The sequence below is a fragment of the Nuphar pumila genome, chromosome 1, assembly GCF_984573655.1.
Source record: "Nuphar pumila chromosome 1, dmNupPumi1.hap1.1, whole genome shotgun sequence".
In the NCBI taxonomy this organism is placed as follows: Eukaryota; Viridiplantae; Streptophyta; class Magnoliopsida; order Nymphaeales; family Nymphaeaceae; genus Nuphar; species Nuphar pumila.
Genome location: NC_143249.1, coordinates 76,143,678 through 76,287,856, shown reverse-complemented (window position 1 = coordinate 76,287,856; position 144,179 = coordinate 76,143,678). Strand labels below are relative to the sequence as shown.

The 144,179-nt window shown below is 35.9% G+C and overlaps 2 protein-coding genes across 6 annotated transcripts; one reads left to right on the top strand and one right to left on the bottom strand.

Moving 5' to 3' along the window:
- The first annotated feature begins 24,659 nt into the window (after positions 1-24,659).
- LOC149849037 (DNA N(6)-methyladenine demethylase ALKBH1C-like) lies at positions 24,660-60,469 on the top strand. 3 transcript variants are annotated; one of them, XM_089998472.1, is made up of 5 exons: positions 24,671-24,782; positions 24,922-24,984; positions 25,706-25,979; positions 59,190-59,534; positions 59,854-60,469. In XM_089998472.1, the coding sequence occupies exons 3-5, from the start codon at positions 25,740-25,742 to the stop codon at positions 60,133-60,135; spliced, it is 867 nt and encodes a 288-aa protein (XP_089854598.1). In that variant the 5' UTR covers positions 24,671-24,782; positions 24,922-24,984; positions 25,706-25,739; the 3' UTR covers positions 60,136-60,469. The 3 variants fall into 3 exon arrangements, with proteins under 3 accessions (XP_089854584.1, XP_089854598.1, XP_089854590.1); XM_089998464.1 differs by having other exon boundaries at positions 24,922-25,030; XM_089998458.1 differs by having other exon boundaries at positions 24,660-24,782; positions 24,922-25,979.
- Positions 60,470-64,852: 4,383 nt separating this feature from the next.
- On the bottom strand, positions 64,853-86,547 carry LOC149849036 (uncharacterized). 3 transcript variants are annotated; one of them, XM_089998448.1, is made up of 4 exons: positions 86,129-86,547; positions 80,286-80,405; positions 80,172-80,196; positions 64,853-65,378 (listed from the first exon to the last, which is right to left on the bottom strand). In XM_089998448.1, the coding sequence occupies exons 1-4, from the start codon at positions 86,433-86,435 to the stop codon at positions 65,339-65,341; spliced, it is 492 nt and encodes a 163-aa protein (XP_089854574.1). In that variant the 5' UTR covers positions 86,436-86,547; the 3' UTR covers positions 64,853-65,338. The 3 variants fall into 3 exon arrangements, with proteins under 3 accessions (XP_089854574.1, XP_089854563.1, XP_089854568.1); XM_089998442.1 differs by lacking the exon at positions 80,172-80,196 and adding an exon at positions 65,512-65,593 and having other exon boundaries at positions 65,241-65,378; XM_089998437.1 differs by lacking the exon at positions 80,172-80,196.
- Between the last annotated feature and the right edge of the window lie 57,632 nt (positions 86,548-144,179).

The following is a 144,179-nucleotide window of genomic DNA, read 5'->3' as shown; positions in this document are numbered from 1 at the left end:
ATGTAATATATGAGGTACAATAAATGGTTTTTGGTAGTTTGTTTCTTGCTTGCATTGCTCCATATGGTACTTTTGGAGTCTCTCTATGAATATTTTTAGGTGTTGCACTATCAAAATAAATGATATATTCATGTTAAATTTAAATAAGTTCATATAAAAACATAACAACCAAACAACATGTGATATATTCAACATACATAAGACATTAGCACTACAAGAAAAATGCTAATTAGCGACAAAAATTTGCGACGGGTTTTTCCATCGCAAATTTATGACGGATTAGCGAGAGAAAACTATTTATCGCTAACATTCGAAATATTTACAAAATTAGTGACGGAAAAATTCTCTCACTAAATCCGTCGCTAATTAGCGACGGATTAGTGACAACATTTTTTCGTCGCCAAAAACACTACGAAAAATGCTAATTAGCGAGGGAATTTTTCTGTCGCTAATTAGCGACGGAAAAAATCCCTCGCTAATTCCATCGCTAATTTTTGATTTAAACCATCCCACCTGAGGCACGAAATTTTCCCTCCCTCGTTCGAAATTTTCCCTCCCCCCATTTTTCCCTCCCCCCATTCGATTTAAACCATCCCCACCTGAGGCACTTCTTAGGACGCCAAAAGCCCCACCCTTCCTCTGACGACGCGCAGCAGCCTCTCGCACCACGGAGGGCGTTGAGTCGGCTGAACCACGGCGTGGGCAGGAGCAGGGTGGGTCGCTACTTCAAGCTCAAAGAGCACAGGTCCAGCTTCACCACCGAGATCAGGGCGGGGACGGCCACGTTCCTCACCATGGCCAGCATCCTTACTGATTCTGATGGGCCCTGCTCTGTCTCGAATTGTGTGCTGCTCTGCAGCGATCCCTCCATCCATGTCTCCTCCTGCTTGAGCACCAACAACACCTCCATCCTCTGCATCATCGTCCAGCCCGACGCCTCCTGCAAGTTCTCCTGCGTCAACCCTGGCTACGCCGCCTGCCTTGACCGCATAAGGAAGGACCTCATCGTCGCTTCGTCGCTCGTCGGTTGCCTCATCATGGGGACTCTCGCCAACCTCCCCCTGGCCCTCGCACTCGGCATGGGCACCAATGCCGACTTCGCCTACACTGTTGTCGGGTTCCACGGCTCCGGTAACATCCCCTACAAGAGCGCCCTAGCCGCCATCTTCGTTGAGGGCCTGCTCTTCCTCCTCATCTCCATTGTGGGCCTCCGTGTGAGGCTCGCCAAGCTCGTGCCCAGGCCCGTCCACGTCTCCTCCTCTGCGGAGATCGGCCTCTTCTGGCGTGACAATGGCGTCGACCCCGGAGATCAACTCCCGTCCGCGTCCGTCGTGACTGGCTCACTGCGAAAGAGTGTCCCAATGCCGGAACGTACCGATTCTGTGCAAAAAAAAATGCTCCCTGCCGGAGAACGTGCTAGCAGAGAGCAATTTTTTTAAAAAATTTAACGACGGATATTATCCATCGCTAATTTAAAATAGTGAAGGACTCGCGATGGATCATGTCCATCGCTAATCCGTCGCAAATTAGCGACGAAAGTAGCGACGAATAAGTTCTGGCATTACTTATCGTCAAAAAATTCGCGATGAAAGTTATTTGTCGCTAATCCGACGCTAATCCATCGCTAAACTGTTTAGCGACGGATTAACGATGAATTTAGGTCATCGCTAATCCACAAGTTTCTTGTAGTGTAGAACACTTCATTGAAAAACACCATATAAATTATAAAGAAGTAATTCATTAAAAACCACTAGCTAAATACTTTATCAAAACATAGAATATTCATCTATACTTTTATGAGTGTTTTCGCCTGTTTTTGCCAACCTCACCATATAAACTGCACTTGTATGGAAGCACATCATTGTGTCATGTTTTTGGATTCTTAACCTTAGGTTGCCCTAGTTTACGTCCCACTTTTGATGAATACTCATGAATAAGGGTTAGCGGAGTGATAGGTGTGATGTTATCTGTCATAAAAAATAATGAATATGTATTGTATGCAGTTCTATATGATTTAACTATGAAGAACTTGTCGTAGTAATCTTCTGGTAGCTTGCCCTCCTACAAAATGTATAAGATCACATGTAAATATAGAATCCTGCTAACCTGTCACTCTTAATAACAACATATTTGTTTCTCAGTATCAACACTATAGCCGTGAGATCGGTCGTGGGCTTTGTACCGATGACAGAGACAATGCACTACTTGCACACGTAGTAGTTGTGACTTTCTCTTAAGTTCATTTGACTTCTTCAATGCTGGTCATTTTCTACCTACTAATCTTTCTTTTCTTATAAAGTTTCATCAGTATGTTATGTATGAGAAGAATCTACAAATTAAAGCTCTCTGTTATATTAGAGGTTAAGCACCCATACCTTCTTGTTGGAAAGTGACTGTTAACCCAATATTTCAGTGTCACTTCCTTAGTCACATACATGTATGCAACTTCATCTTGCTCTTGGATCATTTCTATAAAATAATTGCATTGTTGCCTTATCGCTGCTTAGGTTGTGCTCTACTAAAGTACACTGAGTGGTGAATTTTAAAAAAGTTTTTTATCTAGTGCTTCATGCAAAAGTCAACACGACATCTAAGCCATGTGTGGGGGACAACATACAGAAGCCCCTTGTGTGTACCTGAGAAAACTATCAACTCTACTTTATCTTTTTATTTATCATCATCAAAACCTAAAAATTCTATTTTTGATGACTCCTGTAAATGTTACATGAAACATCTCACCTCTAGGATCAATACCATGAGTTGATAATAATATACTCATGTATTTTTCTTTTAAGAATGTGTCATGAGTTGACAATCCACCATTCTCAAAGATTTCAACCTCAAAGTTCCTATAGGAAAAACAGTGTTCCTTGTTGGCACGAGTAGATGCAACAAGTTCATTCTGATGCAAGCAAAAGATTGTCAATTAAACAATTTTTTATACAAAAATATAACAATAACAAACAAAAATTTGAAACAAGAAAAGACAAGGGAGGGCATCGCATTGGCTTTCAAAGGCATTTAGAAGAGTTGACATTTTGAGGCAAGTAACATAGTATAAACATCACGGTGACTCAAAAGATAAGTGTCAAAATCATTTTTACACAAATATATAACAAATAAAATTACAAATGCGAGAAGATGAAAATTTAGTAAGAACATAAAAGTATATGACAATTGCGTTATTGCTAACCTGTATAAGTTTATAAGCTAAGTAAGAAGCATTCATATCAGCAACCGCTAATATCAAAATTAAGCCTAAAGGTAACACTGAATAGCCATGCACATTAAATAAAAGTGAATCAGTTGCAATTCACAAACACACCAAAGTGAATCGGTTGCAATTCACAAACACACGATATTTTATGTACATACTACAACTTGAAAAGTTACTATTAATTTCTTTGAAAAAAAGTCACTTTAACCTAATATTTTTCTTGAATTAAATAAAATTAAAATAAGAAATATGATTTTTTGTTTCAAGGGATACAACTTTCCCCTTCCTAGGGAAAACCTGTAAATCATAGGGCAAACCTCCAGGCTCTCATGAACTCTCGTAGTCAAGGCCATGTCTGTGCGACACCTATTGCAGCATTAATCAAGAGCTTGAGAGGCGTATGCCTTGAGGCAAGTCTCACACTTTATGTATAATGTAGCACATGCACCTCACCCTTTAATTTTTATGATGACTTGGGGGTGTTTTCTACACATTTAAAATCAATGTGAGCGGGGATGACGCCAATGGCCAGGCGATGGGGGTTGTGCTTGGCGTTGGTGGCTGAGATGCTGCCGAGGGCCAGAAAGATGGAATCAACAATGGTGATGGAGGCTTGCAGAGAGAGAGAGACCTCTGAAGCTTCTGAAGGTGGGTAGGAGACCACCAGCGAGACTTCCGTCGACCAGGCAGTGCAGCTGAACCCTGGAACCCTCATGAACAAGTCTGTGAAGCAATTAGGTCGGAGGGCGAGCAGAGATGGCAAACACCGAAGGATCCAAAGGCAAGGAGATTCACAGAAAGAGAGATGGTTGGTTATGAGAGGAAAGAATGTGCGGAGCGAAAGAGAGTGGTTGGCTTTCGAGCTTTTTTGGTCTCAAAGATCATGGTGGAAGCCGGTGTAACTGGAACACGTAAAACAATTCTACCAAAAGTGTGTGTAAGCTACAAAACAAACTGGATATATTCCCATGGCAACCAACAAACTTTCCACATAAACCCATACACATACACAAGAAACAAAATGAGAGAAATGGGGTTGTGAGAGGGTAACTCATACAAGAAAGGTGGGAACTATACCATGTAGATCAAGTTGGGCATGTAGCATATAATAAAACTCTCTCCTAAGGGCCAAGGCATAAGGGCCACTTCAAAAGCATAAAAAAAATCACATGAAAATATGGAAGGCTGGCTTAAGCCTACTCCTTGCAAAATCATCATCACATCCAACCAACGTAAAGTTTCCCATCATAAGATTCCTTGAGCAGTAATATGCGGGGGACGTGTTGGACCTTGGAGCGATCTTCACCTCCCTCCTTATGCTTTTTATCAGCTTCCTTGACACTCCTTTTAACCCCAATTCTTGGAGGGTGGTGAGATGTTGAATCCCATGTGGCACCCTTTCCAACTTTTTAGTCCTTAATCCATAGTTTTTAAAGAAATGGTAATGCAGTCTCCTCCACCGAAACACTTTGTAATCGCATAAGTCTCTCAAGAAGTACTTCTCAATCGGTAAGACAAATTAGTTTTGAAATGCTATCATCAGTTTCTTTCAGATTGAGGGAGAACAATTTCATGAAACCTAGGACAGGATGAAAGATCTTCTCCAAAAGTGTCCTTATCACCAGGTGTCCCGTTGGCAATTAGTGCAGTATTTTTACGACGACGGGTTAACCGAAAAGAATCATTAGATGGTTGATGCAGCCTGTGGGAGCACTTTCATACTAAAAAGTGAGGATGAAGCGTGGACTCTATTTGAGATCGTGAATGAAAATTTCATGCACCACGCTTTGACCTTCGGATATGAAAGGGCAACACTTGCCCATGTTAGAGCCAAGAAGGCTGGTATGTTTGAGATATTGATGAACCTTGAGTTGCAAAACAAGGTCAACCTGTTGAACCAAAAATTGGATCAGCTGTTATTGAGTCCTTTACTAGCTATGCAGGTGTGCGTGTTGTGTGCTAGCCTAGCATATTATGTAAAACCCAAGATTTTTTTTTATAATTAAATTGAATAAATGATGAATTATGTAAATTCTTGATTTTCTTGATTTTTTTTATTTTCTTGATATTCTTGATTTCGATTAATTATGAACATTTGTCTTAAGTTATGAAGATTATTTCAAGAATAATTGGAAAAGCTAAAATATATACACTAAACAAGAAAGTAAATGATTTTAGATTATGGATTTTTGGATTTAGATCCAATCTTACTGGATTGGACTCACAACGTCAAACGCTTCGAACAACATCATTATTGTTTCTGCTAAAATTTTGGCCAATTAGTGTCTCACCTATTAAATTGGATTCAACCTTGACGTTTCTAATTTTGAAGGCATCAAAATCGACTATCTACATGCCCAAATTGGTATTTTTTTAGCATTTTATCATCGACCGAAGTTCATACCTAATTATAGATAGCAAATTAACCTTTTTCAACATCGACTAAATTTTTTTGCCAATCCGTGTGTGTACGATTAAATCTAACACCACCAAGATGATCTACGTTTCGAGGGCTATCAAATAAATTACTGAAATGTTAAATTCTGATGAGTTGTTAGGTCTTTATGCCTCACAAAAGGTTATCATATCACTAGAGTCCAAGCCAGAATAATAAATTCTTACTTTTCTCTTATAGCTTAAGTAATTTCAAAATTTAATAAATTAAGTCTCATAATTTATTTTTTTATTTTATTAATAAAAGAAAATAATAAATATTATCTTCTTATATTACAGATAGGACTCTTGTCTAAGCCTATCTATAAATAGAGGCCCTCATAAGAAGGATTAACAAGGTTAGTTCTCTCTCTCTCTTTCTTTCTCTATTCTTTTTTCCCTTTTGTTTTTTGTTTCTTCTCTTCTCCAAAACATCTAAAAGGTCTGGAGAACTCTTATGCAGCCATTAGGCTTGTACTTAGTCATTGAGTGGTGTTGGAATAGGAGTTAGATCATCCATTTTCTTCATTCTAACCATGAAAATCGAATGTAGACAGATAAGATTTACATAGGTGATGTTTTTACACACTTGGAGCATGTATGATTTGATTATTTTGATTTTCAGAAACTTTAAATATATTCTTGATCTATTCATTATGTTTTCATGGTTAAAGAAGTTGTTTCTTGGATCAAAAAACCCAAATAATGACCTTTTCCAAAAAATGATTTTAAGAAACATGCAAAATTAGGGCTTTATTATTATTTCATATTAGATCTAATCATAATATGATTTTTTATGGTATTATTCATGTACTAACCTGTATTAAGTTAGATCAAACAAAAAAAATCAGATTCTAAAGGTTTTATAATCTTAAAAAGGGTTTTTACAAAATCATTTTTTAAGAAACATAAAGCTATGATGTCTAATAAATTTTTCCCAATCAGTTTTGAAAACAAATTGATATGCTATGAATACCAATCCAAAAAATCTAAATAAAATTATTACGATTATCTACACATCTTGATCTTGAATGTAGAATCTTGTTTTGCTCATTTTGGATCTGTATTGATGTGGATATGCCTGTTTTAATAGAGCCCCAATTTTTTGCTCTATTTACAAGATGATTTTGACCAATCTTTGATAAACATTATAAACGCCTATGAAAAATGACTCCAAATAATTTATAAAAATTTTGGGTGAATCTTAATACCTAATATCAGATTGTGTGAAAAGGGTTTCGTTAGAAATGTTCTAAATTTTTTTTAAGAAATACCTTAATCTGATTAAAATCCTACAAATTATAAATTTTGGACCGAAACTCTATCAGAACATGGTTTCGTAAAAGTTTTTTAATTATTTGTGTATTTATTTATTTTTGACAGGTACAAGTAACCACGATAAAAATACTGAGTTTATTAGTACTCTGCTATTCTCAACAAATTTTATAAAATCGAGTTACCAGAGATCCGAATTTGTTTTAACAACTTATACTTGTTTTTAATTAGCAACGTGTTAGAAACTTATGATTTTAATATATTTTTGACATGTATTGTATATTATTAGTAATTTTATGTCATAATGCATCAAAACAAATGAGCTAGCCAAGTGAGAAGATCTGATTGGGAAGTTTCTATGAATCGTATGTGCAATACAAGACTCCTTTCATATTGTTTTGCAAATATATTATTATGATCGATTTTAAAAGGCATATTTCATTGAGATATGAATTGTTGGTAGTTTGTACGGCATAAATTGAGTTTAAGTAATGTGCATTCATCTTGTTTAAGCATTATTATAATTATACATAATTAAAAATATATAAGTATTTCTAGTTTGGGATTATGGAAGCTTAGATCGGGAAAAAAGACGTGTTTTTAGTTACAAGCCAGTTGTAATGAGTTCCTTAATGTGTATGCTACCATAGATATTGTAATTAGGTTTGATATGATTTGAGGACTGAAATGTCATAATATTAATTAGAGTCATATTGATTTGATTGGAAAGGGTTTATGGGAGCTTTTATCGAGAAAGTCAGGTTTTTGACTTCGATTCTGTTTTGATGTTTTCTTTAAATTTTTTTCATAACTTAAGTACTTGAATCATACTTGATCTAAGATAAATACTTGTGATAGAAAAAATAATAAGATTGATTGTTCCTACACGTGTTGCAAATGAGATTTTGACCAACCTTTTTTACGCAATTATATCTAAGGTGATATATCAATTCATGTGGTGAAAAATGTATATATGACTTGAATCCTGTATGCATAACTTGAACTACGTAGGAGTTAGGTATGTTAAGGTTTAGTTACTTTGTATTATGAAATGTGCATATTCACGTATGCATGCATAAAACTCATGCTTTGAGGTTCAATTTACAAAAAAACAATATTTCGTGTAGCGATGATAAGATGCGTAGGATAATATGTTTCTGCATGATATGATTTAAATGCCATATGATGTGAAATTATGAATGCATGCGATAAATGTTTAAGTTCAATAGTGAACTATGGTTTATGGAACCTTATTTGGTTAAATGTGTGATTTTATAATTTTAATACCTTATGAAGTGATGTATGATATGATGTTTATTGATTGTATACATGTTTGTACCCATGTTGATGGCTATAGACCCTAAGAGTGGTTAATTGTATTGATGATTGTATGACAATAATTTTCACTAGATATCGTACCTATTGTGGAATTGTTTCCAAAAGATTCTCTATGAGGGTGTGTGTGACCAGATCAGGTAATCCGGCTAGACCGATAAGTCTTTATGAGAAAGTGCATTGTCCAAGAGCAGGTAGCCTACTAAGACGGTATATTCATGTGAGAAAGTGCATTATCCAAGACCAGGCAGACTATCCGTCTAAGGCGGTAACTTCTTGTGAGGTTGTACATTTCTCAGACCAGGCGATCCGGCGTGGATCTTGTTAATAATTATATGATTAAATGGAATGTTATGATAAATTATGATGGTCTTCTGAGTTGGTGAAGATTGCCAATTATGAATCTATAGATTTGACTTTTCTATCGTAACATGATTGTATGCTAAACTCAGATATGATAATCATATCCCTATTGATTTCAGATCTTGATATGAAGTTATGATTGTGATGTTTATGTTAGCGTATAAGTGATTGACACATCATGCCTACAAATGACTAGGTCGACTTATTAGGTGAATGACGCATCATGCCTACGTAGTTTTGTTGCAAATGATTGCATTATGATTGTCTGATTCGAATATATCATACATGTGTATCATGATTAATGTGTATTATGAATATCTAACTGATTTACTTTAAATGTATGTGCATGTGTTTCACGCTTAAATGACCAAATATGATTTGACCTATCGTTCATAAGAATTATGAATGCATATAAAAATAATGCAATGATTTGAATGTATGAGAGAAGAAGTGAGTGATCATGACCATCATTGTAATGAAGGTGTCACGCCCCCGAGTAGAGTTCTCTCAGAGCAGTCATTTTCTCTCACAGTTTTGGGCTCTGTCCTTGAGGGATACAACTCAGGGAGCTACTTGGGCATAATAAAATACATAACATAATAAACTCCTGAGCTAGTCAGCCTATTTTGGGTTAGTCTATGTCATACCCAGGTAGACCAAAAATTCAAGATGAAACATAAATTATTTGTTTACTTTACTTTATTGTACTTTGCTTTACTTTACTTCATATTACTATAAATTATTCTTGTTCATTAAAGTTGGTGAATTCATGCTTATTGCTATATGTTTTGTTCTCATCTGGAGTTTGATGTTAGCATATTTAAGATTGTTATTTCATACTTGCTTATAAATTTTGAATTTATGAATAGCATGTAAAAATTTTATATTTGTCTTGTTGTTAGTTGTTGCAAATTCTGAGATACTTATATCATGCAAGGTTTATGTGTTGTACATTGCATTAGCTATGTGAGTTTTACTAAGACTTTTCAAAGTCTCATTCTTTCAAAATAAAATATTTTTCAAAAGACATGTGATGGCCACAACGAGTGCAGGAAGCTAGAGGGGGTTATGCACACTAATGTTTTTTATGATCCCAAGGGCTTCTTGTTTCATTTAAATTTTAATATTTTTTGAATTGCTAAAGGACTATTTAATTGAATATTTGATTATTAGTTTAATTCTAAATTTTAATTACTTTGTGCATAGTCAATGTCTATTCGGGTATATGATGGTAGTAGTTCTCATAATGTAATATATCGAGAGATTTAACCAAGAAACTAGGGATGACAGTGGACTAAGGCAGAGGACAAGGTCTCCACCCCGCCCTGTTTCAAAATCTAAACCTTCATCCCCGCCTCCATCCCCGCACGAGGATGGATTTCAACATCCACCCCCGCCTCCATCTCTGTTTCATGTCCTCCATGCCTGGTCCAAACGGGGGTGGGGCCCCATTTCCCCTTAGTCTATAGTCATCCCTTAAAGGATTGGGGATGGGGCGGGGCTAGGTGGGGATTGGGATGGGGACGGGGCAGGGAAAAGCTTAAGTCCATCCCTGCCTCCATCCCCATATGGGGATAGATTTTAACCTTCATCCCCGCCTCCATCCCCGTTTCATGCCCATCATCCCCGGTCCAAACGGGGCGAGGCAGGGTGGAGCCCCGTTGTCCCCCGATCCACTACCATCCCTACAAGAAACCAATTTATAAAATTGATTTAAAAAATCAATACTTTTCTTCTGTGTTTACTCACCTGATAATAACATAAGGATTTTATCAGATGAATGTTTTAACTTTGAGCCTTATTTTACAAAGTTATTAAATGTCGATGTATGCACAGGCTGACTCCCTATAGCTTGATTAGATTAAGGCGAGGTCAATGATGAAAAACTTGGTCTAATGAATTTTGTTATGTAATGGTTCAATCAGATTTATTTATGGTGGTTACATACTCGATCTGGTACTAAGAGGCTAAGACATGCTCGTGCTTGTTTATTGATGGTGGTTACATACTTGATCTGGTACTAAGAGGCTAAGACATGCTCGCACTTCTACTCAGGCGGGCCGTCTAGTACTTGGTATGATTGAAACGAGTTTGTTGATGAGACTGTTGCATTATTATATTTTAGAAAAAAAATAAACAAAAGAAAAGAATCGATTCAACCTTATAAAAAAAATGGTATTTTTGGTTTGAAATCGTTCAGGCTGTTATGATTGGTATCAGAGCCTGAGATCAAAAAATCATTAGTTCATAACCACTCAGCAATCTGGCATATCGTTGTAAGTATTTTTCATTTAAATTATTCGCTTTAGATTGTTGCATTAAAAAAAAGTAATTGAATTATATTGTGAGAATTAAGAATCTAAAAATAAAGAGTTAGGTATATCACACAACAGTCTTGACTGTAGGGCCTAAAAACTCATACAAATTTTATTTTTGAAGTTAAATTATTTAATCAGAGTGCGCAATGGAAGCATGATGAATAATATTTAGGTAATTCTTTTGTTTTATGCTTATATCGAATTTCGAGGATGGTTTTTGTAAAAGGGGTAGCATGTAAAATCGAAGAATTTTTTTTTTATAATTAAAGTGAATAAATGATGAATTATGGGTGTATTTATTACTATAATTGTGAATTCTTGATATTCTTGACATTCTTGATTTTTTTTTATTTTCTTGATATTCTAGATTTTCTTGATATTATTGATTTTTTTTATTTTCTTGATTTCAATTAATTATGCTCTTTTGTTTCAAGTTATGAAGATTATTTCAAGAATAATTGAAAAATCTAAAATATTTGGACCAAACAAGAAAGTAAATGATTTTAGATTATGGATTTTTGGACTTGGATCGAATCTTATTAGATTGGACTCACAACGTCGAACGCTCTGAACAACATCATTATTATTTTTATAAATATTAAGGCCAATTAGTGACTCACCTATTAAATCAGATTCAACTTTTATGTTCCTCATTTCGAGGGTATCAAAATCGACTATCTATATGCCCAAATTGGTGTTGATTTAAGCGTTTTATCATCGACCGAAGTTCATGCTTAATTATAAGTCAAAAATTAATGTTTTTCGACATAAACTAAATTTTCTTGCCAATTTTTGTGTGCACGATTAAATCTAAGACCACCATAATGATCTATATTTCGAGAACTATCAAATCAACTATTTAAACATCAAATTTGGATAAGTCTTTGGGTTTGTATGCATCTCGAAAGGTTACCATATCACTAGAGCCCAAGCTAGGGTAAGAAGTACCTACTTTTCTTTTATAGCTTAAGTAATTTTGAAAATTAATGAATTAGGTCTTATAATTTATTTTTTTATTTTATTAATAAAAGAAATTGATAAATATTAACTTCTTATAATAGAGATAAGACTATTATCTAAGCTTATCTATAAATAGAGGCCCTCATGAGAATGATTAATAAGGTTAGTTTTCTCTTTCTCTTTCTCTTTCTCTCTTCTTTTTTCCTTTTTATTTTTGATTTCTTCTCTCCTCCAAAATGTCTTAAAGGCCTACACTTAGTCATTAGGTAGTGTTGGAATAGGAGACAAATCATCCATTTTCTTCGTTCTAACCGTGAAAATTGATCGTAGACAAGTAAGATTTACATAGCCGATGTTTTTAAACACTTTGAGCATATATGATTTGATTATTTTGATTTTCAGCAAATTTGAATATATTTTTAATTTGTTATTTATGTTTTTATGGTTGAAGAAGCCGTTTCTTGGATAAAAAAACTCAAATAATGAGTTTTTTCTAAAAATGATTTTGAGAAACATGCAAAATTAGGGCTTTGTTATTATTTTGTATTAGGTCTAATCATAATATGATTTTTTATGGTGTTATTCATGTATTAACCTGTATTAAGTTAGATCAAATAAAAAATAATAAGATTCTAAAGGTTTTATAATCTTAAAAAGGGTTTTTACAAAATTATTTTCTGAAAAACCTAAAGCTATGATGTCTGATAAATTTTTCCTGACCAGTTTTGGAAAAAAAATGATACGCTATGAATACCAGTCCAAAAAATCTAAATAAAATTACTACTATTATTTACACATCTTTATCTTGAATATAGAATCTTGTTTTGCTCGTTTTGGATCTGTATTGATGTGGATACGCCTATTTTAATAAAGCCCTAATTTATGACTCTATTTACAAGATGATTTTGACTCATCTTTGATAAACATTGTAACGCCTATGAAAAATGATTCCAAATATTTTATAAAAATTTTGGGTGAATCTTAATACCTAATATTAGACTGTGAAAAAAGGGTTTTGTCAAAAACATTTTGAAAAAAAATTCAAGAAATACCTTAATCTTATTAAAATATTATAGATTACAAATTTTGGACTGAAACTCTATGAAAACAGGGCTTCGTAAAAGATTTTTAATTATTTATGTATTTATTTGTTTTACTAACAATTTATTGGGTTATATTTTTAACAGGTATAGATAACCACTATAAAAATACCATAATTTTACCAGTGTTTTGCTATTCTTGACAGATTTTATAAAATCAGGTTGCCAGAGATCCGAATTTGTTTCAACAACTTATACTTGTTTTAAATTAATAACGTGTTAGAAACTTATGATTTTAATATATTTTTGACATGTATTGCATATTATTAGTGATTTTATATCATAATGCATCAAGACTAATAAGCTAGCCATGTGAAAAGATTTGATTGGGATGTTTATGTGAATCGTACATGCAATACACGACTCCTTTCATATTGTTTTCCAAACATATTATTCTGATCAATTCTAAAAGGCATATTCCATTGAGATATGAATTGCTAATAGTTTGTATGGCATGAACTGAGTTTAAGTAATATGTATTCATCTTGTTTAAGCATTATTACAATTGAGCGTATTTAGAAATATGTTAGTCTTTATAGTTCGGGCTTACGGGGGCTTGGATCGGAAAAAAAGACTTATGTGTTTTTAGTTACGAGCCAATTGTAATGAGTTCCTTAATGTGTATGCTACCATAGATATTGTAATTAGGTCTGATATGATTTGAGGACTGAAAAGACATAATATTAATTGAAGTTCTATCAATTTGATTGGTAAGAGTTTATGGGAGCTCTTATCGGAAAGGTCAGGTTTATGACTTTAATTATTTTTTGATATTTTCTTTAAATTTTTCATAAATTCAGTGCTTGAATCATATTTAATCTGAGATAAATACTTGTGATAGAGATAATAGTAAGATTGATTGTTCCTACAAGTGTTGCAAATGAGATTTTGACCTACCTTTCTTACGCAATTAAATGTAAGGTGATATATCAATTCATGTGATAAAAAATGTATATATGAATTGAATCCTGTGTGCATAACTCGAACTACATAGGAATTACGTACGTTGAGGTTTAGTTGCTTTATATTATGAAATGTGCATATTCACATATGCATGCATAGAACTCATGTTTTGTTTACGCATGCTTCGAGGTTCAATTTATGAAAATGCAATATTCCTATCAGGGATTGGGTCATCGCTGAAATTGCGACAATTGTGTTGTTACTCCGACAAAAGAAGTACACAACTAAGGTAAACCTAAAAGAGAAGGTGGGCGGATAATTTTCTACTGCCATGATCAGTGAATTCACTGAAAAATAAGATGAAGAGATTTTGAAAATGAATAACAGAATTGAAATCCATGAGAAAAATACATGATTTTTCTTGAGGAAAATAGCAGGCAGAATAAAAATAAAGCTGAAAATTTGAGACCCAGAAGAAAGGAAGGATGGAAATCGCCTGAAGTTTTAAAGAAAACAGAGGATTTGAAAAAATCATCTAGGGTTTTGTGAAATTCTTGTAAAGATAATGTAAGAAAATACATGGGAAATAAGGGTTTCTGAAAATCGTTTAGGATTTTTAGGGAAATTATTGAAAAATATAAGAAAATAAAGAAAAATAAAGGGAAATGCATTCAATCACATCCTGCACAAACAAGTATGCACATACAACATTACCTAAAAGGCTAACTCTAAATACACAAGTTTAAAATAGTTGTAAGACCCTAACCCTAACTTTAAGGCTCAAATCATCTGTGTCCAATCATGCTATGTCGATATACTTGAGCCGAGGCTCAATGTACGTAGCATAAAAATCAATTTTCTCCAGTTCTAGGCTTGTGTTTTTCAACATCCTTGAGCACCTGCCGATATACTTTGGACTATGACCTGCGGTACGTGGCAAGGGGGATCAACCCAAATAGGTGGCTTAGTTGTGAGGCTTTGTCCCGAACTATGGTTCTGGAAGGAAGCCCAACAACGTGGTGGCTAGGTAAAAATAGGTGGAGTTGTTTTTTAAATATGATCATCATGCAAGAAAACAGAAGGCTCTAATGACCTAAAAAAGTAGAATTTTGAAAAATTTATGAGAAGCAAATATTGTTTTTAATCAAATCCTAGATTGAGAAGGATTGTATTTGACCTAGGTCTAAGTGAGCATGAATAATGCCTCCTCAAACGGTCCTACCAAACTATGCCTAAGTCTACATGCAATCCATGTCAGTTGGGTTTGATTATAGGCCCCTAGGTTCATATGAAATAGAGCTAACATTATAGAATACGATTTTGACAAGTTGAATTGAACAAAATACAAGATTGATCAGGCGAAGACAGGTCCCATCACGGTCGCCAAACCTATCATCATCGCAAAACTTTACTTTTGCAAGTCAAACTGACCTTTGAAAAAAAATTTGAAAATAACTCGTCTCTGTTTTAAAATGCGGGAAAATTCTAAGGAATGAGACTCATCTGTCAGTACGAGGTTCAACGTTCCTGACACCATAATCAGGGGTAATCGAACCAATGATCAATCATGTGCTTTGCTTTATTCAATTGTATAAATCAATGTTCTATTTCCTAAATGCACAAGGAATCAGACATGTGCTATGAACTTTTGAAAATGTAGATTGAAAACATGATATATGCTTCAAATATTGGAAAATACTTGGAGAAAGGACACCTTGAAAATTATGAATTACATTTAGAAAACATTTTTGAAGAAAAGGAAAATCGATTTCTGAGAAATTTTGATGTTTTGAGAAAATCGATTTCTGAGAAAATTCAAATAACTTTGATAAAATTGATTTCTCTGAATTTTAACTCTGAAATTGAGAAGTATTGAAGCTTGGAAAATTGTGGATCTAAACTTAGAAAAATATTTGAAAATTTCCTGAAAAACAAAGGGATTTTTTAGAAAATCGACTTTGAGGAAGAAGCTCTTGAGAGGCTTTGAGAAAATTGATTTTTCTGAAATGGAATTCGAAAAAGGGAAGGGCGTGTGGCCCTGTGAAAACTATTCATGATGCAATATAAACCTAAATGATGTATGGATACAACTTGTGAAAAGTATTTTCTGAAGAATTTTTGAGAAAAATCATTTGTAAAAGATTTTTGTGCCTTATAGAATTTAGATGAAATAGATTCACCACATATCCCTGACTATGGCCACGAATATATATTGAATATAGTTTATTTGATTCTAAAAGGGAAAATACTTTGAAAAGTTTTAAAAAATGCATTGATTTGTGAAAATAGCCTAAGAGTATAGGTTGTTTGTGGCTTAAAAGAAGATGATAAATGTAGATATTGTTCTTATTCTGACTATGGCCACAAATACGAACTCAATCGAGTTTATTAACTTCTTAGATACGAGTGCACATGCCATTCATATAGACCATTGTGAGTTTAAATATGCATGAATCATCATTTATCACAAAATTAACATTATTGAAAAATAAACTATATGCAATACAACCCTAATCTAAGCAAAAAAGTAAATTCTTATTTCAAATTTTATAATTTACATTAATAATAAATTGAAATAAAGAAAAGAAAAATAAAGAACAATACAATCTTGAGTGTCCCTACAAAATTAACAAACTTGTTATGTTGATGATATGATGCGTAGGATAATATGTTTCTATATGATATGATTTAAATACCAGGTAATGTAAAATTATGGATGCATGAGATAAATATTTAAGTTCAATAGTGAACTATACTTTATAGAACCTTATTTGGTTAAATATGTGATTTTATGATTTTAATATCATATGAATTGATGTATGATATAATGCTTATTGATTGTATACATGCTTGTGCCCGTGTTGGTGGCTATAGACCCTGAGAGTGGTCAATTGTATTGATGCTTGTATGACAATAATTTTCACTGGATATGGTACCCATTAAGAAACTATTCCCAAAGGATTCTCTGTGAGGGTGTGCATAACCCAATCAGGTAATTTAGCTAGAGCGGTAAGTCTTTGTGAGGAAGTGCATTGTCCAAGAGCAGGTAGTCTGCGAAGACGGTATATTCTTGTGAGGAAGTGCATTGTCTAAGACCAGGCAGACCATCCATTTAGGGCGGTAACTCCGTGTGAGGTTGTACATTTCTTAGGCTAGGCGATCCAACATGGATCTTGTGAATATTTCTATGATTAAATGGAATGTTATGATAAATTATGATGATCTTCTGAGTTGGTGAAGATCATCAATTATGAATCTATAGATTTGGCTTTTCTATTATAACATGATTTTATGCTGAACTCAAATGTGATAATCATATCCTTATTAATTTTTTATCTTGATATGAGGTTATGATTGTGATGCTTATGTTAGCATATAGGTGATTGACACATCATGCCTACAAATGACTAGGTCAACTTATTAGGTGAATTACGCATTACGCCTACATAGTTTTATTGCAAATGATTACATTATGATTGTCTGATTCAAATATATCACATCTATGTATTATGATTAATGTGTATCATGAATATCTAACCAATTTACTTAGAATATATGTGCATGTGTTTCACGCTTGAATAACCAAATATGATTTGACCTATTGTTTATAAGAATTATGAATTCATATAAAAATGATGCAATGATTTGAATGTATGAGAGTAAAAGTGAGTGATCATGATCATCGTTGTGACACAGGTGTCACGCTCCCGAGTAGAGTTTTTTCGGAGCGATTGTTTCCTCTTGGAGTTTTGGGCTCAGTCCTTTGGAGATACGAGTCAGGAGGCTACTCGGGCATAATAAAATACATAACATAATAAACACTCAAGCTAATTAATTTGTTTCGGGTTTGTCTACATTATACTCTGGTAGACCAAAAAATCAAGATGAAACACAAATTACTTGCTCACGTTACTTTATTGCACTTTGTTTTACTTTACCATTTATTGCTACAAATTATTTTGTTTATAAAAGTTTGTGAATTCATGCTCATTGATATATGTCTTGTTGCCATCTAGAGTTTGATGTTAGCATATTTAAGATTGTTATTTCTTACTTGGTTATGAATTTTGAATTTATGAATAGCTTGTAAAAATTTTATATCTGCCTTGTTGTTAGTTGTTGCAAATTCTGAGAAACTTATATCATGCAAGCTTTATTTGTTGTACATTGCATTAATTGTGTGAGTTTTATTATGACTTTTCAAAGTCTTATTCTTTCAAAATAAAATATTTTTCAGGAGACATGTGATGGCCAGAGTGAGTGTAGGAAGCTGGAGAGGGTTGCTCACTCTAATGTTTTTTATGATCCTAAGGGCTTCTTGTTTCATTTAAATTTTAATATTTTTTGAATTGCTAAAGGACTATTTAATTGGATATTTGATTATTAGTTTAATTTTGAATTTTAATTACTTTGTGCATAGTCAATGTCTATTCGGGTATGTGATGGTAGTAGTTCTCATAATGTAATGTGTCCAGAGATTTAACCAAGAAACCAATTTGTAAAATTGATTTCAAAAATCAATACTTTTCCTTTGTGTTTACTGGCCTGATAATAACATAAGGATTTTATCACTTGGATGTTTTAACTTTAAGCCTTATTCTACAAAGCTATTAAATGCCGACGTATACACAGGCTGACTCTCTATAACTTGATTCAATTAAGGCAAGGCCAATGATGAAAAACTTGGTTTAATGAATTCTGTTATGTAATGGTTCAATCGGATTTGTTGATGGTGGTTACGTACTCAATCTGGTACTAAGAGGCTAAGACATGCTTACACTTGTGCTCAGGCAGGCCACCGTCTAGTACTTGGTACGGTTGGAACGAGTCCATTGATGAGACCGTTGCATTATTATATTTTAGAAAAAAAAACAAAGAAAAGAAAAGAATAGATTCAACCTTATAAAAAATATTTTTTAGTATTTTTGGTTTGAAATTGTTCAGGCAGTTACACATCATGTTTTTGACTGCCCTGCAGGGCCGCAGTACCCTGAGTTTATTTAGAAATAAGCTCAGGTGGTGCAAGGTTTCTCCAAGCCCACACCCAACCCATTCTCGAACACCTACAATCTGGGTTGGCGAAACCACCCTAATTTCTTATGGAGAAATCTATAACAACCCCCCATCCCTTCCCAGAACCAACCCAGGTAAAGCAGTTATCTGTCAAATTTTCAGAGACCCAGTTATCCTCCAACACAACCCCCTTTAGTCAGCTTCCATCCCAGGAGCTTACTTCCAGCTAGTCTTTCGAGGATAAGATGCTTCAAGCCTTCTCGGATATTAAGACAAACATGAGCTTCCATAAACAATCCATTGCTAAATTGGAGACACAGATGGGACAACTCGTTGAGGCGCTAAGCAGGTGAAGTGAGGGGACACTACCTTGTCAGTCGATGGTTAACCCTAGGAGAAAAGACTCGATGCATGGCCTGCATATGACAGAGACACATCAAGAGCAGGCTCAAGTTGTTATCACCCTTAGGAGCGAGAAGGAATATAGAGTGAGGGAGGCTATAGAAGAAAGCGACAGACCACGCAATTAGCAGTCGGTCCCTACTGAGACACCCCAAGAAAGCGGGAGAGCTCCCCCACCTAAGCCTCCCAGATCCTATATACCCAAAGCCCCCTTTCCTGAGGCACTTGAAAGATCGAAGTCGTTCGACAAGCAAGGGGTGAAGATGCAAGAGATGCTTGAGATTTTCAAGCATGTTTAGATAAACCTCTCATTGCTTGATGCCATCCAGCAAGTCTCTGCATACACAAAGTTTCTGAAGGAGCTTTGTACACAGAAGAGGAAGTTGTAGTCCAACATACCTAAGAAGATCTATCTTACTGAGCAGGTGAGTGCGATGTTACAGCATCAAACTCCGCCTAAGCTCAAAGACCCAAGGGCTCCGATTATCTCATGTGTCATAGGAGACATCACTGTTGAGCATGCTTTGCTCGACCTCAGGGCAAGTGTGAACATCTTGCCGAGTTTCTTTTATGACACGTTCGAATTGCTAGCCAGATCGATCAAGGTTCTGCGAGGGATTCTTGAGGATGTTTTGATGAAGGTGAAAGACTTTTATTTTCCGGTTGACTTCATCATATTGGATATGGAGGGAGCAGATGATGTGAGGTAGACACCCATCATATTAGGTCAACCCTTCTTGGCTATTGCCAATGTATGCATCAATTGTTGCCGAGTATGCATTGATTATCGAAAGCTGAATAATACAATGCGGAAGGACCACTTCCCATTGTCGTTCATTGATAAGATTTTAGAGAGACTCACAAGCCAGCATTATTTCTATTTCCTAGATGGTTATTCAGGATATAATCAGGTGACCGTTTACCCCGAGGACCAGGAGAAGACTGTATTCACCTATCCTTATGGCACATTTGCATTTAGGAGAATATCGTTTGGGCTCTGCAATGCCCCAACAACATTTCAGAGGTGCATGATGGTGATTTTCTCCCACATGGTGGATGATGGATGTCCTTGAGATCTTTATGAACGATTTTTCGGTTTATGGCAATTCATTTGATGATTGTCTCTAGAAGTTAGTGAGCTGAAATGATGTATGGAGACAAATCTTGTGCTTAGCTGAAAAAATAGTCATTTCATGGTTCAATAGGGGATTGTTCTTGGACACATTGTGTCTGAGAAAAGGATCAAGGTCGATAAGGCCAAACTGGAGTCCATAGCTAAACTTTCTTTACTGACCTCAGTATGGTAGGTGCGTTCATTCTTAGGGTACGTAAGTTTCTATTGACAATTCATCAAAGATTTCAACAAAATCTCTAGACTATTATATAACCTGCCCTCTAAAGAGCAGCCATTTTGTTTTGATGATTCTTGTTTGAAGGCATTCTTATCTCTAAAGGAGGCCCTAACCACAACCCCTAAAAGTAAATGTAGTTTTTAGAAATTTTTGTTTGGTCTAGAATCACACTATAAAATATTATTTTTCAAAAGAGAGAGGCATCCTCCCTTAGAAAAAATGCAGGCCCCTTTCTCTCCCTCTCATCTTTGTTCTTCCCTCATGAATTTTGTTCGATCACCGATTCTCCCTCACTCCTTCCCTTCTTTAATATTGATTTCGCCGTTCTTCTGATCTATGCTATCGTCGGTGCCTCTTGCCTCATCATCGGAGTACATGTTTAATCACGGGAGTGACCAATTCTTTTTCTCAACCCCTCTGTCGAAAGCGAACCGCGAGGTTCGTTTCTTCTCTCTTGTCTCTCTATAGTTGCACATTTAGATTTGTTTTTGTTTATTTCTTAGAATACAGAAAATACTGTTTCATAATTGCATATAGGATAATATATGATTTTCTGTAAGTTAGATTTATTTCTCTTCAACATAGCATACTACATAGCATGTTAATAGGGTGCATATAGTTTAGAAGAAAACTTAATTTTAGGCAACATATAGTTAGTTGTTTTTATTTCTTTTTTCATTTCAGTTATTTTTTTTAGAAAGCACGCAGGTTCAACAAGTCTGAATTAAACCTGCACCAGATCTGCCATTGTTGATAGATTTGATCGGGTTTCACTCAGGCCAGACCAGACCGAACTATGATCTGTTTAGATATTTTATTTACCATCTGGTCGATCGCATATCTATAAGAGACGACTCTCGTTGCTGGACCTGCTCACACTGGTCGTGTGATTTTCAGCAACCCACACTCATTTGGCAACCGTGTTTCATGTTTGATCATGCAACACCTTACTGCATCACGTTAATTTACGTAGATCATATTGTTAGCATGAGTCATGTATCCCAGTGTGATTAATGTTGGCTATTCACAGCTTGCATGATTAACCTTATTGTTGCGTCGTTTAGTTAACATAAATTTCTGAATTGTATTAGATTAAGTCATTTGATATCTTTTTGTTGCTTTAGTTTAATTAGTTCATTTTAGAGTTTAACAATAGGATTAACTAGTTTGTAACTTTGTACGGTTTCTTTTGTTTTAGTCACTATGAATTGCTTTTAGTTTGTTTTGAAAGTAGTTAGAACTAATTAGTTTGTTAGTTATGATTCAACATTTTTTATAAAGTCAAGTAGTCAGTTTGTTACAAATTTGTTTTATAGTTTACTATATTAGTTAGAAGATTAGTTTGTTAATTAGTTTGTTACATTAATTTGTTACAAGTTAGTTAGTAGTTAGAATTGGTTAGTTTTAATTCTTGTTCTAACTAACATTAGTTTTAAGAATAGTTCTTGTTTGTTTCGTGTTTTGTCTTTTTGTGTTTTGCAAGGAAGCATTTGCAGGTGAAAAGAGCCCTAAAAAAGGCCCTGCGAGACCCTAAAAAAGAGCTCTCAGAAACGTAAAGCAATGAATGCAAGACATTTAAACATTAAATACAAATAGCTCATGGACTTAGCTGAAGCAATGCATATCAAGGGACTAGACCACAAGCAACATATGACCTTTTGTTTATTCTTTTTCTTTTATTTAAGTTTTAGGGCCATTTACTTTTAAGTGGATTTGTAATAAGGCCAGTTTATTATTTTTGAGCCCTTTGCAGAGGGTAACTCATTTTAATTAGTTAGCTATTTTTATTTTAAATCAATAAAGACTGTATTTTTGTGGATTACAAAGTTGTTCATTCTGTTCTCTGAGTTCAACCTGAATCTCACCACAGTGTGAGCTGGTTTTTATAATTTGATTCATGGTTTACACGAATGATTTTATTAAAAAATATCTTTTAAAAATACTTTATAAAAAATTTGTATCAGTCCTCATTATAGACATCTTAGGCTCATCCACAAAATATCCCTTTCAAACAACCATATGTATCATCAATATATAAAAGATGCATATATTAAGGATCTTACACAGTATCCCCTTTCATTAGTATTCTAGAGACAACCTAAATCTCTTAGAAGGTAACCTACACTTTTACACTTATATAGGTGATTCCATTAAAAGTGTAGATATATTTGAACTACTTTAGCTAAATTGGCCTCCGAATCTCATTAAGAGTTTGGAACTCATCTTTATTTCACAAGTTTTCGAGCACTTACATTAGACTGAGCTATGAAGATACTCTCTATTTTCATATGAATTATGCTCATCCAGTTGCTCAATTGACCTGTTTTCCTATTGATCCAAAAATTAAGGCGACATCAGTCACATGTAATTTCTTTGATAGGTTTTAATTTCATTCCCTTAGATGTGCTTTGGATACATTTTTTTGTGAAAGACCTTTGGTACATTAATCTACCCAATTTTAGTATGATCTCTCATAAACAACAAAAAATTACTCTTTACTTGAGTAATAATTCACATAATTGTGTTTATGCTTCAGAGGTTTAGATTTTCACAAAATAATATTCATTGCTTTTATATATTTTCTTGATTTGTCACAAGCTTATGTATAATAAGTGGTTTTCATACTGGCCAAGCCTAGTGACATCAATTGTATTTGTAGGGTTGAGTGGGTTTAGATGTCAAAGAAACTTGAACATCTAGGTGTACTAGAGTAAAATTCATCTGCACGTCTATGTAACATTATTGATTTGTAATTTTCATCATTGTACTTTTAAGTACATCATTTCTCAGAATTTTAAGTTCTCAAGATTTTTGAGGGTATAATGCTCATTTCCTTGAATTACCGATTCATTGACTTATCTCATTTAGGATATGATTGATCTTGCTTCAACTCATATACTTTATTTGAAACCAACTTTTCTAATGTATAACACTAGGATGATGTCGTATAATAAAGATTATATTTTCTCTAAAGCTTTTCATTATGAATGCATTGTGATTCACTTACGTGTTAAAACATTTATATATTACTCACTACTAATATAGCATTTGGATGTATACAAATAATGATATTACTATCAACCAACATCCGATTAGTCGATGCTCCACGTGCCATGTGCTCTTGGTTGAATAACGTACAAAACTATGTTTTGTTAAGACATGCTCCCATGGCCGAACTTGCTTCCATGACTGGATTCAGATACAAACAAACGTGGTTTGTCTTCCTCATAGGCCACATCCAGCTGGTTCTAAGAACCTTTACGTCAAAAGAGTCATCCAAGAACAATTAAATCTCTTGGTTGCTTTTGCAAAATTTTCGGAGTCATAGACGTGACAAAGAGGAGAGCTCCACCCATTTTGGGGGAAGCAGATCAGGTCATGCTGAACATGAGCTTTTTTGCTCATGCCGACATCATGGCCATCCGATTTGCATTTTAAAAAGCTCAAAAGTCAACAAAACCACGTGGCATTCATCCAAAATGCAATCAGACGGCCACGATGTTGGCATGGGCAAAACCGCTCATGTTCAGCATGACCTGATCTGCTTCCCATTTTAGGAGTCATAGGCTTGGGTTCCATTTGATCTCCACCCATTTTCCTCTCTTCCTGGACCCATCAATCATTTGAACAATAGAGGTGCTACTGTGCTTGAAATATGAATATGAATTTCTCTCTGATTCAGAACCTGATCCTTCCCATACTATCAGTCAGATCTGTGTAATTTATAATAAAATTTGTTCATATTTAGAAAAAAATTCAGTCAGGTCCAGTTGGATCCTGGTTGAAATTAGGCAGACAGATATGGACCGGACTGGATGACAACCGATAGATTTTACTCTTTTCCGGCGGCCCCTCTGGCCCAGCATGACAGGGCCTCAGATGAAAGTCGGATCCAGGATTCAACCGAAATATCCGATCTCAATTTGGATCCGAACGTGACCCACTATTAAAAAACCAAATAAAGTATCTGGTCGAGCATGAACCTCCTATTTCAGTCCTTACATAAACCCGCTGCATTTTGAGAGAGAGAGAGAGAGAGAGAGAGAGAGAGAGAGACGATGCACTCCACAATTGCAACCCTTCTTGCCAAGATGGTTCCTCTTTGGAGAAGGTACTCTGTTTAGTTTTCAACCATTTCCTTTGTTTCACATATCTTGATTCACGTTTTATCACTTGCTCGTTGTCTCTATTGATTTGGGGTAGTTTGAAGCTTGTGGGGGTTCTGCTTCTGATTATTTATTCGTTGCCAGTTGCCACACTCCATGAATTGATATACCATGATGCCAAGTTCTTCAATCAATCATTATTTTCAGGTTGGTACTAAACCCTGTTGCGAATGGGATTCCACAACTTGTGAAGGTAGGTGAAACAATTCGTGAACTTTCTTCATGGTCATACATTTTTTGTGCTTTTAATTTTTAACTTACTATGGCTTGGAACTTTTGCTATTAGGATTCGTTGAACCTTCATTAGGCTGCAAACTCACTCCGCCTTTCAGTAGAGTTTCTTTGAGTTGCCAAGTACTTTCATTTTCAAATTAAAGAGTTTGGGAAAATCTACAAGTTGGGACTATGGACCCGAGTTTACTAGTCTTGGATGATTCTCTGAAACTATGTTTTAATGACGTGGGCCTGAAGGGGAAATGGTAACAAGTTAGCTGAAATGGCTGAAGATAATCAAAATCTATGATATATATTTTTTTTGGTTGCTTCCAATGAAGGATTTGAGTTTAAAGGAAGGAGAAAACTTTCAATTAAGTAGCTAAAGAAAATGTCTTCAACCAAAATTTACCTGCATTGTCTATATACTCTTGTCTCCATTTGAAAGAGACTCCCACCTTGTATTTGGACGCTTGAAAAGGGTGAAGGTACATACCAACTGGTAGCAGATAATATGGTTTGATAGTCACTATCTACTTCTTCCTTTCTGTTTGTTGCTAAATGATTTATTTTATAACTTAAAACTTCAAGTTTTTCATATACAGGCATCCCCTGATTTTAAATCTTTCAGATGTCTAAAAGAATTGTCTTCTAGCCGCTTGGGCTTTAACAGAAATTTCTGCAAGAACATGGTGGACTTTAGATTGGAAGATCTTGAGAATGACCATGGAGATGCCTCCCCAGTTGTTTGTAGCATTGACAATGGACCATCTGGAAGGGTCCACACCATCCTTCAAAAGTCAAGTCCTCATCTGATCGAGGATAAAGGATGTAAAGATGAAGCTGATCAGAGGAAAAGTGGTCTTAGATGGCAAGTATTGAGGCCTGGGATGATCCTGTTAAAGAAGTATCTTAGTCTCACTGAACAGGTTCGCTCCTTTCCACCTTTTCCATTTTTTCGTTTTTCTTGTTGCAAACATTCTTCCATGGGCCATCTCTATGGTTTTTCATCCTCTCTTATTCATTCACATATTTTTACTTTGATTTTGCATTGCTGTTTCATGTGTTAGACATTTATTGGGTTTATCATTTTGGTGCATGCACATGCACATAAACCCAGAGTATCCTTGTTGGTAGCTCTATTGAACAAAAAATTATGGTTCTTTGTTTCTTTTATCATTTTTGGTGGGGCTTAGACTTATGCTAGTGTAGTATAAGCTCCATCTACTATGCCTCTAAAAAGATTCTTTTTTCATGCCTCTCAAGAAAATAAAAAAGAAGCTTCTCTTAATATGACATAGGTGCGTTATTACCTGATTTCATGTTTTACCATGAATTTGTTAAAAATAAAATTGTATTCAAATACCCGATAAGGGTATTTTTGTCTTTTATCATATAGTACAATCCACTAGGGACTGAAATGTAATTTAGCATTGTAATAAATAAACTGCCCAACAGCCATATTATGACTGTTAGGCACAACCATCATATTTATGTCTGTTGGGCACAACAGTCAAAATGATCAATGATTGAAGAACACTTCCTTCACGAGATTCTCTTTCTTTCAAGAGCCTAGCTTTGATACCATGTAATGAAACAAGGTACAATGAAACAATAGTGAAACAAACACAATGCCAATAAAGGGCTTTAATAAACTCACTTAGGTTGGTCACTAATGGACCAAATACAATCTCAAAAGAAAAAAATATCAAAGCACATGGGAGGCAGTCCAGCTCTTTGGAATGGCAGTCCAACGTCTAGTTGGACTGTTGTGCCCAATAGTTATAATATGGCTGTTGAGCAGTTTATTTATTACAATGCTAAATTACATTTCAGTCCCTAGTGGACTGTACTATATGATAAAAGACAAAAATACCCTTATCGGGTATTTGAATACAATTTTATTTTTAACAGAATTGTGTTGAATTTTTTTGTTTTAATGATAATGCTTTTGTCTCATTACAACCTTATTACTTTCTGTTTACTGGTTGATTGTCATTTATAACTATTTTGAATCTTTGATACTAAAGGAACCAAATTGTTAAAATATAGTTTACTTGTTATTATATATATACTGTTAAAATGTATTCTAAATATATATATATATATATATATACATATATTATAATTTTTGTAATACCCTTTAAGGGTAAAACTGTTATTTCTACATTTTATGCATATTCTCCTTGGATTATGTTTGTACTTTTTCTTCTTTCTTTTTTTTTTTCCTTCTTTCTAGCCTTGGGGGCCCCACATATAGACATTGGGCCCCTCCAACGGTCACAATTGTGACTGTTGGAGGGGCTCCAACGTCTATATGGAGCCCCTCCAAGGTCTCAATTTGGGCATTATAAATAGGGGTCTTCCCCCTTTGTAATATTAAAGCTTTTTAGCAAAAGCTCTCTCATTTCTTCAATAAAGATTCATATTTTTTATGCCTTTGTGCATTTGTGCTCTCTTAAATGTATTATGCCTTTGTGCACATTTGTTCGAGTGTTCTTATTTGTGCACATTTGTTCAAGTGTTTTTCATTAAGAACTTAGTGTTCGTATGTATGTTGTCTCTTTGAAGACATTTTTACGTGGTATCAGAGCTTGGTCTCTAAGAAGAATAGCTTGTGTATCGTATCATCACGGTGGTCGCCTCAAAAGTTGTGCCTACACTCTTTTCTTGTGTTTTGGCGTGAAGAGCTTTTGCAATCCTCCTCTAGTGAAGACACGCTACAACAAGTAAGCATAAAGAAGACCCGTTGTAGTAAGTGCTCTATTTATTAAAGGCTTCTCTTGTCTCTCATAAAAAGCTTCTCAAATGGCTGAAAAAGACTCCCATTTTTCTCTTGGTTTCAAGCTTATTGGGTCAAACTATCATGTTTGGGCCAGTAATATTGGAGCTTACATCAAGGGTAAGAGACTTTCAGGTTACATCCAAGGTACAATTTCAGAACCCGAGCAAAAAATTACTATAGTTGAAAAAGGGAGAGATAAATGTTCTTGATGGAGAGGAGAGAGCAAAAACATTTAAAGAGTACAACAAAAAGCATGAAGAATGGGAGATGAAAAACTACAAGATTCTCTCATGGATTTTTTCTTCGGTTGAGACTAGAATTAATGCAAATATCTTGAAATTTAAGAAGGCGTCTCAAGTATGGGAATATCTTGAGAGGATGTATACCTCAAGGGATTTGTCCCACAAATATTATCTTTAAAAATGGGCTTTGACCCTTCAACAAGGAGAATTGACTATTAGAGAGTATTTCGTCGAACTATCTTCTATTTGGGATGAGCTTGCTATGTTTGAACCAAAATGGACTGGAGAAGCTATTGAGCTTTGACACAAGCAATTGAAAGATCAATTTTTTAATTTTTTGAACGGGCTTAGACACGAATTCGAACAAATATGATCTTCCCTTCTATCTTCTTTCACTTCTCCACCACTTGAAGATGTTCTTACCAAGCCAAGTGGAGAAGAAACTCATATGAGATTGAGCAAGATCAATCTAAGTGTTCTTGTGATGCTCTCAAACAAAGAAGAAAATGAAGGTACATATGCCATTTCTAGACTAGGGAATAACTTGAAAACATATAAACCCCCTCATTTTAAAAATAAAAATCAAGGAGAGACAGAAAATGGTGGCCAAAATGGAAGAAGAGATCATAGCAAAATTATATATCATTTTTGCAAAGAACGGGGACACATTAAACCGGTGTGTCCAAAATGGAAGAAGATGGTGGCTATGTCTACTACATTTCAACCACATATGAAAGAAGGTCCATCTACTTCTACTAATGAAGCTCTATCTTTAAGTCAAATCGTGGAAGCGCTTCAACCTCTTCTCAAATGAGCAATTTTCGGGGTCGCCATATCAACCTTCTCTCCTCCCGGTAAGACTTGTTGGCTTTTAGATTCGGGTGCCTCCCTTCATATGACTCCAAATATTTTTCTCTCTTTTCGAATATTCAAAAAATGTATCTCTATCTTTTGTTTCAACCGCGAATGAGACTTCTCTTGAAATCAAAGGAATTGAAAATTTTGAAAATCTTGAAAAACAAGGAGTTTTTATTCCTAAAATTAGATTTATACCAAAACTAAATTTAAATTTACTTTCGGTCTCTCAACTCTCGGACCATGGGTGTGATATAAAGTTTTCATCTAACAAATGTTGGATACAGGATCGCCGGTCCAGGGAGTTGATTGGGGAAGGCTCTAGGAAGGGAGATCTATACTACGTGGATTTTCTTCAAATACCAAAGAACTCTTTTTGTAATATTGCCCAACATAAAGATATAAATGTTTGGCACAAAAGACTTGGGCATCCCAATGTCATCAAGCTTTCTTATTTACATTTTGTTAAAGATCTTTGTAAAAATGATTTCACTTATAATGATTGTATTCTTGAAAAAATGAGAAGTTTGCCTTTTAAACAAAGATCTCTGTTTACAACCAAACCATTTGAACTTTTTCATTTGGATGTATAGGGACCGACACCCGTTATATCAAAAGGAGGGTTTGCATATGTTATTTTTGTTGATGATTACTCTAGATATTGTTGGATATACTTTCTTAAACATAAACATGAGGTTTTTACATCATTAAAAAATATCACATGATGATTAAAAATCAATTTAATGAAAACTTAAAGATTCTTAGAACCGACTCCGGAGTTGAATATCTCTCAAATGAGTTAAAAAATTATCTTGAAAATTACAAAATTGTTCATCAAAAGTCTTGTCCTAAAATACCTCAATAAAATGGTTTAGCCAAAAGAAAACATAGACATATTATTGAAACCACTAGAACCTTATTTCTCAAAACATTCCAAAAAGATTTTGGGCTGAGGCGGCCCTTGCATCCGTTTATCTTATAAATCGTTTTTTATCCAAAAATTTAAATAAATTTTTATCTTTTAAAATATTATATAAAAAAGAACCCGACTATAATAGATTGAGAATTTTTGGATGCAAATGTTTTGTTCTTACGGATAAAAATGACAAACTCTCACCAAAAGCCATTCTTTGTGCATTTCTTGGATATTCCGAAACTCAAAAAGGGTTTCGATGTTATGATATTAAGAATGACAAATTATATATGTCTAGAAATGTAACCTTCTTGGAAGACGTTAGTGGTTTTGAAAAATGTGAACCTTATGAAGAGAATGTAGAGTATTCCTTCTTGTTTGAATTATTGTCTAGAGATGATGATGTTTCTAGTGATGATGAATTCACATGTAATGATCTTAGTGATAATAATGTAGAAGAAAATAACAATTCTTCTCATCAATCTACCGATCATCATAATGAAGAAAGAGCTTCTAGTGATCCTATCACTTATACCCATAGAAATAAAAGCATTTTTAGAAGTGCAATTGAAAAATATAGTGAGCCTAGTGAATCTACTTCTTCACAGGAAATAAATCCTCGAAGAACTGAAAGGACTAGAAAAGTTTCTTCTAGGTTTATATCCTATGATTCATTTCCACCAAGATATAGAGCTTGTCTTAGCGCCATTCACTCGTACGTGAAACCTAAAATTTTTGAAGAAGCCAAGAAGAGTGTTGAATTGAGAGAAGCTATGAATAGTAAACTTAGAACTCTTAGGAAAGCTAAGACCTATGTCACATGGGTGCGGGTGCGGGTGCGGGGATTCAGCACTTCCAAAAAACCCGGGTGCGGGGGTGCGGCAGGGGCAAAAATGTAAAATATATATATATATATATATATATATATATATATATATATATATATATATATATATAAAGGGGGTTGGGGGTTCCCCGAGCCGGGTTTTTCTGCTGACAGACAGCTGCTGTCAACAGAATTTTTTTTTAAAAAAAATTCGCAGCCCTGACAGACAACTGCTGTCAGCAGAATTTTTTAAAAAAAAATTTCGCAGCCCTGACAGAGAGCTGCTGTCAGCAGAATTTTTTTTTAAAAAAATTTCGCAGCCCTGACAGACAGCTGCTGTCAGCAGCTGACAGACAACTGCTGTCAGTAGAAATTTTAAAAAAAAAAATTTCGCAGCCCATTTCATAGGGCAATTTTTTTTAAAAAAAAAAAATCCAAAAAAATGGACCTAAATGATCCTGGGTGCGGTCAACGCACCCAGGATCGGGTTGACCGCACCCGGTGCCGCAACACCCTGCTAGCCGAATCCCTGTGACATAGGCTAAGACATAGAAATTTCAAAATCTTCCTAGTGATAAGAAAACTATAGGGTGTAGATGAGTTTTTAAAGTCAAGATCAAGAGTGATGGATCTCTTGAAAGATACAAAGCACACATAGTTGCCAAAGGGTATAGTAAAAAACATGGAATAGACTATGATGAGACATTTGCCCCCATTGCGCGTATGGTTACAGTTAGATGTCTCATTACTATTGCTTTAATTAAAAAATGGAACATTTATCAAATGGATGTCAAAAATGCTTTTTTGAATGGTGATCTTAACGAAAAAGTGTATATAGATGCTCCTCCAAGTATGGAGATTCCTAAAGACAAAGTGGTTCGCCTACGAAAAACTCTTTATGGTTTGAAACAAGCTCCCAAGGCTTGGTATGATCAATTTACCAGCATAATGATAGAAAATGGTTTTGTCTCATGCTACTCTGACACTACTTTATTTGTCAAGAAATCTAAATTAGGTATTGTAATTTTGTTATTATATGTTGATGATATATTGATCACAAGTGATGATGCAGTAGGAATGAAGAACATCAAGTCTACTCTAACGAAAAAATTTGAAATGTCAGATTTAAGTTTTTTGACATATTTTCTGGGCATTGAAGTCGCCTATTATCATAGGGGTTATTTTTTGTCCCAAAGCTTGTGAGGTCATTGACAAGTTAGGTATCTCAGATGACAAAACTTGTGAAACTCTTGAAGTAGTAGGGACAAAGATGAAAATTGATGATGGGATTCCTTTAGAAATCCTACTCCTTACAAGCAACTGGTTGGTTCATTGATGTATCTTAGCATCACCAAACCTGATATCTCTCATGCAGTGCATGTTGTAAGCCAATTTCAACGTGCACCTAAATCAGTTCATATGAGTGCTGTTCTTCGGATTATCAGATATGTGAAAGAGTATATAAATAAGGAAGTATTTCTATCTTCATCTTCTGAGTTAAATTTAATTGCCGATACTGACTTTGATTGGGGAGGTGACCCAAATAACTATCACTCCATTACTGGTTTTTGTATTTTTTTAGGTAAATCTTTGGTTTCACGGAGATGTAAGAAACAACAGGTGTCCCTATCTTCTACGGAGGCTGAGTATCGAGCCATGACAACTACAACCATGAAAATTGTTTGGATTCGGCAGTTATTGGAAGATATGGGAGTTTGTGTTCAAGAGCCTACCAAGCTATGCTGTGACAACAAAAGTATAATATATATTGCAAAGAATCACATCTTTCATGAGCGCACGAAGCATATTGAGATAGACTGCCACTATGTTAGAGAAAAATATCTAAAGAATGTCATTGATCTACCTTATATGACATCGGAATACCAACTGGCGGACTTTTTCACTAAGGCGATCTGTTTCCTTAGATTCAATTTTTTTTAGCAAACTTTCGGTCATCATACAGTAAGTTTGAGGGAGGATGTTAAAATGTATTCTAAATATATATATATATATATATATATATATATATATTATAATTTTTGTAATACCCTTTAAGGGTAAAACTGTTATTTCTATATTTTATGCATATTCTCCTTGGAATATGTTTGTAATTTTTCTTCTTTTATTTTTTCTTCTTTCTTTTCTTTCTTTTTTCTTTTTTCTTTTTTTCCCTTCTTTCTAGCTTTGGGGGGCCCACATATACACGTTGGGCTCCAACGTCTATATGGAGCCCCTCCAAGGTCTCCATTTGGGCATTATAAATAGGGGTCTTCCTCCTTTGTAATATTAAAGCTTTTTAGCAAAAGCTCTCTCATTTCTTCAATAAAGAATCATATTTTTTATGCCTTTGTGCATTTGTGCTCTCTTGAATGTATTGTGCCTTCGTGCACATTTGTTCAAAGTGTTCTTATTGTGCCTTTGTGCATGTGTTTCTCATTAAGAACTTAGTGTTCTTATGTATGTTGTCTTTTTGAAGACATTTTTACGTGTGTATATATATATATATATAACTATATATATAGTTATATATATATTATATTATATAGAGAGGTGTTTTAGTCTTTCCATTCTTGTAATAGGGTCAATCTATTAGGGGTTGTTATGTAAATGTCCATTTTTGTTTTTCTTGTTTTTATGTTTTTCCTTTTTATCAAAAGTAACTGTTGGGCTTGGACCAGCCCATGTTTGTGCCTATTTAAAGGCACCTTCTCTCCTTGTAAAGTTAATGTTTGTCTAGGCATTTTGTGAATTAATACATTCATATTTTTTACCTTTGGCTCTTTTGTGAAGTGTTATTGTGTATCTCCTTTGTGAGATTGTACTTGGTTCATTAGCGATCACTTTGTGTTTGTGATTTCTTGTAGCCCTTAGCGGCCATGCATTGTAGTTTTGCTTATTTCATCTTAGGCTCTTGTAATTTGAATTTTTTTTTCTATTAAGCTTCTTTCTTGGTAGTAATCATCATCAAGTTCCTACAAGACTTATCTCCTTGATCGTGAACATGGGTGAAAGAGAGTTTTTCGTAATCTCCTTCAAGCTTAATGAAAATAACTATTTATTATGGTCAACCGCCATGAAAAACCACATCAAAGAGAAGAAGTTATGGGGTTTTGTTAGTGAGTCCATTTCCGAACCTCAATTGAAGCTCACAAGGAAAGGAGATCAAGTGAAAGCACTCTCCGGTGAAGAAAAGGAGCAAGCTTTGAAAGATTATCAAGATAAGTTAGAGGATTGGGAAGCAACAAATGCTCAAATCCTTTCATGGTTTATGAATACTATGAAACTCAAAATTGCGACCAATATTATCTAATTCAAGAAAGCATGTGACACATGGGTCTTCTTCAAGAATACATTCATTCAAAAACATATGACCTGCCAATATTTTCTCCAAGAAAAGGTATGTACTACCGAACAAGGAGATAAAAGTGTTAGAGACTACTATGATCTCTTATCTCTTATATGGAATGAACTAGCCATGATTGAACCCAAATGATAAGTATCGATAATAGACATGAGACAAAGACAACTTGAAAGAGAATCTTTTCTCTTTCTTATATGGCCTTAGACCAGAATTTGAACAAGTACGACTATCTCTTCTTCATAAAACTGCACCTCCTCCCATAAGTGAAGCTCTTGTCGAAGCGTGTCAAGCAGAGATAAGACTTGGCATGCATAAGTCAAACGAAGAGGTTCTTGCCGTTTCAAGGCTTGAGAACCATGTGAGGATATATAAACCTCCTCATTTTGAGAAAAGGAGATTTTGAGAAAAATATAATGGAGAGGAAGGAGAATTGTTTGTCATTTTGTAATGAATCAAGGCACATAAGACCGGAATGCCCTAAACTAAAAAAGAAGGTAGCCGCAATAAGTAAATAAGCTCCCAAACGAGAAGAGACATGCTTAACTTGCGGAGGCTATTCAACAATATCTAAAAGCTACCCCATCAACGTTCGGTGTTGCCTTGTCTACATCTTCTCCTCCAGGTAAGACTTCTTGGATTTGAATTTGGGAGCTTCATTTCTTACGACACCTAGTGAATCTCTACTTTTTGATTGCACTAATTCTTATTTTTCATGTGTATCCACTGCCGATGGTGCCTCTCTTAATGTTAGAAGTATAAAAAATATGAAAACCATTTCAAAAGATTCCAAAGAATTTTTTGTCCAAAAGTTAGTCATTCCAAAACTTAACCTTTTATCGGTTTCTTAAAATTTTGATTATGGGTGTAAGGTCTATAATGAAATACCAACCTTCAATAAGAACACAAATGTTGACAAGTGTCTATAAAAGACACATTAACCAAAACCCACAAAAGGGCACAAATAAGAAGGCACAAAGATAAAATGAATAATCTTTAATTAACTTCACATAAAATGCTTAAAAAACATTTATACAATTAGAGGGGGATGACCCCTATTTATACACATAGATGAGCTCTTGGAATAGAGCTAAGAGAAGCACAATAGAGTCATTGGAGCTAGTCCAACGACTCAGATGACTAGTTTAAGTCTAGTTCGAATGAAACTAGATACTAAAAAGAAAAATAAATAAAGAAAAAATATTATATATATATATAATATACATATATATTATGTGTATATACATTGGTATGTACTATTAATATATATATATATATACACTTTTTAACACTCTCCCTCAAACTTATGGTACAATGACATGTAAGAGGAAATAAAATTTAAGAGTGGCGAGAGGTTTGGTGAAGAAATCTGCTAATTGATATTCTGAGGTAACATAAAGTAGATAAATAGTCCCATGTAGATACTCCTCTCTGACGCAATGACAATCCATTTCAATATGTTTGGTGCGTTTATGAAATATCCGATTGCTGGCTATGTATATCACATTCTTGTTGTCACAGTACATGCGTGATACTTTTGTCACTTCAACTTCCATATCAACCATCAGTCTTCTCAGCCAGACTACCTCTATAGTTGTGGTTGCCATAGCTCAATATTCAGCTTCTATTAACGAAAGAGAGACCTTCTGCTGCTTCTTGCACTGCTTCAAAATTAAGGATTTTCCTAAGAAAACACAAAAATCAGTGGTTGACTGTTTGTTATTGGGATCACCTCTCCAATCAACATCAGTATAATCAATTAAATCTAATGAAGATAAAGCAAACAAGAAAAGGCCTCAAGAAAGAGAAGATTTAATGTATCTAATAATACACAAAACTGTTTTCAAGTGAATAGAAGTGGAAGCATGCTAAAATTGACTAGTTGTGCATACAACGTGTGCTATATCAGGTCAAGTGATTGAGATGTAGGAAAGTGCTCAAATCTGTAAGGAGCAAGATCTTCAAGAGGTTCTCTATCATCAATTCACATTTTGGTGTTATAACCTCAAGAATATCAACTCTCTTATCATCTGTGGTTCCAAACTTGAAAATAATATCAAAAGCAAATTTAGATTAAGATAATAGATACCTTCTAGGAGAATAAGCAACTTCAATTCCTAAAAAATATCCCAATGAATCCAGATCAGTCATTTCAAAATGATTTTTAAGAAGCTTTTTAATATTTTCAATTCCCTGTTTGTCTTCTCCGATAATGATCATGTCATCTATATAAAGAAGGAGAATAATAATACCTGTATTAGAAATCTTAACAAACAAAATAGTGTCAGTCAAACAAGATCTGAATCCAATATCGATCATAACATGACTAAATCTTTCATACCAAGCTTTTGGTGTCTGTTTAAGACCATAAAGAGCTTTATTTAAACGATGAACTTTACCCTTAGGAATACTTATACCAGGTGGTGCTTCCATATAGACTTTTTCAACTAAGTTTTCATTAAGAAAGACATTTTTGACATCCATTTGAAGTATAAGTTATTTTCTAATAGAAGCTAAGGCTACTACTAAAGTCCTAACTGTTGTCATCTTAGCAACTGGAGCAAAAGTTTCTTTCTAATCTTTGCCATACTCTTGAGAGTATCCAATGACAACTAATCTGGCTTTATATCTTTCAAGAGTTCCATCACTCTTGGTTTTAACCTTGTATACCCACCTGTATCCTATGTGTTTCTTTCCTTGTATAATGTTTTGAATAGTCCAAGTGTTAACTTTTTCTAAGGCTTCTAATTCTACTGTCATGGCTTCTACCCATTCAGAATATTCTTTGGTTTGAGCATAGGTTGAAGGTTCTATGTATGAGTGTATTAATGCAATGAATGCCCTATAGTTTTGGAAAAAAGATTCGTATGATACAAATTTAGCAGGAGGTTTAGAAATTCTAGATCACCTTCTGATTTGCGCTTCAGAATATTTTTCTAGGGCACATGGAAGATTGAGATCCTTATGCCTGGAGTATTATTGTAAATAATCGGTGTCTTTTTGGGTTTGCTCTTCATTAAATACATTCTCAAGGTTTTATTCTGAATCTAGCATATCTTGATCATCATTTGGGTTATATTCATAATCACAACTATCATACTTCGAAGTTAAATCTAATAGAAAGGAATACTCAGTTACTTCCTTAGCATTTTCAAAATAATTTTTTTTTCTAAAAAAGACATTTCTTGAAATATATAATTTTTTATTGAGGGTCAAAACATCTATTACCGTTTTTTATTATCTGTATAACCTAAAAAATCACAAGAGATAGCATGGGGAGTAAGTTTATCATTTCTGTTAGTGAAAACAAAATATTTGCATCCAAAAACTCTTAATCTGGAGTAATCAGGAGATAATTTAACAAGTTTTTCAATTGGAGTTATGTTTTTTAATGAGAAAGATGACATTCTGTTAATAAGATAGGTGGCAGTTAGGGCTGCTTCAGCCCAAAATTCTTTTGGAACTTGCTTTGCTATTAATAAGGTCCTCGCAGTTTCTATAATGTGTCTGTGTTTTCGTTCGACCAAACCATTTTTTTGTGGTGTGTAAGGACAAGATCTTTGGTGTGTGATGCCATGTAAATTGAGATAATCCTTAAATTATTTTGATAAAAATTCTCCCCCTAATCGGTACTTAAAATGAAAATATCATTTTGAAATTTGTTTTTGACTATTTTGTAAAATGTTTGAAAGTGTAAGAAAACTTTAGATTTATGTTTAAGAAAGTAAATCCAAGTATGCCTAGAAAAATCACATAATATGTATATTTATCTTTTGATATGACCAGTGCAGGACCCTAAACATCTCAATGTGTCAACTCAAGTGGCCTAGAGGAAACAAAAGGCATGTCATGAAATGGTAATCTCTTTATTTTACCAAGAATATAATCTTTACAAGTAAAATTTTTAGAACTACAAATTTTTTCTAATCTTGAAAAATATTGGATTTTGGATATACGAGGATAACCAAGTCTTTTGTGCCACAAATTTAAATCCAATTTTTGAACATTATAACAAAAAGTATCCTTGGGTAATTACAAAAAAATCATATAGTAGAGACCTCCTTTTCTATGGCCTTCCTCAATCAACTTCCCTGATTGGCGATCCTGTACCCAACAACCATCAGAAGAGGAGATATTACATTCATGATTTGATATTTGAGAAACAGATAAAAGATTTAAATTTAACTTGGGAATATGTCTAACTTTTGGAATAAAAAAGCTTTTGAAGTTTTGAAATTTTTTGAAATTACCTATTCCTTTTATTTCAAGAGATATACCATCGCCCGTGAAAACATTTGGTACACTTGAGTTATTATGACATTCAGTCAAAATATCACTATTTTGGGTCATATGAAAAGAAGCACCAAAGTCAAGAAGCCAAGGAGATTTACCGAGATTAGAGAAGGATGAAACTGCGGCTCCAGTTGAGGCTATAGTTGATGAAGATGAAGATGCTCCTTTGAGAAGAGGTTGAAGTATTTCTATTAGTTGTACCATAAATACATTGCTTTGATCTTTTGACTCTTGTAATGAGCCAACCGAAGCTACTTTCTTTTCATCTCTTCTTAATTTAGGGCATTGAGGCCTATAATGTCCCGTTCATGACAATGGTGGCAAATCACTTTCTTTTTGTCATAATCATTGATTTGTCTTCCAAAATGAGGTGGTCTATAGGTACGCATATAAGTCTTAGTCTAGATACTGCTAGAACAAAATCATCTTCATTTTTTGAAGTATGTTTCTTTAGCCGATTCTCCTCCATAGTTAATTTTTTAATAGTATCAACAATAGAGAGAACTTTTCCTCTATGTAGAAGAGTTGATTTGGTGATTTCGAATTTCGGCCTCAAACCATTCACAAATTGTTAAAAGTGCTCCATATCAAGTTGCTTTTGGCAAAGCTCGATATCTTCGAGGCAATGCCATTTTGGATCAAGAAGAGCCAATTCTTCCCAAAGTTCAGACAACTCGTTATAATATTCTCTAATACTTTTGTCGCCTTTGGTCATAGTTTGTACCTTGTATTGTAAATTGCACACATATGCAATATCTTTAAGAGAATATATATTTTTAAGGTATTCCCAAGCTTTATCGGCATGCTCAAATTTTTCAAAACTTTGAGCATTTTTTTGATATCTACATTATTAATTAGCCAATACATGATCTTGCCATACTCCATTCTTTCCATTTTTTCTTCTATGTGGCTAAGGCCTTAGTCTTTTCTTCTTTTGTGGGAGGTACTTCTTTCCCATTTTCTATTTTGGTGATAATTAGTTTTGGTTTCGGATCAGAATCTACTAACCCCCACAACTCCTTTCCCCAAATGTAGTGCTTTATAATTGAAGCCCACATTACATAATTGATATCATTTAATTTTATGGGGCATGATAGTGACTATCATTTTCATTCATTCTTACAAGGGTGAAAAAGAGAGGAAAAAGAAGATGAGAGACAAAGAAAGAAAAAAAATGAGAGAAAGAACAATAACATAATCACGGTTCTACGATCTTTGAGAGAAGTCAATGATCACATGAACTAACAAACCACTCTTTTCTCCAACTATGCAAGCATAAGAACACTTGATTCATGAACGGAGGAAGAGTTTTCTTCTTGCTTCAAAGGCATGGAAAACGAGGCAACAACGTAAAAAAAAAAACTCCAAGAGCTTCCAAGCTCTGATACCATGTAATGAAATACCAGCCTTCAACAAGAACACATGTTGACAACAAGTGTCTATAAAAAAAACATTATCTAAAACCCACAAAAGGGCACAAATAAAAAGGCACAAGAATAAAATGAATAATCTTTATTTAACTTCACATAAAATGCTTAAAAACATTTATACAATTTGAGGGGGATGACCTCTATTTATACACATGAATGAGCTCTTGAAATAGAGTTAAGAGAAGCACAAGAGAGTCGTTGAAGCTAGTCCAATGGCTCTATTTATAGTCGTTGGACTAGCTCCAACCGCTCTCAAACTAGTCAACAATATGTTGACTAGTTTAAGTCTAGCTCAAATAGAACTAGATATTAAAAAGAAAAAGAAAAAAAGGAAAAAAATATTATATAAATATATATATATATATCATATATATAAAAGAATATATATATATATATATATATACACTTTTTAACAAGGTCTTCTTCTCATGTAAGGATTGAAAGCTGATTGGGCAAGGCCATAGAGATCTTTATTATATAGATTCTTTATATCTTTCTAAAGACACTTTTTGTAAGTATGCCAAAGAAAATGATTTAGACCTTTGGCATAAAAGATTAGGACACCCAAGTATATCAAAATGATCTCTTTTTCTGTTTTTGGAAAGATATATGAGAAAAAGATTTCATTTGTAATGATAGTATACCTGGTAAAATGAAAATGCTCCATTTTGGATCTATAAAGTCTTTGACTAATGAGTCATTTGATTTGGTGATTGAATGCGTGTTTCTTGGATATGCCGATAATAAAAATGGCTATCGGTGTTATGACTTAAAGAATGATGAGCTTTATTTTACTAGAAATGTCACCTTTCTTGAAAACGAAAAAGGATTTGATCTTCAAGAATCTAAAGGTGAATCCAAGTATGCTTTCTTGTTTGATTTATTGCCTAATCAAAATAATAATGTTGAAATTGCTGCTTCTAATGAGCATATTGATGATGTTTATGATAATGTGGAGTTGAACAATAATCAAAGTGTTGATAGGGATCCTACTCATGAAATTTTACATTATGGGGAGCATTCATGTGCACTTAATAGATATAGTGAAACACTGGAAGTAGAGGAACCTAGTCTTAGGAGAACTCAATGTCTTTTTAGACCCCCAAATAGATTTGTGTCCTATGAATCTTTCTCTCCTAATTACAGATCTTGCCTTCTGGCTATACATTCATGTCATGAATCTTCAAATTATAGGGAAGCCAAACACATTCAAGAATGGGTTGATGCTATGAATTTAGAACTAGAAACTTTACATAAGGCTAATACTTGGGAGGTAAAATTTCTTCTTACGATAGAAAATGATTGGATATAGGTGGGTTTTTAAAATTAAAATAAAAAGTGATGGGTCATTGGAAAGGTACAAGGCTAGGTTATTTACAAAAAGGTACTCTCAGGCAGTGTTTTAAAACTCGCCGAGTCAACTCGGTGACTCGGCTCGGCTCGGCCCTCCAGCGAGTCAACCCGGCAAGCTTAACTCAGGCTACGAAAACTCGGCTGCTGACTCGTCCAGACTCGGCTTGACTCGGCCTGACTCGGGCGAGTTCTGAGATGTTTGAAATTTGATTTTTTGGGTATTTCACACACACATATTCACTTTTGTACTGAATAATACATCTTTCCCATGGATTGTCAGGAAAGATCTTTTGAACAAATAACTGTTATAGTATATAAATCAAACAACAAAGCATTCTAGTCTATAAACCCAATTAACAAAGAATTCTATGCATCTAAAAGCAGGGATTTCTTTCAAGACAGATGGAGATTGGAGAGTTAGGACCTAAGGATTCCTTATCTGAATATCACATATTACTTTACATACATGATGATACAACTTCATAAAAAAACTCTGCCTCTATAACTAACATTGCCCCGTCACCACCCTTTCGTGGACCACTAGAGGTCCAAGGCAACTTGTAGTTTTCCACTTTATGTTCTTGTAAATGATAGTTTATCTTATACAATGATACTTTTCCCCAGTCTGTAGCATTTGGTGCAGCTTCTGGGCCATTTTACCAACATCATCTGTCTCTGTTTCTGCCCTTTGTCTAATTGGAATCTTTTTTATTTAAGAGCTGGGCATCATGAATCTAAGGCCTGCAACAATTTCACTTTTCCTAACCTCTAATCTTAGGCATTGAAAATTTTATTCTATCTTCTTTCGAGCTGCTAATAGCTGTTTGAATTCTTTCAAGGTGATGCATGGTGCAAAAAATCTGTCCAACTCCATTATATGTTCTTTGTTTGTCCAAAATAATGAATCTCTTAACTCGACCTGCCATTCTCTGTATATTGCATGATCCAAGTGACTGCAATCCATAATCACACAGGATACCAGTGCCATTGGGATCATGTAGTTCCCAAGGGCTTTGAAGGTGTTGGCGTGATGAATCACTCTTGTACTGAATAATACATCTTTCCCATGGACTGACAATTTATATATTGTTTTTCTTTTAAAATCAAAAGTTAACAAAACCCGGTCCGAGTCACCGAGTTGACCCGCCGAGTCACGAGTCAATAAAGAACGAGTCGAGTTTCGAGTCACGGGTTTTAAAACCTTGCTCTCAGGTATGATACAGATTACAAAGAAACCTTTTCTCCAGTAGCTCGAATGACCACTGTTAAGATTTTTATTGTCATAGCATCCATTAGAAATTAGCCTATATGCTAGTTAGATGTTAGAAATACTTTTTTAAATGGTAATTTAAATGAAGAAGTCTACATGGATCCTCCCCCTAGTTTAAGTATTGAAAAAACTATGGTTCTCCACCTTCACAAAGCTCTATATGAGTTCAAACAAGCTCTTAAAGCATGTTATGATCGGTTTAGTAGAACTATGTTTAATCTAGATTTTAAATCATTATATACTGATAGTGCTCTTTTTATAAGATCTACAGGTTCCACGCTTGTTATTTTACTCCTATATATTGATGATATGATCATCACTAGAGTGATAAGAAAGAAGTTGAAGAAATTAAATTTATGCTTAAAAAGTTTTTTATATGACTAATCTCGGTGTTCTGAAATATTTCTTAGGTATTGAAGTTGCCTATTTGCCAAAATGATATATCTTGCCACAGATGGAGTTTGTGTAATGAAACGATAGTCTTCCATAAATGCGCAAACAACTCACAAATATGTGTCTATTGGAGACACTACAAGCATGACCCTTGAAAGGGTATAAATGAAAGAACACTTGAAATAAATAATAATTTATTTATAACAAAAATGCTTAAGAAGCATTGAGTACATATGTTGAAGGGGATCACCCCTATTTATAAAGAATGAAAGAGAGGAGGGAGAGCTCATTTTGAGCTCTCCCATAGAGCCGTTGGACCCTAGTCCAACGACTCTAATTATAGCCGTTGGACTAGGGTCCAACGACTATAACTATGTCAAGTTCCAACTAGGAACTTGACTAGTTTATTAATTAGTTCAATAAGAATTAGATACAAAAAACAAAGAAATAAAAAAAAGAAAATATTATATATTATTATTATTATATATATATGTTACGTACATATGTTACATTTTAACACTCCCCCTCAAACTCACGGTACAATGAGTGAAAGTTTGTCTAAGAGAAAGTGAAATCTGGGAGCAACGAAAGGCTTGGTGAAGAAGTCTGCTAATTGATTTTCAGATGTAACATAGGGCAGATCAATGATTCCATGTAAGTATTCCTCTCTGACATAGTGACAGTCCATCTCAATGTGTTTGATGCGCTCATAGAATGTCCGGTTGCTTGCAATGTAGATGACACTTTTGTTGTCACAACACATTTTTGAAGCTTGCGTCGCTTTAGCTCTCATATCGGCTAGCAATCGTCTGAGCCAAACAACTTCCATAGTGGTAGTTGCCATGACTCTGTATTCAACTTCGGTGAAAGAAAAAAAGACCTTCCGTTGCTTCTTGCATCTTCACGAAATCAAGGATTCACCTAAACACACACAAAAACTAGTGGTTGAGTGCCTATTATTAGGATCACCTCCTCAGTCAGCATCAATATATGTAATTAAATTTAAAGACGATGAAGCAGACAGGAAGATTCCTCGTGAAAGAGAAGACTTTAAATATCTAATAATTCGCAATACTGCTCTCACATGCACAGAGGTGGGATCATGCTGAAGTTGGCTCGCAGTATGAATAGCATGAGTTAATACCTGGTCTAGTAATGGAAAGATAAGAAAGAGCTTCAATAAGCTGTCGGTAAGGAATAGGGTCATCAAGAAGTTCTCCATCATCAATCTTCATCTTAGCATTAACAACTTCTGGAGTATCCACTTTCTTATCATCTGTAATTCCAGACCTGAAAACAATATCAAAAGCAAATTTAGATTGAGATATCAAGTACCCACGAGGGAAATAAGTAACTTTAATGCCTAAAAAATATCTTAATAAACCTAAGTCAATCATTTCAAAGTGAGTTTTAAGAAGAGTTTTACTATTTGCAACTCCTTGTTTGTCACTGCCGGTGATGATTATATCATCTACATAGAGAAGAAGAATAATGATGCCTGCATCAGATTTCTTAATAAACAAAACAGTGTCAGTTAAACAAGGTTGAAATCCAATATCAATCATAACATGACTAAACCTGTCATTTCAGGCTTTTGGAGCCTATTTAAGACCATAGAGAGTTTTTTCTAGACGAAGAGCTTTACCCTTAGGAATACTAACACCAGGTGGGGCTTCCATGTATACTTCTTCGATGAGATTCCCATTTAAGAAAACATTTTTAACATCTAATTGAAAGATATGTCATTTTCTAATTGAGGCCAAGGCTATGAAAGTTCTGACAGTGGTCATACAGGCAACAAGAGCGAATGTTTCTTCATAATCGATACCATACTCTCGAGCATATCCTTTCGCCACTAGTCGGGCCTTATATCTTTTCAAGGTTCCATCACTTTTAGTTTTGACCTTGTATACCCATCTATATCCTATAGGTTTCTTACCCGAAAGAATATCTTGAATAGTCCAGGTATTGGCCTTTTCTAATGCATCTAATTTAGTTTTCATGGTTTCTGTCCATTCTATATGATTTTTGGCTTGCGAATAGGAAGATGGTTCAACATATGATTGTATTAATGCAATGACTGCCCTATAAGTGGGTGAAAAAGATTCTTAAGACACAAATTTTTCAAGAGGTCTAGAAATTCTAGATGTCCTTCTAGGTGGAACTTTGGAGTATTTTTCTAAAGCACATGAAAGATTTTGCTCTCTACGTCTTGAATATTATAGGCTAACATCCCTATGAATTTGCTTTCTATCATCATCATTTTCAATAGCAATATGACTTTGATCATTGTCATGGTTACATTCAAAATCACATTCATTGGATTTTGAAGATCAATTAAAAAAGAATATTCAATGACATCCTTGGATTTTTCGAATTCAAAGAAGTTTTCTTTTTCTAAAAAAGATACATTTCTTGACATATACAATTTTTTATTTTGAAAGTCAAAACACCTATAGCCTTTTTTATTATCAGCATATCCTAACAAGCACATGGGATTGCACGAGGGGAAAGTTTGTCATTTTTGTTGGTAAAAACAAAACACTTGCATCCAAAGACTCTTAATCTAGAATAATCAGGAGCTAACTTAACAAGTTTTTCTATTAGAGTTATATTCTTTAACGAGGAAGATGGCATCCTATTGATGAGGTAGGTGGCATTTAGGACCGCTTCAGCCCAAAAACTTTTTGGAACCTAATTTGCAATTAGCAAGGTCCTAGTAGTTTTCATAATGTGTCGATGTTTACGTTCGGCTAAGCCATTCTATCGTGGAGTGTGTGGACATGATCTTTGATGTATAATGCCATGTAGATTGAGGTAGTCTTTGAATTCTTTGGATATAAACTCTCTTCCTGAATCAGTGCGAAAGATGAAAATATCATTTTAAAACTTATTTTTAACCATTTTATGAAATATTTGAAAGTTGGCAAAAACTTCAGATTTATGTTTAAGAAAATAAATCTATGTCTAGAAAAATCATCAATAAAGATGACATAATATGCAAAACCACCTTTTGAGATAACTGGTGCCGGGCCCCAAACATCCGAATGAATTAACTCAAGTGATCTTGAAGAAACAAAAGTTCTACTAAGAAAAGATAATCTTTTCATTTTGCCTAGAATGCAATCTTTACAAGAAAAACTTTCAGAATTACAAAATTTTTCTAAACTTGGAAAATATTGAATTTTAGACATATGAGGATGGCCGAGTCTTTTGTACCATAAATCCAATTCTAATTTCTGAACATTATAACAAAATACATTCTTGGGCAATTTCAAAAAGTCCATGTAATAGAGTCCTCCTTCTCTATGGCCTTCCCCAATCAACTTTCCTGATTGGCGATCCTACACCCAACAACCATGAGAAGAGAATGAGATATTTCATTCATAGTCAGATATTTGCGAAACAGATAAGAGATTCAAATTTAGTTTAGGAATATATCTAACTTCTAGAATAACATTTTTTTTTGGAATTTTGAAATTTTTTAAAACATCCTGCTCCTTTTATTTCAAGAAATGTACCATTGGTTGTAAAAACTTTTGACACACTTGAGTTATTTGTAAGGCATTCGGATAGACAATTGACATTCAGGATCATGTGAAAAGAAGCACCAGAATCTAAAAGTCAAGGAAAGTTACCTAGACCGGAGAACGATGCAACAACCGCTCCAGTTGAGGCTTCAGTTGAGGAGGATACCCCTTTGAGAAGAGGTTGAAGAATTTCCATCAATTGAGCCATTGATACAGGTGCCTCTTGATCTTTTGACTCAGATTCAATAGATACAACTCTTTTTTCTTCTCTTCTTTTTAACTTTGGATATTGAGGCCTATAGTGCCCTGGTCCATGACAATGATGACAAATCACTTTTCGTTTGTCGAAGTCACCATTTTGCCTTGCAAAATGAGGCAGCTTGTAAGTGCGAGTATGATTTCCCAGTCTAGACACAGCTAGAACTGAGTCATCATCAACTTTTGAAGTACTTTTTTTAAGTCTATTTTCCTCCATAGTGAGCTCTTATATAGTATCAACAATAGAAAGAATTTTTCCACAATGTAAAAGAGCCGATTTAGTGGATTCAAACTCCGGCCTTAGACCATTCACAAATTGATAGAAATGTTCCATATCGAGTTGCTTTTGGCGAAACTCGATATCTTAGACACAATGCCATTTGGGCTCAAGAAAAGCCAACTCTTCTCAAAGTTCGGACAACTCATTGTAATATTCTTGAATAGATTTATCTTTTTGAGTCATTGTCTGAACTTTGTCTTGTAAATTGCACACATGTGCAATATCTTGAAGGGAATACATATTTTTAAGGTTTTCCCAAGCCTTATTGGCATGCTCAAACTTAGCAAGACTAGAGCATTTTTTAATGTCTACGCTATTAATTAGTCATGACATAATTTTTGCATGCCCTATCCTCCACTCTTTTTATTTTTTCTCATAAGTGGTTAATGCCTTGCTCTTCTCCTCTTCCGTTAGAGGAACCTTTTTATCACCCTCTTTCTTGGTAATAAATAGTTTAGGTTTAGAATCAGAACCATCCAGTATACCTCATAAACTTTTCCCCAAATGTGGTGCTTCATAATCGAAGCCCACATTACATAGTTAGTATCATTTAGTTTCATGGGTATCATGGTGATTTTATCATTGTCATCCATCTTTTACAAGGGTAAGAGAAAAGTAGATAAGAGGAGACGGAAAAAACAAGAGGATAAGAGAGAGAATACAAAACCAATTTTTGTAGCACAAGTCTTCCTTTATTCAAACAAATCTTCTTGAACCAAGAACAAGGTGATGAAATATCCTTTGCAAATGAGGCACGAAAATCGAGGAGGAAGCACTTCAAGATCTAAGGTCTTCGCGACTCTGATACCATATAATGAAATGGTGGTCTTCCACAAATGCGCAAACAACTCACAAATATGTCTATTGGAGACACTGCAAGCATGACCCTTAAAGGGTATAAACAGAAGAACACTTGAAATAAATAATAATTTATTCATAACAAAAATGCTTAATAAGCATTGAGTACATATGTTGGGGATCACCCCTATTTAATAAGAATGAAAGAGAGGAGGGAGAGCTCATTTTGAGCTCTCCCATAGAGTCGTAACGACTCTAATTATAGCTAGGAACTTGACTAGTTTATTAATCTAGTTCAATAAGAACTAGATACGAAAAACAAAGAAATATAAAAAAGAAAAATAAGGAAATATTATATATAATAATATATATAATATATATTTATATATATATATATTACATACATATATTACATACATATATTACATTTTAACAGTTCTCAGCTAATATTGTTGCACGTTCAAGAATCACAGATGAAAAGCACGCTGATACTCCAAAAGTGATTAATGCCAAAATGAGAGTTGAAGATGCAGTTTTATTGGATGATCCAACAACTTATAGACAACTTATTGGTTCTTTAGCCTATTTGTCTATTACTAGACCCGATATTTCGATGCAGTTCATATTGCAAGTCAATTTTAGCATGTGCTTGTAATGAAATACGCGGAAACAAAAACAATGTCTTATAATTGACATTCACACATAGAATGCAAAGATCAAGTCCACAATGGACATACACAAAAAGCAACAATAGCTTGCAAACATAAAAATATTATAAAAGCAAGAAATGGGCTTCAAGAAGCCTTACAATGCAAAGGGGTCTACCCCTTTATTTATAGGCAAAAGAGAGAGAGAGAGAGAGAGAGAGAGAGAGAGAGAGAGAGAGAGAGAGAGAGAGAAAGGGAGAAGGAGTGGGCATTGGGGGGCCCAACAAGGAGTCGTTGGCCCCCCAACGACACATTTGTGACCGTTGGGGGTCCAACGACTCTTGGTTGGGACCCCTAATGCAACATGCATTTAATGCATGTTCAATAAAAAAATAAATAAAAATAAAAATTATAAAGGGAAAAGAAAAAGAAAAACAATGAAAATACTAAAATGCCCCTATTGGACAGAATTACAGAAATACCCTTGGTCGGGTATGATGGGATATTATATATATATATATATATATTTTAACACCCTCCTTTAAGCTTTATGAGGACATGACCGAAAGCTTGTTGAGAAGGAACATAAAACGAGGAGCAACAAGCACCTTGGTGAAGAAGTCCGCCAACTGGTACTCAGATGTAACATACGGCAAAGCTATAGTCCCTCTTAGATTTTCATCACGAACATAGTGGCAGTCCATCTCAATATGTTTAGTACGCTCATGGAAGGTGTGGTCACAACACATCTTTGAAGGTGTAGAGATGATTATGCCCATATCACTGAGGAGACTTCTAAGCCACACAAGCTTCATGATTATAGTGGCCATTGCACGATATTCTGCTTCCATTGAGGACAATGGTACTTTGTGCTGCTTCTTGCATCTCCAGGAAATCATAGTCACCTAAGAATACACAGAAACCAGTAGTTGAGACTCTATCATTGGGATTTCCTTCTCAATCAACATCAGTATAAGCAATTAAATCAAGTAACGAAGAAGAGGAAAGAAAAACTCTCTTAGTTATAGTATTTTTAATGTATCTGATGATTCTTAAGACTGCACTCATGTGTACGATTGTAGGTGCATGTTGAAACTGACTGACTGAGTGAACTTCATGAGCTATGTCTGGCCGAGTGATGGATAAGTATGTCAGCGACCCAACGAGTTGGCTGTAGGGAGTGGGATTTTTGAGAAGAGTTCCATCTTCCAACCTCAACTTTGTATTGATAACTTCAGGGGTTTCTATTTTCTTGTCATCTGAAATGCCAGACTTTGAACAAATGTCAGCAACAAGTTTCATCTGAGAGAGAATGTACCCTCGTAGAGATTATGCTATTTCAATACCTAAAAAATATCTTAAGAAGCCAAGATCAGACATGTCAAAATTTTCTTTTAAAACTTTCTTAATATTATTAATTCCTTGCTCATCACTTCCAGTGATGATCATATCATCAATATAAAGCAGTAGAATAACTACTGAGGACCCTGCACTTTTCACAAACAAAGCAGTGTCAGTATAACATGAACGAAAGTTTAAACTTGTGATTACATTGCTAAATCTATCATGCCAAGCCTTTGGAGCTTGTTTCAATCCATATAATGCCTTGTTAAGTTTGAGAATTTTATGTTTACCAATACATACTCCTGATTGAGGATCCATATAGACCTCTTCATGTAATTCACCATTTAGGAATGCATTCTTAACATCTAATTGATAAATAGGTCATTTTTTAACTGAAGCAACCGCAATAAAAGTCCTAATACTAGTCATTCTAGCTACGGGAGCAAAAGTTTCTTCATAGTCAATACCGTATTCTTAGGCGTATCCTTTGGCTACCAATCGGGCTTTATAGTGTTCTAATGACCCATTACTTTTAGTTTTGATTTTGAAGACCCATCTGCATCCAATAGATTTCTTTCCAGTAGGTAATGAGGTTATTTCTCAAGTTTTTGTCTTTTCAAGGGCACTAAGTTCTAAGTTCATGGCTTCAACCCACTGGAGAATATTTTTGGCTTCATTATAATGAGATGGTTCATGAAAAGAGTGTAACGCAATTGGACACACCCTATATTTTGGTGTTAGAGACTCATAGGAAACAAACCTATTAAGAGGATTAGAGATTCAGCCGGATCTTCTTAAAGATGTTTCTTCTATGTTGGAACCTTGAGAGTATTTTTCTAAGGCACTTATGGGAGCTTGTTGACCACGCCTAACATAAGTTTGAATTGGTCTACTTTCAATGACATCACTTTCATTTTCAACATTGTTAAGAGGAGTATCCTCTTGGTACATTCAACGAATCACTAGAAATTACCTCTTGAGGAGTCACATCTTCTTGAGGAAGAAGATCAAACAAGAAAGCATATTCGCTTTCATCAATATCTTTTGTTTTCTCAAAACCATTTTCATTTTCTAGGAAGGTTACATCTTTAGAAACATATAGTTTATTGCTTTTGAGGTCAAAGCATCTAAAACCTTTTTGATTTTCTCCATATCCTAAGAAAACACATTCAATAGCTTTATGAGATAATTTATCTCTTTTATGTGAAAGAACAATGCATTTACACCAAAAAATTCTTAATCTATTAAAATCGGGTGTTCTTTCAAATAGTTTTTCATATGGAGATGTATTTTGTAAGGATGAAGATATGATTCTATTTATCAAGTAAGTTGATATTAAAGCGACTTCAGCTAAATATCTTTTTGGAATTTCTTTGGAAATAAGAAGTGTCCTAGTGGTTTCCAAAATGTGTTTATGCTTTCTTTCGGCTAGACCATTTTGTTGAGGAGTTCTAGGACAAGATTTTTGATGACAAAATTTCATTTACAACAACAACAACTACGCCTTCATCCCAAAACAATTGGGGTCGGCGATATGAACCAAAAAAGAAAATCATTCTGGGTCTTCCACATGAATCCTTCTCCTCCAATAATTTCTATCCAATGCCATGTCCTTGGTGAGGTTCAAAGCATTCATATCCTTTCCTATCATCTCTATCCAAGTCTTCTTAGGCCTACTCCGACCTCTTTTAACTAATATATTTTCTCATTTCTCCATCCTTCTAACTGGAGCATCATTAGGCCTTCGCCGAATATTTCCAAACCACCGTAAACGATTCTCTCTCATCTTATTTTCAATGGATGCAACGCCTATCTTCTTACGTATCTCCTCGTTTCAAATCTTATCTTTTATTGTATTTCCACACATCCATCTAAGCATACACATCTCAGCTACACTCATTTTTTGAATATGAAGTCTCTTGGCAGCCCAACATTCCGTACCATATAGTAAAGCAGGCCTAATTGTCGTCCTATAAAACTTTTCCTTCAACCGCAATGACATTCTACGATCGCACAACACTCCAGTTACACTTTTCCATTTCATCCACCCAACCTTTATCCTATGATTTACATCTCCATCAATTTCTCTGGACTTTTGAATGATAGATCCCAAATATTTGAAACAGACAAATTCCATTTAATTCTAAATAATTTTGAAATTCATTTGATAGGTACTCTCCACTCGAATCGGATCTAAGAGTAGAGATATTACTTAAAAATTGATTTTTGACTATCATATGAAATTTCTTAAAAAAGTCCAAGACATCGGATTTTAGGTTAAGAAAATAAATCCACACATATCTAAGTGTAGTCATCAATGAATGTAACATAGTAGGAGTATCCGCCTTTCGATATGACCGGACAAGGGCCTCATATGTCCGAATGAACTAACTCAAATGGCCTCTTGGACACAAAGGTTCTATTTGGAAAATGAGTAGATTTCATTTTCCCAAAAATGCAACTCTTGCAAACAAACTGTTTTTCGTTACAAAATTTCTTTCCAAAGGGAAAGGAGTACATTTTTGAGAAACTTGGATGTCCAAGTCTTTGGTGCCAAGTTTCAATATTTTTATCTTGGACATGATTATAAAAAGAGTTGGGTGAAATTTTCAAGTTGCTTATGTAATAGAGATTTTTCCTCCTATGGCCTGCCCAATCTGCTTTCCGGACCGGAGATCCTGTTTAGAGCAACCCTTAGTTGAGAAAGAAATTTCACATCCATGATCACATAATTGAGAAACAGAGAGAAGGTTTAAATTAAGTTGAGGTACTACCCTCACATTTGGCACAAAGAAATCTTTAAAAAAACTTAACGTTCCAAAACTTTTGACTTGTAAAGATGTACCATCAACAGTTGAAACGTAAGAGGTTTTTGAGTTATTACATAAGTCGGATAGCCCATTCTCAAGAGGTGTCATATGAAAAGATGCTCCGGAGTCAAGGATCCAAGAGGACATACCTGGAGGAGAAGAGGAAGTGATAACGACACCCGAAGTTGATGGTGATTTGAGTAGAATTTGAAGTGCCTCCGATAGTTAGAGCAAGAGAGAAGGAATTCTTCCCTTTGATGGGCTCCTCCTTTTGAGTAGTTTCTTCAACGGAAGTAACCTTACTTTTGGGAGCTTCATCTAACTTAGGGCAATTAGGTCTTATGTGACCCGGTTCTTGGCAATGATGGCAAATAACTTTTCTATAGTTGCCATTATAGTTATTTTGCCTTCTAAAGTGTGGAGACTTGTAAGCTTTCACATGATTGCCGGGTTTAGACACGGCTAAAACTTCATCTCCTCCTTTAATCATGCCAAGATGAGTTTCTTCTTGGTATATCTCGGCAATGGCCTCTTCTAACGGAAGAGGCTTAGATCTATGAAGTAGGGAAGATCTAACTTGTTCATATTCAGGCCTAAGCCCATGTAAAAATTGGAAAAAGTGTTATTTTTTCATTTGTTCTCTTCGTAGTTCAACATCTTCACTAGAAACCCATTTTGGTTCTAGTAGAGATAGCTCATCCTATAAGGGTCCAAGGGTGCTAAAGTAATCTCTTACACCTATTTTCCCTTGCTTAATGGTACAAATTTTCTCTTGGAAGAAGAATTGTCTAGTAAGGTCCTTTTGAGTATACATACATTTCATAAAGAACCATGCTTCGTTTGCCATTCGAAATTTTGCAATGTTGGCGCAAATTTTGAGCTCCACATTGTTTATGAACCATGCAAGAATCTTTGCATGTTTGCTTTCTCAATCTTCCACTTTATATTGGTGATCTTCAATGGCCTTCATGCGAGCATTTCCTTCAAGTGCTTTTTTTTTTATCACCGTCCATCTTTGTGAGTTGGAGTTGTGGTTCCAGAATAGTGCCCATAACATATCCTCAAAGTTTTTTACCCTTGAGGTTGTTCTCCATGGCGGCGGCCCACATCAAGTAGTTGGTACCATTAAGTTTGAAGGAGAGATCAATCTTTTGTTCTCCTTCCATTATGACTCAAGAAAGGATGACAAACCAAAAAAGAGAAATACAATATGCAAACTATAACTAATCAACTAGCCATAGCAAGAATCAAGAGCATAAACCTTGCTCTGATACTATGTAATGAAATACACGGAAACAAACACAATGTCCTATAATGGACATTCACACAGAATGCAAAGATCAAGTCCAATGACTCTTGGTTGGGACCCCCAATGCAACATGCATTTAATGCATGTTCAATAAAAATAAAAAAATAAAAAAAAATAAAGAAAAAGAAAAATAGTGAAAAGACTAAAATGCCCGTATTGGGCAGAATTACAGAAATACCCTTGGTCGGGTATGATGAGATATTATATATATATCTATATATATATATATATATATGAGTACATATATTTTAACAGTGCTAACCTCGGTTCACATGAGTGATGTGTTAGAAATAGTCTAATATATCAAAAACACTATATTTAAAGGCCTTTTCCTATTATCTTCTTTAGTATTAAATCTTATTGCATATATTGATTCTCATTGGGGAGGAGATCCTAACAACCGTCACTCAACTGCGGGTTTTTGTGTGTTTTTAGGTGATTCCCTCATATCTTGGTTGTGTAAAAATTAACAAAAAGTTTCGTTGTATTCTACGGAAGCCGAATATCGAGCGATGACTATAACAACAACTGAGGTCGTGTGGTTGCAGTCCGTGGTCGAAGATATGGGAGTTGATGTCTCAGAATCATCAAGGTTCTGTTGTGATAACAAGAGTGCTATATACATTGCCAACAATCATACTTTTTACGAACGAACAAAGCATATTGAGATGGTCTGTCATTACGTTCGAGAAGAATACTTGAAAGAGACTATTACTCTGCCATATGTACCGTCTGAATATCAAATCACGGATTTTTTCACTAAAGCTCTTTCACTGCAGTGATTCCTTTTTCTCTTGGGCAAACTTTAAGTAATCTCACTGTAAGTTTGAGGGAGAGTGTTAAGATATAGTTTACTTCTTATTATATATATATATTATTTAGAGAGGTATTTTAGTCTTTTCATTCTTTTAATAAGGTCAGTCTATTAGGGGATGTTATTTAAATATCTATCTTTGTTTTTCTTATTTTTATGTTTTCCTTTTTATCAAAAGTAGTTGTTGGGCTAGTCCCAACAACTATAAATATAGCTGTTGGCAACAACTATATTTAGCTGTTGGGAACAAGGTTTTAAAACCCGTGACTCGGAACTCGACTCGTTCTTTATTGACTCGTGACTCGGCGGGTCAACTCGGTGACTCGGACCGGGTTTTGTTAAGTTTTGATTTTAAAAGAAAAACAATATATAATTTGTATCAAACCATGTTTTTCAGTAAACATATAGTCTAAAGAGTTGACAATAAAAAATTGCAAGTTCAGAGTAGAAAAAGTACAAACTTCTTCGTAACAAGGTCACATGGAAAGATCAAGTTACATGAAGAAACTTCTTCATAACAAGCATGTCTTTGGTATTCAATGAAGGCCCCATGTAACTGAGTCTAGAAGCATTACTTAAACTCAAATTTCTAAATAGAATGGTTTAGGAATTTCAGCTAAACTTCTCCAGAAGACACCCTAGCTTTTGTTAGCTTTCCTTTGATCCTTTCTAGTGATCTCACCTCATTGAGAACAACAACACATCATCTTGCATAAAAAGCCAGATTGAATTAGTTGCAGCAAGGTAAAACAACAATAAGAGAATGAATCACCAGAAGAAATTCCAATTATGACCAAGGGAAATGCTGTCACATGGATACATGTACAAGCATACTGTACAAGATCAGCACAACTGGTATGATATGGGTGTTTCTGTCAAAAAATAAGGATGACAGGGTACAAATTGTTATGCACAGGTGTGATACAGACTTTGTACAAAAATGTATTTTTATATACAATGAAGGATATGGTATGTGTTCATAAAACAACACTCAAAGGCACCCAACACCAGAACATGAAGTACAAGCACCGATACGTGTATGCTTCACTTTTTTGTTAGATCTTTGAATCATTTTTTTTGCCAATATGTTTAATCAACACATAAAGATTGATAGATTATTGTATCTTTGAACTGATTTGTCTTGTAATTTATTATTTATTATTAAACTGTTATTTTGAAATACCCAAAAAATCAAATTTCAAATATCCCAGAACTCGGCCGAGTCAGACCGAGTCAGGCCGAGTCAAGGCAAGCCGAGTTTACCCTGCTGGGTTGACTCGCTGGAGGGCCGAGCCGAGCCGAGTCAACCGAGTCACCGAGTTGACTCGGCGAGTTTTAAAACCATGGTTGGGAAATATAGCTCTTGGGGCTGGTCCAACAGCTAGTTGGACCAAGTTGGACCAGCCCATGTGCATTGTATTGTGCCTATTTAAAGGCACCTTCTCTCCTTGTAAAGTTAATGTTTGTCTAGGCATTTTGTGAATTAATACATTCATATTTTTTACCTTTGGCTCTTTTGTGAAGTGTTATTGTGTATCTCCTTTGTGAGATTGTACTTGGTCCATTAGTGACCACTTTTTGTTTGTGATTTCTTGTAGCCCTTAGTGACCATGCATTGTAGTTTTGCTTATTTCATTTCACAAATAAGATAACTGGATAATAAGGTTTCACTATGATAACCAAGGGGCCTTAGGTTCGAATGCATGGTTACTTTCCTAACTTGCCTATGAAAAAAGAGAAAAAAAAAGAAAGGCTGCTTTGATACTAATAGGTTCAGCTTGCTAAGAGTCTTTGTTTCTTATTGCTATTGTTAGTTTCTACTTGAATGACATCAATTGTGGTAAGATAAATAAAAAGGGTTGTCTGTTATATGTTTTTTTTTTGCTACAAATTGGAATCTCCTCGGATCAATTATTTCTCACATTCAAATGCATTTAATTTCATGTTTGGGTCGTAGATTGTGAGACAAACAAATTGCCATAGGAATGGCATTTATCATCAACACATTAGTTGTGTCTTGTCCAATCATGCATACTATTAGTTGATGATGACCCTTCACATCTCTCACGAATGGGCTATTTTTAGTTTTATGTTGCCTTTTACGTTGATAGGTTTATGCTGTTTTAGTGAGAAGGGCTAGCTTATAGTTTCTCCTTGTCATTTTAAGTGCAAATATGGCTATTCAACATTTTCTGGAGGTCAATTTCCCATCTCATTAGCTGTAAAATTATGCTGTCTAAAGCAAAGGGAGAATTAGGCATGAGGTTTGATCATATATAAGATAAAAGATTGTTTGGTGAATTTGGTTGTCAACTTTCATAGGATAAGTAGATTTGTATATTGTTCATTTGGTTGCTAATGCATCTTACAGTATGCTTCTATATTGCACGAGGGGATTATTTTTTCAATTTTTGTGCATCACCAACAAAGGCAATTCATAGGCTTTATTTACTCTGGAAAACCAACAGTTTTGTCCTCATCTTGCTTGCTCACTTAAAGGAATGGTGCTACTGCAACAGGATTAAAGATCAAATATGCTTAGGGATTAGAGGCCAGCAACCATTACAACAACAACAACAACTACGCCTTCTTCCCAAAACAATTAGGATCGGCGATATGAACCAAAAAAGAAAATCATTTTGGGTCTTCCACATGAATCCTTCTCCTCCAATCATTTCTATCCAATGCCATGTCCTCGGTGAGGTTCAAAGCATTCATATCCTTTCCTATCACCTCCATCCATGTCTTCCTAGGCCTACCCCGACCTCTTTTAACTAATATATTTTCCCATTTCTCCATCCTTCTAACTGGAGCATCATTAGGCCTTCGCCGAATATGTCCAAACCACCGTAAACGATTCTCTCTCATCTTATTTTCAATGGGTGCAACGCCTACCTTCTTACGTATCTCCTCGTTCTGAATCTTATCTTTTATTGTATTTCCACACATCCATCTCAGCATACGCATCTCAGCTACACTCATTTTTTGAATATGATGTCTCTTGGCAGCCCAACATTCCGTACCATATAGTAAAGCGGGCCTAATAGTCGTCCTATAAAACTTTCCCTTCAACCGCAATGGCATTCTACTATCGCACAACACTCCAGTTGCACTTTTCCATTTCATCCACCCAACCTTTATCCTATGATTTACATCTTCATCAATTTCTCCATACTTTTGAATGATAGATCCCAAATATTTGAAACAATCATCCACCGGTATTTTTTGCTCACCAAGCTTCACTACACTCCCATCACTACTTCGTTGCTTACTAAACCGACATTCCATGTATTCTGTCTTAATCTTACTCAACTTAAAACCTCTTGCTTCCAATGTCTGTCTCCATAATTCTAACTTAGCATTAACCCCAGCTCTAGACTCATCAATCAAAACAATATCATCAGCAAACAACATACACCACGGCACATTTTCTTGAATTGATCTCGTAAGCTCATCCATCACTATAGCAAATAGGAAAGGGCTTAAAGCAGATCCTTGATGTAACCCAACCGTTATAGGAAAATTGGTTGTTACCCCTTCACAAGTGCGGACATTGGTTACTACTCCTTCATACATATCTTTAATTATACTAATGTACTTAAGAGAAACACCTTTCTTCATCATTGTCCACCAGAGAACGTCCCTAGGTACTCTATCGTATGCCTTCTCCAAATCAATAAAAACCATATGCAAATCTTTGTTCCTCTCTCTATTTCTCTCAATAAGTTGTCTAAGAAGATGTATTTCTCTCAATAAGTTGTCTAAGAGGCCAGCAACCATTGATAAAGTAAAATGTTCCAATGAAGCTTGTTGAAGTGGAGTAACTTTTGTTATGCCTCTAATAAGTGGGAAAACAGATTTAATAGACAATCAAGAACTATGTCACATGGACTTGCCCAAATGGACACAGGACACACTACTATTTTGTAGTTTCCATTAACTGTAGTGTATACAAGAGACATGATACGGGAATAAATCAGTGTATCCCTCTGACATAGATCAGGAATGGCTGCACTGAGAATCATACCATTGGGGGTATAAATTTGATTTCCTGTTGCTGAAACTATTGAGTTCCATTGTAACCAAAATAGAAGCTGAAAAAGCATCATGTTGGAAATTCAACAACCATTTGGGAAGACTTCAGTTGAAACCATTACTGCCCTTTTTTGCTTGAAGTTAATCAAACCAGTTGATGAGTCGAGCTTTGATAAATTATGGGATTATATAAATTTTTTCTGTTGCCAACCCACTAGGGCCATGTGTATCTCAATGATCATTAAAATGGTTGTTGAAAGGCAGCTGTATAATCTTATTGTGCCTTAATTTTCAACATCACATAAATAGAGGTACATTGGATGGTGGCATCACTTAGATATGTCTACTTAAAAATTTAGAAATGTTTTTTTGTTTAATGTTTCCCATTTTTTTATGTTGTAAATTAGGTGTTTTGTGAAGTTCAATAGCAAACTAAACATGAACCCTGATTTTTTCTATCGTTCATACCTAATGGCGCATTTGAATAATTATCGACAATTTATCCTCCCTCCTGACAGGTATACTGCTATTCTTAATCACCAGCACTAGTTTACCTGTTTAGCTTATGAACAATGATGTATTGATGTCTGGTACAGATTGAAGCTGTTAGAATATGCCATCAACTCGGATGTGGTGCCGGAGGGTTCTATCAACCAACTTTTAGGAAAGGAAACAAGATGCACCTAAAAATGATGTGTCTAGGTATGCACTGGGATATAGATTCAGGGTTTTATATGGATAAACGTACTTCTGATGGTGCAACACTCCCTAGTATACCTGATGAACTCAAAAGGTTGGTCAAAGGGGCCATGCACACTTCCCATGATATGTTAAAGCAACACGTTGGGATGAAAAGAGCCAAAAGCATTCTACCTGAGATGGTACCTGATATTTGCATAGTCAATTTCTACGATAGCAGTGGGAGACTTGGTATGCATCAGGTATGGAACTGAAACCTATGCCTTGTTCTTTTCCTTTAGCTATCATGCAAGTGGAAAGAATACGTGAAACCCTCTATGTAGTTGTGGCAGCTTTGAATTTTGACGGATAAGGATGTTTTGCTCCTGCTAATTCTGTTAATGTAACAAGACCTCATAAGTACTTTCCTGAAACATGTATCTATATTTATATTTATATTTATATTTATATTTATATTTATATTTATATTTATACGTCACAATTTCTCGCATGCACTTTTGCACACATATGCTCAAAGGTTTGTAGGATGGTTAAGCATTAGTGTCTAATGTGTATCTGCAGGACAAAGATGAAAGCCATGAGAGTCTTGTCAAAGGATTACCAGTTGTTTCGATTTCATTAGGTGACTCGGCAGTATTCTTGTATGCAATGACTACAGAGGAGGCTAAGCAGAAGCCTAAGAGAATTATATTGGGATCTGGTGATGTGTTGATATTTGGGGGTCCCTCCAGGCTTGTGTACCATGGAGTTTTGAAACTTTTGCCCAACACAGCCCCAAGGCGACTTCTTGATGAAACAGACTTATCTAGTGGAAGATTAAACCTCACTTTCAGAGAGTTTTAATGTAACAGGCATTCTTTTACCCAACTTACATATAGTTTTAGCTAAGCATGAAACCTCACTTTCAGAGGATCCCTCCAGGCTCTTTTTTGCTCTGTTTCATTGCACTTGCACTTTTTTAATGTTTTACTGCACTCATTACCACTTCACCCACTATAAAGACCCTTCAGTTTGGTCACGCCCAAGTATGGCCTCATGGATTCATGTTTATACTTCACACTGCTGAAATGTACTCATCAGCCTTACCGATAGACCGCTGAGTTTCTTGTTGTAAAAGCTGAGCTATAACTTCTTCTGTTTTGGATTTAGATTTATTTGATTTCTTTGTAGGTTTCTGTTTTTTTTTTGGTCATTCCCTAGACAGTGATCGCTCATCACCTTACACCGTGCTTAATTCTTCCTGTCAATTAATGATATCTTTTCTGTTATTCTTATAAAAAAACAAAGGTCACATTCGTTCATTTCATCAGACAGACAGTTTTAGGTGTGTGTATGGTAAGAGCACCAGCAGTGGGTCTTGATGACCACATAGTGAAATATGATTAAGCGGGCTGGATCTAGCATGATGTTGGATTGAAGCACACAGCCCTTGTCAATCAATATGTATGAATAGGTGTCCAAACGGATTGTGTAAGGCCTGATCATGCTTGATCAGAATTTGAAACCAAATTACATGCAACAGATCAGAATCCAAGCCTAGCTCTAAATGAGGTCTAGTGAACAAAGATTGAAATTAACAAAGCTCTAAATTCAGTCGGATTGGTTTAGATCTAAACGTATAGCTGACATGAAACATTGATATGAACTTGAAAACTGAAATCCTGATGAAAATTAGTGAATTTCATGTTGTCAATATGATTTAATTCCTTAAAATGCAATATCTCGAAAAAATCATGTTTTTAGTGGGGAATATAATGCCCATTGAAATGTCATGTGAAATTGATAACATATTCTAAATATCGGCAATATCTTTGACTATGATTTGTTTGTAATCTTTTTACGTCCATACTGTGTGCAATCGTATCTGGTCTTCGATCCAACCCGGGTTGTCTTGACACAACCTACATCACAAACTTCACTTATATTTTGAATGGAAAATGACCGGGCTGTACGGGTAATTTGACCCAATTTCCTAAAAACTCTACAATTTTCGATAATCTTCCGATGTCCAAAATCGCAAATATCTGCCATTGTTATGACCTTTTTACCTTTTGCAATTGCGAATTGAGACATTTTTTCAATAAAATTGTATTGCCCGATAGCTAGGTGCAACTCTCACTTAAATACAAAAACACACCTTTTTTATGTGAATTTAGACCTCACGAACTTGCATAAATTTATTTACAAATTTTCGGTAAAATTGAAACTATCAAAATCACAAATATCGTACGCTTTCGCATATAATAAATTTTTTTACATAAAAATATTTGTGAAACCTCTTACAAATAACATACTATTTCATATATATCCTGAAATTGCATAAATGTATATGCAAAACTCTACTTAAAGGGAACCAAAAAAATTGCAAATATGCTATCTACATATTGCAAAATTTTTATTTGTCGAATCATATATATATATATATATATATATATATATATATATATATATATATATATATATATATATATATATATATATATATATATACTTGTTTTTGTTTGAGGGTTTTTTCTTCTCGACTGTTGCAAAGAACTTATCTATGAAACCCTTGTAGCAATTTCTGCATTTCGAGGAGGTTACCGTATCATCCTTGTGATCGACTTCTCTATCTACAGGTTCAAAAGGTGAGTTTCATACAATATATACTTGTGTATCTCCATGTGTATTTTTGATGAGGTTGCGGTATCATTCTTATAATTGACTTCCATTTACGGTTTACTATGTTTATGGTTTTTTTTATAGAAATATATATTGTTGTAGATGATTTATGATTGTTTGCTTGTCCTTTAGTTAATATCTAGGGTTCACTCTGTATAAGCTAAAAGGCTAAAGTATATTATCGTGGTTCTTGTAGTCAGTCAATAATGGTGTATGAAAGAGCTAAAGTACACTACCATAAGTCTGATTACACTAATTGAAAATCTACATTAGTCTCTAAAAATATTACTTTTAAGAAAATTATGGTTTTTATGTCTCATAAAATCGAATATGCACAAACTTATTGAACCTTTGATATAGTTATTTTCCAAACTTTAACAACAAAAAAATATGGATAGATGTTGAGGATGATGATGATGTATAATCAATGTTATTTAGTGGTGATGTTTACTTAGAAGTATGCAAACTTAATGAAGAGCCAGTTAAAAAGAGAGTAGTTGATCAATAAAATGATGTGAATCTCGTGGAGAATGTGCATTTATCTCAGACACCATCTATTTATATGAGTCTTTTGTCGATTATCCAACTGTCCCAAACAATAGACAATATTGATATTTTACATGATCAACATATCACTGCAAATGATATAGATCCACATGAGCAAAGAAGTGTCATGATCTTCATCGCAATAATTTGAATGACATGCGGCCTTCTCGGGCATATGACAATGCTAGATACAAGTTGTAATTTTGATGTAATTTATGGTTGAGATATAGGTGTGATGATGAATGTGATATTTTGATAGTTAATTTTGAATGTTGAAAATACATGAATGATGCATGCATAAAAGCAAATGAAATGATAGCTATAATGAATTTTGATGTAGTTGGTGCAATCGAACAATCAAATAGTAATACAAGCGATCATGTTGATAATGTAGAATCAGATGATATCATTGATGATGAGCATACTATGTCGATAGGAGATGATGAAGATATTGATCATATTGAACAAATAAGGACAAGTGAAAGCGATGCACCAATGAACAAATAAGGACAGGTGAAAGCGATGCACCAATGAAAGTGAAAGATATTGATCATACATAACATAGATGTCATTCTTATACCATTAGTAAATCGCACTAAGGAAAACAGGCTCTTTGCTTGATTTCTTCTATAAATAATCAACCAAAGAACATATTTATTCATTCTTCATGTTATTTGTCCTCTTCCTACTCAAATGATTTTTTAGATCCATAGGTGTAAATGACACATTCTTATGACCACCATTTATGTGTGCTCACAAATTATATGTCTTCTTTGGTGCAATGCCGATGCTATTAGCTATTTCAGCAATTGCAGTATGCGCTTCAGTTACTTTATGATGTAACCTTAACATAGGTAAAAATGATAGTACACTTAACTCGGATGAATTGCACCACACACTGCAGGTTCAACCCCCTTACACATAAAACAAATGACGGGGGATTTTTCAGGCATGGTGGTCACTGAAAAAGATGATCAAAGCTCACTTTTTCAGCCAACCGTCACCACCGCCCTGTAGCCACTCTGGTCAAGGATGGTGTTTAAACCGAGGAAGCCTCGGTGGTTATGGAAAGCGGTGGGCTCATCAATTGAGGGGCAAGCATATTTTTCTCGAAGACAGATCATCATATTGATCCGGAGTCTATCATGCTTCCCAGTGCAAAAATGGGGGAGGCTTTAAAATATTCGGTTAGGGTTAGGAAGTCATTACATGTGAACAGAGGAAGCTTTTTAATATCTTTGGAAAATGAGAGGGGGGACCTCATGCAGATTTGCATGAAATCTCCCCCCAATCTGGCAACCGAATGCATGCTCAATTTATAATATGGCAACGTCCCTGAGGCAGCTACCAAGCCCAGATGACCTTTCAATCTCCACCATGCAGACCAGTAAAAACGTATCAGAGAAAAATAGCGTCTCTCGGAAAGCAGCGTCAATTTTAATTTCTGACGTGGGTGGAACCAGGATGCATTGGAGATGTGGATTTGGTTACTCAGACCAAACCAGCTGAAGGCCAGGTTATGGACAGTGATGCCCAAATTCATATGCCGGATCCTGATCCTCAGGAGAAACCTGATCCGTTTGACGCGGGAAAAACACTAAGAGATTTTGAAGGCAATCAAACTGCATCATCCAAGGCTAAGATTGTGGAGGAAATGAAATCGAAGCATTCACTGCTGCAGAAGGAGATGGCCAAGGCAACGTTGATTTTAAGGGATCGCTGGGGTTGAACGTATATAGCAAATGAATTACGAAGTTTGCAATATAGAATTTTCGCAGCTTCGGTAGTCTTGACAAGCAGGGGTTTTGGCGAATGCGTTGGAGGCGACTTCAACTCCCTCGGACTCTAAGTCACGAGACTACTAAGGAACAGATCAGAGACAATGGAATTGATTGTCGTTTCAGGATTCATTTCTTTGTACGAGGGCATGATTCAGGGTAGTCTTTTGTCTCTGCTAAAGGGTGACTCCTCGTCACCTGAATCTCTTCTATATTATGTACTCTGGCCAATCATATGCTCTGCTCTTGAATGAATTATTTTCTTTCAAAAAAAAACTTTATTTATAAAGTATTGGAAAGGTCATGGTGAAGAGGATATGTGAAATCTTGAAAGATTACGTCATAATCAAAGGGCTTTTTTAGGGAAACATATTTAGAAGAGAATTTTTATTGTTCATGAGCATTCTTATTGTCTCAACTCTCGGCAAAAAAAGAAAATCGTTCAAAATGGACCTCACCTAGGTCCCAGCCATATGCTTAGGTGGGTTGGTCGTTTCTATAAGACACTTGGATTCTTCACATGTTTCTCAAGTGTTGCATGCAAAGGAAGCGATAAAGCCAGCGAAATGTTCCACTACAACTAGTATTGATATCCAGTCTGATGCATCAATAACAAATTATTGTCCTTGTATGTGCCCACTGAATTCAGATATGCCAAAATCAGGTTTCCACGCTACAAAACTACTGAACACAAAAGAAACTGTAAGTACAAATACAACCCTGCAGGTGCATAAATTTTGGGTCTGAAGCAAACGCTACTTCCTAAGCCAACAACCTCAACAAAAGGAACAGTAAATTGCACTGAAGGCCGTAGATGGTGGCTGAGATTTGGCATTAACTAAAGTAGATAGAAAAGGATGTTCTAGAGGTGGTTCAGTCATCCTTTCTTTGGTGGGGCATGAGTAACAAACTTTGTGAGAACATAGCAGTCAGGGGGAGTGATATTAGTGTAGTAATTCATGATAGTGTCCGTAATTTCAAACCCAAATTTCTTATAGAACTCAATAGCTTCATCGTTGTTGGTCTGCACATGCAAGTAGATCTCAGCAATATTCTGTTCATTAAAGCATAAGTTCATCACATGCTTCAATAACCTTGTACCTGTCAAACACAGACTACATTATATTTGAGAGAGAGAGAGAGAGAGAGAGAGATTAAATGAGCAAATTATGATGTTTAAATGACCAAACAAAAAGGTGCACTAAACATTGCATGTCAAAAGAAGGTTAAGAACCTCAGGATCCTGGATGTTGGCAACTTTAGATTATGTAGATCAGACTTGAAAGAAATTCTGAGGATAAAGAAGTAGCTATCATCTATGAATAAAAATCACAGGAAAAATGTCAAAAAACCTCCTAACTCACAAATGAATACAAACCCTACATATAACTAATGCATATTGCAAAATAAATTTGTAATCCATAGCTAGCATTAAAAAATTCTGGAATGTTCACTTTATCTGCCGTTTTCACAAGAGAAAGAAATAAAATTTTATGTGCTAAAGGAAAAGAACGGAAAAACAAAAGGAATGAAGAGGAAATTTATCTGCTATGGTCAAGATTCCAGGTTACAAAGGATATATACTACATTACAGCTGCTAAGCCCTTGTCTATCCTGTCAGTCCCATCAGTGAACATCTTTCACCAGTGAAGTATGCAAGCAATACCGTATCTTTTCCATGCAAACATGGACTCAACCAGGGGTGAAATGCTCATTCAATAAGATTTATGGAGTGGTCTGCAACGAACTAGAAGCTGCAAGGCTAGAAGGGACCAATTCCACAGGATGTCATTCTTCCCCCCACTAAGTCAGCTCATTCCCGGACATCAAGTAGAAGAGCATTACCGTCACTTGCCCTCCATATCTAGACTAATGCTAACATGAAAAAGATTTCAGAGCAGCAGCAATATTAAAGAATATGATTCTCCATCCTTCTCACTGTGAGAATAAAGTTAATCTTACTTTTACATGTTAATCTCATATTTTTCTGTATTTATTTGAGATTTTCTATTTTTTATTGCTTGTTGTTTCATTAATAAAGCATTTATTTTATTTATTTGTAATTTTAAATATTTTTTAAAGTTTTTTAAAGTTTTTTAAAGTTTTCAAAAATATATTTTTGAGCTTATGCTTTACGCCACAAGGGTTGAAACTCACTTCATTTTTGGTGGAGCGTTGCGCTACGCCACAATGCTTTTCACAACATTGATATCTACTAGATTTTCCGAACCTACAAAACGACCATTGTTTCTTGATCTTCTATCTTTTCCCTAACAAAGTGTTGATCTATCTGAATATGCTTTGTCTTTTCGTGATAAATAGGATTCAAAGAAATCTTGATGGCACTCTGATTATCACAGTAAAAGATAGATCGACCCATACTCGGATTCAACACAAAAAGCAAGTATCTGTTAAAACATATGTAATAATACCATAATACCCGATAGGGGTATTATGGTCATTTCACAAAGTACCCCATAGGGGTACTTATTTTGTTTCTCTTATTTCACTATTTTTTATTTTTCTTTTTATTTTTAAATTTGTATTTTTTGGATACCGAAAAGGGGCCTCACAATGGAGTCGTTGGGGCCCCCAACGGTCACATATGTGACCGTTGGGGGCTCCCAACGACTCTATTGGGAGCCCCTTTGGTCTCCTTTTCTTATAAATAGGGGGAACACCCCATGTATGTGGTATTGCTCTTGAGAGCTCCTCTTCAATAATAGTGATATTATTTTTCATGTGTGTAGCCTTTTTATAAGGCCCTTTGTATATCCCTTAGTGGATTTTCTCTCTTGTGCATGTTGCACTTGTCCGTGTGGGACATAGTGAATGCTTTAGCATTCTTGGTTTCTTCCGCTTATTTCATTACATGGTATCAGAGCCATAAGATCTACTAAAGGTAAAATCTTGTCTCTCTCTACTTCTTTTCTTTCTCACATCTTCATTGTGTAGCAATGGAAGTCAAGATCGATCTATCATTCAAACTCAATGGAAAAAATTACATGATGTGGGCATCCGCAATGGAGAATAATCTCAAAGGCAAGAAGCTTTGGGGTTATGTAATGGGAACCGTTCCGGAACCCCAACTTAAGCTCACAAAGATGGAAGGAGATCAAGAGAAAGCACTTGAAGGCGATGCTCGTCTCAAGGCCATTGAAGATTATAATCATCAAATGGAAGATTGTGAGAGCAACCATGCAAAAATCCTAGCATGGTTTATGAATAATGTCGAACTTAAGGTATGTGCAAATATTGCAAAATTCCGCCGGGCAAATGAAGCTTGGTTTTTTATGAAGGGTATGTTTACCCAAAAGGATCTTGCAAGAGCTTATTTCTTGCAAGAAAAAGTAAGAACCACAAAACAAGGAGACATGAGCATACAAGATTACTATAGTGCTCTAAATCCTTTGTGGGATGAATTGGCTCTTTTAGAGCCTAAATGGGTATCTATGGAGGATGTGGTTCTAAGACAAAAACAAATGGAACAAGATAGATTGTTTCAATTTTTATTTGGGCTTCGTCCCGAATTTGAACAAGTGAGATCCTCACTTCTCCATAGATCCACGTTTCCTCCCTTAGAAGAAGCTATTGCCGAGATTACTCAAGAAGAGACTAGGCATAGCATGGGTAAAAGCATAGAGGAAGTTCTTGCCGTATCTAAACCCGGCAATCATGTTAAAACATACAAACCACCTCATTTTGGTAAGCAAGGGAGTGGTGGAAGAAAAATGATTATATGTCACCATTGTTATGAGCCGGGACATATTAAACCCGTTTGCCCAAAGCTAAATGGGGCATTCAAGCCAAAGGTGGCTTCCGTTGAAGAATCCACCACCAAAGAAGATGACGGCAAGAACGGGGATCTCAAAGATACTCTTGGACAAATCTCCTTGGCTCTTCAACAAATTTTAAAGGTCACTTCTTCCACCTCCGGTGCCGCCATTGCCTCATCATCACCTCCCGGTACGTACTCTTGGATTTTAGATTCCGGAGCTTCTTTTCACATGACCCCTCATGAAAATGCATTAACCAATGTGCACACCAATTCAAAAATGTCTTGTGTCTCTACGGCCGATGGAACTTTTCTCAAAATAAATGGTGTTGGAACTCTTGATTCTAAAAATGTTCAAAATTTCCTTGTTCCAAAAGTTAGAATAGTTCCAAAATTAAATCTTAACCTCTTTTCCGTTTCTCAAATAGCCGACCATGGATGTGAAATATCTTTCTCATCCCAAGGGTGCTTTGTGCAGGATCTCCGGTCCGGGAAGCGGATTGGGCAAGGCCATAGGAAGTGAGACCTTTATTTTATGGATAATTTAATGCTTCCACATACCTCATTTTGTACTTATGTCCAAGACAAAAATATTGAAACTTGGCATAAAAGGCTTGGACATCCAAGTTACTCTAAAATGTATCTTTTTCCTTTTGGACACAAGTTTTGTAAAGAAAAAGATATCAATTGCAAAGATTGCATTTTTGGCAAAATGAAGTCTACTCCTTTTCCTATTAGATCCTTTGTGACAACAAGACCTTTTGAATTGGTGCATTCCGATGTTTCGGGGCCATCTCCGGTTCTATCTAAAGGTGGTTATTCATATTATGTTACTTTTATTGATGATTATACTAGATATGTATGGATTTATTTTCTTAACTTTAAATCGGAAGTTTTTAACTTCTTTAAAGAATTCCATGCAAAAATTCAAAATCAATTTCAAAGTCAAATATCCATTCTTAGATCCGATTCGGGTGGAGAGTACTTATCAAATGATTTTCAATCATATCTAAAACAACATGGCATTTGTCATCAAAAATCTTGCCCAAGAACTCCTCAACAAAACGGTCTAGCGGAAAGAAAACATAGGCATATTTTGGAAACCACTAGATCCTTACTCATTTCTAAAAATATTCCTAAAAATTTTTGGGCCGAAGCCGTGTTAACCTCCACCTATTTAATCAATAGGATGCCATCTTCAAAATTGAATAATATCTCTCCTTATGAAAAACTTTTTAATATGACACCCGACTACAATCGTCTTCGGATTTTTGGGTGTAAATGCTTTGTTCTTTTACATAAAAGAGATAAATTGTCACCTAAAGCAATAGAATGTGTATTTTTAGGATACGGTGAAAATCAAAAAGGCTATAGATGCTTTGATCATAAAAACAATAAGTTATTTGTCTCCAAAGATGTAACCTTTTTAGAAGATGAAAATGGATTTGACATATTGGAAAAATAAAATGAAATTGATTATATGTTTATCAATGATCTTTTAGAAGATTCAAATGATGACTCTTTGAGTCATCCGGAAATTTTAGAAAATACTCATGATTCTCATGATAATGATGTATCACCAACTAATGGTGACAATCTCCAAGTATACACTCAGCGTGAGGAAGCCCAACCTATTAGTGCTTTAGAAAAATTCTTGCGGCTTAATGAACCCCTAGAAGAAACCTCCCTAAGGCGTTCTTCTAGAGAATCAATTCCACCTAATAGGTTTGTCTCATATGAAACTCTTTCACCTAAATATAGAGCTTGTCTAATAGCCTTGCATTCTTACTATGAACCCTCCCATTATAATCAAGCAAAAAGTATACCTCATTGGGTTGAAGCAATGAAAGTTGAACTAGATGCTTTAAATAAAGCTAAAACTTGGGAAATAGTTCATCTTCCTCCAAATAAGAAAGCTATAGGATGTCGATGGGTCTACAAAGTCAAAACAAAAAGTGATGGTTCCCTAGAGCGTTATAAAGCTAGATTAGTTGCTAAGGGATACTCACAAGAATATGGCATCGATTATGAGGAGACTTTTGCTCCCGTGGCTCGCATGACAAGCGTTAGAACTTTAATTGCGGTAGCATCATCTAAGAAATGGCCTATATTCCAATTAGATGTTAAAAATGCCTTTCTTAATGGTCAGTTGAATGAAGAAGTATATATGGACCTTCCGCCGGGAATCAGTGTTAACCAAGGTCAAACCCTTCGGTTATTAAAAGCCTTATATGGTCTTAAACAAGCCCCTAAGGCTTGGTATGATAGATTTAGTGCTATCATGTTACAATTGGGATTTCGCTCCTGTTATACTGACACTGCTCTTTTTGTTAAACATGCAGGTAATAGTATAATCATCCTTCTGCTTTATGTTGATGATATGATCATCACTGGCAATGATGAAAGCGGTATTCTTAAAGTTAAAAATATGTTAAAACATAATTTTGATATGTCTGATCTGGGTTTTCTCAGGTACTTTCTTGGTATAGAAGTTGCATACTCTCCTCGAGGGTATATATTGTCACAGATGAAGCTTGCTGCAGACATATGTTCCAAATCTGGGATTTCAGATGATAAAAAGGTGGAAACTCCCGAGGTTATCAATGCTAAACTACGACTGGAGGATGGAGTTCTGCTGGATGATCCTACGCCCTACAGGCAACTCATAGGCTCCCTCACCTATCTGACTATCACCAGGCCCGATATTGCTCATGCTGTGCACTCTGCAAGCCAATTTCAGCATGCTCCTACATCTGTGCATATGAGTGCTGTGCTCCGGATCATTCGATATATTAAAAATACTTTGACTAAAGGGCTATTCCTATCCTCACTCTCTTCCTTAGATTTACTAGCTTATACTGATGCTGACTGGGGAGGAAACCCAAATGATCGAATCTCAACTACTGGCTTTTGTGTGTTCCTAGGAGATTCGCTAATAGCTTGGAGGTGCAAGAAACAACAGAAAGTCTCATTGTTTTCTACTGAAGCAGAATACAGGGCTATGGCAACTACTACAATGGAGCTGGTGTGGCTTCGAAGTCTTCTTCAAGATATGGGAGTCGAAATTACCGGGGCTTCGAAGCTTTGTTGCGACAACAAAAGTGCCATCTACATTGCCAGCAACCACACTTTCCATGAGAGGACAAAAATATTGAAATGGACTGTCATTATGTACGTGATGAATATCTTCGTGGGACAGTAACACTGCCATATGTCACTTCAGAATATCAACTTGCCGATTTCTTCACCAAAGCCCTGCCTGCTCCTCGCTTCTTGTTCCTCCTTGGCAAACTTTCGGTCATTCCCCCGTAAAGTTTGAGGGGGGGTGTTAAAACATATGTAATAATACCATAATACCCGATAGGGGTATTATGGTCATTTCACAAAGTACCCCATAGGGGTACTTATTTTGTTTCTCTTATTTCACTATTTTTTATTTTTCTTTTTATTTTTAAATTTGTATTTTTTGGATACCGAAAAGGGGCCCCACAATGGAGTCGTTGGGGCCCCCAACGGTCACATATGTGACCGTTGGGGGCTCCCAACGACTCTATTGGGAGCCCCTTTGGTCTCCTTTTCTTATAAATAGGGGGAACACCCCATGTATGTGGTACTGCTCTTGAGAGCTCCTCTTCAATAATAGTGATATTATTTTTCATGTGTGTAGCCTTTTTATAAGGCCCTTTGTATATCCCTTAGTGGATTTGCTCTCTTGTGCATGTTGCACTTGTCCGTGTGGGACATAGTGAATGCTTTAGCATTCTTGGTTTCTTCCGCTTATTTCATTACAGTATCATCAACATATATGAGCAGTATAGATATATGATGATCCCCACACAAGTAAAAAAAGAATAATCCATTTGACTTCTCTAGAATTCAGACTCTAATTTCATCAAAAAATCTCTGAAACTAAGCACTTGAAGCTTGTTTCAAACCATACAAAGATCTTTTCAATTTGCACACCTTTTTGGTAGGATCACCTTCTGCATAGCCTGGTGGTTCTTTCTGTTAAGATAAATGTATCCTTGGTATATATATATATATAGCTTAGTCAACTTAGGTTGAATAAGCCATCGGAGGTTAGTCCAATGGCTAGACTCCTCTCTTCTCTCCCTTTTGGCCAATATATATGGGTGTGTATGTGATTTTGAAGATGATAGTTTGTTTTCATTACAAACTTTCTTACCTCGAGTGTCTTCTCCTTGTTATGTCTCTTATCTATGTGTCATTATATGTAGACAAGAGATGTTTGTTCATACCTTCGTGTGTGTTTTTAGCTCATTGTTGACATTATGGTTATACTCTTGATCTAGTCGTTGATACACTTATTTTTTGAGTGTCATTACATGTAGATAAGAGATGTTTATTTACACCTTCGTATGTGATTTTAGCCCATTGTTGGCATTGTGATTATGAACTTGTTTTAGTCATTAATACACTTGTTTTGAGTGTCATTATATGACAAGAGATGTTTATACACACCTTCGTGTGTGTTTTGCCCTTTAGTGGTATTATGTTTATGCTTTTGTTCTAGTTGTTGATACACTTGATTTTTGAGGATTGAAGGTCTAGTGAGGTGATAGCTTATAGTGATCAAACTAGTGTTCTAATTTGCGCAATTCATTCATTATGATGTATGAGATTTTTTAATCTCTTCGTAATTTTTTCTAAACTCATTTGCTCTTTTACGAGAAATGGTTGTTGAAATATTTTTATGCATTTTGCATTATGTGTTAATTACATGAGTTACTCCATGATTGATTGTCTTGCATAATTTGCATAAGTGTATATTTTTCCCAAGAATGTATTCAATATATTTTTACTTGCATGTGTTGCCCTTTGTTGACTCTTCGTATTGTCCCATAGTGGACTTGTGTCTATGCACTTTTGTAATTATATTATAACTCCAAGCCTTTGTATTGCCGACGCTTGGACTTGTATGTGTTTTTGCACTTTGTTTTTTTAACTCCACATACTTCATTACATGCTTTTCTAAGCATTTCATAGTGAAATTTCTTATATGTATGCCTATAGTGGCTATTATGTGCATCTGATCGATCTTGAAAATGTTCTCTTTGTATTACTTTTTTTGGTAAAACTGGTTCTTGTGATTCTTTTGTTGTATATCTAATGTTGCTTCCAAAAATGTAATTGATCTTTGTTTATTTGACTTCTCTTAATTAAATGATGGAAATCATTTCTTGTACCTTTCGTTGTATAAAAATGTATTGAGATTTGCTCTTTTGTGCATTATTTCTTCATAGTATTAATGGTTGTTTGAAAAAATAATATTTCAAGATAAATATGATTATTATGCCTTAATATGATAAATATATGTGAAATAAAATGATGCATGTTTTTCAAGAATGTTTAAAGTCATTAGTGATTTATAAATCTATCTTTGAAAAAAATTTATGTTCTCTTGAGAACATGGTTTTAAAACTCGCCGAGTCAACTCGGTAACTCGGCTGACTCGGCTCGGCTCGACCCTCCAACGAGTCAACTTGGCAAGCTAAACTCGTTCTGCGAAAACTCGGCCTTGACTCGGCCTGACTCGGGTTGACTTGGGCTGACTCGGGCGAGTTTTGGGCACTTTTTTCTTTTTTCATTTTTCAAAGGTTATGGGCAATTTTTTCATATGTAAGTGTTCATTTTTCAAAGAACAAATAACATAATAACAATAGGCTTACCAACTTAATATAAAATCACAAAATTAGTAAAAGTCAATCAAATTTCACATGTCCATCATTCATTCCTTTTGGTAGCTCCAGGTAAGGAATCAAACCCAGTACCCCTCAATGAACATAGAGTGAATCCACTAATCCAGCTAACATAACTGATCCCTCATGCAACCATCTCTGAGACCTACACAATAGTTGGCAGCCAGCCTGTTCAAAACCAACATCATAAAATGCCCACATTTATCATTAATATATATATATACATCACAGCATTCTCATTATCCAAAGCTTATATGCATTTATGTGCAGATATATAAGGCATGGTCCAATCAACTCTACATCAGAAACACACTTACGAATATCAAGATAAAGTTCAATGTTCCCAAAATTTTGTAAGGATTTTCTGAGGCCCTGCAACACAACAGCTATGTCCATATATTCAGGATGTAAACCATGATCGAGCATGGTTATTATTGCTCCTGCTTGTGTAGTTTCTTTCGTAAACGTGAGATTTGAATTAAGAGCAGTTTTACTTGATGTTATTTTACTTATTAATCAATTAAACTAGTAATTAAGTCATTCTACAAACCTTTATATGTTTAAATGACAATTTATATATTGTCTTTGTTTTAAATCAAAAGTTAACAAAACCCGGTCCGAGTCACCGAGTTGACCCGCCGAGTCACGAGTCAATAAAGAACGAGTCGAGTTCCGAGTCACGGGTTTTAAAACCTTGCTTGAGAATTAAGAACTATGAAGAAATAATGTATATATATATATTTAGCTTAGTCAACCTAGGTTGACTAAGCCAATGATCAGCCTAGGTAGCCTAGGTTGACTATGTTCTAGCTGTTGGAGGCTAGTCCAATGGCAAGAAGGGACTCCTTCCCTTTTAAATCCTCTCTTTTCTCTATTTTGGCCTATATATATCGGTGTGTACGTGACTTTGAAGGTGAGAGAGTGATGTGTAGTTTTCTAGGTTTTGAGTATTTGTAGTGAGGCACTTTTGTAATTTTTCATTTCTTTTATATTATTTGAATTTCATCCTTAATGAAATTTTTTATTTTTAAGTATTGTGTTTTATAAGTATTTTCATAGTGAATGTGTATTTAACTGCATTGTATTCTTGGCCCATGAGACGCATTCCGGAGTACATTGGGATATGTGTCATTTCATGACACTTTCATATAGACTTCCGCCTTAAGATCACTATGAAAAAATGCATTCTTCACATCCATCTGAGACAATCGCCAATCATGTATCATGACTAACGATAATTTCAATCAAATGTTCTTATTTGATTATAGTACTAAAGGTTTCATCGTAATCTAGACCATATTCTTGAGTATATCCTTTTGCCACCAGTCTTGCTTTATATCTTTCTACACTTCCATCTACCTTGTGCTTGACCTTGCAGACCCATTTACACCGGACTACATTTTTGTGATAGGGTCAGTTTACTATATCCCAAGTATCACAAACATGTAGTGCATTTATTTCTTGATTCATCGCTTTAACCAATCTATAGTTTTTGCTTGCATGGATATACTTAGCCAGCTCTTTATCTTCCTGGATAGCATCAAAATATATTTGATACTCAACACTAAAGGTCTCACATGAAACCCATCTATCAATGGGATGCTTCTTTCTAGTAGATCTTCTAAAACTTGGCTGGTTTAGCCGAATGATTTCATTGTTGGTATTATAAATCTGTGATAATTGTTTTTTTCTATGTGAAGCATGCAGTGATTGGTCATCACCATGTGTTATAGCCACTTCTCCAGCCTTTCTTTTATGATATACTTGTCTACAAAACTTGTTCTGATTGTCATTTTTCACATTATCAACATGTTAGAATATCATTATTCTTTGACTGCTCAAAATGAAAGCGCGACACTTCAGGCTGTTGCACCACATGTGGATCGTTCTGCTCAAACTCATGCTTATGCATTACACATGGGCCAATTGCCCCTTGTATAAAGGATGAGCTTACCCAATGGTCTAAATCATCTCCAACCATTATTCGACTATTTCCTTGAGGCTCTTCTTGCTTCAAATTCTCTTGAAAATTGAAATTCCCTTCATCAAATATAACGTGGCAGTGTTATACACTTCTTAATGGATTCCAACACCTGTAACCTTTGTATCCATCTCCATATCCAATGAATCTGCACACTTGAGCCCTGGGAGCGAATCTATGTCATTTTAAATCATCCACGTGCACATAACATATGCATCCCTATACCTTCAAATCATTGTAGTTAAGGTGTTTCCCAGGTAAGTGGTTTATGATATGAACAACTGTATGGAAAGCTTCCAACCATAATCCATATGGCGCCCCACTCATGAGAATCATGCTCAATGCACTTTCTACAATATGTATATGTTTTCTTTCCACAATTCCGTTTTGTTTGGGAGTATGTAGGCAAGATTTCCTGTGATGACATGGTCAAGTAAAGTCTTTAAAGACATGAGAACAGAATTCTCCCCTTCCATCACTTTAAAAATTGAGAATAGGAAGCCAAAATTGATTTTGAAAGTACATGTGAAATTATTTGAATACACCAAACACCTCTGATTTTTGTTTCATAAAGAATATCCAAGAATACCTACTGAAATCATCAATAAATAAGACATAATATTTGCTTGAGGAGAAGGAAGCAACCGATGCAGGTCACCAGACAGATAAAGAAAGAAAGAGGTTAAGAAAGAAAATAACAATATCATGTCCGATTAGGTCAGATCTGATAATGACAACAAGAGGAAGAAGATGAGGGAAAACAATATCAGACCTGTTTTGGGTTAGATATGATTTGGAGGAAGAAAAAGGGGAAAGGAAGATCAAGGAAAACGAGAAAGAAGAAGAAAGGAGGAGAGATTGAGAGTTTGGATAGGGGAAAGGCACACCTAGATGGGGAAATCAGCTCTGATACCATATAAAATTTCCTTGGTGTATGCGAAGGAGAGAAAGGGTGAAGAAGATGATGAGGAAATCACTCCAGCTAACCTCTCTTGGGAATAGGGGTCGGCTGCACATCCTTACGAATATATATAGAGGTATTGAGCTTACATATGGTTTTGGTATTTTACCAAAATACCCTTTACAATATAATACAAATACAATGGAAGAATTACAAACATATCCCTCTCTTGTCCAACGTATTCTTAAATATCTACCCAAACAGACAAACCATAGGAACCAGGTAAAATGGAAACAAAATGCAGATATACCTGCAATATCTTGTAAACCTGTACATCTGGAAAATGAAACAATCCTGTCGATGATGTATTACATGGCTCCCATCATCATAGAACTAGGGTCCATAGAGACATAAATTCAATATAAACAGGAATCAAGTCGTTGAAAGAACTAGGGATCAAAACTCAGTATTCTTATTCAAAGCCTCACATATCTAGGCCCTTTATATCAGTAAGATACAATGCTAAAATGCCAGGAAGATGCAAGAAGGAGAGACCATGACCGACAGTTTAACATATGACAAGCTTAGCTGGTATTGCAGCTGTCAAAACAAGTAAATAAAACTACAATGAGTAGCAGAAAGAAACTTTAATATATTCCATCAAGTAAACTAAACCTTGGCATACATGAAAAACTATACCTGCCCAAACTCTGGACCAAGCTCATAAGAAAGAGCAAAAATCATTGATGGATAAGGATTACTAAAATTTGTAAGTAAAACTGATGCTACAAGAAAGTGCGCATTGCACAAGGTAAAAAACAGGAAAATATCAATAGATAGTCATGCTGCTTCAACTACAATATTTATTCCTCCTGATCATGATTCACTAGATGGACAAGATACTGAACACATAATCTCATAATGTTGGCAGATAACTGTAACCTCATGAGGAAGAGTGCATAAATCCACAAGATGAATAACAGGAAAATACCTCTCAATAGCCACTCTGCTTCAATGAGAAACTTATTCTTATCATAAGCACATGGAACATTAGAGTGCTGATGAATTTTCCCAAGAAACACACTGCCTTATTAGTGATAAGCTTGCCAAACTGATAGTCTCAGATGGTCTAGAGAACTATTGTTCCTTCTCAAAACTATAGGAGTTCGGACAATTCGATCTAAAGATTGTGTGATTCTCCAGATAGGTCAGTGAGACATAAATTATTTGTGAAGATTTTAATTCAATTGTCCCTAAACTCAAGGAAAATAGCTCAAGCAGATCTGAGCATTCAAGAAAGCAGCTCACTTGAAGCCAGGCATGACTTGAAGAATTCTGGCAGAAACAGTCAATAGAATGTGATGATAGGAAATAGGGCGAGACTCCTCTTCGAGGGGGAGAGTTCCTCCAACAATTTCAGTTGATTACCTACTACAATGACTAGCCTATTTATAGCAGAATTTACAAATTGCTAACACATCCTCAAAGAAACACAGTTTCCTACCTAACCTCAGCCCCACAGATCACAAGGTTCATTTTACAATTATTCCCACCCCATTCATCTAATGACTAACAAGGTATGACATTTCTCTGCTATTTTAAAGTACTAATGATACATATGAAACGCTAAGATAATTTTTGCCCTCAAGAGAAGTGATTGCCAGAGTCCATAGGTCCGAAAATAAAGTCCCATTATTCATGTTAATCCTGTGAATCTGTTCAATTTACTATTTTAGTGGATCATACAACATAGACAACCATTAAGTGGTAACAATTAGCCTGAGATCCATAGCAATTGAACTGCCTCTGTGTTCTCTCCATTAAAAGAATCACAAAAGAAAAATATGCAATGAAAATTTGTTGAAACTAGTCAGAGACAAAGTCAGAATAAATTATGAAAACAACTTAAAGAATATATACTTAGATATATTATAAACTGAAGTAAAAAAGAAATATCATAACTAAAGTGAGAAAAAAAAGAGAAAAATCAGTTAATGTCACCTTTTAGTATCTGGAAAACACAAACAAGAAAAGTGCCTACAAAACATGTATAAACAAACCCCTATATTTGTTTCTTCATTAAACTGGTTACCAATATGTTAAATGTGAAAACAGATCTGATGCTGGTGATTTTAAATGATTCTTGGTGAACTTTGTCAACTTCACTGTTGAATGTACAGTCTGAGTCCCCCCTTGCCCACCGGGGAGTACACCCAGCTTTGACCATGCAGCAAGGGATGCCACCTTAATTATCAAAAACGCTAGTTGGGGCTTAGGCGAAAGACCCCTAAAAGGAGGACCAAAAAAATAAAACATTAAGAAAAGCAAAAATATTACAATAAATAATTAAATTAGTAGCAAACATATGATTGTAACTATGAATGAAGTATGCATAAGTCAATGTAAAATATCACAAAATTCAGAAAATTGCATAATATTGAACATAGAACCCCCCCATACACACACATATATACATATACATGTGTGTGTGTGAAAAACACTGGCATACATGTAAAGAACATAAATAAAATGGAAGAAAAAAAGAAAGAAAAAGAAGCAAAAAGAATAAAAAAAGAAGAGAGTGGAGGGACGAGAGGAGGAAGAAGAAGAAGAAGAAGAAGAAGAGGATTAGAAAATAAGAAAAGAATAAGGAAAAAAAAAGGGAAAAAAAGAAGAAGAAGAAGATGAAGGGGCAAAAAAGAGAAGGAGAAAAAATGAGAAAAAAAAAAGAAAAAAAAGAAGGAAAAAACAAAAGAGAAAGGAGGAAAAAAAAAGAAGGAAAGAAGAAAAAAGAAAGGGTTTGGGGAGAGAGGAAGAAGAAAAAGAAAAAAAAGAGGGAAAAAAGAAGAAAAGAAAAGGACAACCATGTCCCTGTAGCATAAGCGATAAAACAGGACCCTACCACCGAGACTCATAAGCCTAGGTGGTGGCCCTGCACCTAGCCCGCCTAGGTGCTGCCTTTGACAACTAAGGACACCACTTGTGGGTTTTGAACTTGTGACGTTCTGTAACTTGGTGACATTCACACGTCACCCCTACAAAATGAGTGGAGCCCTGGTGGGATGATATTGGCAAATTTTGACCACTGGAAATTGAGAAAATGCACACGTAAAACTAAAAAATACGAAACAAATTAATAAGACATGAGAGCAGATTGCAATAAGAAAGCTAGACAAGAGGATACCCAGACATTGCATAGATCCAAGAAATGCACAAGATCTAGATGTTCTCCCTGTGTACCCAAGTTGGGGTAATCCAACTAACCAACAAAAGTCAAAAGAGCTAAAAAAACTAAGCATAAAAATGATTCCTTGAATGTTATTTCAAAGGATACTTCACCAGTTTAATTTGTGCAACATTTTCATCATATGATTAGAAGACCAAATGATGAAGATATTACAATGCCCCAATTGTAAACAGCCTTGAGATGAAGTTTTACTAACAAAGAATATTCATGCAGTTACTTAATATTCATTTGGGTTAATTTTGCATTGGTGCAACCACACATAATACTCACCTAACTGCAAGACAGTAAGCTTGACCTGAATGACAACAAATAAAAAATATTAAAAGCTTTGAGAAGTGAACAGCCTATAGATCAGATGCTGCTGGTAGGAGGTTAGAGACTCACCAATTCCTAGTCCACGATATGGAGCCAGAACACCCAATGTCATAATGTAAACACGAATTGCACCATCCTTCTTTTCAAGGCGGCATGCAATTGCACCAACACAAATATCACTGTAGTAGGCTGCAAAAAAAAACATCATTTATATATAAGCAAAACAGAAAATCCACCAAACATCATGCACACTATTTTTACTTGAAAGTATCCAATACTAACTATGATCTCATTTATCAGCAGAGAAGTTATAGAAAGGACAAAATCTATTAAAATATGCATCATCGAACATGAGTATCCAGCAAAAAGTTTTAAAAAAATCTATGAGAAAAGCTACGTCAAAGGGACTGGCTAACTGGGTGACATAACCCTCGGTGTGGTCAACTGCACCCAGGGTTATATGTGTCCTATCTAGACTCAGTCAACTCTGACCGAGTCCATTTTAGACCAAAAAAAATTAAGAAAGGGGGGGGGGGGGGGGGTTAGGGCACGACTCCATACCCCTCCTCCGCCGACTCATCCCCTCCTCTTCTGACGGCGGCGATGGCCACTACAAGGTACCCCTCTCTTTCTCTCTTCTTCTTCCTCCTCGGCATCATCCTTCTCTTCTCTTTCTTCTCCTCCTCCTTATGTCTTTCTTCTTCATCCTTCTCCGCCTCTTCTTCTTCCTCCTCCTATCTTTCTTCTTCTTCCTTCTCCATCTTCCTCCACCTCCCCTCGTTGCCGCAAGTGCTGAACCCAACCTTGCTGCGTTTGACTTTGCTGAATCTAGCCCTACTGCTGAACCCTGGCCTGCCGGGGTTTGACTTTGTTGAACCCAAGCCGAAAATGACAGATAAAGGCCGCAAAATCTCATATGAATTTTATTTTAATAAAAAAATTATTGTTTTGGGTTTAAGGATAAAAATGATGAATAAAGGGAAAGGACTCGCAAACAAAGAGAAAGAAATTATGTCATCCTCATCTCCACATGTAAGTTCTGCTTGTAGTGCTAGTGTTATTGTTAGTGGTAATGGTGGTGTTAGTTCTCGTTCGTCGGCGGTATCATGTGATGATGGGCCACTATGGGCACATGTGGATAAGCTTGAAAAAGCTGGACGAAGTAGTGAAAATAAGAGATTTCGATGCAAGCTTTCTGAGATAGATTATGTCGGGTCTTACACAAGAGTTAAGCCTCATTTGTTGAAGATATCAGCACATGACGCATTTCAAGATGCAAAGGAAGCAAACACAATACAAAAAAATACAAGATGAATATGAGAATAGAAAGATAATGAGTGATTCTTGTGCAATCAAGAGTTTGATTGTTTCTTATTTTCTTAATTCACTTAACATAATCATAATATATTTAGGTTGATTTAATTGTGGTGTTATTTTTTATAGACGAAGAATAACAACTGTAAATGATTTGATTTGATTCATTGCATGAATTTACGTATGATGAATTGATGATATGATAATTGTTTTTATTTCATTAGTGTTAACTGTTAGATTAAAATTGTTAAAAATAATATATATATATATACCCTCCGACACTCCCGCACCCAATTTCTTTTAAAGTGCCGCATCGCCACACCCGCACCCGCACCTATGTGACATAGGAGAAAAAGGATAAAGTATAAACTAATTACCAGGAACGACAACAACAGAGGAGCATGTTTGCAAGCACTTTTTTCTTCTGATTCTTATTCAGAAGAGAATCTTTCTCTGTGGAATGGAAGCACTTCGTCAACCCAGTGACTCCCTTTCTCTTAAAATTGAGGAATCATTGTCTATTGAAGCATTCTCTGAAACAACCATCAGGGAACCATCTTCTCACATTCTCAATCACATGAAAAAATGGCTCTCTTGAGAAGCATCTTTCAAAAACTTGAAAGAATGATTCTCACACACGTACAAACAAACGTGCTTGGACTTTGATCAACCAATATCTACCCACTGAAAGAAAATATTAACGATACTTTACAAATAAAAAGTACCTCAACTTTGTGAGATGAATATCTCATAAAATTAACCAATGAAATATTCGACTAAAAATGATCTTCCACCAAAAATGTGTTGGACATGGAAGCATTCTCAACAAGTCCACAAATGATTACAATGTGAAATGGGGGGAATGTTGCAGAGGAAACATGTTCATTTCATATCATAGTATTCAAGTAGTTATGTGCCATACATGGAAGCATTTTCAAAAAATCCACAAATGATTACAATGTAAAAAGAGGGAATATTATGGAGGAAGCGTGAATATCATCATTTTTTAGAGGTTATAAGTTTTTCAATGATGTCACAAATTTGTACAACGGTTTTGCACAAGGTTGTAAGTATCGTATTGTTACCCATATCGGTGAGACTCAAAGTAACACTATATTGTATTGTATCATACGTTTTTAATAAAACATTTCCAAAAAATCCAAAAGAAATCAAGAAAAATAGTAAAAATAACAAAAATTCTAAAAAAACATATGATATGAAACAATGATGAATTGCACAAAATACAACCATAAAATCACATTTATGTCTGTATGAATTGTATAAGACATCATCAAACATCAACTATCTAACAAGAACAATGCAAAATATTAAATATCTTGCAATTAAGAACATACCACAAGACTCATACTTTAATATTACATAAACAAAAATATTATGGCAATAGTTGTACAGTTGTTGTACTTGATTTTCAATCGGTTTTCACTCATTACATGAGTACCCCATTGTCATGCCGAATCATCTTATGTCATCTTTGTTGGAGAAGTGTGGAGCCTGATTTCTACCTTGATATAAATCTTTAATTTTTGTGGTTGTAAGGGGGCAGCGCCCCCTCGAGACATAAATTTTTTTTTGAGTAGCTTTGTAATTTTACTCATAATAAATATTTTTTTACCTTAACCTATTTTCTTGAGTGAAAAAATGGTGAAAATGCATTTTTTTTTACCTTAACCTACTTTTTTGGGTAAAAAATGGGGGAAATGCATTTCTAATGTCCTCTAGACAAATGCAGAAGTTGGCCCTTAAAAAGTATTTAAAACCCAAAATGAAAAAAAAATTGGCCGTTTTAAAGGGTGTCGAAGGTGCATCGTACAACATGACACAATACAAAGGTGTATCGTACGATACACCTGATACGGGTACGATTCACACTCATATCGTGATACGAGTGTATCGTATCACAAAACCCAAAAGTAATAATCTATGTCACACGGACTCTTCTAATAGGGCACCACACTTGCGTCGCACCCGCACCTAGGCGGGTGCGACACTTGGACACAACTTTCTTTATGTTAGGTGAAGTCAACTACACTGAGGTCCATTTCTATCCAAAAAGTAGATTCAGTTAACCCTAATCAAGTCCATTTTTATCTAATATATATTATATATATACATAAATGCACACAAATACACGGTGTTAACTTAAAACTGTTAAAAATTTTATATATATACTTCCCACACCCCCGCACCCAAGCTTTTTTAAAGTGCCGCACCGCCGCATACGCACTCGTACCCGCACCTATGTGACACAGGTATATGTATCGTATGATACGTACAACACTGGTTTTACATACGACAAAAGCTATTGAATTTTAGGTCTATTCTCACTATAGAAATGAATCTAAGATAAGATTGGACATCAGTCCAGGTTGCATAGAAGCCACCAATGCCCTAGCCCGTTCAGGTTGGGCATAGGCCAAGGTTTTTTGAGCTTGGACAGCTGAGTGAAAGTGTGAGTCAGGCTCGAACAGTTTCTGATCTGTCAATTAGCTAGTTGGCTTATTGGAAAGACATGAGCTATCAGGCTTGGCCCAACCGACTGCCCACTGTTAAGTGTGGTAGGCATCTTGTGGCCATATTTGGCCCAGTCTTATTGAGCAAGGCTTGAACCAATCTTGGCAGTCTTCGTCAGCAGACTCAGCACTTTCATCCAGGGTGTAGCATGTTGGCGAGTGAAACTGGATTGTGGCTGTGAAATGGAAATTTTTGAACTATGATATGATTGAGATGGAGTGTGCACCCAGAGGAGGGGCGAGAGAGAGACCTTCACACTTTGAAATTTTCACTGCACTGTTAGTAAAAAGTGATGTACAAACAGCTTTACCTTCATCCTTTCAGCTTTCAACTTCTTGTTATTCAACAATATAATATGGTGGGTCTAATTCTTTCATTCATGGACATATTGAACAGCCTTTGGAATGTAACAAATTCAATATGGAGATGTCCATCCTCATGACACCCCTTTACATTATTAACTATCATTCTTAGACACTTACTTGGAGATGAGTTATTGATCGAATAAAGTTACATGAAGGAAAATCAAAACTTTTTGCACAAAATAAAGTCAAACAAGATCTTATCAAATGATCACCATAGCCCCACCGATATGATATTATTATCTTGTGGATGGATGGTTTTGATATAAATTTTCTCCATCTGGACTTGCAAGTGCTACATGAAAGAACTCAACATAGAATAGCTGGTTGGACAATTGCATAAAAGTAACTCCCTTCCATCAAAATCAGCAATCTCAGGCATGATTCAAATGACTGTTCTTTAAAAATAGTAATACAGAACATCAAAGATTTCATTGAAGATCTAAAATGACCTAATCTTGATGCCACAAGGTGGATAGCTTTATTGAAAAAATGGATGCGACAATACAGCAATTCAAACTTCAACAACTTCATCAATTTTCAGAACAAACACTGCCTTCCTTCAATATTCTCAAGAAATATAAAAAAATAAGGCAATCCTCAAAAGTTTGAGAGTGTGAAACTAAATAATCTATTAATCAAGAGGAAGAGATCGGATTCACAAATGCATTTGTTAGAAAGAAAATGGTGAAACATATAATATATGAAGTTGAAGAGTATGATTTACTTAAATTTAGAACAAATAAATAGTACATAGAAACTCAGATGTTGTTTGACAAACCATTGCAATAATTTAAGATTGAAGACCCTTAAGCTACTCCATTTCTTATGTTTGCTTAAATATTTTTTTCTTTAAATTTTGTGAACGCAGAATAAGGAGAATGACACTTTGTCTAAACAAAATTTTACAGTTTTCTTCTTGAGAGAAAAGCTTCCAGTTATCTCATCCTCTCATCCGTGATAATTTCAAGATGCAAATGAAATTAAGTGATGTTGGATTCAGCAAGCAGTTCATCCATTGTTTCTCTTGTTTGTTCCGGTGAACAGCATGTTTGAAACCTTACTTTCTAAGGTGGATGTCATTATCTTTCATCGATCCGAAGAACCACTAGATGTGAATAAAATAGATGTCCTATACTTAAGATGGAAGACTTTCCAGAATGGTACGCCAGAGCACGTCACTCCAACTAATTGATCTAGTGTGTGCCCTCGATATCATTATTCCCAGAGAAAACCCTTTATATTAAATGAATGATATTTTAATAAAATCGTAATAGTGATTAAATAAATGAGCAATGAACTGAAAGATGGTCATGAGCGCTTAAGGAAAACAAGCACAAACTGACCTTGTCGGTGCTTTTATCTTCTTGATCAAATGCCCTTGACTGATGGGCACATTGATTCATTTGTGACCAAGCAAATGTTGACTGGTGGGACTAGGTGGGTTAAAAGCTAGGATGTAGGTTTAATATGTTTCCGATGGATTCTAAAAGAGGCAATCATGCGCTCAGATATCCATCTCCAATTCCTACACATCTTAAATCAACAACACCATTCACCACTCGATGATATTTCGCGGTAAATTCACAGTGGTGTTAGAAACTAGATGAAGCCAATAAGAAACAAATGGAGAGAGAGAGAGAGAGAGAGAGAGAGAGAGAGAGAGAGAGAGAGAGAGAGAGAGAGAGAGAGAGAGAGAGAGACCGAGCTTGGTGAACTCGCCGGAGGAGAGAGCGTCGCCGTAGTACTTGTCGTTGTAGCTGACGGGGAAGAGAGCAGTGTTGAGCTTCTTGAGCAGCATCACGTTCTTGTCCCTCACCCCGTCTAGAGAGATGCTGCTGGACTCCCTCCCACCACCACCCATCCTCCTCTTCTTCTTTGCTTCTTGCTCCCTTTTCCCCCTTATGATTCTGATTTCTGAGCCCCTCGAGACCAAGAAGGAAATGAAGCCGCAAACGGCAGCCTTTGTGAATAAAAAGTCCTGCGGCGATAGGGGCCTAGGCGTGGACATCGGGTCGGGTACGCGATGGGCTCCAAATACTGGCGGTTAAATGTAATTTCTCAAAACTTAGTTGTAAATACATGCTTTTGTAATTTTTTCTTAAATTAATTGGGAGGGAAATTTCCCCTCTGCTTGCGCTTTTCTGTGGTCATCGCCTTTCCCTTCTTTGACATTGAAACTGGAGCCGCTCAGAGCTAAAGGTTATATTCCTCTGCAAGAATGAGAGAGGCTTTGGGAACGCGATTGCCAACTCCTTGCAACCAAACCCTAATTCCCAATTCGAGAGAACGTAAGAAAAAATTCCCCTCCCTCCTCTTATTTTCCTTTTAAATATTTCCATTCAATACTCATTTCTCTGCAGAATCTCGTCATTCATAAATAGCTTTGGATTTAGAAAAAGAAAACTATTTTTTGTGATCATTTTTTGGCTCTCACATCCCGATGGCTAGATCCATGTTTGTGTCGGTTGCATATTTTAAGGGTGTATTTCGATGCGGTCATTTACAAAGAAAATTGTGAAATTTGGGATACCGCAGTGTGACATCCAAACCTGTACCGTGTTTTTTTCTGGATAAGCGTAGAACTGTCACTGGATCTGGTTGGAACTTCTGATATTTCGTGGTTTATTGTTGGTTCCATAGTTTACACTTTTCTTGATCTTGAATGTCATCGTTAGTTCTTCAAATTGCTATTGTCATTTTTTTGGTATACAAATGTTTGTGTTTGACAGTGAATCATCATTTGAGATATCATCAGAAAGCTACCGGGATAAGAGGTACCAAAGCATCTGGTGATCTTTTTGTCACCCTTTTCGATGCTTATGGTTCAACTTGGCACATTTGGAGCTCACCTTTGATTTTTCAATTATTAAGGTCATTGGAATGATAAAAGTGGCAATTATAAAATTTAACAAAGATAATTCTTTTATAGGAGCATAAATGGAAGGATTCAAGCATGCCCTATATAGCGATGGCTTTTATGGGCTATACCATTGAATATCTAATACGATGGTCCTACTATTAATCAGTGTTGTAAAATGTGTACCATAGCAAATATGGTTGAATCTTAATGTGCTGTAAAGTGTCACAAAAAGTCATGGACAACCGTAACATAATTTTCTTAAATAAATAGTATAAATAAAAAATTAGACTTCGGACTCTGTAAAAATAAGAAATAGATAAAATATTTGTATCAGGCAATGGGTACACAAATGGTGGTAAATCATTCTTTTGGGACATGCATGGGGGCGTTGGTGGGAATGATACTAAATTGACACAAACAAGAATACTAGATAGGACCCTAAGACCGTAAGACAGTGACCAAGGTCAGCAAGCGCGATGATGGACTTCATCATCAAGAAGGGAACAACCTGGATTCACAATTTGACAAAGAAGAAAGGAATTGATTGAAAGAGAAAATGTGATATTTCATAATAGAGCTCCTCTATGAAGCCTGCACACTCTGCCTTATGGATATGAGTATCTTTGTAGTAATTTTATATATATTTCTTCTTGTAAATGCTCATTCAAAAATGCATTATTGACATCTAACTGCCAAAGATTCCACTACTCCATGGCAGCTACTACTAGCAATGTACTAATTATGGTCATATGAGCTATAGGAGAAAAGGTTCTTGGAAAATCAATGCCAAAATGTTGATTGCACCCCTTTGCTATCAATCTGGCTTTATACCTTCTGCCTTTGTTTGTAACTTCTATACTCATTTGTTGTGAATTATATTTTTTTTGAAAAAGGTTTTAACAGTTTTCATGTCTGCATTCATCTCATCAACTATGGCTCTTGTCACTCCTCCTTTACTGTTACCTCTGTGTAGGGCTCAAGCTCAACATATGAATAAATTAAGGCTAGGAAAGCATGATGATGAGGATCAAAGGACTCATAAGACACAAAATGAGATAAGAGTACAGACGGTCTAAAACTTTTACATACCTAAGAAGATGTAAAAGAAGAAGATGATAACTCTAACTTTTGTTGTTGATGTCCCAAACCGGTTGTCCCAAGAATGAGATCAAGATTGGCCTCTTCACTTCTCTGCTCTTTCACTTGATAAAAAAATATAATTTCAATCACACATTTACGTCTCCTTGAATAGGTTCTCTATCTAGAACATGCTTCCTTTGACTCTCCATCATCTCTCTCTCACCTTCCCTTTTTTCAAAGGGAACAAAAAAGGCCAGGTCAGTCTAATTTTTTAACTTTTATCCATGTTGATTAAAGTATAGCATGTTCTCCTAAAAAACCACATGTCTAGATACCCACACTCTTTTTCCAGTTGGATCATAGCACTTATATCCTTTTGACCCTTAGTAAAACCAAGAAAATAACATTTGACAACTTTAAGAGATAACTTGTCTATGTATCTGTTGGCCAACCAAACAAAACATACGAAACCGAACACTTAACATTTCATAATTTAGAACTTTTTCATACAGTTTCTAAATAGAGAATATGCCTTATAATACTCCAGATGACATATGATTTATCTGATAAACACTCAATTGAATTGTGTATGCTTAAAGTACTTTGGGTATCTCTTCTCCAAACAAAAGAGATGTTACTATTTTCAAAACATGTATGTTCAGGAGTGTAAGGGTGGGACTTTGATGAACCACACCTCTCTTGCAAGAACTTTTCAAACACATAACTAATGTATTCACCAGTACACAGAGTTTTGATCCCATATAAACCTTGTACAATCATTTATGAAAGTAACAAAATAGGATGATCCTCTTTTTGACACAATAGGAGAATGACCTCATATATCTTAATATACCAAATCAAAAGGACTTTTTTATTATCTATCACTAGATTTGAATGGCAAGGCATGATCCTTGGTTAATCTACAACTCACACAATCGTTAACATGATTTGACATAACTAGCATGAATTTTTCAAAACATTTCGATAATACTAAACTTTGTAACCTAAAGCTAGAAATATGCCCCATTCTCTGGTGCCACAAAACAGACTCATCCAAAACTGATATCCGATGTGAAGTCTCGTTTGCTCCCTCATATCAATCCAATGCAGATAGTATGGATCTCATTTTCTATGGCCAATTTCAATCCTTTTTCCTAACAACTAATCTTACACAACACAACCAACAAAAGAGAAGATGACATTATAGTAAAGTTTGGTAATTTGACCCATATAAATGATATTCATTGCAAGAGATAAAATATGATAAACTTGAGAAAGATTGAATTTACTGCTAAGATAAGAATCATAAGTAATAAAACCTACTTTGGAGACATACATAGAAGACTCATGAAATGTTATATGGCATGACACCCTTGAGTTTGTTAGCCAAACAGAGGAATGACCTAAGATACTTAAGAACACAATATTAGAGGAGGAGGCAAAAGTCGTAGAGTAAGAAGAAGATGTTGAATTTTTTATTGAACTTGCTCTAATCTTTAAATCTGCCCACTACTCATTCCTTCACCACCAGCTGATGAATAACTACCTGACTGCTCCTCCTTGGGCATTATACCCTCACTCTCGGTAGAAGTTGCATATTCACCACCCTTTTTTTTCTTATGAATGGGATAATTATTCTTCATGTGACCAAAACCCTTACAATAGTGACATCAAACAGACCTAAGGTCACTTCTTCCATAAAATTCCATCTCTCTTTGTCCTGCGGTCCTACCACCACCTCTTTCACCCATTCTTCTACCCATCTGCCTCGAAATAGTCATGACATTATCCACATAAGAGAATGAACCAAGAGACTTTATGTTAGCCTCTTCGGCAATTAACTGAGCAATGACTTGGGTCACAGATGATAAATGAGAATGATGCAAGATGACACTCTTTGTCCCATCAAATTCAGGTCTAAGAACCATGAGAAACTCAATAAATATGTCAGTCTCCTTGTGTTGCTCAAGGATCCCCAAACATGTTTGACATGAAGTGCAAGGCATATATTTCGTACACTTCTTAAATTTCTTTTGCCCTTCCATCAGTGTAAGAGCATCCCAGATTCTTTGCATATCATAGTAGAATTCCTCAATTGACTTGTTTTCTTATCGCATACTTCTTAACTCTTGAGTGAGTTGATAATGTCTTGTCCAATTCTCTTGTTTATAAACTTGCCTGAGATATGTCCAAGTTTCTTTTGCCTTACAGATTTTTCAAATGTTTATAGTAATTCTTGGTTCTGCAGAACCAAGAATTCAATCTTTGACTCTTGCATTGTGCATTACCCATTCCCCTATAGATTTATCAAAGCCCTCATCAGAGGCTTTAGGTTTTACTTTTGAACCATCCAAATAGCCTCCTAATCCTTTTCTAACAACCACTGTTTCCAAAAAATCAGCCCAATAAGTGTAGTTTATCTCATTTAGTTTAACTAAGATAATTTGAATTTCCTCCTTATCCATAATACCACCAACAATGAATATTACCAAAGATTGAAAGAGGCAAGCTTACCAAAAATTCAACTAGAGGCACTTCAAAGATCAAGTAGATGACACAAGGCATAAATAAACACCACAATATGCTTAAAAATGTTGAATATACACAAAACAACACAACCTTGCTCCCTAGGTGCATTCCACACCTAGAAGAGACAGAAAATGGCTTACTGCAAGATAGGAATGCCCCAAAACTTGTTCAAATTTTCTCCAAAACTTCAAAATAATTGACCCAATTATTTTGGTCAACCTCTCATAGTAAAAATGACCTGAATAGAGTCTATTTGGGCTTCTAAAACCAAAATATGAGCCAAAATCAATGTTTTCCTAAATCTGGACTGAAACTTTATAAGGATCCAGAAAAACTTGGAAAATTTACTAAACATATCAAATGGCTCCAAATTGAGTGAGATTTTATTTTTAGAGTGTCTAAAATCAACCTCTAGTAATTCAAAGAATCAAACTGACCAAAAGTTAGACAAAAGTATCAATCACTTCACTTGGGTATCGACTCCAAGCTCCTCCTCTTCTTTCTAGATTCAACAAAAACTCCTCCCTATGCCTTCTAGCTCTGATGTCATGTTAAAAAATCACAAATATAGGAAGGAGAGGTTAGGGTTAGAGAAAGCTTGATACAAAATGAGAGAACAAGTATTCTATTCAATGCATGTCATGAAAGAGAGACCTTTTCAAAATAAAGGGATTGACCCTCTTGAGACCTCAAAAAGTAAAAGACTAAAATGTCTAGTATACCCCTTCTTTATAGGATATGTATATGTTAGCCTAATAGGTTACTTTATCTACCTTTATGATACACTATATTGCACAAACTTTAAATACATGTAAGAATGCATTTTTAACACCCATTTGACTTAGGATCCAACCATGGTCAACAACAAGGAAAATGATAACTCGAACGATTCCCATCTTCACCACTAGACTAAAGGTTTTTTTATATTCTAGTCGATGCTCTTAGGTGAATCCCTTTGCAACCGGTCTCGCTTTGAATCTTTCTATACTGTCATCTGATTTATACTTAATTTTAAATACCCATTTTGATTCAACAACATTTTTATCTAAAAGCCTTTTAACAATATTCCAAGTCTGACATTCATATAACACTTGCATTTTTTCATTCATGGCTTTAATCCATTTATTGGATTTAGAGGCTTGGTTGTAACATCTAGGTTTCTCTTTCCTTAAGATAGTAGTTAAAAATGTTTGATGCTCAGTGCTAAAGTTTTCATAATTGACCCATCACTTAATAGGATGTTGAATTCTTCTAGATCTTCTTGTTGTTTGTTCATTTTGATTACACAATGTGATGCAATATTTTCTTGTTGCAAACTACCTTCCGAACTTTCTTTGTTCCTATGGTTGTACACAATACCTTTGAACTTGTCATTTATGAAACTGAGTTGCTAACTTGCTACCCTGTAGTATGATGTTCCTCTTCTTCACAACTTTCACTCGTTGATTCTTCATTATTCCACTCAGGTTGTATCTGGTTCCATCGGGAATAAATCGTCACTCATCCATAGTTGATATACCTTAATTAATTGAGGTTGAACATTTTGATGCTTGTTGTCTTTGGGTTCAAAATTCAGTTCATCAAAAACCACGTTTCTTGAAATACAAACACTTTTCTCAACATCATAACATTTGCATTCTTATAATTGTTACCCAACAAATTTACAAAGACATGCTTTCTTATCAAACTTTTCAAAGATGCATCAATGTGGACATAAAAAGTTAGTGCTCTTCTGCATTGTCCACAATAGGTTCACTTTGGATTTGTGCATCAACAACCGGGTGATCAACCACATCATTATTAGGAATAACAATATGGTATCTCTCGGTGTTTTCCTTAACCAGTGGTGATACTGGATCCTATATTTCTTTCAAAGCCAAAGTTTTGAAGTGCATTTAGTCTAATTGAACCATCTTCAAGAAATTTTGCCTTATCCGTTTCAACAATCTGTGGTGAATAAGATGGGCAATAAAACCCGTATCTTTTTTATCAATCTTGATAACCAATGAAATATCCACTGGTTGTTCTTGGATCAAAGGCTTTAATGTGGGGGTTATACAACTTAGCCTCTGCTGGACATCCCCATATGTGCATATAAGATAGTGATGGTTTCCTACTTGTCCACAACTCGTAGTGAGTTTTAAGCACAGATTTCGTAGGAACCTTATTCAAAATATGTACAACAGTCCTTAAGGCTTCACCCCACAACTTCATGGAAAGTGTTGAATAATTCAACATGGCCCTGACCATTTCTTTAAGCGTACGATTTTTTCATTCAGCTACACCATTCTGGTAGGTACTACTAGATATGGTATATTGAAGCACAATGCCTTCCTCTTTGAGAAATCGTGTTAATGGTCCTTCTCTTTGCCTCATCTCATTAAACCTACCATAATATTCGCCACCTCTATCAGACCTGACTATCTTAATAACTTTATCGGTTTATTTCTCTACTTCTTTCTTAAATTCCTTAAACATCTGAAAACATCAGTTTTTTCAAAGATCAAGTAGAGATATATATACCGTGAATAGTCATCAATAAAGGTGACAAAATATTTTTCGCCTGTGTAAGAGAGGGTAAAAGGTCCACATATATCCGTACAGATTATCTTCAATATCTCACTACTACGTTTGACACCCTCTTTATATGTGTTTGTATGCTTGACCTTTATGCAATCAACACACAGATCATTATCGGTAAAATCTAGAGATTTCAAGATCCCTTCATTTACAAGTCTCTTTATTCTCTTTTCATAGATATGACCCAACCTTTGAAGCCAAAGTATGTAGGATTTATCATTAATCATGCTATGTTTATTCCCAACCAATACGTATTCAGAAGTCAAAGACTTCTGAGTTTGGATCTTCACATTTAATTTGTATAAACCATCATAAACTAATGCAGAACCAATTTCAATAGAATTTCTATAAATGAATAACTTGGAATTTTCAAATTTAAAGCAATATCCAAATTTATCCAATCTTGAAATTGAAATTAAGTTTCTACTATATGATGAAATATAAAAGATATCATGAAAATCCAAATTTATGCCTGTTTCTAAAGTGATCATGCAGGTCTCAACACCCTTCACATGTGAACGCATCTTATTCCCCGAATAAATGTTCTTCTCATGCATTGTTGGTTCCCTTTTGTTTAGGAACGACTGTAGACAGCTGTAAATATTAATATTAGCACCAGAGTCAATTCATCATCTATTTTCAGAAATTTGTAATAAATTATATTCATGAGAAATAAATGGCAAATTACATTTCTTTTCTAACCATTTCTTGTACTTTATGCAATTTGTCTTCCTGTGTCCCTTCTTTTTTCAAAAGAAGCACTTTATGAGAGCATAATCAAATTGCTTGCCTTGATATGTCTTATGTTCTGCTGACTTCTTCCTAGCATTTTTCTTAAATGCATTCTTCTTCGGTCCTACCTTGGAGTCATGAGAAGTCATATGTGCATTTTAGACCTTCTCTCATTTCAATCTCTTTTCCTCTTCAACACACTTAGACATAAGTTCATTGAATGTCCATTCATCATTATGTGTATTGTAAGAGATTTTGAAAGGTCCATACTCCAAAGGTAAAGATGTCATAATCAAATGCATTATGAATGAGTCAGAAATGGTCGGCTTCATGTCATTCAGCTGAGATGCTATGTTCCTCATTTTCAAAATGTGCTAGCGAATATTACCCCCTCCAGAATATTTCATAGCTATGAGTTTTGACATTAGGGCACTAGCCTGACCTTATTGGAACTGACAAACTGTGCCTAAATGACACTCAGGAATTCCTTTATTGTCCTGCATTGTGGAATAACACTGTGAATAGTCTTAGCCACCTTAGATTGCAAAAGCAACAGGCTAAGCCTGTTTGAGCGCTCTCACTTATCAAAAACACTCTTTTATTCAGCAGTGCTTTGATCAGTCAGGGCAGTAGGTTTATCTATCTTTAGGGCTAGATCTAAATCCATATACCCTAATGTAAAAAGAACAATTTCTTTTCAATCACTAAAATTAGATCCATCAAGAAAATGTATAGAACTTGAGGCATCTAAAATCACAGAACTAGAAACTGCATGACAAAAGACATGTATCAAAAGAAAGCATATATGAGACAAACTTGATGAAAAAAATAATAAATAAAAGGCCCTGAATATGTTTATTTTTGGGCAAATGTAGGGGGTCATCGGAGTCCTACTTTGGTAGGAGCTCTGACACGCGTAATCACTACGCCTACCGACCATAGTTGGTAAAACTGAGACTCATGTGAAGCTAGACCATCAACACATGGTACCTTTGGATACACATGTGCAATGTATCTCAACACATGTGGATAATTTTACCCTACCTAAATTTGAAACATGATAAAACTACCTTCGGGTCGTTTATCGTTTCATGAATCTAAGTACAACAGTAATATTAGCTAAAGCTATATGATAGAACAAAAATTTGACAGCATACGTGTATTCAGTCACTTTGGTGACATGAATTCACTAAGTTATCTAGCTATCCTTGATGCCAATATTATACATTCATTTATGCATGCATAATTATAAATAAAATGCATGAACAATAACAAAAGTCAAGCTTAAATGGGTAAAACCCAGGGTCTATAAGCAAGAAGCGGTCTGAAAATACTCTGAACCGGTCCGGAACAACTCCGAATCGGTTATCTAAGGGTCTGAACTGATTCAGAACCTTATGAACTAGTGTTAAGTATGAACAAAAGTTCATAAAACCCCTATAAGCGTATTCTAAAATCCTTGTATCTTCTTATATTTATGAAAATAGGGTTTTAGCATCCCAGAACTGGTGAAAAACTAAAAAGAATCGGTCAAAAATGGCTCCAAACTGGTCACAAAAGGGCTGAATCAGTCCCTGATTCGGTCAAGGTCAAATAGTGCCTGTACCCTTACTGGACTCGGGTCTGACCCTGCATGAACTGGATCTGGGTCTGACCCAGCATGAACCGGATCCGGGTCTGATCCGATATTAACTGGATTCGGGTCTGACCTGGTATGAACTGGATCTAGGTGTGACTCGATATTAACTAGATCTGGGTCTGACCCGATATAAACCAGATCTGATCCATACTCGGACCCGATCCGGTTCCACCAATAAAAATAAAAAAACAGAAACCCGATCGGGTTTCTGTTTACAAAAATCGGTGAAATTGGAAAGGGGGTTCACCCACCCAGTCTGCCGGCGATCGACGTCACCTGCCAGCGACGCACATCGCCGGTCTGCTCACGGCAGAAACAACAGAGAAAAAAGGGGGAAGATGGTGCTGGATGCCATTGATTTTGCCTGACGCCCCGACGACACTGGTGAATCGGCCAGCGAAAAACTGCCTAAGCCCGGCGATGCAGCCACGACGTCCATAGGATCCGTTGATCAGGGCAAAAACCCCACTGCTCGACGGTAGAGGAAAAAATATCAAAAGGGGGGTTTTCTCGGTTGTCGACGTAACAGAGAAAGGACTTGTCGTACGTCGCCAGAAATCCGATGGTTCCCTCCCCCCCCAAAGATCCGCGGCTGCCCCTGGTGCCAGCAAAAGCTCCTGCAACCCGATAGCCACAGGTAAAAACCCGATCTTCTATTTTTTTTTTTTGCTCTGTCGCCCCACGATGACAGTCATCGTCTACCGGCGACACCATGTCGCCCCACGGTGACCTGCTGTCGACTGCCAGCACCCTGTGCAGGTAAAAACCTTTACCCTGCATTTTTGTGTCCGGTTGTCACCGTCTGCGACCAACGTCGCCCCACGATGACTTTGCTCTGCAGGAAAACATTGTCGCCCCATGACGATAGTCGCCGGAAAAATGCCAACGAGCCCGCAGCGGAAGCGTGGGTTGTGGGCTCATAACCTATTGTCGAGGGTCTCCTGCAACGCACAACAAAACAGCGAAAAGGCGTACCTGACATCGAAGAATCGGATGATGGCTGGTAGTTGATGCTGGTGGCTGAAACAGGATGAACTTTGTTCCTCAACCAGACTGTAGCCCTCTAACAAGCGTAGGCTCCTTCAAGTGGGTGAGCCGGATCCCTCTTTCCTTACTGAATCTAAAAACACTATATGTAAAGGTAAAGTCTCTTGACCTTTTTCCCTTTTGTTTATGAGCCAGTGGTTACGCATCCTGGGCCAAGAGAGAGATGGGCATGGTTGCTAATAATTCGAATCCACTGTCCCCACGTGAACCCTGTGTACCGATAATAAAAGGAACCAAAATCAAGGTACCTGCTAACTTGTAGCGTATTGACTTGCATTTTATTTTTTGAAAGGCACTGTAGACGTACACTAGCTACTCCTACCAGACAAGCGGAGCCGCCGTTTGTATTTTGTATTTTGTATTTTTTGTTATTTGTCTATTCCCTTTTCTGAACAAGGGTGGAAGGTAGCTGTTTTAGAAGTGGTGGGATTGAATGATGGGCAGAAAGGACACGCTGATCTCTAACGATACCAACATACCTATAGTGAATGGTCAACTATTTTTTTTTTTTTTAAAGGCTTGGGCTGACCCTACCAATTATTATGCAACGTACCACTGGGGTTTGAACTTGCAACGTCCCACCACAAGGAGGCGTGCACTGACAACTACTATCAACCATGCGAATGGTTTACTATTACTACTAAAGAACACTAGCGCTACGCGACCTCTGATTCTTTATTATTCTCGTTAATGAACTAATAAGTATCTATGAGGCCTAAGAGCAACTCCACGATCAAAAGAAAACAACAAACATTGAGGGAAGTTATCCATTAGGGTTCTTTTTATGCAAAATTACTAGGACAATTATGTCAGAAAAACTTTATGCATGCTTTCATAAAATTATTGTTGATGAATTTTAGATTCACTGGATGATTGGTTTTTAATTTACCATCCTGGTACTGCTTTGTTACAAATCTACCTTCAGAAACCTTAACCCTTCTCCAAATTTTTTTAATTTCTTAGTGAGTGGTGTTGCAAAACTCTCTCTCTCTCTCATTGAAAAAGTTCAAGTGTCGCGTCATTGACATTCAAAGTAGAACATGAATGGAGGTAGCTGGCTAAAATCATGATAGACAGGGACTTTAGTGGTAGGTTAAAAGTCAATAATAATTGACAAAATGGTAGCTCAATAAGAGTAAATTTCATTTTATAAAAAATATTTAAATACCAAAGATATATAATCTCTCTCTCTCTCTATATATATATATAGAGAGAGAGAGATAGAGAGAGAGACAGAGGGGGGGATGGTCCACCCCTTATCCTTCCCTTCAAAATGTGCAGATATGTTTTTTAGCAAATCTATCATACAGATGTGATCTCTATGGTTGAAAATATATGAATAGACTCTTGCATCAAATTGTTATGACGTGTAGATAGGATTTTACAAGCATCGAAAAATCAATGTTTTTGAAATTTGTGAAATTTTTTACATTATAAAATCATACCTGCACATCAAAAATTTTGATCCAAGAATCTAGCCGTATGTTTTCAATCATAAAGATCTCATCTATTTGCTACAGATTTTGAAGGGGTGGACCATTGAGTGGGTGAACCATCTCTCTTCTCTTATATATATATATATATATATATATTATGAAAATTGAAAACATGGTAAATTGCTTTTTGAGTTTTTTTTTATTTAACATTGTGCCCATTTAGTAGGTTGTCATCACTCAGAGAGAGAGAGAGAGACAACTAAGACGTTATATCCAGCTTTAAATCCAACTAATTGAAATACTACTTATAAATGATGATTTTATTGTCATTCAGTTGTTGCCTACTTTTTACACTGAGAAAGCTTCACCATTGATCCCTTAAGTCCAAAATCTACTACAAGGTTTGTATGAAATTGTCATAATTTACTGGAGAATTGCATGCAAAAATACAAAAGGAATTGGAATGGGCTTTAGTTCAAGGGAAAGCGGATAGTTTATCACCATTTTCCCTAGTAATATGTCCAAAGATTCTTCAAATTTAAAATAAAAAAACAGAAAATGATCATACTTTACGATAAAAATGATGTATTTTCTGAAATGTCCTACAATTTTCTAAATTCGCCCTCGTAAATTTTTTGTTATAAAAGAACCTTTTTGCCCTTTATTTACATAAGCAAATTTCCTTTGGGTATGCGAACTTCTTCTCAAATATCCAAATATGCAAATTTTCTCTCACATATGTGACTTTTCTTCCAAATATGTGTTTTTTCTTTCAAATACGAGAATATGATTTTTTTTTCAAATATGTGGATTTTTTATTAAATGTGTGATTTTTCTTTTAAATATGCAAATTTCTTTCTAAAGGTTTTAACGACACTTTTGAACCACTGCCATCCCTTTTGCAAAAATTAGGCATGAGACCCTTTGTTTGACATGTCATTCACAACCGTGAGTTGCAAATGTTCCCAAAATGTGCAACTCCTTTTACTAACATCGCATAAAGGGTACAGGTAAGGGGGTGTTCACAAATGTGTGAAGACATTTGCGGGACAAGGTCAGAAAATTCACAAATGTAAGAGTATTTAGTTAAAAAAGGTGCATGCATTTTGGGGACATTCACAACTCATGGTTGTAAATGTTTCAAAAACATGCGAGCCTCTTTTTAATAAAATCGCATAACATGCAAGAGAACATTCCCAAATGTGTGATAGAAATTTTGCATATTTAGTTGAAAATTCACATATTCTAAGAGGAAATTTATATATTTGAATATTTGAAAAGTGGTTTGAATATCCGGAGGAAATTCACTTGTGTTAAGGGTGAAAAAGTCTTTTTACTGCCAAAATTTTGTGAATTTGAACTTAAAAATTATAAGGCAATTCGGAAAACACAACATTTTTACACTTTCCAATAAAAAAAATATTTTACACGTTCATTTTTTGCGTCAACGCCATCTAAAGTAACAGAAGAGGCTGCGCTGGCTAATGACACCACCTAAACACAAGCTCCGGGATCATGTGATAAAAAAATACCCACAAAATGAGAAGGTGACCTGACCCTGCATTTTGATAAACATGCAAAGAGATAGGCATCATGTGACATTGATTATTTGCAAGTCAACCATGGAGCAATGCACTATCAAACAGTAAATACATATGAAGAAATAGTGTAGACTGTTGCCGCTAACCACGTTAAGACTGTTGTGTTGTAATTGTTCAGTATTTTAGCTAAAATGACTCAACCCTTAGTTACCCAGAGTTTACGTGGGGATACCAACGGGTAGGAGCAGGAGCAGCTAGTGCACATCACCCTGTGTTGGGTGGTTGCAGGTTCAAAACCCAATGGTATAGTTGTATCACTGGTAGGGGTCGGACTAACCCCAGTTTGCCTTAAAAAAAAAACAAGAGTTCACGTGGGGATGGGATGAGAAAGAGTCACAGTGGATTCGAATAATTAGGAACCATGCCCAGCATGCTTAACCACTGGCCACTGACAAAGGCACCAATAACAAAAGATCGCCCGCTAACTTGAAGCGTATTGACTTGCATTTTTTTTTTTCATTTTGTCTATTCCCTTTTGTGTTAATCGTGCTGAACAAACAAGGGAGGAAGGGTAGTTTTTTAGTAGTTGGGTGGCTTGTGGTTAAGGGTGTCAACTGGTCGGGTTTATTCGGGCCAAACCCTATAGGGTCAGGGTATGGTGACAAATAAGAAGACCCAATTAAAACCCGGGGCCAGACTCGAAGGTTCGATTAATACATAGACCCAAGTATAGACCCAGGTATAGTTTGTAAAATTTTATACACGACTCAGGCCTGACCCAAGTTCCGAGTAAGACCCACAATTTTTCAATTTAAAAAATGATAAATTTTTTTATTTTATCGAGTATGGTCTGGGTCTGTTTCATGGAGTTTTTATCGGGTCTGGATATGGTTTCTCTTATAGTAGACCCAATTAAACCGGCTCTGGACCTGATTACCATACCCAAAAATCTGGTTGAAGTCTAGTTGCACTTGGGTCCGAACCAAACCTAAACGTTGAGACCCCTACTTGTGGTGGGATTTAATCACAATTTACTACATTGATGATTACTCACAATTAGCTAATGTGATCAGATGATGTTGATAAATATTTTTTCAATTAATTATGATTTATCCCCAAACTCGGGATTTACCTCGCAAGCAGTCTGGTCCATTAAGTGAACCATTGTCATAATTAAAAGAAAATTTGATTATGATTTATCAAGGTACGAGGTATTTAGTTAGAGAAGAAAAGTCATTAATTAACTCACACCATGAACGCAACTCACTCCCTTTCTGTGCGTGTGTGCGAGCGCGCGGAGAGGTGTGCGTGTGCATGTGCATGCACGCATGCCATGCCAGTTCTTTATCAAGAGGAATGACAAAAAAAAGAAAAAAAAACTCATTAATTATTCTTCAATTTTTACCCAATTTAATTCAAACTGGGAACAACTTCACCACCAGATTTAAGACGAACCTGTGACGCTAATCAAGATTAAAGAGAATCCATTATCATCGAAATCCTCTTAATAGAGTAAGATGATATCATAGATCATAGTCAAGGATTTGCTTCACATAAATCCTGGATCCACTGACAGAAGATCCAATTACGACGTTGTTGCCATATTCATCTTATACTATTTTAGGAAGTAAATTGCCTTTTAACACCGAAGGGAAGTAGATCCCACAGTCGTTTATATGCTGCTTTCAGCGGCCAGAATGATCGAAGGAAGCTGTGACAGTTTTGCCAGAGTGAGGCTGAAAATTAGGAGTCTTGAGTCTTGAAGGGATGGCTCAAATTCCTGTAGAGTACTTGCTCAGTAAGTTGGAGGCCATATTGGTACCATGAACTAAAGTTACTGAAAGGAGTTAAAGATTATGTGGCTTGAGATCAAGATGGAATTGGAGAGCATGAGATCCTTTTGGAAGGATGCGGATAGGAGGCAGGACAGTGAAGAAGGCGTGAAGACTTGGGTCAAACAAGTTAGGGATGCCGCATTTTGAAATTGAGTATCGATATCCTCAATGAATTTGTGCTTGAATTTGGAGGGGACTATAAAGATGGATTTAGAGCTTCTTTGCATAGGGGTGTTCACTGGCCAATGCGTTTGAAATCCCGTCATGATATAGCAAAAGTGCTACAAAAGGTGGTATCAGTCAAGGACAGAAAAGACGGGTATGCTTTCGTGCAAGGAGCAAGCTCAAGTCCTGTTGTTGCTGCAGGATTGCAAATTCGTCCAGACGCATACTTTGATGAAGATGCCAATGTGGTGGGGATGGATGAAGACATTGAGAAAATAAAAGGATGGTTGACAAATGGAGATTTAAGGCTAACACCAATTTCCCTCAACTGAATCGGCTCAGGGAAGACAACTCTTGCTAGGAAAGTCTACAATAGCCAAACAGTGAAGGCACATTTTGAGTGTTATGCTTGGGTTTCTGTCTCCCAATCTTTTGATGTTACGGACCTCTTGCTTTCCCTATTAAAAGGGGGAGGGTGGTGTATGTTCTCCCCCGATGATTCACTGAATCCCACGTCTGTGTTCGGGGGTGTGAATGAGCACCACATATACAAGCACATGGGGCTCGTATTCCCGTGTATGTTGACATCACTTAGCATTGGAGTTTGGTGTGGTTGCAAAGACTTATGTACCCTTTCTTGCTATTCTTCTCATAAAACGACGGTTTGAGAAAATGACAAAAATGCTCTTCATTCAAAAAAGAAAAAACAAACGGTTCAAAAAAAGGACAAACATGTCCTCCATCCAGAAAGTCGAGGATGATGTTGACTCTTTAAAGTCTACACAGCGAAACGAACCTTAATCGTTTCGTCGATGGTGATTCGGCGAAACGATGGTGAGCCGGTGATCATCCGACGAAACGAACCTGAGCCATCAAAAATGTCTGTTTGAACTTTTCATCGTCATCTTCTTCTTCTTCATTCTCCGTAAAACACTATAAAACCCTCTCTCTCTCTAGAGAAGAAATCAAGGGAGGCAAAAAGTTCTCCCTGGAGAAGGCCATGAACATAACCCTCTCACCCTCTCTACCTTCTCTTTCTACTTCTGTGCACATCCAGCAGACGATCCTACATTGCTCCATCAAACACCGACTGACCTGCACACTGACTGTAGCATCGTTCAACTTGATGAATTGTGGAGCCTGATTCATAGTTTTTGCCCTTACAGGAGGGGGGTTGGGGGCTCCTTCCAGCATGGGTAGCATCATTTAACTCGATGAGTTGTGGAGCCTGATTTAGAGTTTTTGCCCTTACAGGAGGGGGGTTCGGGGGCTCCCCCCCGGCGCGGGTCCCACTGCGCGGTCAGCGGGCGGGGGCTCGGGGGACAGCGCCCCCTGGACCAATTTTTTTTGGGGCCTTGTATAATTTTTTTATTTTCTTTCCCTCTTTTAACTATCGTTGGAGACCCGAAAACACTACAAATCGCAGTAGGAAGGCTCGACAATACTATAAATCGTTGTTGAAAGATCGGATAACACTATAAATCGCTGTGGGGCTTGTTGGAGACCCAAAAATACTACAAATCATTGTAGGAAGGCCCGACAATACTACAAATCGTTGTTAGAAGGCCAAATAACACTATAAATCGTTGTGGAGCTCGTTGGAGACCCGAAAGCACTATAAATCGCTGTAGGAAGGCCCAACAATACCACAAATCGATGTTGGAAGACCGAACAACACTATAAATCACTGTGAGACTCGTTGAAGACCCGACAACACTAAAAATTGCTGTAGAGGAGTCATTAAAAAAATCGTGAAAAAGAAACAGAAAAAGAAAAATAGAAAAATCATGGGAAGGGGTGTTACGAAAACCTCGAGCAAGAAACAACCGAAGGAAACATGAGCCCCACGATTAAACAAAACGCTTTATTGCTCTTTTTCAATAGTTAAAAGAGGGAAAGAAAATAAAAAAATTATACAAGGCTCCAAAAAAATTTGGTCCAGGGGGCACTGCCCCCCCCCCCCCGACCCCCGCCCGTTGACCGCGCAGCGGGACCCGCGCTAGGGGGATCCCCCAGACCCCCCTTCTGTAAGGGCAAAAACTCTAAATCAGGCTCCATAACTCATCAAGTTGAATGATGCTATCCACGCTGGGAGGAGCCCCCAAACCCTCCTCCTATAAGGGCAAAAACTCTGAATCAAGCTCCACAACTCATCAAGTTGAATGATGCTACCCATGCTGGGAGGAGCCCTCATACCCCTCTTCTATAAGGGTAAAAACTCTGAATCAGGCTCCACAACTCTTCAAGTTGAATGATGCTACCCACGCTGGGAGGAGCCCCCATACCCCTCTCCTGTAAGGGTAAAAATTCTGAATCAGGATCCACAACTCATTTAGTTGAATGATGCTACCCACGCAAGGAGGAGCCCCCAAACCCTCCTCCTGTAAGGGTAAAAACTCTGAATCAGGCTCCACAACAGTCAATGCGCATGTCAGTCGGTGCTTGATGGAGCAATGTAGGATCTTCTGCTGGATGTGCACAGAAGCATAAAGAGAAGAGAGAGAGAGAGTGTGAGAGGGTTGATGTTCATGGCCTCCTCTAGGGGAGATTTCTTTCTCGGATAATCCTGTAGTGCATAGATTGGGTCTTAAACAATCATCTTCGGGGCACTTAAGTCTTTACAACCACTCCTTTTCTAGAATCATCATTTTTTTGGCACCAATGGAGGAGAGGGTACTTAAGTCTTTGCAATCGCATCAAACTCCAACGCTAATTAATGCTGACAAACATGGGGATACGAGACGCACATGCTTAAATACGTGGTGCTTTTTGGAACCCCCGAGTATGAGATGCCCTGTTCGGGGGGGGGGGTAACATATAATTTGCTTCGATTAAAAGGTGTCTACAAGTCAAGGAACGAGGAACCTTCCCCTCCTCCAGGTCGTACAAAAAAGAACACTACAGATCTCGGGGAAAAGCTCTACCAATATCTTCAGAATAAAAGGTATGTTTTGGTCTTGGATGACGTATGGCGTACTAATGCTTTGTATACTATTCTCTTCACATTACCAAACAATAACAATTGAAGTAGGATCATGATCACTAGTCGTCTAGAGAATATTGCCTTGCCAATACAAGTCAAAGCTGGATCATTAGGCTTTGTACACCACCCAAAATGCCTAAGTGATAAAATGGCAATGAGCCTATTCTGTAAAACGACATTCCTAGACCACCCAAAGAGGGCTTATCATCCACATCTCAGAAAAGTTTGTAAGAAATTGGTCGCTAAATGTAATGGATTGCCACTTGACATTGTAACACTGGGAGGTGTTATGTCATGCAAGGAGAGGTCAAAGATCGAATGGGAAAGAGCTTATGGTAGCCTGCGATCAAAGTTGAGTACCGATCCTTCTCTCAGTAAAGGGAACACCATACTTTTATCGTGTTACCATGAGTTAGCCTTACACCTTAAATATTGCTTCTTGTACCGTGGCATCTTTACAGAAGATTATTTGATCAAAGTGAATAGACTAGTTAGACTATGGATAGCTGAAGGTCTCGTACAACTAAAACAAAACATGACACCAGAAGAGGTAGGAAACGAGTATGTTATGGAGCTTACTCTGTTAAGATCTAACTCTCTGTGCTATGACAAATCACGATTATCTCTCCACCACACAGTGTAAATCGTTACATGAGCTATGAAAAATCATGATCATCTTTCCACCACATAGTGTAAATCGTTATCCATAAAATCGCTATTGATCACAATTGCTACCGTGATTTCAGGATAGCGGTTATTTCTAGAAGGCTCTATCATCCTCAACCGAATATCCTAGAATATCTTAGACGGATCTTTTTCAGTTGTTATATTTTTGGTCACTGTAACTTTTCTTTTTTGTGTTGCTTATATTGTAATCTTCCGGATGTATATATTTAGTGTTGAGAATACAAAAAACAACTTTTATCGCAACTCTCTTGTCATCTCTGCATATGATATCCTAGTTGGTTATTTCACATGGTATCATAGCCTATTTGATTTCTCATTGAGAAGATTCTGTTACAGATTTCTGACGTGATCATTGATGGCAGAACACAATGGAACCAATAGTGCTACAAGTAGCACTTCTATAGGTAGCTCCATGATGTCTTCCAACTCAGATCTAGCGAGTCCATACTATCTACATCATTCGGATAGTCCAGGCTCAATCCTGGTCACACAACTACTCGACAGAGATAATTACCCCACTTGGAGCAGGGCAATGACAATGGCGTTGAGTGCGAAGAATAAAATCGGCTTCATAGACGGTACAATACCTAAACCAGATTCTTCATCATTCGAGTCTCTGTTGTGGATACGATGCAATCATATGATTCTTTCCTGAATTTTAAATTCTATTTCAAGAGACCTTGCCAATAGCGTAATTTATGCTACCTCTGCTAAAGAAGTTTGGGATGATCTTAGGGTGAGACTTACTCAGAGTGTTGTCCCTATAATATATCAAATTCAATCTGTCATTATGAAACATCAACAAGAATCTCTTTCAGTAGCATCATACTTTACTAAACTTAAAGGATACTGGGATGAGCTATCTTCATATTCTCCCATGCCGACTTGCACATGTGGGGCTGCTAGAACCATGATTGATCAACTTCATAGAGAACGTGTCATTCAGTTCTTAATGGGTCTGAATGATTCGTTTAACACTGTAAGAGGTCAAATCTTATTAATGGATCCATTACTTTCTATTGTAAATGCCTATTCGTTAGTGCTCCAAGAGGAGAAACAAAGAGAAGCTAGACACGGTCGGATTCAATCCATGGATAGGACTGCATGTACTGTTAATTCAGGATATGCAAATAGGCTGGCTACAAATACCTTTCAAAAAACTGAAAATCAGAATCTGAAGGGAAACCAGAAAGGCAGACTCGTGTGCTCTCATTGCAACAAAGTTGGTCATGTGAAAGACAAGTGCTTTATTCTTCATGGGTTCCCGCCAGGTCATAAGCTTCATAATGCAAATCAAAGGATTACAGGAGCTGCAAATTCAATTTCACGCGACCATAGTGGAATTGGTGTTGAAGGAAAGGCTCACAATGGCGATATGGTTGCTGGTTCAAGCTCATCGGGTCCTTCATTCACCTTAGAAGAATATCATCATCTTATGTCTCTTCTTCGTCAGAATGTTCCATCAGCAAACCTTGCAGATCTGTCAGTCTCCTACTATACCTTGTGTACAGGTAACTGAGTTATAGATTCTAGAGCAAGTGATCATATGGTTGCTTTCTCCAACATTCATGACTCAATCGTCCTAGAATTCTTTAGTTCCTCCAGTAAAACTGCCAAATGGTAGTTTTACTCCAGTCTCCCATATTGGCTCTGTCACTCTAAATTCCAATTTAAATATTCATGATGTATTGTGCATTCCCTCCTTTAGGTTCAATTTACTCTAAGTTAGTAAACTGACTAAACAATTAAATTATTTAGTGACATTTTTTTTGAACTACTGTCTTATTTAGGACCTACAATCGAGGATGACGATTGGAGCGGGTGAGGAAAAAGATGGACTGTACTACTTCAATCACTCTCCACCTATTTCATCAGCCTTATCATCACAACAATCAATCATACATCTCTGACATTGGCATCTCAGACATCCATCTCCTTCTCGTATGAAACTTTTTAATAGTTATGATTCTAGTATTCAAATGAATAATTTATGTCATTGTGAAATTTTTCCTAGAGCAAAACAGTCAAGACTGACTTTCTCTCTGAGTGAAATTGCTACAAAAAAACCTTTTGATTTAATTCATTGTGATATTTGGGGACCTTATTCCCATGCCTCTTTGAATGGTGCCCATTATTTTTTAAGCATTGTTGATGATTTTACTAGATGCACCTTGATATATTTAATGAGACATAAATCTAAAACCCAGGGTTGATTAAAGTCTTACTTCTGCTTGATTGACACTCAACACAAAGGCTCAATCAAAATCATCCAAACGGATAATGGGTCTGAATTTTTTTCAAAGGAAATGCAAGATTTTCTCTCATCTCATGGAGTTGTTCATCAACATTCTTGTGTTGCAACTACTCAACAGAACGATGTGGTTGAACGAAAGCATCGTCACCTCTTAGAGGTTGCTCGGGCTCTACGTTTTCAAGGTAATCTCCCTCTAAAATTTTAGGGTGAATGTATCCTCACAACCACTTATCTTATTAATCGCAACCCTACCTCAAAACTGGGAGGCAAAACTCCATTCGAGAAACTTTTTAAAAAAAACTGAGTTATACGCACCTCAAGGTGTTTAGATGTTTGTGTTATGCTACTAATACTAGTGAATTCAAGACCAAATTTGATTCACGAGCCTCAAAGTGTGTTTTCCTTGGTTATGCTCATGGAAAAAAAACTTATAGAGTTTTTGATCTAAAAAAAAACAAATTGTTTTTTAGTCGAGATGTTGTTTTTCAAGAACAATTTTTTCCATTCCATATGAGTAAAGAGACCCTGTCCGAACCAGTGTTGCCTATGCCTCTTGGGGACCACCATGTTTCACCTCTTCATAATTCAACATCACTTGAAAGTTGTCATCCTGCTACTTCAAATCTAGAAGAAACTCAATTATCTCCAGGTCAACCTCAAACCAGTGAACCTTCTCTAGATCCAGTTCCTACCTCCATGACTTCTCCTGAACCAGTTTTATCATCCCATTTACGATGATCTACTAGAGAACGTCAACCATCTATTCAATTGAAGGATTTTTACTGTGCGTTGATTCATTCCTCACCTCAACCATCATCAAAATCGATTGGAGGTACGCGTTTTCCTTTGTCCAATTTTGTTTCCTTTGATAAATTTTCTCCCTCTCATAAAGCCTTACTTGCTAACATATCCAATGATTTTGAACCCACAACCTTCACCCAAGGTATGAAACATTCTTGTTGGAGAGAGGCAATGACTACTGAAATTTAGGCCTTTGAAGCAAATTGTACTTGGACTATCACTGAATTACCACCAAGAATCAAACCCATTAGGAGCAAGTGGATTTATAAGATTAAATATAAATCTGATGGATTCATTGAACGCTATATGGCTCGGTTGGTCGCTAAAGGATATTCTCAACAAGAGGGTCTCGATTATCACAAAACATTTGCCCCTGTGGCGAAGATGACTGCTGATGATGCATGAAATGCACATCATTTTCTATAAAATATTCATGCATTTTCACATGTTTTAATGGTTTAGGACTAATGTTTTGATGTATTTAGATGCAAAGAGGTCTCGGTTCGAATTTCACTGGAATCAGAGTTAAAATGAAGAAAATATAGCATTTTTAGGGTTTTGGATAGGTTTTTGATACAGAGCGGATCCAGATCCAACTCAGGAGCTCAAATTCGGATCTTGGACTAGATCCAAACCTTATTTTTACCCAAACCCACATGATTCAAAGTATTTTTTAATAAATATTTTCCAAAAACCACCTCTTTCTAACTTGTTTTGGTAGTTAGATGCAATTAACATAGGTTTTTAGAGTTTAGTTAGAAATAACTTTATAATTAAGAGGTTATTTGAATTAGTTAGAACTTAGGGAGTATAAAAGGCTCAGAAAAAGAGGGCAACACGTTTTTTGGATGTTTGAAAAAATCACCCTCTCTCCTCTCTTTTTTTTCTCTTCTATCACATGCCCCTCTCTACGAGCGTGTGTCTTCCCTTCATTTCTTTATTTCTTCCTTTTCTTGTGATTGTTAATCCTTTAATGGTGGCTGTATTTTTTGTAGGTGCTGCAAACTGAAAAGGAGCTTTGCCTCGTGGTGTGCCGTCTACACCAACTTGGCTGGCCGTGCTCTCTCCTTTGTGGTTTCCCACTTCTTCTTCAACCCTCTCTACCAATCGGTTCCCGGACGGGTGCAGCGGTGACAGAATGTACAACAGCCATTAAAGGATGTGCTGGGCATCAACTCCAACTCCACTAACCGCTCTACCTCACTCACTCCCTCATCGGATCGCCCTTGAGGTGGGTCTTTTCTTCCTCCTTTCATTTAGTGTAGATCGAGTCAACCTAGTCAAGTTTATACCCAAATTGAGTTTTGTTATTTATGTTTTTTTTTACAGTATTGGTCTGTCTGCAAATCACGTTTTTAAAGGTTAAGATTGAGTCTAGAAGTAGTTTAATTGTTGGTTTGTGTGTGGTCGTTCAATTCGTGAAAGTTAATACAAATCGACTAGAGTCAATCTAGCCGATTGAGTGGTCTTGATAGTTTTGTTTGTGTTTTAAGTTCTGAATTTTTTAATTAGTAAAAGTAGGTTAGCGGTGTGTTTAACAGTCTAGAGTCATTCTGGATTCTGGTTTAAGGTCATTAGAAATTAGTTTTGATTGTTATAAATTTTGCCTAAGTAAAAATTGAGTTTTCATAAAAGTAGGCAAAATTGTTTTAGGTGTTTTAATGGTTGTCGTCTTCCTCACAAGGGAAGGCAGCCATGGATGTAGTTTAGAGCTTAGGTTAACTTAGGATAGTCCCTTAGAGTGTCTAGGTTCAATGCATTTTGAGTTAGTGGAAGATATCTTAGCATTTTCATTTTTGGTAAACATTGATTTTTGTTAGTAGTTTTTTAAAATAGAGTCTGGTAATGTAAGAAAGTTCTTGAATGCTTTAGGTTACTGTATGTTAGTGTAGTTAGTATTAGGTTGATATTCATGTTCAACCATTGTATTATTAGGTTAGTGTGTCAATTCGAGTTTTTAGTAAGTTGACTTTTCATTCATGGTTTTTAAAATTGTGCTTGTAACATGAGACAATTTCTAATTCCTTTGTTTAGTCCTTAGGCTAAAAGGATTTAGAAAAATCGTGTGTTGTAGCCAATTTGGTAATTGGGTGGTGGTTCCTTAAAATCGTGCATTTAATTTGGGTAAGGTTGTTAAGAGTTGAACCAAGAAAGAATTCTTCCCTCTTTTAAATTTAGGAAATAGATTTGAGTTTCAAATCTATTTCTAAATTCATTTTTTATTGTTTTGGGAAGGATCTTGAATTGGTAATCAAGGTTTATAGCAATTCAAAAATCATGTGGGCCCAATAGGGCTGGCAATTTTTGACTTTTAAACAGCCAACTCCCTCCTTAAGGTAAGTATGTCATAGGGCCCACCTAATGCCAATTCAGCCATTAGTTGTTAATACCCCTTTTCATTGGATAACTTAGCTTAGCATAATTAAGAGCATATTTTCTAAGTTAGGGAATTTAACTTAGGCGTGTAATTTGGTTCATAACATTTCATATCCCATGTTTCATATTAGTTAATTGCATATTGACATTTAGGTAGTTCTAAATGGGGTCCACCTAGGGGGGCGTGAATGCCTATGTCATAGTCAAACCCATAACTGTCCTCCTTAGACCCTAGTTAAGTCAACTAACTCTAATTAAGTCCACTAACTCTAGTTAGACTTACGTTAGTTTTTAACTTTAATGTAAACTATCGTTCGATGCCTTCGCACTGTGGCGGCCACACAAAATTGGATTTTACAACAAATGGATGTTCATAATGCCTTCCTTCACGGAGATTTGAAAGAAGATGTTTATATGTCTATACCTCCTGGATTTGCACGACAGGGGGAGCATCGAGTGAGCAAACTTCACAAGTCCTTGTATGGGCTTAAACAAGCACCCAGAAATTGGTTTGCAAAATTCTCCTTTGCTCTCCTCAACTTTGGTTTTCATCAATCTTTGACGGACTATTCTCTATTCACTTTTCAACAGGACGATGCCTTCATTGTATTACCTGTATATGTAGATGATCTCATTCTTGCTGGGAACAAGGAGTCTGTCATTCAAACTATCAAGAAATATCTACATAGTCAGTTTCATATGAAGGATCTGGGTAACTTGAAATATTTTTTGGGCATCGAGGTGGCTCGTGCAAAAGAGGGTATATTCCTTTCTCAAAGAAAATATACTCTAGAATTACTTGATGAAACAAATTTATTGGGAGCTAAACCTGTTAATTTTCTTATAGAGCAATGACAACATCTCACAAGTACCAAGGGAAATTTGTTGCATGATCCAACCATCTATCAACGTCTAGTTGGGCGTCTCATGTATTTGACTATAACTCAATCAAATATTTTATTTTCAGTACATATCTTAAGTCGGTTCATGCATGCTCCATGACAACCTCACATGGATGCAGCACTTCGTGTTGTTAGATACTTGAAGTGTCATCCAGGTCAAGGATTGTTTTTGTCTTCTTCGTCTCTTCTTCAGATTCATGCTTATTGTGACTCTGATTGGGCTGCTTGTCCGGAAACTGGACGTTCGATGACTTGCTATTGTATTCTTTTGGGTTTTACACCAGTGTCTTGGAAGACCAAGAAGCAACCTATTGTGTCCAGATCCTCAGCTAAGGCTGAATATAGAGCCATGACTAATGATGTTTGTGAAGTCACTTGGATTCGTCTTCTTCTCTTATCATTAGGGGTATCTCATGTACCGCCAGCAATGCTATACTGCGACAATCAAGTTGCGCTTCACATTGCTGCCAACCTCATTTTTCATGAATGCACAAAGCACATTGATATAGATTGTCATATCGTTTGTGAAAAATTATGTCAAGGGATCATTCACACTGCTTATGTACACACATCCAAACAACTAGCTGATTTATTTACTAAGCCTCTTGGACATGATCTCTTCATGAAGCTGGTTTCTAATCTGAGCCTTTGTGATCTACATGCTCCAGATTGAGGGGGAGTGTTAAGATCTAACTCTCTGTGCTATGATAAATCATGATCATCTCTCCACCACATAGTGTAAAACGTTACATGAGATATGAAAAATCGTGATTATCTTTCCACCTCACAGTGTAAATCGACACAGTGTAAATCGTTATCCATAAAATCGCTATTGATCACAATTGCTACCGTGATTTCAGGATAGCAGTTATTTCTGAAAGGCTCTATCATCCTCAATCGAATATCTTAGAATATCTTAGACAGATCTTTTTCAGTTGTATTTTTTATCACTGTAACTTCTTCTTCTTGTGTTGCTTATCTTGTAATCTTCTGGATGTATATATTCAGTGTTGAGAATACAAAGAACAACTTTTATCGCAACTCTCTTGTCATCCCTACATATGATAACCTAGTTGGTTATTTCACATACTCATAGGAACTTGCTTTAGATTGTCAACATGAATAAAAAATGATGAGTACAGGCCTGTAAGATGCACGATGTTCTGCAGGAACTAGCCATATCTATCTCAGAGAAAGAGAGTTTTTACAGCCTTTCACAAAAGCATGGTGCAAGCGTTTGATGAAAATTCTAGACGTTTGTCTATTCAAAGTACCAAATGTGCAGCATCTTCGTTCCTTCATCGTGTTTGGCATAGAAGTGGTGTGTCTGTCCATCTCGGCTATGTTCATGGGTTTCAAATTGATGAGTGTGTTGGATCTACAAGACGTCCCCATTAAGGAACTACCAAGTGCATTGGGAGATCTGTTTCACTTGAGGTACCTCAATTTGAAAGGTACCAATATCAAGGAGCTTCCGAGCTCATTGGGCAAGCTCCAGAACTTGCAAACGCTGGATATTCGATATTTTCAGATTAAAAGTTTACCAAACCAAACATCTGCGATGACAAGCTTGCACTACATATGCACTAGCTTTCCACGAATTACAGATCCTTTCTGCTTGGACAACTATGTAGCATGTGAAATGCCAACAAGAATGTGCATGTTACAAAACCTCCAAAAGTTGTTTGGCATAAACGCTACCTCGAAGATAGTTGAAGGGATCAGAAAATTGACCTAACTCATAAACCTTGCAATATTCAAGGTGAGAAGGGAGCATGGGGTGGACCTTTGTGCATCCATCAAAAGGATGAAGAAGCTGTATGTCCTTTGTGTAAGCTCTGTTGGTGAGAAAGAGTTGTTGGCGTATTTGCAAAATCAAAACCAGAATGCAAATACGTACCAGCAGACACCATGATGCGGCGTGCGGGTGCTCGACGTTCTCCTCAGTCTATCGACACCCACGATGAGCCCAAGTCTTCAAGTCGATGGTGAGTAGGACCCTGAACCCAAACAAAACTTTTAGAATGTGGGCAATAGGTTGTTGGCTACACTCATCACACAACTTAGCCTTCCTTTTGTAATGGGAGATAGGGGGTGGTTACTGAATGTGGTCTCCCCACATTCACGTAACTTCCACCCCACTAATACCCATTACCTGCCCTCACTAACCATAGTGTCAAACCGGGTCACCCTATGGGTTGGATCCAGACCCGAAATGTCCAACAGTCTTTCACTTGACCTATTGACACTAAAAGTGTACTAAATCGAGGTTTATACCATTATCTCGATTTAATTTTTCATGTGGGTTCATATGCTATCTTGTATCACAAGAATGAATCATATGAGTCATGGAGATTAACACCTCTTTATTAAATGTCATATTTTTATGTACTATAATACAATTCATTTTCAGTGCTTTAGCATGTTAAGATTACCTTTATGAATAGGTTGGTGTCTTACCTATTCTATTGATCATTTTAATATTGTTATTATGCTATTCTCTCTAACCATATGAGAGATTTTATACAAAATCAATAATATACAAAGCTATAGAGAATCAATTTATTTTCACAAATGTGATCACATAATCTATTGTCATACATCAGAAGGAATAAAAAAGACCCATCTCCTTTACATGTTGGGAATACAATCCCGATGCTAGCCCTTTTAGTGAGGATTCACGGTCATTTCCTTCATACCAATTATATCAATACATACCAAATTATTCTCAGTCCTTTCTTTAACAACAAAATATTTTAACTCCATGTATCGACACGAGGTTGAACTCTTGTTGTTATTTGAAAATGACAGAAGTGCTTTATTATCACAAAAGATCTTTAGTGGTCTCTCAATAAAGTCCACAATACCAAGACTCATAATGAAGTTTCTTATTTAAATGGCCTGAGATGAAGTTTTGTATAGAGCAATAAACTCTGCCTCCATGGTATGAGCAGTAGTTGTAGACTGCTTTTCACTTCTCCATGAGACGACACCACCTAATAGTAGGAAGATGTATCCAGTAGTGGACTTTCTATTGTCGAGACATCCTTCTAAGTCCGCATCAGAGTATCCAATGACCTATAGGTAGTCTACTTTTTTGTAGGTCAACAAGTAGTCTATTTTTTACAAATAGCGCATGACTTTATTCGCTACCTTCCAGTGTGCATTGCCTGGATTTGACTGATATCTACTAAGCATTCCCACAATAAATGTTGTATCTGGTCGTGTGCAGGTTTGCACGTACTGCAAACTCTCAACCGTTGAAGCATATGGGACAATTGTCAGCATCTTGAGGACAATTCTTTAGGTTCAATTTGTCCCCTTTCACTATAGGTGTCAAATCATGAGAACAATTCTCCATCCCATATCTTTTAAGAATCTTAAGGATATAGGATTTCTGAGAGAGGCCAAGGACACCCTTAGTTCTATCATGACGGATCTCAATTCCAAGAATATATGTGACCTCACCCATGTCTTCATATCGAAATAAGATGAAAGAAAATCTTTTGTCTCATTTAGTAGACTCAAATCATTAGTTGCGAGAAGAATGTCATCAACATATAAAACCAAAATTATGAACTTACTTCCACTAGTCTTAATGTAAATGCACTGATCAACAATATTTTCAGTGATTCCAAAGTTCATAATTACCTGATTAAACTTTTTATACCACTAGCGGGAGGCTTGTTTAAGTTCATAAATTGACTTCTTCAATTTGCAAACTAAATAATTTGAGTCATCTACACTGAAACCAGGAGGTTGTTGTATGTATACCTCCTCTTCCAGATCCCCATTTAGGAAGGCAGTTTTCACATTCATTTGATGTAGCTCTAAGTCAAAATGAGCTATGAGGGCCATGATTATCCTCAATGATTTCTTAGTTGAAACATAAGAAAAAATCTCATTATAATCAATGCTCTCTATCTATGTGAAACCTTTTGCAACAAGTCTAGCCTTGTACCTCTCCACTTGTCCTTTAGAGTCTGTTTTGGTGTTAACGACCCATTTACAACCAACAGATCTCCATCAGGTTTAGGTACACGATTTCACACTTGGTTCTTTGTCATAGAGTCAAGCTCTTCCTTCATGGCATTGATCCGATGTGTTGATCTTTCACTTTCAATGGCTTTTGCAAATGTGAAGGGATCATCATCAATATCTATGAAATCATTAGACTATTGCAAATACACCATATAGTCCATATGGATAGCATATTTTCTAGTCTTCGTGGACCTCCATACAGGTGATTCAAAATGAACTTTTATATCATGTTGTTGTTGTATATCCTCATCAACAACTGGCTCTGTTTAGGATTGATATTCATTGATCGGACTTTCCCTAACATTATCCAAAGGGACAATGATAGGAAAAACTAGGCCTTTATCCTTTGTAGGTATGGAACTTGAATCCTGTATTTCCTCAAAATCAATACTTTGAGATACATCTATCCCAATAGAACAATTTTCAAGAAAACTCACTTTATCTATTTTCACTATTTGTGATGTATGAGATGAATAATAAAACCTAAAGTTCTTTGACCTTTTTGGATAACCAATGAAAAATCCACTAGTCATCCCAGGATCAAAGGCTTTTTTATATGTGGGTTATATAATTTAGCTTATGCTGGACATCTCCATATACACATATATAATAAAGAAGATTTCGTACCTGTCCATAACTTGTAAGGAGTCTTCTGAATAGCCTTTGTAGGAACTTTATTCAAAATATGCATTGTTGTCATAAGAGTTTCACCCCACAAGGTCAAACGAAGGTTTGAGTGATTCAATATCGTTTGAACCATTTCTTTAAGTGTACCGTTTCTTCTTTTAGCTACATCATTCTGGTAAGCACTACCAAACATGGTATACTGAGGTACAATGCTTTCATCTTTTAGAAACCGTGTTAATGACCCTTCATTTTGTCCCATCTCAATGAAACAACCATAATATTCACCGGCTCTATTAGACCTGACTACTTTAATAACTTTACCAGTTTGTTTCTCTACTTCTTTCTTGAAGTCTTTAAAAACCTGAAAGACTTCTGATTTTTCAAATAACAAGTAAAGATATATATATCGTGAGTAATCGTCTATAAAGGTGAAAAAATACTTCACCCGTATAACACAGTGAAAAAGGGCCTCAAACATCCATATGCACTATCTCCAACTTTTCATTGTTGTGTTTGATATCTTTTTTATACATGTTAGACTGATTAGTCTTTATGCAGTAAACACATGACTCTATATTTGTGAAATCAAGGGATCTAAGGATTTCTTCTTTCACAATCCTTTGGACTCTCTCTTTCAAGATGTGTCCTAACCTTCGATGCCAAAGCAAATAAGATTGATCTTCCTTTAGACCACGCTTATTGCCAATCATTGTGTTCTCAACAGAATGGGATTCTTGAATTTAAAATTTAGTTTTTAACCGATACATACCATCACATCCATATACAAAACCTACATTAATAAATTTTTTGATAATAACAAGCTTGGAGTTTTTAAATTTAAAACTAAAACCAAACTTATCAAGTTTGAAAATTGAAATCAGGTTCCGACGATAGGATGAAACATAAAATGTATCAACCAAATCCAAAATGAATCTCGATACCAACACAATTCTGTAGGTCCCAACGTTCTTGACATGAAAACACATCTTATTTCCTGAGAAGATGCTTCTTTCATGCTTTGTTGGTTCTCTATTGTTCAGAAATGCCTGCAAAGAGTTTGCAATGTGCACCGTGACACCAGAATCAATTCACCAACTATGCAATGAAACATAAATCAAATTGCACTCATGATAAATGAATGACTTATTAGATTTATTAAAAAAAAATTGGTTCATCATCCTTGAGATATCAAAAGAAAACAAAGGTGTTTTGTCTATTCTGTCCAAAAAAAGGGCAGAATGCACACCTGTTTGAAACATTTCCCACATCACTGTTTTACATCTTTGAGCCAACATCGACCCTTTGACTATATCCTGATGAAAATCTGATTGTTGCGAGTAACGTATCAAGGCCATCTCATGTTCTTCTGCTTGATCACTATTTTTTGCTTGATCACTATCAGTAGTATTAATGATATTTTTTAGTCATTTCTTATGCTTCAAGCAGTCCACCTTCTTATGCCCCTTCTTCTTACAAAAAAAAATATTTTATGGAAGAGCCTCCTACTTGGGATTTAGCTTTTGCTTTAGACTTGGAACTCTCTCTAGAGGCTTTCTTCTTGTTCTTCTTTTTGAAGGAGCTTTTCTTTGGCCTCGACCTCTATTTTTCCTTATGAGAGGCCATATACGCAATCCTCTCACCCTTCAGTCTCTCCTCCTCTTCAACACACTTGGTCAAGAGGTCATTAAAAGACCACTCATCATTATGTGTATTGCAGAAGATTTTGAAGGATCCATATTCAGTAAGCAATAAGGTCAAAATTAGATAGACTAAGAAAGAATAAGAAATAGTGAACTTCATATCATTCATTTGAGATGCAATATTTCTCATTTTTAAAATGTGATATCAGATATGACTATCACTAATATATTTCATAGATACCAGTTTGAACATCAATGTACTGGCCCTTGCCTTATTAGAACTGATAAATTGAGCATCAATGGCTCCCAAAAATTTCTTTACAGTTCTGCAGTGAGGAATGGTGCATCAAATGTTCTTAGTTACTCGAGATTGCAAAAGCAATAGGTTAAGTCTGTTTGAGCGCTCCCACTTCTCAGAAACAACCTTCTGTTCGGCTATGCTTTGCCCTGTAAGAGTGAGAGGTTCGTCAGTCCTAAGTGTCAAATCAAAGTCCATGTAACCGAGAATGAACAATACTATTTCTTTCCAATCCTAAAAATTAGATCTGTCTAATAGGAGAATATTACTAGAACCATCAATAAGGAAAGAACCTGATACAACAAGGAACAAAAGCAAAGACTTTATTATTGCTCATACGAGACTTGTGATGAAAAGATAAAAACTGAGACCCTTTATTATTTACCTTTTCTAAGACAAGCATAGTTGAGTCATTATCGTTTCACTTTAGTGGAAATGACAATACTCATAGTTACTCTGTCTCTTCAATTCACAAGGAATTGATTTTAGTTGGTAAAGCTACCAAATCATGTAACCAGAGGCAATTCAGCAATGTACCTTTGGGTACGAACATGCTTCATAGGTTGGAATACACATCTACTATTACACCCGGTGTGAATTTGGATCACAACGACTTACCTTTGGGTAGAATCATTGATTCATAAAGTCACACCCAATCATAATATCAAATCTTAATACGCTCCAAAGAATTCTTAATCAACACAACTCAGATTACTTTGGTGATTGCATGAGTCGGTCAATCAAGATCTTTTATCAAAATCATATTTGTATTATTGAGCATGTCCATGCACACACGTTAATGCATGTATATTCATAACGAAATATACATTATATCATCAAAATACAAGTTCATGCTTCAACTTATATGCATAAACTAATTTTGATGATAAAACGTCATGAATTTAGTCATACTTCATGCTTAAAAGCAATATGCACAACTTAACCAATATAAAACACATGAATTAACATGCATAAGTTATGTTTTCTTAATAATGAACATTTATAATGTATGAAAAATAACAAAAACATGCTGATATGGGTAAAACCTAGGGTCCTTAATCTAAAACCGGTCCAAAAAGAACCAAACCGGTGTGAAAAAGCCCCAAACCAGTCATCTAAGGGTCTAAACCGATTCTTGACATAATAAACCAGCGCAAAACATGAACAAAAGCTCATAAAACCCTATAACTAAATACAAAAATCTATGTCTATTCATGGATTCATGAAAACATGGTCTTTACATCTCCAAACTGGTGAAAAATTGAAATTAACCGGTAAAAAATAGCTCTGAATCGGTCTCGAAAAGGGCCATATCAGTCACTGATCCGGTTTAAGTGTAAATAGTGTCTGGACCCTATTACAGATCCTATCCGATTCAATTCGAATCTAGATCTGGTCCATAACTAAAACCCAAATTGGATCTGAGCTATGATCCAAACACCAGTCCCATCCCAGATCCAGATGCATTCCACAACAGGAACATGATCCGATCAAAGAACCGGATCCGGACTAAACCCGGACCCAGTCCTTACAGGACCTGAGTCAAACTCGATCCAAACAAGACTCGGGGCAGACTCGATCTGAATAGTACCGGGGCAAACCCGGTCCATACAGGACACGAGTTTGACCCAGTTCAAAGAGGATCTGGGTTAGACTTGGTCCAAACAGGATCCGAGTCTGATCCAAATAGAATCCAGGTGTGACCCAGTCCAAACAGGATCCAGGCTCTCCGGATCAGACCCAGACCCAGAACCTTAATGGGTTCGGGTCTGATCCTGAGTCAGGACCAACCCAATGAACCGACAGACCTGATCCGCATAAATGGGTCTGGATCAGGACTACCACCGGGTCGATACGCTCGATCCGACCCGATTCCAACATTAAAATAGAAACCAAATGGTTTTTGCTTGCGATTTTTGAGAAACCGAAAACATTCAGTTTCTCAGAAACTACAAACCCCCATGATGACCCACGTCACTCCTTGAAAGCCGACACTAGCACCGAGAGTCGGCTGGCGAATGCCATCCAATGGCAAAAGAGAACGCCCCCCATTGTGCTTTCCGACGACGACAGCCGGATGACCGACCATAGCAGAAACCAAAGGGCAAATGCCCCTTCAGCACATCTGGTGATAGGGGATGTCACCAGCGAGGCTGTCGGTGAGGCGACGACCCCCCAGTGAAAAGGAACTCCTTTTCCTCGGTGATGACAGCCAGATTTCTGGCCAGAGCGAAATCGCCACTTAATTTTTGGCCGATTCATGGGTTTTAGGATTTTGGCCTGCACAACATGGAGGTCCGATGATGGGGGCACTCTAGCGATGAATCGGAGCTGCCAGCAGTGCCGACGAGGCCATCGACAATCGTCGCTCCTCAACTCCCCGACGAAACACCACCGACAAAATGTAAGGGTAAACTCTTATTTTTTTATATGGATATGTCGCGGGTGGCAACACCTACCACCGAGGCTGGCTATCACCACCAGCGACCAATCAACCAATCACCGTCGTTGGTGAGGCCGAGACTTGATCCCCAACATCGATGGCCATATCAATTGGCATCTTTTGATTTCACTTAGAAACCAAAAGGGGCGCCAGATGCAAGGCAACCACCGGCGAAGCACTTCTCCTAGTTCCCCTTCCTTCCCGACGAAGGTTGTTTCTGCAAAGGGGACAAGAGAGTCCAGACCATCACCTATAGTTCAGAAAATGAACTAGCAAGGTAAGTGGTTATACTCTTACTACCGACGACAACGCATCCAAAACGTTGCCAGTTACTGGTAGCAGAACAAACATACACATATGCCAGCCCTGATTTTGCTACCCGCCAACTACATAAAAATGCGACAACAGGCCCTGAGTCTACTTTAGCAGGCTCTAGTCTATGTCAACAACCAAAATCGATATGCTGACATCGGCGAATATAAACCAAATGCTCCTGACACACCCACACGCGCAACAAAATTATGCGGTAAGTGAGCCCACAACCCAATGTTGGCATATTCACAAAATCATGACCAGAATACAAATACGTATCAGTAGATGCCATGATGCGACGTGCGGGTGCTCGACATTCTCCTTAGTCTATCGATGCCCATGATGAACCCAAGCATCCAAGTTGATGGTGAACAGGACCCTGAACCCAAACTAGAACTTCTAAAATGTAGGCAATAGGTTGTTGGCTACACTCATCACACATTAGCCTTCCTTTTATAATGGGAGATAGGGGGTGGTTAATGAATGTGGTATCTCAACATTCACATAACCTCCACCCCACTAATACCCATTAATTGCCCACTAACCATAGTGTCAAACTGGGTCACCCTATGAGTTGGACTCAAACCCGAAATATCCAACAAGAGCCTCTCCGGCTGGACAACCTGAACCGTGTTTAAAGACTTAAGCTAGTGCTTGGCTTTATCCTTGAGGAAGAATGAAAATAAGATTAACTTCAACGCATCATCTTCAAAATTGTTGATCCGCATCGTAAAGCATATCTTGAGAAACTCATCGAGATAACAGTAGGGGTCCTCATTACTAAGGCCGTAAAAGAAGGGTAGCATTACTGACCTTAATCTTAAATTGATTCGCTCCCACATTAGGTCTCACGATATAGGATGCAGGAGTATATTAAGTAGGAATAAAATACTCCGTGAGGGGACGGATAAGCTGTTGGTCCTGAGTGTTGAGAAACTATGTTTTGATGATACATGATAAATATGATATGCTTTCATGATGCATATATATGATACATGATAAATACATGATATGCTTTCATGAGATATGATAAATATGATATGCTTTCATATATGAAATTGAATATGTTATATTATGTCTGAATATGATGTGCTATGTATTTAACGAGTATTTGATGCAAGGTTATTTCACTTAAGAAGAGTGAAAACAACTTGATCAAGTGCAACTATTTGATGCAATCATACTACTCTGAAGAAAAAGCTTGATGGGCCATACATTCATAAAGATTATCCAAGAAGAACGGCTACTTCAAGATGAAGATTCTTTTCTTCTTTAGAGTCATATGTAATAGAACCTTCAGAAGTATGCATATTTCACATTAGACTATATGCTTTGAAATCATACAAGTCATTCATTTACAAAAAGTAAAAGCTTTCATAAAAAGATACGTTATGTATATTATAGTATTTCAAAAACACCTTTTTAAAACAAATCATTGTACTTCCTACAAGCATTTATGAAAAAGACATTTTGACAAGATATAATAGCTCATGATTTCAAAAGCATTAATTGTACTTCCTACAAGTATTTATGAAAAAGGCAACTTGAAAAGATATAAAATCTCATGATTTCAAAAGCATTTATGAAAGAAAAAGACAAAATGCATTGGTTCATAATACACAATCGTTCATTTTGAATTGATGATTTGAAAAAATAAATATTATTTTATACACAACTACTTATTGTCGAACAAGACAATTAATTTAAGAAATGACCATGTGTAAAATAAAGTACTTAACAAGCATTTATTGTACTTACATATATTTAAACAAAGAAGTGACAATTTGTAATAAAATAATTAATGTACTACAAATCATTTAATTAAGTAAAGACAAATTACATTATAAATTTAATTTCTAAAATACTTCAACATTCAATGTACTACAAAACATTTATTTTGAGAAAAGACCCATTACAAATTAAATCTCATTTTTAATTACAACAACGTATAATGTACCTCAAATATTTAAATTTATGGAATGATGATTTTTTGAAAAAGCAACATATAGTACACATCATTTCACACCTTTTTGCATAGAAAGTTGTTTTGAGATGACCTGGCATCTCACGTCTCAAAAGGACAATTATTTAAAAAAGCAACGACTATTTTTGAAAACATATATATATATATATATATATATATATATATATATATATATATATATATATATATATGCAAACAAAATAATATTTCAAACACAAGTGAGCTTTCAAAGAGAAAAAATCCTACTCGACACACTAAAAAAGAGCTTAGAAAAAGAAAAAGAAAAGAAAGAGAAAAAGACAAGAAAAACTATCTGACAAAAGAATCAAGTGTGTGAAGAAAAAGAAAAAAAACATTCTGTTCTCCTAAGAGATTATTCTGCCTATTTTCAAAAGAGAGAACATTCTGAGAATCTTCATACGTGCATTCATACTCTGCATATCATTCTGAAGGTTCTATAGGAAAGTGTTGTAACTTTCTGTTTACTGCTGTATCCCTTCTCTGTTGAGAGAAGTAGACCTCTGTGGAAGAGGGTGTTTCCCTTCTCTGTTGAGAGAAGTAGACCTCTGAGGAAGAGGGTGTTTCCCTTCTCTGTTGAGAGAAGTAGACCTCTGAGGAAGAGGGTGTTGTACTATTTATCCCGTAACATGGATTTTATAGTGAAAGGCTCAAGTGTTTTACTTGGAGACTAGATGTAGGTCAATAACTTGAACGAACCAGTATAAATCTTGTGTTTATTGTGTTGTGCCTTATTGTCTTTAATTTTTATATTATAGATCTATATCGTATTTCACTATTCACCCCCCCCCTCTAGTGAAATTTCATTTGGTATCTGAGCAGGTTCTGCTGGTTTCGATATAACATGTCTTCCAGCACAAATGGCATCAACCTCTTATGCTCGTGACATCGAAGGTCAACACTCGTCTCACCCTCCTTTTTTCAATGGCACGAACTATGGATATTGGAAATACTGGATGACCATATTCCTAAAGTCTATAGACTTTGCTGTATAGAAGATTGTAGAATATCCATACACTTCTCCAACTTCAGACTAGTCTTCATGGTCTGACGAAGAAAAGAATATGGCAAACTTAAATGCAAAAGCTATGAATGCATTATATTGCGTCATTGATCAAAATGAGTTTAACAAAATATCAATCTGTGAATCTACCTATGATATATGACATTCTCTGGAAGTTATCCACGAAGGAACTAACAGAGTAAATGAAGCAAAGATCTCATCTTTAGTTCGGAAATACGAGCTATTCAAAATGAATAAAGATGAATCCATCACAGAAATGTTTACCAGATTCACCAATATCACCAATGATCTTAAATCTCTGAGAGAAACTTATTCCCAGACTGATAAGATGAAAAAGATCTTGAGATCTCTTACAACTGACTGAGAGAAAAAGACCACAACCATTGAAGAAACCCAAGATCTATCCAAGCTTACTCTGAATGACTTAATAGGCAATCTTATGGCCTATGAAGTCCATATGAAAGAAAGAAGGGAAGAAGAACAACCACCGAAGAAAAATCTAGCCTTCCCAGCCATTTCTGAGAATGAGGACTCAGAAAAAGAATCTGAAATTGTGCTACTTACTCAGAGATTTCAGTGCTTCATGAGAAAGAACAGACTATCAAATAAGCACAAAGAAAAGAAAGCTTCTAAAAACGATACCATGTGCTATCAATGCAATAAGCCAGGTCACGTAAGACGTGACTGTCCTCTCCTAAAAAGAAGATCCAAAATCGAGGAACCAAAGAAAAGGTTCTTCAAAAAAAGGCTCTACATGCTCAATGGGATGATTCAGAACCATCCACCAGTGAAGAGTCAAGTGATAATGAAGCCAAAACTGCAAACATGTGCTTCATGGCAGAAGAAAGCTCTATAAGTGAAACTTCTGACTTTTCTTTTGAAGAACTTCTAAATGCATTTCAAGAACTTTTTAAAGAATCTAGAAAAATGATTCTAAAAAACAAAGTTTTAAAATCCAAGAATTTAGAGCTTTCCCAGAAAAATGAAAAACTTAGTATTGAAAATTCTGAGTTGAAAAAGAAGAATTTTATACTTACTTCTGAAATCAGTTCTACTAGTTCCAAGACTAAAAAACTTCAAGTAGAAATTTCAGAATTAAAAAGTAAAACTGAAAACCTTATGAAAACGATTTTCAAGTTTACCAAAAGAAAAGAGAACCTGGACAAACTCCTATCCTCTCAAAAATTCTCTTTTTACAAGAATGGTATTGGTTACTCTCATCTCAATAGACCTTCTTGTACGAATCAAAAGACCACTTTTGTCAAAGGTTCTGCTGAACCTAAACAGCAGTATTGCAATTTCAATTTTAATAGCATGTACTCTTCTAAGTCTGTAGATAAACCCAAATCAAAATGGATATGGGTTTCAAAGTCTAACAAAAAGGGACCCGATCGGGTACCAAAAAGAATTTTTACTTGATCTATTGCAGGCACTGAAAAAGAAGAACAGATGGATATTAGACAGTGGATGTTCAAAGCATATGACAGGACATCCAAATCTTTTTGCTGTTCATCATAAAGAAGGAGGAACTGTCACCTTTGGAGATAACAACAAAAGATTAATAATTGAGATTGGCAATATTGGTAACATCGATAAACCTCTTATTAAATACGTTCTCCTTGTTAAAAGTTTAAAACATAGCCTCTTCAGTATCAGTCAAATATGTGACATAGGATATAATGTTAGTTTCAAACATGATGCATGCCTCATAGCAGACACAAACGAAAATATTATTTTGAAAGGTATAAGAAAAAATAATGTTTATGAATTACACCTAGAAAATATTACTGAGCATTGTCTTATAGCTAATAATGTCTCTCAAAATTTATGGCATATGAGAATGGGACATGTTAACTCTAAATATATTTCTAAACTGGCTAAAAATAACTTGGTACGTGGGTTACCTAAAATATCATTTAAAAAGGACTATTTTTGTGATGCTTGTCAATTAGGAAAATTGTCAAAATCATCTTTCAAATAAAAGAATATTGTGTCAAGTAAAAGATCTTTAGAGCTTCTCCACTTGGATCTTTTTGGTCCTTCTAGGGTAGCTAGTCTTAATCATAATAAATATGCTTTTGTCATTGTTGATGATTACTCAAGATTCACTTGGGTAATATTTTTGAAAAATAAAAGTGATACATTTTGTGAATTTGAAATTTTATGTAAAAAGCTAAAAAGTGAAAAATCTTCTACAATTGTTAAAATTCGTATTGACCATGGAGGAGAATTTGATAATGATCTTTTTGTAAATTTTTGTAACTTGCATGGTATCTCTCATAACTTTGCCTTTCATAGAGTTGCACCTCAAAATGGTGTTGTAGAAAGAAAGAATAGAACCCTTCAAGAATCTGCTAGAACTATGCTCTAACATAACAATCTTGCGAAATATTTTTGGGCTGAAGATGTTAACACTGCATGCTATATTTCAAATAGAGTACTTATTAGACCTCTCTTGAATAAAACTCCCTATGAACTATTTTATGACAGAACTCCAAGAATAGACTACTTCAAAGTCTTTGGGTGTAAATGCTTTATCCTAAACACAAAAGATAGCCTTGATAAATTTGATGCTAAATCTGTTGAAGGCATATTCTTAGGATATTCAAGTCATAGTAAATCATACAAAGTTTTTAATAAGAGTACTAATACTATTGAAGAATCTATGCATGTTAGTTTTTATGAATCTGTTGATCAATCTGTTCATAAGCAGACTAACGATGATGATCTTGAAAGTATAGATTTTCTCTTAGACAACACAGCTAAATCTAATGAAGATGATCATTAAAGAACATTTGCCGAAATCAGAGATCATCCTCAAAAGCAGATTTTGGGAGACCTGACCAAGGGGGTTCAAACAAGAGCTCAGTTGGAACGTATTGCAAATATGACTTTCATTTCTCAACTTGAACCTAAAAAGATTGATGAAGCCATCATAGACGAGTTCTGGATGCTAGCAATGACTGAAGAACTTAACCAGTTCTAAAGAAATGATGTATGAGATCTTGTACCAAAATCAAAAGATCATCAAATCATTAGGATCAGATGGATCTTCAGAAATAAGCGGGATGAATCAGGTAATGTTATAAGAAACAAGGCAAGGTTTGTGGCTCAATGATACAATCAGGAGGAAGGTATTGACTTTGATGAAACATTTGCTCCTGTTGCTAGACTTGAATCCATAAGAATGTTTTTGGCATATGCAAGCTATATGGATTTTAAACTATATCAAATGGATGTTAAAATTGCTTTTCTAAATGGTTTTATAAATGAAGAAGTTTATGTAAAACAACCTCAAGGTTTTGAAAATGAACAATTTCCTGATTATGTTTTTAAACTAAAATGTGCTTTATATGGATTAAAACAAGCACCTCGCGCTTGGTACGATAGACTTAAAACTTTTCTATTAAAAACCATATTTTCTGTAGGCAAACAGACTCAACTTTATTTGTAAAAATAGTGAATGATCATACCTTAATCGTTCAAATATATGTGGACGATATCATGTTTGGATCTACTAACAATGGTCTTTGTGAAGACTTTTCTAAGTCCATGCAGAAAGAATTTGAAATGAGTATGATGAGAGAACTCACCTACTTTCTTGGACTGCATATTAAGCAAACCAAGGATGGAGTCTTCATCAATCAGTTTAAATACGCTCTTGAACTTCTGAAGAGGTTCAACATGAACTCAACTGCTTCAAAGAATACACCTATGAGCACAACCACTGTATTGGACAAAGATGAAGATGGTAAGACTGTGGATGCAAAATTATTTAGAGGTATGATAGGATCACTACAATATTTAACTGCTAGCCGTCCAGATATCATGTTTAGTGTTTGCTTGTGTGCTAGATTTCAATCAAATCCAAAAGAATCATATCTTAAAGCTGTAAAAAGAATAATGAGATATCTAAAAGGAACCATTGATTTTGGGTTATTTTATTCAAAATCATTTATATTTGATTTAATCTCATACAATGATGCTGATTTTGCTGGTAGTAAATCTGATAGAAAAAGCACAAGTGGAACATGTCATATGCTAGGGCACTCACTAGTTTCATGGTTCAGTAAGAAACAAAATTGTGTATCATTATCAACTACTGAAGCTGAATATATTGCTGCAAGCCTAGCATGTACTCAAGTCATCTGGATGAAACAAACATTAAAAATTTTTGGTTTAAAATTTGAAAATACAACTATTTTATGTGACAATACAAGTGCTATTAATTTATCTAAAAATCCTATTCTTCATTCACGTACAAAGCACATACAAATTTGACATCATTTTTTAAGAGAACAAGTTTTAAACAATATAATTAAACTTGAATTCATACCCACTAATCAACAATTAGCAGACATTTTCACTAAACCTTTAAAACATGAAGACTTCATACGAATTAGAAGAGAATTAGGAATTTGTAAATTAAGTGATTTATAAAATATCTCTAACTTAATTAAAAATCATCCAATCTAACATATGACTAATTGGGATATAATAAAATCACTCTGCATAAGTTTACTTTTTCAAATATTAAACTATAATTTTATTATAAACCTCTCTTTACGAAATTTCTTTTATGTTTCTAGTAAATAATTATTGAAGTTTGACTCATAAGCATATCAAAATATTTTATGGCACTCACATTGGTTCATTCAGTGTGTTTAAAAACAATTATTTCTTTTGCTTTTCTCGCCACTTTTGGTATTCTCTCTCTCTCTCTCTCTCAAATACTTTACTTTATGTCTCTTCATTTGTTTTATCATTCTTTTCAACTCCTCCTCACATTATTCAAAGACATAATGTCAAAGTACATTGTCTCCTTCCAATTTTTGTATACTCATATATGTTATAAAAATAAAAACACATTCATCATGACATTCTTTATGTCATTCATGTCATTCAAAAATGACATCTTTCAAGTACACATTGCATGATTACCTCTTTTTTTATCCCCTTTCATGCCTACCCATAAAATCTATATTAAATAAGTTATCATCTTTTCATATCATTCAACTCTCTTAAATTATTTTTGTCCTTTTCTCAACACCTCTCTTACAAAAATGAAACCTATTTCATTCATGTTTCTTCACATTGACCAATGTCTTATATTTTAAAATATCTAATTGTTAGCTGTCTTATTAGGCCATTATTGAACTCATCTCACTTTACTCACATTATCTCTTTTATTCAAATAATCTTTAATTCAAATCACCTTTTTCACGCCATTGTATTGACCATGGTATTTTTTTTAACATCGTGCTATATATATATTTCTTTGTCCTTTCTTTCTATCTTGTCTATCCTTATCAATCACATAAAAGGCTTGTTCCAAATAACACACTATTCTCAAACCATGCCTTCTCTCTCTCAATTCAATGGACTCTCCTAATGTTCGAAACCATGTTTTTTTATTTACACACAAGAATTCAAACCAATCTTTATGTCTCATATCTAACATGACATGATAACTTGACTCATCCTTATATTCATTTCCACACACTCTTCCAAAGAGTGACTTGATCACACATTCACAAGTCTCTTAAAATATACAACTCACTCTTCATGAATAGTCATTCACGAATAATGAACCCAGCTAAATTCCAAATCTTATTCATTTCAATTGTCATTCACAAAACATCAAGTTGATATTAAAATACACTTCATCCTTCTATTTAATGAACTCGTGCATTCATCACTTATCCATCACACATTCGAAAGTTTCTATCTCCTTACATCCTCTCCAAGGTTATTCTGTATCTTCTTAGTTACTCTCCATGGCCTTCTCTTCCAAATCCTTCTCTGATGACTTCAACATGATTGAATCTTCAGATCTGCGATATCCAGATCTCATTCACCACTACAACTACGTAAGTTCACTTCTCATCCAAACAGGAAGGTTAGTTCACTTCGAAGACTTCACCTCATTCGACTTCGAGACCTCTCTGTCTGACTTTACTCACATTCTAGGATCATCAAACCAAGCCTCTCTGCAGCAAGCCTTTCAATCTCTGAAGATGGGCCAAGATGCTCTCCTTTAACAACTGCATTCCTTTTTTTAGTCTGTAATATTAACCTTCCTACTCTGCTCCCTCCTTTTTGTCAATGACAAAGGGGGAGAAAAAAACCCTACCTCTCCTATGTAAGAGAAACACGATTTCTTGAACTTAAACTTTTTATTAATTATATTTTTTATGCATGATATCATATTTAAATTATCATTATACATATGGCTTATTGACAGGGGGAGCATATATTGTCATCATCAAAAAGGGGGAGAATGTTGAGAAACTATGTTTTGATGATACGTGATAAATATGATATGCTTTCATGATGCATATATATGATACATGATAAATACATGATATGCTTTCATGAGATATGATAAATATGATATGCTTTCATATATGAAACTGAATATGCTATATTATGACTGGATATGATGTGCTATGTATTTAACGAATATTTGATGCAAGGTTATTTTAATTAAGAAGAGTGAAGACAACTTGATCAAGTGCAACTATTTGATGCAATCATACTACTCTGAAGAAAAAGCTTGATGGGCCATACATTCATAAAGATTATCCAAGAAGATCGGCTACTTCAAGATGAAGATTCTTTTCTTCTTTAGAGTCATATGTAACAGAACCTTCAGAAGCATGCATATTTCACATTAGACTATATGCTTTGAAATCATACAAGCCATTCATTTACAAAAAGTAAAAGCTTTCATAAAAAGATACGTTATTATATTATAGTATTTTAAAAACACCTTTTTGAAACAAATCATTGTACTTCCTACAAGCATTTATGAAAAAGACATTTTGACAAGATATAATAGCTCATGATTTCAAAAGCATTAATTGTACTTGCTACAAGTATTTATGAAAAAGGCAACTTGAAAAGATATAAAAGCACGTGATTTCAAAAGCATTTATGAAAGAAAAAGACAAAATGCAGTGGTTCATAATACACAATCGTTCATTTTGAATTGACGATTTGAGAAAATAAATATTATTTTATATACAACTACTTATTGTTGAACAAGATAATTAATTTAAGAAATGACCATGTATAAAATAAAGTACTTAACAAGCATTTATTGTACTTACATACATTTAAACAAAGAAGTGACAATTTGTAATAAAATAATTAATGTACTATAAATCATTTAATTAAGTAAAGACAAATTACATTATAAATTTTATTTCCAAAATACTTCAACGTTCAATGTACTACAAAACATTTATTTTGAGAAAAGACCCATTACAAATTAAATCTCATTTTTAATTACAACAACGTATAGTGTACCTCAAATATTTAAATTTATGGAATGACGATTTTTTGAAAAAGCAACATATAGTACACATCATTTCACACCTTTTTGCATAGAAAGTTGTTTTGATATGACCTGGCATCTCACATCTCAAAAGGACAATTATTTCAAAAAGCTACGACTATTTTTGAAAACCTATGTATATACAAACAAAATAATATTTCAAACACAAGTGAGCTTTCAAAGAGAAAAATTCCTACTCGACACACTGAAAAAGAGCTTAGAAAAAGAAAAAGAAAAGAAAGAGAAAAAGACAAGAAAAGCTCTTTGACAAAAGAATCAAGTGTGTGAAGAAAAAGAAAAAGAACATTCTGTTCTCCTGAGAGATTATTCTGCTTATTTTCAAAAGAGAGAACATTCTGAGAATCTTCATACGTGCATTCATACTCTGCATATCATTCTGAAGGTTCTATATGAAATTGTTATAACTTTTTGTTTACTGCTGTATCCCTTCTCTGTTGAGAGAAGTAGACCTCTGAGGAAGAGGGTGTTTTCCTTCTTTGTTGAGAGAAGTAGACCTCTGTGGAAGAGGGTGTTTTCCTTCTCTGTTGAGAGAAGTAGACCTCTGAGGAAGAGGGTGTTTCCCTTCTCTGTTGAGAGAAGTAGACCTCTGAGGAAGATGGTATTTCCCTTCTCTGTTGAGAGAAGTAGACCTCTGAGGAAGAGGGTGTTGTACTATTTTTCCCGTAACACGGATTTTATAATGAAAGGATTAAGTATTTTACTTGGGGACTGGATGTAGGTCAGTAACTCGACCAAACCAGTATGAATCATGTGTTTATTGTGTTGTGCCTTATTGTCTTTAATTTTTATATTATAGATCAGTATCGTATTTCACTATGCACCCCCCCCTTTAGTAGAATTTCACTGAGCCATGGGGCCGGATCTACAGGCTTGCCTAATAATGGACTCGAGGTCCTCTAAAAGTTCTAAAAGCTTGGGGTCAAGCGAGCATCGCCCTTGCATACACTTGAAGTAGAGACCAGTGTAGCAACCGTCCTAAGGATGGTTTCCTACCTACCTAACACACAAACGTGATCAAACCAAACCACGAAGCAGGCAAATAACAATGGAAAAAGTAATCATTCAACCACACACTTGCACCCAAGTAGTTATTTTGCAGGAATCAAACTATGTGCAAGGTACCAATCACGCACAATCACCTATATATGAAAGGATACCCTACTAGGTGGGCTGGGCAAGAAAAATAAACTTGGCTCTAGGGATAGAAAGAAACATGGTTCTACAAATCCTAATTACTAAAGCAAACTAACAATCCGAATTAATAAGCAAGGAAAATAAACTAGCAATCCTAAATAATTTACAGAAAGGAAAGTAACAATTCTAAATAAAACATGAACAACCAAGAGGCAATAAAGTGAATACTCATTTTTCGATCGCCATTCTCCAACAACGACGCCAAAAATTTGATGCAACTTTTTGATAAACTTTTTTTAAAAGATATTTTTCAATAAAATTGCTCGTGTAAACTGTGCATCAAATTATAAAAACCGGCTCACACTAGGGTGAGATCCGAGTCGAACTCAGGAAACATAATGAACAACTTTGTATTCCATAGAAATGTAATTTTTATTGCCTTAAAATAAAAACAACTAACTAATTAAAATGAGTTACCCACTGCACAGGGCTAAAAAATAATAAACAGGCTTTATTAGAAATTCACTTAAAAGTAAATGGCCCTATGTGATCATCGTAAAATTTTTCCTCACTTGTGGTTTCTCTCTCTTCCTTCTCTTTTCCTTTTCTAACCTCTATTTTCCTTCTTTTTGAAGGAAGAAAAATAAAAGACAGAAAAGAAAGAGAGAAGAGAAGAAAAAGAAAGAAAGAGAGATGAGGAACTCTTTTGCGGGGTCTCACTTGACCTTGATTTGAAAATATTTAGAAATTTAACTCGCCTCCGTTTTGAAATATTTGTGGGAAAAATGGAGAGACGGGATTCGCTCATCGGTACGAGGTTCGACCGTTCCTGGCGCCTTTACCAGGGGTAATCGAACCAAGGATCGAATCTATGCCTTTTGCTTTGCCTAAATATTATCTAAGAATTTATTCTAAGTCTAAATGCACAAAGAATCATGCTTGTGCAGTGCAGGGATGTATGCTCTTTTTGAAAAGATGTTTTTTAAAAAATTTCTCAAGTGTTCTTGAGATGAACTTGATAATGGAGTGAAGAAATGGTTGAATCTAACTTAGAACTTGAGATAGATCAGAGAAATTCTAAGTCTTTGAAGTAATTTAGAGTTGGGAAAATAAGGTTTTGAATTTGAAAAGAATGATTGGAGGATGAGTGAAAAGGAAATGAGGCTTCAAAGTCAGAAATGGACTTTGAAGTTGAATTTGAATTTTATACTTGGATTTAGGAGAGGAAATGAATACTTGAAATGAAATTGAATTTCAGATTTTGAAGTTTTGAAATTAGGGTGGATCTGAGAAATCCAAATGGTATTTAAAAATAGAAATGAATTTAAGAAATCCAGAGGTGATCTGTAAATGGAATTAGATTTGAAATCTGGAAATGAAATGGAATTGGATTTGAAAGTTGGAATTGGGAATGGAATTGGATTCTGGATCCTGAATAGAACTGGATCCAAGATCTGGAATCTAAGATAGAGTTGTACTCTGGACCCTAAGATGGATTTTGGATCTTTAAAATGGGTTTAGGATATGAAATCTAAGATCCAAGATGGAATTGAATTCTGGATTTAGAATCTTAAAAATGGTAGTTGGATTTAAAATGGATTCAGGATCTGAAGTCTGAGATCCAAGATAGAGTTGGACTCTGGACCCTAAGATGGATTTTGGATCTGAAGATGGGTTTAGGATCTGAAAATCTGAGATCCAAGATGGAGTTGGACTTTAGATCCTAAGATGAATTTTGGATCTAATGTCTGAGATCCAAAGTAGAATTGGGTTCTGGATCCTAAGATGGATTTTGGATCTGAAGTCTGAGATCCAAAGTGGAACTGGATTCTGGACCCTAAGATGGATTTTGGATATGAAGTCTAAGATCCAATGTGAAGTTGGATTCTGGATCTAGAATCCTAAATGGGAATTGGATCCGAAATCTGGAATCCAAGATGTAATTTGGATCTAATTTTGGATTTGGAATTTCAAAAATTAGTTTGAAAATAAATGAATTTTAAAATTGGACTTTGATTTTGGAGCTTTGAATTTGGAATTTAGAAAATGAATCAAGAATCTCAAAGTTTGAACTTTGAATTTGATTGGAGTTTTGAAAATGAATTTGGAATTTCAAGTCAAATTGAACTTTGAAATCTGATCGGAGTTTTTGAATATAAAATGAATTTGAAATTTCAAAGTCGAATTGAACTTTGAAATTTGATTTAAAGTGGAAAAATGAATTTGAAATCTCAAAGTTTTAAATTGGACTTTGAGATTGAAAATGAAATAGAATTGAAAATGAAAAAATGAATTGGATTTTACAAGAATTGAAGATTGATTGAAGAAGATATTAACATCACTTGGATTTTGGAAAAGAATTTTGAAAATATGATGCTGTTCTATCTTAAATGATGAATGAATTTAAAGAATTTTTTTTTTGAATTTGTATTTTGAAAAGCTATTCCATTCTTTAAATGAATTAAAAAATGAGATTGGAGATATAATACCTCCCTGACTATGGTCATTGAATGTATTATATAATAACCCCATTTAAATTCAAATGAAGAATAAAATACATCTTTGGTGCTTTTATAGAGTTTAAAATGAAATTGACTCTCAATATACTCTGACTATGGCCATTGGTATATATATTGAGTTAATTTTAAAATAAACCCTGATAAAAGGGGAAAATATTTAAAGAAAATATGATGATTTTTGAAAAAAAAAGATCCAGTGTGGATCCAATGTTATTTTATAAAAGATAATAATCCTAAGTCTTGTTTACATCCTGACTATGGCCATTGATGTAAATCATCAACTTACGTTTAATTACCTCTTACGAAATGGTGCACGTGCCATTCGTGTTCCCATTTGTGAGATTTTGGAAAATAAAGATAAAAGCATGAAAAATAAGCAATTTATGATATTTACAATGCTCATTCATTCTATCTAGTGCAGAAAACATAAATATTCTCATTAATAGCTAGCTATTACATCACTGAAAAATTATAGCACTTTAAGTTAAGCTTGAGAAAGAGAAAAAGAAAAAAAAAACCCTTTTCATATATTCCCTGCAAAAAGATAAAGTTAGTATGAAGCAAAGTAGGAAATGGGAGGGAATATTGTGGTGAATGTGAATGATAAAAGGATTTACACATACACTCATATACTTATGCATGTGAGGATGCTTTATACGATTAAATACCTATATTCAATGAACACACTTAATCATACCTATATGAGACTAATCACAAGTGGCTGATGAGGATGTTGATGCACCACGTGGGCATCAAGGGAAGGGCTATTACGACTGGAATTATATCATGTAGGAGACAAACATTAGATAGGCGGAAGTTTGAATGAGGGCTATACAATAGGTGATATGTAGAGAAGGTGGATAGCAACTACAGTACAGGCTCCTGCTATAGATACAAAAGAAGGCCACAACGCTAGATTAGCATTGCTTTAGGTACGTGAGAACTACAACAATTTTGAGCCGTGGCTGTAGGTACCGAAGGAAGGAGTGCACCAGTGCATTGACACATGCGTAAGCACATGAAAATTACAGTGCATCTACAAGTGCTGGGGGCTGCAGAAGTGGTAATGAAGATTTATGATGGCTTCTTATGAATCACTGTAATCCAACAAACCACAAAAAAATGATAGTCATGGGAGTTCTGGGTGAACTAACATAACCAAGGAAGAAAGGGGTCACAATGATTCCTCTCTACTAATAACAGTAGATCGATGAATAGATTGTGGGTCTAACAAATTCAGACAACGGTGTACATTAATCGGGGAAGACTTCTTTACCTGTTGATAATGGAGTTCTAAGCACAACTCAAAGACTGGGCATAACTTAAACCTAGTTTCCTCAGATCTTCAGAAGACTCAACGATTTCCTCAAATGAGGATAAATGTCTCAAACTATATCAATGAAGCTTTTATGACCCAGTTTCGTCGTGAAGACCATTGGGTTGGAATACTTTCAGAAACACCACCGCTGTGAATTAAACTATGACTTGAGTATAAAACGACATATTCAGCTGACTGAAATTGTGGTAATTAAAACCTAACTCACCCAAACTTTTGGCTAATTAAAAAGGCTTCAGCAATGTGATTTATAGGTGGTGGTGTATGATGATAGCTATAAAGGTGAGAAAGTGGGTGAATAGTGATGGTATAAGCTAGCAATTAAGTGTTTATGCTAAAAATAATAATAATAATAATAAAAAAAATGAAGTTATGAAGGTGGCTGGAGACATGTACAGTGTCTTCAGCAAGTGGGAGTTGTGCTGCCATATGATAACAGCAGTAACCTATGTTAGAGTTGTCAAGATGTTTGAAAGAAGCATACCCAGGGGAAGCTAATGGTGAGGTTAAGGTGCGCAGGTGGGTCATAATGACCCTCATGGCATAAATGGTGAAACTGAATACTGACATGTTTGAACTAACTCAGATTTTCATTCCACGACCCTGATAACATCTGTCATGAGTCTCCAAGTTTGTTGATAATGAATGATCTGTACAGAGGCTCCCTCCAATGCTTGCTTATGCCCAACCACATGATTTTCTGACCACAAATTCACCTTCCCGTAGGCCTTACATCACTTGACGACTCTCTATCCATACCAAATATACAGGGCCACCATTCGGGAAGAACAAATTAGATGAATTAAATAGGTCAGAGCCCATTGCCTAAACTCATTTCTTTACCTTAGCACCTTCTGAGTGCCGCCATCAATCTCAAATTTCTAGAAAATATGCCGGGATGAGATGGGTGCCTCAAAACTCTAGGCAGAGGGTCTGACTATTCATGGTCAAGATTTTGCGGAGAATAAACTGGTAAGCTTTGAAACATTACGATTGCAAGGAAAGAGTAAGTTCTGAGCAACCCAGTGAAACATATGTAGAGCAAGTTACTTTCGGGTCAACCATGCTAAATATAGATGAAATGAATGGTTTTAGTAGCATGTGAATGGGCAAGTGTTATCGTCGCAAAATTTTTCCCGTATTCCCCTTCCTTGCGGAAGAGAGAGAGGAAAACGCTTTCGCGCTTCAAACTTGACCGGATTTTGGAAATTTGTTTTGAAATACTCGCCTCCGTTTTGAAAATTGCGGGAAAATCCATGGGATGGGGCTCGACCTGTCTGTACGAGGTTCGACCATTCCTGTCGCCTTTAACAGGGGTAATCGAACCAAGGACCAAAATTGTGCTTGACTTAGTTAAATTATCGAAATTGTGTTCTATCCTAAATGCACAGAGAATTCAGGCATGTGCTATGAGATTTTGAAAATGCAGCTTGGGAAAACATGATGTATGCTTGGAAGATATTTGGAGTTGAAAAGCATTTCTCAGGAAAAAGATGAAAGTCAATTTCTCAGGAAACTCAGATGAAAAATGTTTTAAAATCCTGAGAAAGTTCATAAAGATGTGGGAAAATCATGAATGGTTGAAAATCCTGGGAAAATGGAAGTGATTCTTGAGAAAAAGGTGAACATTTGAAAAGGGAAACACTTCTTAGGAAAACTTGGACTTTGAGAATTTTCTTAGGAAAATGATGGAAATCTTGAGAAAATGGCAAGAAATTCTTGAGAAAAGATGAATAGTTGAAGGAAAAATGCTTGTCAGGAAAAGCTTCAAGTTTTGAAAGCTTTCTTTGGAAAATGATTGAAATTCATTGGAAAATTCTTTGGAGAGGGAGAATTGAAACTTGGGAAACTGAAATCCTGAGAATCTTAGCCTTAAAACCCTTGAAAATTTGATTCTTGAGAAAGATTGGAAAACTCTTTTTGAAAATCTTAAGAAAATGACATTCTCCAGGGAAAATCAAGGGAAACTTTGATCTTGGAAATCCAACTTAGAAGTTTCTTGAGAGACTGGTTTCCATGGAAAACTGTGAAAACTTGACTTGGGAAAACCGATTTTGGAAAATACTCAGAGTTTCTTGAGAAATCGATTTCTTGAGAATGAAGTTTTCTTAAGAAAATCGTGGGAAAATCAATGATTTCATGATGCAAATGATATGAGTGAATGCACTTTGAAAAGATTTTCTAAGAAATTTGTTGGAAAAATGTGCATTAAGTCAAAAATAAATCCTTCACATATTCTGACTATGGCCATGAATATGTTCAGAACTTAGTTGATTTGATGCACATGACTTTGAAAACTTTGGAAATATGATGTGCATTTTAAGATAGCCTAAGAGTGTAGGCTCAATGTGACTAGTAGAAAGATGACGAATCTGGGTCTCGTCCATATTCCGACTAGGGCCGTAAATATGGATCCCACTGAGTCCATCAACTCCCTAAGAGTTGGTGCATGTGCCATTCGTGAACATCCATAGTGCTTTTGAAATAAGATGTATGCATCACATAAGCAGGATATTTGCATAAATTCAAACTATATGATATGCATCCTAGTCTAAGCAGAAAATTAAATCTCTTATTCCAAAATTTACTTTATTACATCACTAAACAAATGAAATAAATGGAAATTGCAGACTTCAGCTCCTTCTTTTGAATGTCCTTGCCAAACTTGAAATAGGGTTAGCTCAACTATGTGGGTTTTTCCAAGATTTTCCAATAATATTATGAAATTATTGGATTTAATTGGATATAAACCCTATTCTCATGCTTCCTTGATATTTTGAAATGATGAAATGCAGGAAATTCAGTAGAAAATAGTTTGAAATTCGGAATTGGTGGTCAAAATAACCGAAATACCCCTAAAATAAAAGTTACACCTTTAAAATCGGGGTTTTTTGAAGGAAAACTTGGTAAAATTGAGATTTCGAAATTCAAATTGAATCAAATGATGATGAGATGCAGTAAGGGACATGATGACATGCTGCTAAACACATTAGGACTGTAAAATCAGAATTTGGCATTTTGCAATTTATCCAAAATAATGAATTTCGCTTGTTTTTCGCTTGGATCTGGGTCCTGCGGGACCCTGTTTTGGTATTATGGATGATCCGAACCTCAAATGGATTCCAAATTGCACCAAATTCGGTATGAAGCATCTAATTACTCTGATAAACAACCTAGAATGCTAAAAATCATGAAATGATATTATTTAAATGCTAAAATTTGAAGAAAGTCCTAAAATGGTGGATTTTGCCTATGGATCCGAACCAAATGCAATGTCTAATATGATAACGCAAGATTTACACAATGGAAACTTCTGATATTTTGCAGACTGCTAAAAGACCCTAGATGGAACATTTTTGGTTTTTACAGCCTCGGGATTTGAGCCATGGTGAGTTCGGCAACAGGGATTTAGTTCTGATAGAGGTAAAAATCACACTAATCTGATGAAAAATGCTAAATAAATACAAAACGGCTATGGAAATTTATGAAATTAATCAAAGCTATGCACGACACCTACATGAACAACTTTCATGTTTATGACTTTGGCATTTGATCAACAGAAACACAGATAAAAATATAACTATTCCTGCCTAAACTAACAGAACATACAAATGTAGCAAAACAGAAGACGGACATAAAAAATCCGAAGCAGGTATCAACACTGTTCTAAAAATCACAGGCTTTCAGATGCAAACATAGGACATCTCGGACACAACTTTCACTTTTTACGGTTTTGGATTTGGAGCAACACACAAAGATAAACCATAGCCCTAAGTCGATCCAAGATCTCCGAGGCCCAAATTAGGCTCTGACACGTGTTCCGAACTCTCGGATTTTTGTCAGACATTAAAAAAATTCAGAAAAATCTGATAAAATCATGTTAAAAACTAGACATTCTCCCGAGTTCAAGACATCTTTCGGATCGAAAATCGGATCTCCCATGAGGGATATCCCGATTTTACAAGTCGGCAAATGATTTTCAAAACGCATCCCGGGTAACAAAACCCGACTTTCCATTGTGAATGTTTACCGCAGTAAACAAATTCAAATGACTCCGAATTTTTGGCAAAATTTCAGGGACACCTAAGGGCGCATTCCGTGATTTTTTTGGGATTTTTAATAAAAAACAAATGCATGAAATGACGTGTGGACTGACTGACAAAAACAGAGACCTACTGAAAATGAGCAGAATTGAAATAAATGCTAAATTAATTCTAATTAATTCATGAAATATGCTAAATGAATGAAACAAAATGCAAATTAAACCTAGCTAACTACATGAATGTTAAAAATCATCAAGGAAGCATAATTAAACATTTTTATATATGTCGTTTTATGAGAATAGCTCAATCCATCTCTCGGATGAGCTCTTTCTCCAGACGACTCCCGAATCGAATCATGGCATCAAATCAGGGGGAAAAGAAGTGCACCTTGCATCGTTACGGAGCGTAGAAGCTCTTGAAATGGGCGGCTATCACGAGCTTCCTTCGTCCTTCGCTCCGGGCTTCAGATGGTTTACCCAAATTGACCTCCGCTTGAATCGAATTGGCCACTGCACGAGCTTTACTCCACCTTCTCCAATGAGCCAAAGGGGGCACAATTTCCAAGGTTCAAAATCAGATGTTAGGAAGGCTAGGTCGAATTCTCCAGTTCACAAAATGGTCTCCAAAAAAAGATCTCCCTTCTCTTGGGCGTGGAGCCTTGTTTTTATAGATTTTCTGAAAAATTTTGAATTTCAAACAGGCTCAATCTGAGCCCTCCATGTGGCGCCATCTCAGGGGGTGCTATCTAGGGATTTGAAATTCAAATTTGGCTTTTTGTAGGGAGCCCTCAGGTGGCGCCACCTCAAAAGGTGTTTTGATTTTTGAGAAAAATAAAAAAAATGGAAATTTTGTGGGTGAGACACCTCAGCAGGGGGAATTTGGAATTTTTCAAAAGTTTGCTTGATTCTCTCTGCAGGAAACTCCCAGAAGGCGCCACCTCAGAGGGTGTTTTCTTGGAATTTGAAATTCAAACTCACATTTTGTAGGGAGTCCTCAGGTGGCGCCACCTCATGGTGGGCTACTTTTATTAAAAATAAAATAAAAATCAAAATGGAGCCAAGTGGAGTCCTGGAATGGTGCCACCTCAAAAGGTGGTTGACACATGTCAGAAGGACAGAGCAGTGGGCTCAGAAGGCGCCACCTCAGAGGAATTTGAATTCTACCTTTTCTGGAGAAAGGAGATCTGGACATGTGGCAGTCCAGGATGGTTCCAAGTGTCAGCCTGCTGGAGGAGGTTCTTCAGATGGCGCCACCTCAGAGGAGAATTTGAATTTCAAATGGAGGTTGGCCCTGGAGGAATGGAGGATGGACATGTGACGCCACCTCAGGGTGGCTCCTACAATGCCATGTGGCAAGAGGGAGGAAAAGGAGGGAAGTGACATGTGGCGCCCTCATAGGCCATCTGGAAAAATCATGGCTCAGGATTTGCGCCACCTAGGCCCTGTTTGAACATTTGAATGGTTTGCTTTTTCTGAAGAAAGCCAGGAGTGACATGTGTCTCTTACTTTTCTGAGAAAAGTAGGAAGAGGACATGTGGCAGAGGGGAGAGAAGGAGGGCCAAGCCATGTGGCGCTATCTCAGACAACATGGAAAAGTTGAAGTTCAGGATCTGCGCCACCTATGAGGAGATTTGAATGTTTAAATTCTAATTTTTCTGGAGAAAGCAGGAAATGACACATGGCACTTGCTTTTTCTGAGGAAATGAGAGCTTGCCACGTGTCCTCTGCAGGAGACACACTCCAGATGGCGCCACCTCAGAGGAGACAAGCCTACCTTTTCTGTAGGAATTTAGGAGTGACACATGTCTCCTACTTTTCTGAGAAAAGTATGAAGAGACATGTGTCAGGCTACTTTTCTAGAAGGAGGGAGACGTTGACACGTGTCCTCTGCAGGAGACACACTTCAAGTGGCGCCACCTCAGAGGAGACAAGCTCCACTTTTTCTAGACAGGACAACCTATGACACTTGGCATCTCCTGGTAGTCTTTGAAATGACACATGGCGCATGATGGATAGGGTGACACATGACAGATAAATGGGATGACATGTGGTGGCTTCTGAAGGTAGCCCCACACTGACACATGGCAGAAGAGGGAAGGTGACATGTGGCACCAACTCTAGGTGAACCCTATGCTGACACATGGCATGTAAATGGGAGGAGAGAGAAAGGACAAGTGGCACCAATCCAGGGGACAAGGCTCCTATATTTTTGGGTTTTTCAAAATTCAAATTTTCAAAAGAAAAGCTTGTGTGACACCACCTCAGTGTGGGTCCCACATTGCTTATTTACTGAAATAAGGATAAAACAACAACTTCTTTTTGGAATTTTCATAAAATCTGGACTAATTGGTAAAACAGGAATTTTTGGAAAGAGTTGACCCCTGTAGGGCAATTTTGTAAAAGAATGATAGTTGAAATAGCTGATAAAAGGGCAAAATCTGAGGTGAAGTGATTAAAATTCATATTGAAAACTGTCCAGATCGTTTCCTGAGGAAATATTTTGAAATTCAGAGTCCTGGGGTAAAATGGGAAGAATTGATAATTTTAAAGACCCAGGGTTTTGAAATCAATTTTGAAAAGAGTTGAAACTCGAATCTGGATTGAAAATTTTGAAATCAAGAGTTCTGGACCTCGAAATGACATGCTGTGCAATGCAGTGATATGAGATGCTCATGCAATGATATGCAATGCCATGTCTTATGAAATGTAATTCTGAACCGGGCTTGGAGATTCCTGTCTTCTGTCAGGAATAAAATTTTGAACATCTGAGCTAAAAATAGAGAAATTTTGAGAGTTGCAGATGAAATTTAGACTTTTGCATGGTTCGGGCTCAGAAAATGACCATTTTGCCCTCCGGCGATTTCAGAGGCTGGATGTTGATGCTTTGTGGAAATGTCGGGGAGGTGAGTGAAAATTTGGGGTGTTTACAGATGCCCCTCTTTGCTACTAAGCCGGCTTGTGGCCGAGCTTAGTGGCAAAGAAAAACACACCAAATTTGGGCTAAAAACAATGCCCCAGTTAGAAGGATCTGACTGGGTATAGAGATATTGGCCCGGCGATCATGGTAGATATGAAATAGAGAATGAAGAGGAAAGATTCATTCTTTGATAGCGAAGTTCAGGTTTTATGCCCTTAACCTGGATGGGACAGAAATACCTCGCATGGAACGAAGCTCAGGTTTGACCCTTAACCTGATTGGGGAATGGAATATCTCATAAAATGAGACTCAGGTTTATACCCTTATCCTGATCGGGTGAAAAATGAAATACCTCTTTGGATGAGGCTCAGGTTTGTACCCTTATCCTGATCGGGCGGAAAATGGAATACCTCTTTGAATGAGGTTCAGGTTTATACCCTTATCCTGATCGGGCGGAAAATGAAATACCTCCTTGAATGAGGTTCAGGTTTATACCCTTATCCTGATCGGGCGGAAAATGGAATACCTCCTTGAATGAGGCTCAGGTTTATACCCTTATCCTGATCGGGCGGAAAATGGAATGGAATCCTCGAAGGAAGAGACCACGATG

What these genes read in the sequence shown, in the direction of transcription:
- LOC149849036 (XM_089998437.1), bottom strand. Translation starts at nt 86,435, where the DNA reads ATGTCCACGCCTAGGCCCCTATCGCCGCAGGACTTTTTATTCACAAAG. An exon ending in CGGCGAGTTCACCAAGCTCG is followed by an intron (nt 80,406 to 86,128) that starts GTCTCTCTCTCT and finishes TTTTTTTTGCAG; the next exon opens with CCTACTACAGTGATATTTGT. An exon ending in ATATCGTGGACTAGGAATTG is followed by an intron (nt 65,379 to 80,285) that starts GTGAGTCTCTAA and finishes TGTGTTTGACAG; the next exon opens with GTACAAGGTTATTGAAGCAT.
- LOC149849037 (XM_089998458.1), top strand. Translation starts at nt 25,740, where the DNA reads ATGGTGGACTTTAGATTGGAAGATCTTGAGAATGACCATGGAGATGCC. An exon ending in ATCTTAGTCTCACTGAACAG is followed by an intron (nt 25,980 to 59,189) that starts GTTCGCTCCTTT and finishes TGTCTGGTACAG; the next exon opens with ATTGAAGCTGTTAGAATATG. An exon ending in GGAGACTTGGTATGCATCAG is followed by an intron (nt 59,535 to 59,853) that starts GTATGGAACTGA and finishes GTGTATCTGCAG; the next exon opens with GACAAAGATGAAAGCCATGA.